The sequence below is a fragment of the Pseudophryne corroboree genome, chromosome 8, assembly GCF_028390025.1.
Source record: "Pseudophryne corroboree isolate aPseCor3 chromosome 8, aPseCor3.hap2, whole genome shotgun sequence".
In the NCBI taxonomy this organism is placed as follows: Eukaryota; Metazoa; Chordata; class Amphibia; order Anura; family Myobatrachidae; genus Pseudophryne; species Pseudophryne corroboree.
Window position 1 is genome coordinate 433,484,504 of NC_086451.1, and position 144,179 is coordinate 433,628,682.

The 144,179-nt window shown below is 45.6% G+C and overlaps 1 pseudogene; it reads right to left on the minus strand.

Moving 5' to 3' along the window:
- Positions 1 to 61,389: 61,389 nt before the first annotated feature.
- Positions 61,390 to 61,507, minus strand: LOC134950390 (5S ribosomal RNA; annotated as a pseudogene).
- Positions 61,508 to 144,179: the final 82,672 nt, after the last annotated feature.

A 144,179-nucleotide genomic window follows, 5' to 3' on the forward strand; every position in this document is an offset into this window, starting at 1 on the left:
ATTTACAAAATCAAATAAATGTTTAAAAAAATATAAGAAACATACAATATCCACACAAATAATATGTTAATAAAGCAATTTTACTATTCTATATAAATTAAGTTTCACCAATACAATAAGCAAACGTGCCATAGCAATAAACACATGCCAGTGCAGAAATTTCAAACACAGAAGCCAGTAGTCAGGGTCCCCCATCTACTGGCCAGCAAACAATATAAGAAACAGCTGGCAATACCCTGCCAGAGGATCCTGTTGGTCAAACTGAGGAAGATTCGGGGCACAATACCCAAACCCAACTAGCCACACAATGATATGAAGAGGAAGGTGGATCAAGTTTACAGGAGAATGCATCACAAGCTACTTACAAAAAGAGAACCCACCAAACCCCATTCAGCATGAGGGAGTTGGCCATTCTGGGCCCACAAGCCATCGAAAATACATTTTGGGAACATTATAAACATGGGTGCTGGGAAATGTGTCCGCATCATAGAGATGTGCGGCTGGCACTTTTCGTGTTTTGGTTCTAATTCCACTTTCGTGTTTTGGTTTTGCCAAAACCACCCTTTCATGTTTTGGTTTTGGCTCTGGATGATTTTTGCAAAAACATAAAAACAGCTAAAATCACAGAATTTGGGGGTAATTTTGCTCCTACGGTATTATTAACCTTAATAACAATCATTTCCAGTCTATTCTGAACACCTCACACCTCACAATATTGTTTTTAGGCCAAAAGGTTGCACCAAGGTCACTGGATGACTAAGCTAAGCGACACAAGTGGGCGGCACAACCACCTGGCCCATCTAGGAGTGGCACTGCAGTGTCAGACAGGAGGGCAGATTTTTTAAAAAGGCCCCTAACAGCACATGATGCATAGAAGAAAAAAAGGTGCACCGAGGTTGCTGTAGGCCTAAGCTAAGCAACACAACCACCTGGCCCATCTAGTAGCGTCACGCAGTGGCATGAATGTCGAGAGTAGGCCGCAATTGTTCAGTCCACTGACAGCATCTCCAGCATGCTCCAGTCACTTTTAAAAAGATCTGCAATTGGTGGACTTATACGGCAGTACCCCAGGACTAATACAGCAGTACCACTGGACTCATACGGCAGTGTCACACAGGATGGCACTTTTCAAAAACTAGGCCCCAAACAGCACCTCATGCAAAGATGTCAAAGAGGTGCAATGAGGTAGCTGTATGACTAAGCCAAGTGACACAAACAATTCCAACTGGAATTATACATCCAAATCACTGGAATTAATTGACAAGATCACTGTAATTAATAATTATAAATCACTGGAATTAATTGGCAAGATCACTGTAATAATTATAAATCACTGACATTAATTGGCAAAATCACTGTAATTATACGTCCAAATCACTGAAATTAAATGGCAAGATCACTGTGATTAATAATTATAAATCACTGACATTAATTGGCAAAATCACTGTAATTATACGTCCAAATCACTGAAATTAAATGGCAAGATCACTGTAATTAATAATTATAAATCACTGACATTAATTGGCAAGATCACTGTAATAATTATAAATCACTGACATTAATTGGCAAGATCACTGTAATTATACATCCAAATCACTGGAATTAAATGGCAAAATGTCGCTATCGCCTGCCTAGTAAAGTGGAATCTAGATGGGATTTGGTACCGGGGACACAATAACTTCATCAATTGTCTAAATCCCACTGCACTAATGGCGGATACCTTGTGGTTGTTGTTGTTGTTGTTATAATTATTATACTGCAGCAGTGGACATATAGCAGCAGTGTATATCGTCACTGGAATGACTGATGAGACAGGATACTACCACTGGTCTGATGCAGCACAACACAAAAACACTGTAAAGGACTTGTGGTTGTTGTTGTTGTTATAATTATTATACTGCAGCAGTGGACATATAGCAGCAGCGTATATCGTCACTGGAATGACTGATGAGACAGGACACTACCACTGGTCTGCATAACACAGCACCACTTTATACAGCTACACTGGATTTATGGCAGCAGAGAACACCAACACTGTGACTGGCTGGACTGATGCAGCACAATACACTGACTACACTGGACTGGACAGCACAACACAGCACAAGACTCGCCACCCCACTTTCCTGCCCCCACACAGACACTGAACACTGACGACATTTCCTCTCAATACACTCTCCAAGACTGGAATGAAAATGGCCGCGACGCGCGGCTCCTTATAAGGAATCCAAATCCCGCGAGAATCCGACAGCTGGATGATGTTTTGCCGCATTTTGGGGTTACGAGCCAGGCGGGAAAATCCGAGCCGTGCTCGGAACCGAACTCGGAAGGCAAAGTCCAGTAGGGTTCGGTTCTCTGAGGATCCGAACCCGCTCATCTCTACATCTGGAGAGAATTTACTTTTTCTTCTTTCGCCCTGCCTGAAGTGGCTGGTCACTGGTAGGTCTGCAAAGTGACCTTCGAGGGCCCTGGCCAGTGGGCTCTTCTTCCTGGGCAGGGGTAGGGGAGGGGCCAGGTGTTGGTGGCTCCCTGCCACTGTGGGAAAGAAGGGCAGCAATGTCCTGTAGACCTTGTCCAACTCTGTTTGCAAATTGTTGGACAGAGGAGGTGAGCTCGGATACACCTTGCATGATTTCGCTCATACCTTGCTGAACACAGATGGTATGCTCAGTGAGCCGAAGAGACATCTCGCGTACCTCTCACGGGTCATCACGTCATGGAATTGGCTGAGCCGATCTCCATGACTCCAGATTTCCGTAACAATCGCCGGGATAGAAGGTTGGGTGGGGGGGCCAGTGTGTGGCTGGCCTGGTGGAATAACTGGCCCCACACTGGAGGTCTCACTACTTCCCCCCCGCCTCAGCCTCCACAAGATGCCCCTCCTGTGACTCACCAAGCTGCCCCTCCTCTGCTGTGTTATGGGAAAAAACAAATAGATTAATGTGATACAAGAGGTGACAAAAATAACATGAAAAAATTAGTATCAACTTCTAAACTGACACATAAAACACTTTACTACTATACAGGGCTGGTGCAAGGTCTCTCGGCACCCTAGGCAAAGCTTCAGTCTAGCGCCCCCTAACCTGTAAACCCCACCACCTCTTGGGAGATGCAGATGGCCACTAGGTGGGCTGCGGTGAATAGAATCATTATACATTTACAGAGAAAAGGGACAACACTCAAGGACTTTTAAAGTGATAAAGTATATTGTAAACAAAGTCACAAAATTTTGTGACTTTGGGGTTTTTTCAGGTTTGTTAGCAACCCTAAAAAGCACACTAATGGGCAAAACTATGCTTCCCTGCAGGTGGGGCAGTTGTAACATGTGCAGAGACTCTAGATCAGGCATTCCCAACCACGGTCCTCAAGGCACACCAACAGTTCAGGTTTTAGTGATATCCAGGCTGCAGCACGGATGGTTAAATCCAAATAACTGAGCTACTAATTAAGTCACCTGTGCTGAAGCCTGGCTATCACTAAAACATGCACTGTTAGTGTGCCTTGAGGACCGTGGTTGGGAATGCCTGGTCTAGATACTACTATGTGGTATAGCCTGATAGTGGCAGCTGTACCCAGTGGCGGAACTGTGGGAGGCAGTGGAGTCGGCTGCCGCCGGGCTCCTGACCTTAATGGGGCACCTGTCCTCCATTGCCTCCCACTGCCCGACAATCCATCGCCGCTGCGCTGAATGTGGATGGAGGAGCGGTGTCAGTGTCGTGACACGGCTGCAGCAGCTGCCTTCTCGTATCCACAGAGACGACCTGGCAGCTGGCTGCAGCTAGGGGGAGCTCCAGCGCACAGCTGATCACAGGCACTTCCAGAAGAGCTGGCCGTCTATAGATCTCTCTTCCTCCATCCTGCTGCTAGCCGAAGGTAGGCACTGGCACCACCTGCCTCATGCTGCAGCACTGTGTATGTGTGGTGTGTGTGGTGTATGTGTGTGTATGGGGTTGATTACTGGGGGTATCTTTAATAAATATTGGCAACACTGACTGTTTATGTGTGTTGATGTTTTTAAGGGAGGTGAGTGTGTGTCTGTGTGTTTTAACGAAAGTTGTGTGTTTAAGTGAAAAAGAGGTGTGTGTGTGTGTGTGTGTGTGTGTGTGTGTGTGTGTGTGTGTAATTAAATGAGGCGTGGTGTGTGTGTGTGTGTGTGTGTGTGTGTGTGTGTAATTGTGTGTGTAATTAAATGAGGTGTGTAAGTGTGTGTGTGTGTGTGTGTGTGTGTGTGTGTGTGTGTGTGTGTGTGTAATTAAATGAGGCGTGGTGTGTGTGTAATTGTGTGTGTAGTTGAAAGAGGCATGTGTGTGTCTGTTTAATTGAAAGAGGCATGTGTGTGTAATTGTGGGTGTGTAACTGTGTGTTTGTGTGTAATTGAAATAGGCGTGTGTGTATGTAAGTGAAAGGCATGTGAGTGTGTGTGTGTAATTGAATGAGGCGTGTGTGTGTGTGTGTGTGTGTGTGTGTGTGTGTGTGTGTGTGTGTGTGTGTGTGTAATTGAAAGAAGCATGGGTGTGTCTGTTTAAGTGAAAGAGGCATGTGTGTGTAATTGTGTGTGTAATTGAAAAAGGCGTGTGTGTGTGTAATTGTGTGTGTGTAATTGAGAGATGCATATGTGTGTAAGTGAAAGAGGCATGTGAGTGTGGGTTTACGTGAGAGGCATGTGAGTGTGTGTAAGTAAAAGACATGCATGTGTGTGTAAGTGAAAGATGCGGGTGTGTGTGTGTAAGTGAAAGGCGTGTGTGTAAGTGAAAGATGCATGTGTGTGTGTGTGTGTAATTGAAATAGGCATGTGTGTGTCTGTTTAATTGAAAGAGGTTTGTGTAAGTGAAAGAGGTATGTGTATCTATACTACTATTGTTAAAGTACTATTGTGAGTACGCTGCTACTGTTCACCCCAAGTACCAGATATCTACATATGGTGTGTGTGTATATATATATATATATATATATATATAGGCGACACTTGTTCCATTCAGCGGCACTCAGAGACTTGTGAATGTCATAAAACGTGTTTTAATGAGTCATGGTGACAATCTGCATACCAACGTTTCGGGGCGTAACCACCCCTTTGTCAAGGTGAACAAACAAGAAGTGTATATATATATATATATATATATATATATATATATATATATAAATGTGCCGGCACTCTCTCCTCCTCCAGTTAATGCCCAGGTGCCTCCTAACAGGTCTGTGGGACCTTGTAGCTAAATTAATGAAGTGGCACTCACGGGACTTGATTGATAAAAATAAGACTCAGGACACGGCGGTCTCAGCTGAAAGATCTTTCAGCTGAGACCGCCGTGTCCTGAGTCTTATTTTTATCAATCAAGTCCCGTGAGTGCCACTTCTTCATTTTTATATATATATATATATATATATATATATATATATATTCCTATATGTATAGGGGGGGCACCAGCATTTTATCATGCCTCCGGGCGACTGGGGCGAACTTACGCCACTGGCTGTACCTGATTATATCTGCAGCAGCAGCCAGTTTAGTATAAAAGGAGGAGGCCGCATACAGATACTTCCTTCAGATTTTGCTAGATGAATTCAGCAGCGCCCTCCAGGAGCTGGCGCCCCTAGGCAGCCGCCTAAAGCTGCCTAATGGTAGAGCCGGCCCTGCTACTATATATGTAAGACAACTTACCGGGCAAGTCATGTGGGCCGAACATATCAGGCATGTCTGTGTTCATATCGGACACCCCACGCACCCAGGGCCGGATTAACAATGGGGCGGATGGAGCTGCAGCTCCAGGCCTCCCCATGAAAATAGGCCCACAGGAGATTGGCAGCATTGACAGAAAAAATGTTTTCCTATCACATGCTGCCAGCGGCCGTCCTCCCAGGTCCCTATGCGAACCCTGCTGAGCCGCCACCTCCCCTATCTGCCCAGGAGAATGCCTCCATTCTCTTGAAGCCGGGTCCCCAGCATTAAAAACAGCGGTGCAGTGAGGAGCTCCCCAGCCCGTCCTGCACCTCATGACATCACATAGGTTCCACCCTCAGGACGGAGCTAGGGGGGAGGAGCCATGGTAGATGGAAGGATGATCTAAAACTGCGTAAACAGGTAGGTAAGGCGGCTGGCACTGATTTTCCTGCTCAGCGATCAGCAGTTAGTCTGATTTACAGCTCGGCTTGGCAGCAGCATTTGGTGGTTTCAACTCTGAACTGTGAGCTTCGGTGTAGAGAGGACACTGACACTGGACTGAGGGGAAAGCGGGACGTCTGTCATACTTTGTAGTGTCCCGCAGCTGATTAAATAAAGTTTTTTTTAGTGTTATTAAAAAAATGCTATGCGATGTGTGCGCCGCTGGGGACTTGCAGAGGCTATGTTGCAGCACTGCCCACATAGCTCCTACCTCCTCCTGGTGGCCCCCCTAATACGATTAACATTGATCTTCAACAGGTGAAGGGAAAGTAATAGAAAGAAACAGCAGTTTTTTTGATTGCCTTAGTGGGGGTGGAAGGAGAAATACAATGTATAATGAGGGAAATGCTATTGGGAATAATTGGGTTAGTTAATTATGGTTAGACGCTCTCTGTGTTATATGGCGTCACAGATGCTCTCTGTATTATTTGGCGTCACAGATGCTCTCTAATATATTGCGTCACAGATGCTCTCTGTATTATATGGCGTCACAGACATTCTATGTATTATATGGCGTCACTGATGCTCTCTGTATTAAATTGCATTACTGATGCTCTCTGTATTATATGGCGTCACTGATGCTGTCTGGATTATATGGCATCACTGATGCACTCTGTATTATATGGCGACACTGCTACTCTCTACATGGGATGTAGTTGGTCGCTAGCTACATTTGTTCGCTGTGCAGCGATGAGGCAAAAAAATGGCACTTCTGCACATGCGTATGCGGCGCAATGCGCATGCGCGGTGTACTATTACAATGAACTATGTAGTTTTACACAGGGTCTAGCGATGCTTTTCAGTCGCACAGGCAGCCGCAGAGTGATTGACATGAAGTGGGTGTTTCTGGGTGACAACTGACCGTTTTCAGGGAGTGATCGGAAAAATGCAGGCGTGGCTGAGCGAACGCAGGGCGTGTTCGTGATGTCAAATCAGGGACTGAATGGTCTGAAGTGATCGCAAGCGCTGAGTAGGTTTGAAGCTACTCTGAAACTGCACAAAAAATTTTTGTAGCCGCTCTGCGATCCCTTCGTTCGCACTTCTGCTAAGCTAAGATACAATCCCAGTGGGCGGCGGCATAGTGTTTCCACGGCTGCTAAAAACTGCTAGTGAGCGATCAACTCAGAATGACCCCCACAGAGATCATCAGTGTGCGCCAACTACATGGGACAGATGCAATGCCCAGTCCACATGCTCTGTAGTCCAACTACACATGACTGTTGTACTGACTACTGCACTACTGCAATTTGCTTCAGGATACTGCTGCGATCTATTTCGGGTGAATGGCTCAACCCTGTAATAATCCATTTAAACACTTTGGGATACAAATTAAAAGTGCAGATTACTGTAGGTGCTTTTGTATGTCATTAAACATACCAGGACCCTATATTTATTGCTTAAGATGGCTGACATTTTTTTAGGTTAAAAGACAAATTCATTATCACTTTTATGACCAAATTTGTTCAATGCACTATGATGTCATATATTTGTTATTACTGTTTACATAATTGTAAAATTTTATAAACATACGTATCTTGAGTTCTACTCATATTACTGTATCAGCCATTTTTCATTTTTTGTCACATTAACAAGCGGCATTTCCTTTTGTTCATTTGTAGACTTTCACATTACACTGTTAATTTAAGCATAGTGGGGAAGGCAATTGAGGTGATTGTAGAAAGGTGCTAGCCACAGTCCATAACACAGACCACAGCCCCTTTTCAGACCACATCACTAGTCATACACCCTGCGTGGCAAACAATAGGCCCTTCAGAAATTTCAGCTCCAGGCCCATGTGGATCTTAATCTGGCACTGCACGCACCTCCTCATAGGTCACACAGGGCATCACTAGCTCCTCTATATCGGTAAACTCCACAGTGGCAGGGGGTGGTCCCCATCCCCCCCTGTTGCCCTCGAAGCATTCCACTCTGCAGACCGTTTCTGCTTCAGGCGGGACTTGAAGTCGGCCCAACTACATATGTGGTTTGTTTTGGGGGAAAGGTGAAGAAAAGAAAGAACAATAAATGTTTTGCTTGCCTTTTGCACACATGTCATGGTTTATATTACTATAGGCAACTTCACATTTTTCCTTGGATGGTTTAAAAATAGTGTATGCAATTGTGTGTCAGTATGTACTTACCGTCTTCAGACTTCCGCTGGGGTATGGACAATTGGGCCAACTTCATTTATGCGGTCAGTAATGTCTCTCCAGATGCGGCCTTGTTTTTACTCCCATAATGTATTTTCTGCATGGCATGTGGGACCAAAATTGCCAAATCCCTCTTCATAAATGGGGGCTGGCACCTCCTCTTTTTGCTCGATGCCTGTGATGCATCTTCCTGCAAGTTTTCACCACCATCCTCTTCACTTCGGCCCTGGCTCGGTTGGGTTTGAGTAGTGAAACCAGAATCTCCCTCAGTTAATTTTCTGCTTCCTCTGGCAGGGCCTCTTCTGTTTGAGGATCAGTAGACGGGGGTGCTGGAGTACTGGGTCCTGCACCTTCATCCTCTGCGCTGGCATGTGTTAGATGGAGGAGTTACTGCTGCAGCCTTCGTCTTCTGGCTACCATGTCGGGAATCTGCTGGTGCAGCTCTGCCACCTCAGCCTCTATTTCACTGACAGTAGCCATATTGGTGTTGGCATGTGTGTCTGAATGTGTGTAGAGTTTTTATACCTGCGTATGTATGTTTGTGTGGGAAATTGCACAGGTGATGCATACACAATGTTTAGGCGTACTTTGATTACTGGCTATTTAAACGGCCTCCATGCGGCCTGTGTTTGCAGGAGTTCAGTGTTGTCGTTGTTTGCTGTGGAGTGTACTGGAGAGAGTCGAGTATTACAGTTGCGAAGGCATGAGAGGTAAGAGTTGTGTAAGTTATTTCTGCAAACAAGATTATCCGCTCTGGATGGTGCGACTTATTGTAGTGCGTTCGCCCAGCAATTTTTATAATGTTTTATTATATTTCATTTATGTTGCTTTATGGTTTACATTTTTTCACAAAGATAGCAAGAAAATTAATGTTCTGAGAAGCTGTTGTGGTGGGGTTGTCATTCATTCTATTTTAAATTGTGTTCCTTTATTCTAATGTTCTCCACAGTATTTAGATCATTTCTGGTAAGTACGTTCATGTTGCTTGCTGTGGTTTGGGTGGAGGTGGTTAGGGATTTCTGTGTGATTTTACAGTATTCTCTGATTCTGTTTGCTCTTCTGTATTTTGCTTTACTTTTCCATCAGCCAAGTGAGGCGTATTTTTGGTTAAATAGACTTCTTTTTTCCTAATTCCTGGTAAGTATGTTCATGTTGCTTGCTGTGGTATGGGGTGTTTGCCATTTTACTTTTATGTCTTCTTCAAGTTACGCATGTATGTATCTTTGTGTGTTAACTTTAGGTTGTAGGTAAGTATAAGGTTGCAAAGTGTGTATTTTCAGCGTTTGGGGTGTGTGGTGTATTTGTGCCATATGTAGTGTTTTCTCTATCAGCCTAAGGGCGGGATGTATTAAGATACATTGCTGCCCCTTGCCGCATATCGCAGCGATGTTGATCGCATATGTTCTAACATATGCGATCAATATCACAGTGCGGTGACGGAGGCCCCCTGCGATACCTGTGAGGTGGTCTGCGGGGGGTCTCCGTCACCTCCCAGGGGTCTCCACACTGTCTGGATGCCGGGAAGCAGCAGCAGGCTGCCCCGGCGCCTCCTCTCCCCTCTGCAGCCGGAAGGACCTCTGGCTGAGTTGCTAGGGGGAGGAGGAGATTACCTTCCGGTACCAGGGCTGCCTGGAGGAAGGTATGACAGGGTGGAGGGGGGGAGGTTTCTGCAGCGGAGGCGGCGGGTTGGAGCGGTCGGCGATAAGAAGCCCATAGGCTTTTATAGGGTATCGCCATCAGAGATGGTGATAGCCTGGATGGCGAAAATGCGGCGGTAAGGTTTTAGTACATTTGAAAATGCGGTAAAACCCCCATTTTCGGGGGGTTTACCGCATTTTTCCTTTAGTATATCCCGCCCTAATTGTTGATTTTTCTTGCCTCCTGGTGTCCCACATATAGATATGGAGTACATGCCGTAAGTAAGTTTACTTTGTGTAGGAGCCAGATATGTGAATGTTTAAATGTAGTGATCACATTGGATGTTGTCTTGATGTTTTTGTTGTTCTTTTTAAAGATGCTGGTGGCCACATATCTAGCCTCCGAAGCCGCCCAACCCCAACCTGCCCCTCATCCTCGAAGGCAACGGAGGCGTGCAAGGCCTAGTATTTTTCGTACCTGTGTCACCCTTTTTGGTATGCCATATGATGAGGTTGTGCGGCGCTACAGGCTGCCCCCTCATATCATCCTAGAAACTCTCTCCATAATAGAGAGTGATCTAGAACAATCAATTCGGTATCCTACAGCAATACCAGCATTGACACAATTCCTTGCTGTGTTACATTTCTGTGCCACGGGGTCCTACCAGCACGTAGTTGGCATGCTGGTAGGAATGTCGCAGGGCAAGTTTTCCAAGGTCCTGCGGCGCGTCCTAGATGCATTTCTAAAGTGAGCAAAGAAGTTCATATCAATGCCATTGGATGCTGGGGCCCTGGCTGTGGTGAAGCGGCAATTCCAGGAAGGGGGTAGTCACTTCCCACACGTTATTGGGGTTGTGGATGGGACACATGTTCCACTTGTGGCTCCAAAACATAATGAGGAAATCTATAGGAACAGGAAACTGTTTCACTCTCTGAATGTGATGGTTGTTTGTGGCCCATCCCTCCGGATCCTGTCCCTGAATGCAAAGTACCCCGGGAGTGCCCATTATGCCCATGTCATTCGGCAATCAGGGATCTGGCAAAGATTAAGAATGATGGAAGACCAAGACATGTGGCTATTGGGTGAGTATTTTGTTAGTTTTTGTTTTTCTTATTTTGGTGATGGGAAATCTGTGCACTTATGATGGTATTGTGTTATTACAGGAGATTGTGGATATCCTTCCACCCCCTGGCTCATGACTCCTCACAGCACTCCTAGGCCAGGGCCACAGTCCAAATTTAATTCCGCACTTACTGCCACTAGGCAGCTGGTGGAGCGCACCATTGGGGTCCTGAAAGGACGCTTCCGTGTGCTCCACCGCACTGGTGGCGATCTCATGTTTTCGCCAAAAATGGTAAGTAAAATTGTGGTCCTGTGTGCCATCCTGCACAATATTGCTGTGAGGAGTCGCCTGGAGCTTCCTCGAACAGAGGAATTGCCCAGAGAGGATGAGGAGCTAGGGGTTGGGCGGACATTCTGCAGAGGCACGGAGGCCCAGCGTGGTCATGCCGTTAGGGCAAGAATAGTGTGCCAGCATTTCAGGTATGCTTTTGTCCTGAACACATTTTCAAATTCTTGATGCTACAATTATTTTGGTGAAATGATTTGTTTATAAATATATGTCACTGTATTTTAGAGGAGTTTAACTATTACCCCTTTTCCACTAGCTCAAAAAACACGGGTAAATGCACGGGGGCACGTAACTATCTACCCGTGTTTTTTGCTAGTGGAAAAGGGTCCCTCTGCAAAAACCCGGATCAAGTGACCCGGGAATCCTACCTGGGTAGCTACCTGGGTAGGACACTGGAATGATCCGGGAAAGGTTGTAGTGTAAACAGAAGCCGTGTCGATGCGACATGGCTCCTGTTTACACTGTATGGAAGGGCGGCGCTGAGAGATCATGTGATCTTCCAGCGCCGCCACTGCCGCGTCACCAGAGCATCACCAACTCGGCAATATGCCAGGATTGTGACTGCTGATGGGAAAGGGGGCTCTGATGCTGGTCGCAGCCGAGTAGCTCCCATGTCAGGCTCCCGCTGCGACCCGCATCAGTAGTGGAAAAGGGGTAGAATATGTTGTTATGGCAAACATTTTTCAACACATGGATGATTTACTGTATTAATATGTATGTGTTTTGAGTAGTATCCTAACTTACTGTCAACTTCCTACGTCTGTAAATGGTGATCAGAGGAGTATCTAGGGTAGGGTGAGTGGGGCACGTGCCCTGGGCGCCTTGGCAGGCCCAGGAGAGGGGGGCGCCGCCGGCGGCCAAGGCATCATGCCCCACTCGCCCCCGTCACGCCGAAAGCCGATATGTGAGGGGAGGAGAGCGCACCATCTCTCCCTCCCCTCACCGTCGCTGAAAGCCATATCAGCGCTGCCAGCAGCGCTGCTGTGTCAGGCCTCCGGCGGCGTTAGCCATTCAGAACTTGCGGACCGGCTCCTGATTGGTTGCCGGTCTGCGAGCTTTGATTGGCTAGCGAACCGGCGCCACACAGCCGCCGGAGACCTGTCCTGGAGCGGTGAGGGGTAGGAGAGGCGCTCTCCTCCCCTCACATAGAACACGCCGGTGACTCGGTAAGTGACTGGGGGGGGGAGCACAGTGGGGCATGTAACTGGCACAGTGGGGCATGTAACTGGCACAGTGGGGCATGTAACTGGCACAGTGGGGCATGTATCAGGCACAGTGTGGGGCATGTGTCTGGCCCAGTGAGGTATGTAACTGGCACAGTGGGGCATTGTATCTGGCACTGTGGGACAATGTAACTGGCACTGTGGGGCATGTATCTGGCACTGTGGGGCATGTATCTGGCACTGTGGGGCATTGTATCTGGCACTGTGGGGCATTGTATCTGGCACTGTGGGACAATGTAGCTGGCACTGTGGGGCATGTATCTGGCACTGTGGGGCATGTATCTGGCACTGTGGGGCAATGTAACTGGCACTGTGGGGCATTGTATCTGGCACTGTGGGGCATGTATCTGGCACTGTGGGGCATTGTATCTGGCACTGGGGGGGCAATTCAATTGGCACTGTGGGGCATGTATCCGGCACTGTGGGGTAATGTAACTGGCACTGTGGGGCATGTATCCGGCACTGTGGGGCATTGTATCTGGCACTGGGGGGCAATGTAACTGACACTGTGGGGCAATGTAACTGGCACTGTGGGGCATGTATCTGGCACTGTGCGGCATGTATCCGGCACTGTGGGGCATGTATCTGGCACTGTGGGGCATGTATCTGGCACTGTGGGGCATGTATCTGGCACTGTGGGGCATTGTTACTGGCACTGTGGGGCAATGTAACTGGCACTGTGGGGCATGTATCCGGCACTGTGGGGCATTGTATCTGGCACTGTGGGACAATGTAACTGGCACTGTGGGGCATGTATCTGGCACTGTGGGGCATTGTATCTGGCACTGTGGGGCATTGTATCTGGCACTGTGGGGCATTGTATCTGGCACTGGGGGGCAATGCAATTGGCACTGTGGGGCATGTATCCGTCACTGTGCGGCAATGTAACTGGCACTGTGGGGCATGTATCCGGCACTGTGGGGCATTGTATCTGGCACTGTGGGACAATGTAACTGGCACTGTGGGGCATGTATCTGGCACTGTGGGGCAATGTAACTGGCACTGTGGGGCATTGTATCTGGCACTGTGGGGCATGTATCTGGCACTGTGGGGCATTGTATCTGGCACTGGGGGGCAATGCAATTGGCACTGTGGGGCATGTATCCGGCACTGTGGGGCAATGTAACTGGCACTGTGGGGCATGTATCCGGCACTGTGGGGCATTGTATCTGGCACTGGGGGGCAATGTAACTGGCAATGTGGGCCATTTTCAGTGGCCACACCCCTTCTGGAGTGTGGCCACGCCCATTTTTCCGGCGCGCGCACATGCTTCTTTTGCTATGTGTTTTGTTTTTTGTTTTTTGGGGGGGCGCCATTTTACATTTTGCCCTGGGCTCCAAAAACCCTAGTTACGCCTCTGATGGTAATAGACCTATAGTATTGTTGCATGTTTACCACATCATTTTTAGAGTCTTGCTCTTTTACGTTTAGGCCGATGTTTTTACCATCAGATGTTAACAGAGAAATAGTAACTTTGTTGTGGTTGCTGTTCACATTTACCATGCACGTGTCTTATTTTTAGAGATGAGCGGGTTCGGTTCCTCGGGATCCGAACCCCCCCCCCCCCCCCCCCCGAACTTCACCCATTGTACACGGTTCCGAGGCAGACTCGAATCTTCCCGCCTTGCTCGGTTAACCCGAGCGCGCCCGAATGTCATCATTCCGCTGTCGGATTCTCGCGAGATTCGTATTCTATATAAGGAGCCGCGCGTCGCCGCCATTTCACTCGTGCATTGGAGATGATAGCGAGAGGACGTGCAGCGTTCTCTCAGTTTCTGTGCTCAGTGTGCTGCAAATATCTGTGCTCAGTGTGCTGAAAATATCTACGTTCTCTGCCTGAAAAATGCTCCATATCTGTGCTGCATTGTAGTATATAGTAGGAGGACAGTGCAGAATTTTGCTGACCACCAGTATATATATAGCAGTATGGTACAGTAGTCCATTGCTCTACCTCTGTGTCGTCAAGTATACTATCCATCCATACCTGTGCTGCATTCTAGTTGTGCGCAGTATATAGTAGGAGGACAGTGCAGAATTTTGCTGACCACCAGTATATATATATATATATATATATATATATATATAGCAGTACGGTACAGTAGTCCATTGCTCTACCTCTGTGTCGTCAAGTATACTATCCATATGTGTGCTGCATGTGCTGTTTGGGGACTATTTTTTAAATCTGCCATCCTGTCTGACACTGCAGTGCCACTCCTAGATGGGCCAGGTGTTTGTGTCAGCCACTTGTGTCGCTTTGCTTGGTCACACAGCTACCTCATTGCACCTCTTTTTTTTCTTTGCATCATGTGCTGTTTGGGGACTATTTTTTAAATCTGCCATCCTGTCTGACACTGCAGTGCCACTCCTAGATGGGCCAGGTGTTTGTCGGCCACTTGGGTCGCTTAGCTTAGTTACACAGCTACCTCATTGCACCTCTTTTTTTTTCTTTGCATCATGTGCTGTTTGGGGACTATTTTTTAAATCTGCCATCCTGTCTGACACTGCAGTGCCACTCCTAGATGTGCCAGGTGTTTGTGTCAGCCACTTGGGTCGCTTAGCTTAGTCATACAGCGACCTCGGTGCAAATTTTAGGACTAAAAATAATATTGTGAGGTGTTTAGAATAGACTGGAAATGAGTGGAAATTATGGTTATTAAGGTTAATAATACTATGGGATCAAAATGACCCCCAAATTCTATGATTTAGGCTGTTTTTGAGGGGTTTTTGTAAAAAAACACCCGAATCCAAAACACACCCGAATCCGACAAAAAAATTTCAGGGAGATTTTGCCAAAACGCGTCTGAATCCAAAACACGGCCGCGGAACCGAATCCAAATCCAAAACACAAAACCCGAAAAATTTCCGGTGCACATCTCTACTTATTTTATTTGTTTTTTCTATTTGGAATACAACCTACCCATACCTACACACTAATACTACTCTCTGGGATTGTTCAGCTGAATCAGGCATCCAAATGTGGTGAGTTTTGTCATTACATTTATAACAGTGAGTTTTTTGTAGAGATGTGCAGCGGGCATTTTTCATGTTTTGTGTTTTGGTTTTGGATTCCGGTCCGCGGTCATGTTTTGGATTCGGACGCGTTTTGGCAAAACCACCCGTTCGGGTTTTGGATTCGGATGTGTTTTGGATTCGGGTGGTTTTTAAAAAAACACAAAAACAGCTAAAATCATAGAATTTGGGGGAAATTTTGATCCTATAGTATTATTAACCTCAATAACAATAATTTCCACTCATTTCCAGTCTATTCTGAACACCTCACACCTCACAATATTATTTTTAGTCCTACCATGTGAATTATAAGGCAATATCACTGGAATTATTCGTTATAATCATGGAATTATTGGTCCAAATCACTGGAAGAAAATTACAAAATCACTAGAATTAAAAGCCAGTATCACAGGAATTATTCTTTCTAATTAATGGAATTATTGGTCCAAATCACTGGAAGAAAATGACAAAATCACTGGAATTAAATGGCAGTAATGTCGGGAATTATATCAAATAGCAGTACCACTGGACATATACGGAAGTGTCAGACAGGATGGCACTTTTAATAAAAATAGTCCCCAAACAGCACATGATGCAAAGAAAAGAGAAGAAGAGGTGCACTGTGGTCGCTGGATGGCTAAGCTAAGCGACACAAACACCTCAATATCACAGGAATTATTCGTTCTAATCAATGGTATTATTTATTGGTCCAAATCACTGGAAGAAAAAAGCCAGTATCAAGGGAATTATATCAAATGGCAGACACTGAGCAGCACAATGCAGTACAAGACACTGAGCACTGACCAGTGATACTGAGCACTGATGATACTACTGAGCAGTGATACTGAGCACTGATGATACTAGTGAGAACTGACACTGAGCAGCACAAGACACTGAGCACTGACCAGTGATTCTGAGCACTGATGATACTACTGAGCAGTGATACTGAGCACTGATGAGACTACTGAGCAGTGATACTGAGAACTGACACTGAGCAGCATGATGCAGCACAAGACACTGAGCACTGACCAGTGATACTGAGCACTGATGATACTACTGAGCAGTGATACTGAGCACTGATGATACTACTGAGCAGTGATACTGTGCACTGATACTACTGAGAACTGACACTGAGCAGCATAAGACACTGAGCACTGACCAGTGATACGGAGCACTGATGATACTACTGAGCAGTGATACTGAGCACTGATACTACTGAGAACTGACACTGAGCAGTATGATGCAGCACAAGACACTGAGCACTGACCAGTGATACTGAGCACTGATGATACTACTGAGCAGTGATACTGAGCACTGATGATACTACTGAGCAGTGATACTGAGAACTGACACTGAGCAGCACGATGCAGCACAAGACACTGAGCACTGAGCACTGATGATACTACTGAGCAGTGATACTGAGCACTGATGATACTACTGAGAACTGACACTGAGCAGCACGATGCAGCACAAGACACTGTACTAGTATTAGTGAGCAGCACAAAAGCACTCTGGAGTTGTCACCCCCCAGATACCACTGTGACTGGCATAATGATGACCGATGCACAGTCACAGGACACTACTACCACAGCACCCTACAGCAGCAAGATGCAGCACAAGACAATGGGGTCATTCCGAGTTGTTCGCTCATTGCCGATTTTCGCTATGCTGCGATTTGTTGCTAATTGTGCATGCGCTTAGTTATTTAACTAAAAATGTAGCAGTTTTGCTGTGGATCCTGCGGCGCTTTTTTGGCTAAAATGCCATTGGCACCATGCGAGCTGCAACTTTTAGTATGAGGGATCTGCGGCTCCTCACAGCCATCATGAATCGCCGCATAGGCCGCGCGGGCCCGTACATTCCTAATTCTAGGAAGCGTGCAGCCTACTCGGCGGTCCGCAGAGTCCTGCAGGTGAGGGTCCGCACAAACCGGACCATCGTGCAACTGGAACGCCGGTGGTCAGACCTCTGCTGGTGTCAGCCAGAATTGCTGGCGCAGCTGCGGCAGCAAATACGCCATGAGTAATCCGCTAAAACACCTTTTGTCTGAGTGTGTATTTTAGCATTTTTAAAAGACAAAATATGTACTAACAGCATTACACATAATATTTATACTCAGAGCCGTAACTACGTGTGTGCCAGGTGTGCCTGGCACACAGCGCAGTCACCCTGAGGGCACAACGGCCAGCGGCTTGTAATGTGTCAAATTGACTCATTACAAGCCGCCTGTGTTGTGTGCGCCGTGGCCGCAAGAGAAGAGAGGAGCAGCTCCGGAGACAGGTCAGGGGAGGAGGAGGAGGGAGGGTGACTGGAGCCACAGCAGCGCTATGTAATTGGTAGCGGCGCCGCTGCAGCTGTCCCTCTCCTTCCACATTGGCTGGCCGGCGCTGCTGTGAATGCTGGGATGCGCTTCCCTCATCCCAGCATTCACAGCTGCGGCGGGCAGCCAATGCAGAAGGAGAGGGACAGCTGCAGTTACATAGTGCTGCTGTGGCTCCAGTCCTTCCTCCTCCTTCTCCCCTGCCGGGATCTGCTGCATGAAGCCTGCACTGAGGAGCCTGAGCCAGCGGGGAGAGATGGTAAGTGTCTGTCTGTCTATCTATCTATTCTGTCTGCCGTAATGTGTAAAAAGGGGGACTGGCTGCCGTAATGTGTAAAAAGAGGACGCTGTCTGCCGTACAGTGTAAAAAGGGGACACTGTCTGCCGTAATGTGTAAAAAGGGCACGCTGTCTTCCATAAAGTGTAAAAAGTGCACGCCATCTGCCGTAATGTTTAAAAAGGGGGACGCTGTCTGCCATAATGTGTAAAAAGGGGACGCTGTCTGCCGTAATATGTAAAAGGGGGCTCTACCTGGTTTAGTGGCGCTACTGTGCGGTAATTTGAATAATGGAGACTACTGTGCACCGTAGTTTGAATTGGTATTATTTTGTGGCCACGCCCCTTCCCCATAAGGCTGTGCCCCTATATACTTTATGCGCGCCTGCGGCGCGCACTGCCCCTATCTTGCATGGGGGGGGCACGCCAATACCGTTTCTTGCACACAGCGCTAAAATGCCTAGTTACGGCACTGTTTATACTGTATGTTTGGAGACTGTGTGTGGTTAGGCCTTTCAGGACACACTGGGGAACAGAGTGGGAGGGACAACATGTGTAGGGGTTTGCCCAGTCTCCACAGAGGCTGGAGACAGACAGCACTTTGGTTTGAAAGAAGATTACAGTGCATGGAGTGTGTTCCTTCATAAATATATACAGGAAATCACAATGCATCCCATTAAAATGCAAATAATCCTGGGTAGTGTAACAAAATATATGTGTTATAGGCCCTACACACATGCCGATATTCTGAAAGATATGAACGATCTCGTTCATAAATGAACGAGAACTCGTTCATATCTTTCAGTGTGGAGACTCCAGCGATGAACGATGCGCGGCCCCGCGCTCGTTCATCGCTGATCTCCCGTCGGCTGTGCATGCAGGCCAATATGGACGATCTCGTCCATATTTGCCTGCACTTCAATGCAGCCGGGTAACGGGGGGAGTGAAGAAACTTCACTCCCCCCGTCACTGCCCCCCCGCCGCCGGGTTGCTCGTCGGCCGTATCGGCCGTCGGGCACCTCGGCGGCGCATCGCCGAGTGTGTAGGGCCCTTTAGATATAATGAAAGTGGTCAAGCTGGATCCGTAAACCTATAGGGCCAGGTGGTAGGGCCAGTGGTCTGCCACACAACTCCCGAGTACTCCTGTGGCACAGTACATTCGTGTGTGTGTGTGTGTGTGTGTGTGTGTGTGTGTGTGTGTGTAATCTGTAGTGAGTGTGGGGACAGGAGTGTGTGTGTGTGTGTGTGTGTGTGTGTGTGTGTGTGTGTGTGTGTGTGTGTGTGTGTGTGTGTGTGTTCCGTCTTACATTTGACCAAATTAGAAATGGCAAAGTGGGTTTTTTATACATTTAATAAAACACACTAAAAATAAAAAATAATATACAATATAACAAATAGAACCTGAGTAATATCCAATATGAACCATATTAAAATTACTTTTACAGGAGATCACAATTTTGAACAAAAATGAAACCATGTTACATTTAGTCTTTATCTCTTTTTAGGGCGAGCACAAAGGCAGCCGGGCTAGAAAGAAGATGGAGCCCCCCCCCTTCCCTCACCAGCAAACAACCTCATCCTCAGAATCCGTCTCACCGCCACAAGAACCAACCCCCATCAGTCAACATCCTCCTCTTCCCCCCTCCCCCTCTCAATCTTACCCCCCCCTGTCAACCCCCCTCTGCCACTCAATCTAACCTCCCCTCTCAACCCCCCTCCGCCTCTCTATCTTACCCCCTCTCAACCCCACTCTGCCTCTCTATCTTACCCCCTCTCAACCCCACTCTGCCTCTCTATCTTACCCCCTCTCAACCCCACTCTGCCTCTCAATCTAACCCATCCTCTCAACCCCGCTCATCCTCTCAATCTTACCCCCCCTCTCAACCCCCCTCTATCTCTCAATCTAACCCCCTCAACCCCCCTCCCCATCTTACCCCCTCAAACCCCTCCACCTCTCAGTCTAACCCCCCTCTCAACCCCCCTCACCCTCTCAATCTTATCCCCCCTCTTAACCCCCCTCACCCTCTCAATCTTATCCCCCCCTCTCAACCCCCCTCACCCTCTCAATCTGACCTCCCCTCACCCATCCAACCTCATTCCCCCTACCAACCTCCTTCCCCCATACAACCTCCCACCCCCTTTCAACCCCCATCCCCCATCACAATGGACGAAGGTGAGTGGGCAGCAGAGGCCCCTGAGGTGTTGGAGGGTGATGATCATCCATCGAGGGAGAGTAAGTATTTACAAACACAGAAATGTATTTGTAAGCTGTTTGTAATTTACATACAGGTACCTGTATTTTTAAACTGTGACCCTGCAAAGGCTGTTCTGAAACACATACCAACATTCCCTGTGTCAGCTTATGTATTAAGGCCTGCTATCACTGGGTCAGGACATGCTTGGATATGTAGTTCACCAGCAGATGTAGAGACGCAGTCTGCTAAGGCTGGCCCTACACCTGAAATGGTGAACCCTGGCCAGTACAGATGTGGCTTAAGTACACATCCCAGCATGGCCAGTACCAGTTTTGCCATGCCTAGTTTTAGATTACATTGCAGGCCATGCTGGTATGTATAGTTCATCAACAGCTAGAAGGCAAAATGTTTGACATCCCTGATGTAGCTAGTGACCGGTGAAAGTGTGCTTTGTGCCTCGCTTGTATTTTGCATTATGTGATAAAGTAATTTTGTGTTTTGTACATTCATTACAGATGCTGCAGTTGAACATCCCAATGTGGGAATACCACACATTTGTTCAATGATGGAGCAAGGTCCTCCTCAGCCAGGGTATCAAACTTGTAGAATTTTGCAAAAGTGTTTGAATCCGACCAAGTAGCAGCTCAGAAAAGTTGTAAAGCCGAGACATCTCGGGCAGCCGCCCAAGAAGAGCCCACCTTCCTCGTGGAATGGGCTTTTACTGATTTAGGATGCGGCAGTCCAGCCACAGAATGTGCAAGCTGAATCGTGCTACAGATCCAGCGAGCAATAGTCTGCTTTGAAGCAGGAGCACCCAGCTTGTTGGGCGCATACAGGATAAATAGCGAGTCAGTTTTTCTGACTCTAGCCGTCCTGGAAACACAAAGTTTCAGGGCCCGGACTACGTCCAGCAACTTGGAATCCTCCAAGTCCCTAGTAGCCGCAGGCACCACAATAGGTTGGTTCAAATGAAACGATGATACCACCTTAGGGAGAAATTGGGGACGAGTCCTCAATTCTGCCTTGTCCATATGGAAGATCAGATAGGGGCTTTTACATGACAAAGCCGCCAATTCTGACACACGCCTAGCCGAAGCTAAGGCCAAAAGCATGACCACTTTCCACGTGAGATATTTTAGCTCCACGGTCTTAAGTGGCTCAAACCAGAGGGATTTTAGGAATCCAACACACGTTAAGATCCCAAGGTGCCACTGGAGGCACAAAAGGGGCTGAATATGCAGCACCCCTGTAACAACGTCCGAACTTCAGGCAGTGAAGCCAGTTCTTTTTGAGAGAAAAAGGGATAGGGCCGAAATCTTGGCCTTTACGGATCCTAATTTTAGGCCCAAAGTCAGTCCTGACTGTAGGAAGTGCAGGAATCGACCCCCCTGGAATTCCTCTGTAGGGCCTTCCCGGCCACACACCAAGCAACCTATTTTCGCCATATACAGTGAAAAAGTCTTGCTGTCACGTCTTTCCTAGCCTTTATCAGCGTAGGAATAACTGCATCCGGAATGCCCTTTTCCGCTAGGATCCGGCGTTCAACCGCCATGCCGTCCAACGCAGCCGCGGAAAGTCTTGGATCAGACAGGGTCCCTGTTGCAACATGTCCTGACTGAGAGGCAGAGGCCATGGGTCCTCTGAGAGCATTTCTTGCAGTTCCGGGTACCGAGTCCTTCTTGGCCAATCCGGAGCAAAGAATATTGTTCACACTCCTCCGTTTATTACAATTCTCAGCCCTTGGGTCTGAGAGGAAGAGGAGGGAATATATAGACCGACTGGAACACCCACGGTGTTACTAGTGCGACCACAGCTATCGCCTGAGAGTCCCTTGACCCAGCGTAAAACCTTTTTTATCTTTTTATTGAGGTGGGACGCCATGTAGTCCACCTGAGGCAGTTTCCATCAATTTGCAAAACTGCGTGAAGACTTCCTGATGAAGTCACCACTTTCCCGGGTGGAGGTCGTGTCCACTCCCGGAATGAACACTGCTGACAGTGCGCTTACTTGATTCTCCGCCCAGCGAAGAATTCTGGTGGCTTCTACCCTCGCCACCCTGCTCCTTGTGCCGCCCTGGCGGTTTACATGAGCCCCTGCGGTCTGACTGGATCAGAACCGGTTGGTCGCGAAGCAGGAACTCCGCTTGACTTAGGGCGTTGTATATGGCCCTTAGTTCCAGGATACTGATGTGAAGGCAAGTCTGTTGGCTTGACCACAAACCTTGGAATTTTCTTCCCTGTGTAACTGCCCCCCACCCTCGGAGGCTTGCATCCGTGGTCACCAGGACCCAGTCCTGAATGCCGAATCTGCGGCCCTCGAGAAGGTGAGCACTCCGCAGCCACCACAGGAGAGACACCCTGGCCCTGGGGGATAGGGTGATTAACCGATGCATCTGAAGATGTGATCCAGACCACTTGTCCAGTAAGTTCCATTATCCTTGCATGGAACCAGCCGAAGGGGATGGCCTCGTATGATGCCATCATCCTTCCCAGGACTTGAGTGCAGTGATGCACTGACACCTGTTTTGGTTTTCAATAGATTACTGACCAGTGTCACGAGCTCCTGAGCTCTCTCTATCGGGAGATAAACCCTCTTCTGGTCTGTGTCTAGGATCATGCCTAGGCGAGGCAGATGAGCTGTAGGAACCAACTGCGACTTTGGAATATATAGAATCAAGTCGTGTTGCCGTTTCACTTCCAGAGAAGGTGATACGCTGTCCAGCAACTGCTCTCTTGATCTCGCTTTTATGAGGAGATCATCCAAGTATGTGATAATAGTGACACCTTGCTTCCGCAGGAGCACCATCATATCCGCCATTACCTTGGTGAAATTGGTAATGACAATCCCGTACCGCAATTCTGAGGTACGCCTGATGAGGTGGATAAATGGGGACACGAAGGTATGCATCCCTTATGTGCCGATTCATTTCAGGCTTGCAATGACGCTCTTAGCGATTCCATCTTGAACCTGAACCTTTTCAGGTATATGTTCAGGGATTTTAATTCAATATGGGTCTAACCGAACCGTCTGGTTTCGGGATTATAACATGGTCGAATAATAACACCCTCTTGTTGAAGGAGGGGACCCTTGACCACCACCTGTTGAAGATACAATTTACGAATTGCAGTTAACACTGGCTCCCTCTCTTGGGGGGGAGCCCGCCGGGTCCTCGGTGAGGGGGCATCTTCTCACAGTCCAGCCTGTATCCCTGCGATACAATTTCTATTGCCCAGGGATCTAACAGGGAGTGAACCCACTTGTGGCTAAACTTACGAAGGCGTGTCCCCACCGGGCCTAGCTCCGCCTGTGGAGCCCCAGCGACATGCGGTGGATTTTTGTAGAGGCCGGGGAGGACTTCTGTTCCTGGGGACTAGCTGTGTTGTACAGCTTCTTTCCTCTGCCCCCGGCTCTGACAAGAAAGGGCGCACCTCAGACTTTCTTGTTTCTTTATTCGAAAAGCTGCATTTAATAATGTCGTGCTTTCCTAGGCTGTGCAGGAATATAAGGCAAAATATCAGAATTACCAGCTATAGCTGTGGAGACCAGGCCCGGGAACCTTTCTCCACACAATCCTCAGCCTTCCATATGCCTCTTAAGTCGGCATCATCTGTCCAATGTATATTCTACAGGACACGTCAAGCAGAAATCGACATAGCTTTTGTCTCTAGGACCCAGTATACTCATGTCCCTTTGGGCATGCTTTATAATTATATATCTATCACTTAAGACAGCATCTTAAAATATTTATATGCATACTAGGGTCTCAATCTCTGCTGATAAGGTACCTGTCCACGCTGCCACAGCGCTATAAACCCATGCCGACACAATCGCCGGTCTGGGTAGTATACTAGAATGTGCACACTATCTGCAGGATCCCTGAGAATAGCTAGTGCAAACAGGACACCCAAGGGGAAGATTCTCAACACATCCTGGCCCTAGTGGGGAAAGGATACAGCCTGAGAATTCTCTTGTGGGAAGCTGCCGTCTCTTGTCTGGAGATTCCCGCTCTTTTTCCTCATGAGAGGAGGGAAATTTACCTCAGCATTCTTCCCCTTAACATGTGTACTCTCGTGTCAGGGACAGATGAGTCATCAGTGATATGCAAATCATATTTTATTCCAATAATCATATATTGAATATCTTTTAGCCCTCTTGGCTGTAACTTTGCATTATCGTAGTCGACAGTGGAGTTAAACTCCGTGTCGATACTTTTGTTACTTTGGATAGTGAGCATAGAGAGACTCTGAAGGACTCTGTGACATAGGGACAGACCAGGGTAGATTTCCTTTCTGTTCCCTAACCTTTTGTGCAATCATTTTACCTCAGCACTTACACATATCCAAACAGGTGTCGGCGTTGTTGACGGAGACACCCTCCCACACACTTATCCGCTCTATCACCTCCTTAGAGGAGCCTTTTACCTCAGACATGTCGACACACACGTACCGACACACCACACACACAGGGGATGCTCTATTTGAAGACAGTTCCCCCACCAGGCCCTTTGGAGAGACAGAGAGAGAGTATGCCAGCACACACCACAGCGCTATATAATACAGGGATGTACACTATACAGAGTGATTTTTCCCCTATAGCAGCTTATATACACAGTTTTTGCGCCTAAATTTATGTGCCCCCCCACTCTCTTTTTTACCCTTTGTGTACCGGAATACTGCAGGGGAGAGCCTGGGGAGCTTCCTTCCAGCTGAGCTGAGAAGAGAAAATGGCGCCGGTGTGCTGAGGAAGAAGGCCCGGCCCCCTCAGCGGCGGGCTTCTGTCCTTTTATGTACTTTAATGGCGGGGGTTAATGCACATATACAGTTTATCAGACTGTATTATGTGCTTTTCGCCAAGTAAGGTAATCTAATTGCTGCCCAGGGCGCCCCCCCCCCAGCGCCCTGCACCCATCAGTGACCGGAGTGTGTGGTGTGCTAAGGGAGCAATGGCGCACAGCTGCAGTGCTGTGCGCTACCTTTATGAAGACCGGAGTCTTCAGCCGCCGATTTTCAACTTCTCTTCGTTCTTCTGGCTCTGCAAGGGGGACGGGGGCGCGGCTACGGGACCGGACGACCGAGGACTGGGCCTGTGTTCGATCCCTCTGGAGCTAATGTTGTCCAGTAGCCTTAGAAGCCCAAGCTAGCTGCAAGCAGGTAGGTTCGCTTCTCTCCCCTCAGTCCCACGTAGCAGTGAGTCTGTTGCCAGCAGATCTCACTGAAAATAAAAAACCTAACAAATACTTTCTTTTCTAGGAAACTCAGGAGAGCCCCTAGGGTGCATCCAGCTCTGGCCGGGCACAGATACTAACTGAGGTCTGGAGGAGGGGCATAGAGGGAGGAGCCAGTGCACACCAGATATAGTACCTAATCTTTCTTTTAAGAGTGCCCAGTCTCCTGCGGAGCCCGTCTATACCCCATGGTCCTTACGAAGTACCCAGCATCTACTAGGACGTCAGAGAAATAAATAATAATCTCTCCTCTGAAATAAATCCTTTACATTAGATGCGCATTGCCCCCAGAAACATAAAAGGGTTCTGCACCTAATTGTGTTTCACCTATCTAGGACCCCTCTCCAACATAGCCCATTTCATACCTAACTAGTAGCCACTATCCAGTGCTGATTGCCATGTCTGACAGATTTTCTGGGTAACCTCAGCTGTACCAGCCCCTCCTATCCCATTATTCTTGTCTTCCATTCCTGGTTCTCTTCTGTACAGTCGCTGCGTCACGCAGCAGCAAATGTGATGATCAATCAGTCTCCGATTTTATAGTAATAGATGTAATAGAGATGAATGGCAAATTCCGGGTCAAACATGCTCAGTAGATGTCGGAACTCTCAGGGAATGACATCACTGACACCCGTGGGAGGAGTCAGACTACAGACCAACTGTCAATCACTGTAATGCAGCTGTTACTTAGCAACAGTGTTTGGTTACTCCCTTTGTTAGCAGCAATCTACAGAGACAGTGGTAAGATGGGGAACTTTCCAGACGTGACGTTTATTAACAGTCCAGTTACGTTATGTAACAGCCCAGCGATGTTTTGTAACAGCCCAGCAATATTGTATAACAGTACAGCGACGTTATGTAACAGTCCAGTGACATTATGTAACAGCCCAGCAACATTGTATAACAATCGTACACAAAAAAATATGAGATCCCTTCTGCGCTCATCAACGATTCACAATATACAATACTGTAATAATGGGGTCTATTCTCAGTCAATTAGTCCATGAAACAGCTTCGATTTTTGACCAGATTCTTTTCAACACAGGAAGAGTTTATAAGTGGGAGGACTGAATGCGTACCATACTCACATGGATTCGCACTATGTCCCTCGTATAAAGGTATCTTTTATTCCTCTGTTCTTTTTCTTCCCAAATTCTCCGGAGTGAAGAATTGAAAAAAGAAAGAAGACAGGAGAACACCTAATAGTGAAGTACGTCCGTTTAGGCAAGAAGTCACTGGATGAAGATGCGTGAAAGGATGTAGTAAATGTGGTTTAAAAATCAATAATCCAGAATTTTCATCCTCTCTACGGGTGACGGTGCAAATGTGAAGATATTCAGAGTAAACGCGTACCGTACTCACGTCAAATCACGGTTGTTGCTGCATATAAAGGTATCTTTGATCTTTCGTTCTCCCTTCTTCCTCTCCTTAGTCCAGTAGTGATCCTGAACCGATGATTCTTATTCTCGGCGACAAGGAGAGAAAAACACGAGGACGACTGATAGTGTAGTATGTTGGTAACACGTAATCATATACAAATTTTCCTATGGTGGAGAGTGCTCTCTAATTTTATTCTGATAACTTGGTGCGTACCATACTCACATCCATAAAGGGAGGAGAGAAGTGTATAAAGGTATCTTTGCATGCACTGTTGTCTATTGAGACCTGGGGATGTTACTGGAAATCATTCATACTCCGATAGGACAGAGGCTATGCGAAAGGAATATAGGCGTACCTCACTCACACTTTATAATGTTGAGGCCTTTGTGTAAAGGTATCTTTGGAGTGGTCCTGGATATACCGGATCCCCGATTCTCTCGTATTGAGCGATGTATGTGTGGGGAGAAAGACCCAGTGTCAATAATTCCAGATTGAAGTGATTGACACACAATATTTATTTAATACAAAAAAAATCAGACAAAGACTGGCAGTGAACTCATGGTTAAAACAGGTTAGGTCCTAGCCAAGATGAAAAAAGATGTTTAAGATGTCCGGACAATCCTCACCTTAGCTAGTACCGTCCAAGTTAGTCACCAATGGTCCTGGCCCTCACACCAACGCGTTTCGACAGAAATGTCTTTTTCAAGGTGTGTAGTGAGGGCACTTGTTGGACTATTTATACCCCCCAACAGGAAGTCATGTGGTGGGGGTGGGATTACATCCCAGAAAAATTAGACAAGCATAAAATCGGATATAGATATCACATGAATGTTCCACAAACATGGAGTGTACACTAGTGGATATAAGACTACAATAAAAAGTTCATATACCATTTTAAAAACGTTTTTAAAAACGTTTTTCGGACGAGATAGCGTTAACTTCCTGTCCTGTGGAACGCATAGCGGCCCGGAAGTGACGCCCGTGCGTTCCACCTCGGACCAACTGCCATTGACAAACCACTTTAAAATTAACTAAAATTGAAAGCGGGGCGAGTGAATGAACCACTCGGTCCCCTTATCCTAGCTGGATGGTAGAAATAACATATCTAAATAGTGTGGGCGCCCGCGGACACGGAGGTGACGTATACGTCCTCCGTGTCCGTAACCGGAAGTAGCGTCAGTGCGCTCTACAGGCCGCGGACATTCGCTGGTGCCTGTCTGTGGAACGCAAAGTAATGGCTGTGCGTTCCAACACGGACAGCGGCTGGCAACAGATACTGCTGTATAAAGTAATGGCTGTGTGTTCCAACACGGACAGCGGCTGGCAACAGATACTGCTGTATATACTGCTGTATAAAGTTTGTGCAGAATATGCTAAACAATATAAGAACATGAAATAATATAATAATAACATTAAGTATATCCTGAATCAATAAATTATTAGCAAAAATATAAAATGAAAAAATATGAAAAAATGCCTGATTGCACATAAAAGAACAAGATGGTATACTAAAATCAGTAAATCGTGAGCACAATTAAAAATTCTTAATAGATTGATCTTAGAGGAACAAAATGGTATATCCAAAATTATTGGTGAAGTTCACAAATCCTGATGAATCATAAATACCCCTGATATTAGAAATACCCCTGATGTTAAAAAAACAGGATAAAATGGTCGATGATGGAAAAGACCTTATATGATCAAGAAAGGTTGAAAAAAGGTTAAAAAATAGGTTAAAAAATATACGGACAGTGCCAGGAGGTAGGGTGGAAAGAAAAAGGATAGACCCAGGATGGGGTGGTACCAAGACAGGAATCATAGATAGGCTTGGACATTCTCTAGAGGAACCATCTAGTTTCAAATTCTAAATTGAGACCTTTAGGTTTCAATGTACCCAGATTGAATATACTCCTCATTTCCGTCCTGGCGAGTCTTTCTTCTATATCGCCTTTTCTCCAATTCCCCAATACCGCCTGAATACCACAGAACGAAGCCAGTTCAGAGATTTTGCAGTCGTGTGTTTCTTTAAAATGTGCAGAAATCCCATGTGTTGGTAGTCCTTTTTTGATATTCCTGAGATGTTCAGCCATTCTTTCTTTAAGCTTTCTAGTTGTTCTCCCAACATATTGTTTATTACATTTGCATTGTATGAGATAAACAACATTTTTACTGTCACACGTTATGAATTCACCAATGTCATATTTCTTTTGGTTACTTGTAGACGTGTAGCTAGTTATGACTGATGTGTTGTTCTTGCAGTTTCGACACATTTGGCATGAGCCACACCGATAAAAGCCTTTATTTTTAATGGTCATGGTTCTCTTGGGGACCTCTAGTGCACTTTTAACTAGACGTTTCCTTAAGTTATCGGCTTTTCGATAAATAAAACGCGGCTTATCAGATATATATTCTTTAAGCACAGGATCCTGTAGAAGTAATCCCCAATTCTTTCTTATAATGTGTTCAAACCCTTTATATTGACTGTTAAATTTTGTAATAAAGGTGACACCTTCCAGTCTTTTTCTTCCTTTCAACAAGTTTTCTGAAGGTTTCACCATATGCTCTCTATCCATTTGGCCATATTTTTCATAGGGTTCTTCTAATGTCTTGGTCTGGTAACCCTTCTTGTGAAATTGCTCTTTCATCATAGCGCCCTGCTCGTGGTAATCGCTTAACTTGGAACAGTTTTTCCGTATCCTATGGAACTGGCTGCCGGGTACTGAAGATAGCCAGTTAGGATGATGATTACTACTGGAAGGAATAAATGAATTACAATCAGTCGGCTTGGTGTATGTTTTAGTCTGTATGGTATTATCTTCGATGAATATGGATAAGTCCAGAAAATTGACATTCGTTCTACTCTTCTGGTAAGAGAGTATAATGTTCTTACCGTTTATGTTAAGGGAATCACAGAAAGCGTCTAGTGAGATGTCATCCCCTTTCCAAATGAAGAGGATGTCATCTATATATCGCTTCCATAGCACCAGGTTCGCCCCATATTCAAGGTTGCCATGCACGGAGGTTTCTTCCCAATGGGCCATGAATAAATTAGCGTAACTAGGGGCAAACCTGGTGCCCATGGCTGTCCCATGTAGCTGAAGATAGTAAGAATTATCGAACCAGAAGAAATTGTTGGTCAAAATAAATTCAATGCTTTCCAACACAAAAGATGCTGTGTCGTGTGGGACAGTTCCTTTTTCCAAGAAATAGGCGGTGGCTTCTAGGCCGTGTTGGTGACTAATGGATGTATACAGTGACGTGACATCAGCTGTCACGAGAATAAATTCAGATGACCAATTAATATTCTGGAGTTCCTGTAACACAGCCGTGGAATCCCTAAGGTATGAAGTGGTATTCTGTGCCAATGGTTGAAGAATATGATCTATGTATTGAGATAAATTGGAAGTGATAGATTCTGTACCAGCTACTATCGGACGGCCCGGTGGATGTAAGTTGTCTTTGTGGATCTTTGGGAGGGTATAAATGACAGGTATGGAAGGATGGGTGATGGTAATGAAATCCCGTTCTTTATCCGTAATTACTTTCTTGCGTTCATATTTACCTAGGAGGTCTGTCATTCTTTTGGATATTCCTTCCGACGGATTCCCTCTTAGTTTTTTGTATGTCTTTCCATCGTTAAGTTGTCTCTCTATCTCTCCCTTATAATCTTCAAGATTCTGAATCACCACAGCACCGCCTTTATCAGCTGGTTTAATTACAATAGTGGTGTTGTCCTGGAGGCATTTTAAAGCATCTCTTTCTGGTTTAGTCAAATTTAATTTGTTAGTGTTCCTGAAGGTAGCATTTTCGAGTTCTTCTTTAGCCATTCTCTCAAAACTCTCTATGAAGCATCCTTTCTTAAATGTAGGAAAGAAGATTGACTTGGGTTTAAAGGTAGAAGTTGTGGGATCCTCTGAAGTCGTGGTAGTTTTCTGGTCGTGAAAAAAATTCTTCAGGGTTAATTTCCTAATAAACCGTTGCAGGTCTATATAGGCCTCAAATTTATCAATTTTACTCGATGGCGCATATTTTAATCCTTTTTTAAGGACATTTTCCTCGTCCTTAGTAAGGACATGGTTGCTAAGATTATAAATTCTCGTATATGCAATCTCATCATTGGGATTCTCTGCCTCCCTACTGGTAGTAAAGCTACCAGGAGTAAGTGTCCTAGAATTCTTTTTCTTTTTTTGACGATGTAGTATTTGATGTCTCTTGGACGAAGCTAACCCTCGTTTTCCTCTTCTTATCGAAGTCTTCTGTTGAAGTGACCCCTGTCGGGGTAGCCACGTCCTAAAAAAAACCTCATCTGTGTCCTCGTGTCCTCTAAGTGCATGAAATCTGTCAGATGTTCTTATCGTGAATTTAGGGGTAGTCTGTCTTCTTGTGTGACCCGAATCTCTCCTATTTCTTCTTCCTTCTCTATCATCAAAGGTCCATCTTGAGGACCATCTTGAACTGGGTCTATCCCTGGTATGGGATTCGTCCCTTGGGTTGCTTCTTCTTGAATATCCCGATCGTTCACTATAGGATGCAATCCTTGGTTTTCTTTGCCATTGTTCTCTATATGAGTCCCTACGTATATTCTTTCTGTACCCATTGGTCTTCCAATTCTGCCTCCACTCTGGGATTTCCTGTTCTCCATTTATCGCAAACCCTACTCTGTTGTTGGTTTCCTTATTCCTAAAGAAGTTCTTTCCCTTTTTGGTTTGTTGGTGTTGTTAATATCTCTAGTATATTTCTTTTTCTTTTTTTCCATGAGTTCTTTTTCATTAATGGTGATCTTTTCAACAATTTCTTGTTCCATGTCTTTAAAATCTGACAGGTCGACAAAAGGTTCTACAGTGACTCGCAGTGTTTCGATCTCTGTTTCTAACTCTTTCAGTTCCTTGGTCCTTTCTCGGACTATAAGTCTCATCAGAGACATGGAACATGAATCAATAATCCGGATCCATTCTTCTTCAAATGCTGATGACTTATGGGTAAAGGTGGGTAATTTCTCAATTCTGAGCCCCCTAGGTATAATCTCCTCCGCCAAATACCTCTCCAGTGCTACTACCTCCCACCAAATTTTACCTTCCTTTAATAAGGCCCGTTCTAGTTTGGACATAATATTCTCCAAATCTTCATCAGCTAGATCTACAGAGTCATGTTGACCCTTGAATAGATTCTCAAATTTATCCTTCCTTACATTTCTATGGGAAAACATGATCCCCTAGTAAGGCAGCAGTGGTCCTACTACAAAGAGTGAGGCTTAATCTATGCAAAAAAGAAGAGTAGAGGACTGCTGCGCCTGAGAGAGCTGCGGTCGGGAAATCAATGGGTGGTCACTCAAACACCGTAAAACAATCGTACACCAAAAAATATGAGATCCCTTCTGCGCTCATCAACGATTCACAATATACAATACTGTAATAATGGGGTGTATTCTCAGTCAATTAGTCCATGAAACAGCTTCGATTTTTGACCAGATTCTTTTCAACACAGGAAGAGTTTATAAGTGGGAGGACTGAATGCATACCATACTCACATGGAGTCGCACTATGTCCCTCGTATAAAGGTATCTTTTATTCCTCTGTTCTTTTTCTTCCCAAATTCTCCGGAGTGAAGAGTTGAAAAAGGAAAGAAGACAGGAGAACACCTAATAGTGAAGTACGTCCGTTTAGGCAAGAAGTCACTGGATGAAGATGCGTGAAAGGATGTAGTAAATGTGGTTTAAAAATCAATAATCCAGAATTTTTATCCTCTCTACGGGTGACGGTGCAAATGTGAAGATATTCAGAGTAAACGCGTACCGTACTCACGTCAAATCACGGTTGTTGCTGCATATAAAGGTATCTTTGATCTTTCGTTCTCCCTTCTTCCTCTCCTTAGTCCAGTAGTGATCCTGAACCGATGATTCTTATTCTCGGCGACAAGGAGAGAAAAACACGAGGACGACTGATAGTGTAGTATGTTGGTAACACGTAATCATATACAAATTTTCCTATGGTGGAGAGTGCTCTCTAATTTTATTCTGATAACTTGGTGCGTACCATACTCACATCCATAAAGGGAGGAGAGAAGTGTATAAAGGTATCTTTGCATGCACTGTTGTCTATTGAGACCTGGGGATGTTACTGGAAATCATTCATACTCCGATAGGACAGAGGCTATGCGAAAGGAATATAGGCGTACCTCACTCACACTTTATAATGTTGAGGCCTTTGTGTAAAGGTATCTTTGGAGTGGTCCTGGATATACCGGATCCCCGATTCTCTCGTATTGAGCGATGTATGTGTGGGGAGAAAGACCAAGTGTCAATAATTCCAGATTGAAGTGATTGACACACAATATTTATTTAATACAAAAAAAATCAGACAAAGACTGGCAGTGAACTCATGGTTAAAACAGGTTAGGTCCTAGCCAAGATGAAAAAAGATGTTTAAGATGTCCGGACAATCCTCACCTTAGCTAGTACCGTCCAAGTTAGTCACCAATGGTCCTGGCCCTCACACCAACGCGTTTCGACAGAAATGTCTTTTTCAAGGTGTGTAGTGAGGGCGCTTGTTGGACTATTTATACCCCCCAACAGGAAGTCATGTGGTGGGGGTGGGATTACATCCCAGAAAAATTAGACAAGCATAAAATCGGATATAGATATCACATGAATGTTCCACAAACATGGAGTGTACACTAGTGGATATAAGACTACAATAAAAAGTTCATATACCATTTTAAAAACGTTTTTAAAAACGTTTTTCGGACGAGATAGCATTAACTTCCTGTCCTGTGGAACGCATAGCGGCCCGGAAGTGACGCCCGTGCGTTCCACCTCGGACCAACTGCCATTGACAAACCACTTTAAAATTAACTAAAATTGAAAGCAGGGCGAGTGAATGAACCACTCGGTCCCCTTATCCTAGCTGGATGGTAGAAATAACATATCTAAATAGTGTGGGCACCCGCGGACACGGAGGTGACGTATACGTCCTCCGTGTCCGTAACCGGAAGTAGCGTCAGTGCGCTCCACAGGCCGCGGACATTCGCTGGTGCCTGTCTGTGGAACGCAAAGTAATGGCTGTGCGTTCCAACACGGACAGCGGCTGGCAACAGATACTGCTGTATAAAGTAATGGCTGTGCGTTCCAACACGGACAGCGGCTGGCAACAGATACTGCTGTATATACTGCTGTATAAAGTTTGTGCAGAATATGCTAAACAATATAAGAACATGAAATAATATAATAATAACATTAAGTATATCCTGAATCAATAAATTATTAGCAAAAATATAAAATGAAAAAATATGAAAAAATGCCTGATTGCACATAAAAGAACAAGATGGTATACTAAAATCAGTAAATCGTGAGCACAATTAAAAATTCTTAATAGATTGATCTTAGAGGAACAAAATGGTATATCCAAAATTATTGGTGAAGTTCACAAATCCTGATGAATCATAAATACCCCTGATATTAGAAATACCCCTGATGTTAAAAAAACAGGATAAAATGGTCGATGATGGAAAAGACCTTATATGATCAAGAAAGGTTGAAAAAAGGTTAAAAAATAGGTTAAAAAATATACGGACAGTGCCAGGAGGTAGGGTGGAAAGAAAAAGGATAGACCCAGGATGGGGTGGTACCAAGACAGGAATCATAGATAGGCTTGGACATTCTCTAGAGGAACCATTTAGTTTCAAATTCTAAATTGAGACCTTTAGGTTTCAATGTACCCAGATTGAATATACTCCTCATTTCTGTCCTGGCGAGTCTTTCTTCTATATCGCCTTTTCTCCAATTCCCCAATACCGCCTGAATACCACAGAACGAAGCCAGTTCAGAGATTTTGCAGTCGTGTGTTTCTTTAAAATGTGCAGAAATCCCATGTGTTGGTAGTCCTTTTTTGATATTCCTGAGATGTTCAGCCATTCTTTCTTTAAGCTTTCTAGTTGTTCTCCCAACATATTGTTTATTACATTTGCATTGTATGAGATAAACAACATTTTTACTGTCACACGTTATGAATTCACCAATGTCATATTTCTTTTGGTTACTTGTAGACGTGTAGCTAGTTATGACTGATGTGTTGTTCTTGCAGTTTCGACACATTTGGCATGAGCCACACCGATAAAAGCCTTTATTTTTAATCTGGTCAAAAATCGAAGCTGTTTCATGGACTAATTGACTGAGAATACACCCCATTATTACAGTATTGTATATTGTGAATCGTTGATGAGCGCAGAAGGGATCTCATATTTTTTTGTGTACGATTGTTTTACGGTGTTTGAGTGACCACCCATTGATTTCCCGACCGCAGCTCTCTCAGGCGCAGCAGTCCTCTACTCTTCTTTTTAGCATTGTATAACAGTCCAGTGACGTTATGTAACAGTCCAGTGACATTATGTAACAGGTTATGTAACCGGTTCCAGCTGGTTCAAGCAAGTCAGATCACAAACGTGCCGACTGAGGTGATGGTGGTGGAGCAGGGTGTACTTTTTAGTGTGTTTTGGATCTTTTTGTTTTGTTTTTATTAGAAGGGTGTTAGTATGTTTTTGTTTTTTTTGTGTGTGGCTTTATGCAGGAAGGGTGTGGATTATATTTTTTGTATGTTTGTGTGGGCTGTATTTTTTTTTGTGTTGTTGTCTTCTTTTGTTTGTTATTTTTGCAGGGGGGTTGGGTTGTATAGTCTTTGTTTATTTTTTACTCATATTTTACGAGTAGGGGGCTTGCTTTTTGTGGGTTTTTTTACTGTATGTGTATGTTTTTTTTTTATTATGCAAATGTTTATGTATTTTTTTTAGCAGATATGTATTTTTTTAATCAGAGTAATTATAATAACTAGCTGAAGTACGTGGCATTGCTAGGGTTTAAGTCTTTAAGTTATTAAGTTATCAATGAGTTGGATGTAACTGTCAACATACTAAAAATAAGTAGCAGCTCTTCCAACACACCCATGAGGTGGCTGACCAGTGTCGTTTTTGTTTTTGGGGTGTCGCCAGTAGCCCTAATCCCCATCTTTCTTTTATGCTCAGTTTTTGTATATTTTTTGTGTTTTTTCTTTATTTTTGCTTAATTTTTGTATTGTTTTGTATTTGCAGATATGTATTTTTGGTGTGTTTTTTTCTTTATATTTTTTTTTGTTTGGTATTTGCAGAAGTGTATTTTTTGTGTTGTTCATTTTTGTGTTTTTTTATTTTTATTTTTATTTTTTTTGCAGATGTGCTTTTTTACTAATACATACGACAAAACAATCTACACCAAAAATCAGCCTTAGATTTGCCCGCCTTCTGGGTCGGGCTAGTGCCCACCGGCTGGGCAGGGCTAGTGCCTACCGGCTGGGCAGGGCTAGTCATCACTGTCTGGGCCGGGTTAGTGTCTGCCAGTTGGGCCAGGCTTGGGCCCACCTTCTGGGCCAGACTTGGGCCCAACTTTTGGGCCGGGCTTGGGGCCGACGGCTTGGCCCGACTGGGGGCCGACAGCTTGGCCCGGCTAGGGCCCATCAGCTTAGGGCTATCTGGCTTGTTTTGTGTTTTTTGGGGGACTTTTTTATGCAGGAGGGGGTTGGGTTATATTTTTTGTATGTTTTGGGGTTTTTGTAACACTTTTTTGAGGAGGACAGTGGGTTGCATTTTTTTGTTTTGTTTTTGTCTTTTTTATTTTTTTTGCAGGGTGGTAGGTTGTATATTCTTTATTGTTTACAAGTAGGGAGCTTGCATTTTTTGTGTTTTCTTTATTTACTGTTTGTATGGTTTTTTTTTTTATTTACAGATGTGTTTCTGTATGTTTTTTATGCAGATGTGTATTTTTGGTGCTTTTCTTTACTTTTGTTTTTTTTTATTTATTTATTTTTTTGCAGATGTGTTTTTCACTATTACATAATACAAAACCATAGTGAACAAATACTAGCCTGATAGGCCCTATGCACATGCCGATTTGTTTGAAAGATATGAACGATCTCGTTCATAAATGAACGAGAACTCGTTCATATCTTTCAGTGTGGAGGCTCCAGCGATGAACGATGTGCGGCCCCGCGCTCGTTCATCGCTGGTCCCCCGTCGGCTGTGCATGCAGGCCAATATGGACGATCTCGTCCATATTTGCCTGCATTTCAATGGAGCCGCGTGACGGGGGGAGTGAAGAAACTTCACTCCCCCCGTCACTGCCCCCCCCCCCCGCCGCCGGGTCGCTTGTCGGCCGTATCCGCCGTCGGGCAGCTCGGCGGCTGAACGGCCAGTGTGTAGGGCCCTTTAGAACGGCCCGCCAGCTGGGCAGTTTAGTTTTATTTTAATGTTAAAATACAACAAATAAACAAATAGACACATGTATTAAAACATAGATATACAAATTTAGAAGAAAGCAATCCCATGTGAGCTGACAATATGGTGAAATATTAGATTTATAACTGTAATTTAGTAAGAAAGATTCTCTATGCATATAATCCTGCAGTCACAGTAGCCTAATAAATAAATAATGGATATAAAATTCCTACATGGATGTACTTTATAGGCCAGAAAGAGTAAGGTCAGCTGCAGTAATTATTATTGGTAGAAAGCAATATAAGGTACAAAGCCTGTGCGCTCTTACATGAAAGACACTCTACACTGAGTCACACAGCGACAATCTCAGGCCAGATATGACTGAGCCAGCAACACTTGGAAACAGTGACGTGCGGTGAGGTCACTGGTTGGGGAGGCACTGGCTGCTAACAAGTCCCCCCCCCCCCCCCCCCCCCCCGAAAAAAAAAAAAAGTGTGGTCCCCCAACACATCAGTAAAACCAGCAGTAGGCAGAACCAGCCAGGGGGAGTAATGCCATAGCAGGGGAGACACTCAGTGTGGTGTCCCCCTGCCATAACATTAATCTGCCCGCCCAGCCAGTCAGCCCAGGGTTGGAATTCCTCGGAAAGTGGGAACCCCAAAAAATAAAAATGGGGTCCCCCCTCCCGAGCAATAACCAGCACTGGGCTGATAGCCCAGTGCTATGCCCCGCACCCCTGGTGGCGGTGGGTGCGGGGTTCATTGTGTGTTAATATTGTTCTTTACAGGTGGCCTACAGGTCCCAGCAAGCCTGCCCCAGCATGCTGGCACTTGGAGAACCACAAGTGCCAGCATGCCCGGACATAAAGGGCCTGCTGGCACCTGTAGTCCACCTGCTAAGAATAGTAATATTGTTCTTTACAGGTAGCCTACAGGTCCCAGCAAGCCTGCGCCAGCATGCTGGCACTTGGAGAACCACAAGTGCCAGCATGCCCGGACATAAAGGGCCCGCTGGCACCTGTAGTCCACCTGTAAAGAAAATATTAAAATAAAACACCACACAAAAATAAGCTTTATTAAACTGGGTCTTCACCTGGGGGCGGCGGCCTTTAAGCTCTTTTGCGTGGCCGCCGCCTTCCCAGGGCTTCCGGCGTCTTCACCTGGGGGGCGCCACCCCCCCCCAGGGCTTCCAGCGTCTTCACCTGGTGGGCGGCGGCTGCTAAGCTCTTTTGCATAGCCGCCGCCCAGCAAGGACTTCCGGCGTCTTCTTTCTGCAGGAGCTCTTCACTGCTCCTCCTCCGCCGTCGGACTGACTCTCCTCAGCCTTGCGCTGACTTATATAAGTCAGCCGGAGGGGGCGGGGCGATGACGCGGCGAGCCGTGATTGGCTCGCGGCGGCCATCTTGAATTTCAAAAATGACGCTGAGGCGCCATTTTTGAAACTGGAACCGCTCCGCTGCCAAACTCTGCAGATAAAGGTACATTTCCGCCGCCGCACCGCCGCCGCAACCCGCCACCCGCACCGCCGCCACCCGCACCACCGCCGCATCCCGCCGCTCGCACCATCGCCGCATCCAGCCGCCCGCACCTCCTCCGCCAGCGTCGCCGACACAGTGATTGACAGCGGATCCAGTGACGAATCCGCTGGCCAATCACTGTGGCCTCACTGACAGGGACGTGCTTTCATAGGTTGAATGCACGTCCCTGTAGGAAAGCGGCACCTCTAATGGTGCCGCTTTCCCATATATTTTCAATGGGCTTTTACAGCCCCTGGCTAGTCCCCGCCCGTGCCCGCCCCCCGCTCCCCATACTTTCCCCAGTGACAACAGGAGGCACCACGATCGGTGCCTCCCAAACACATACAGAGGGGAGCAATGTAAAGTATAATATTAAGAAGATACATATGACACAGAATATGTGTCATATGCATCTTCTTTGTATTAACTTAATCATTAATGACAGGGGAGGCACTGCCTCCCCTGCCGCCCCTGACTGCACGTCCCTGCTTGGAAAGGCTTTCTTACTGTTATAGCCTTGCCCCTAACACATGGCACGGAAAGTTTGGTAAAGTATCATTGTTATAGAGCACAGCAGGAGTAAAGACATGTTTAGGAAAACAGATTTAGCTGTCATATAAGTATAGGAAACACATTGTTACTAGCCAATCAACATCTCAAAGATAAGAGGGATAGTATAGCAGCATACACTTACTGTAGTGTGAGAGATGAACAGCTGCTGCATATTGTGTGTCGCTAGACAGGGAGCACGGTGCACAATCTAGGTTACACAGGCAGAAGACAGGTCCGATACTAGTGACCCGGGCCATACATCACTATACTTACTCTGTAACTTCATACCAATTCCTCTGCTACATAACACCTAATCCTCTGTAACTAGTAGCACTGACGATATGGCAGTAACTGCCTGGAGGTGAGAATAGACAGGGCCATGGGACAGCTGACATCACAATGGGCCTGATGACATCACAATGGGGTCAGGGGCCAGCTAACATCCCATGCCATGTGATATATGACCATATAATCCTATGTAACTAGAACACAATTTTGCAAACCAAGACACAAATTTGAGGGAACAAGCAGAAAATGGAGGAAAAAGTATGCAGTATGGGAATTGCACCATATGGCACAAATGGGATAGCTGTATGAGGACACATGGGACATGGGATATGGGTGGGCACAATGGGGCCAGGGCCAGCAGAGGTAGGAGGAGGGGTGGTGAGATAGATGTGAGTATAAGGGGCATATGTTAAGGCTGGGAGGTTGGATGTCAGGCTCATGGAGTGATGGAGATGATTCCAGAGGTTAGGAGGGGCCTTGGTAACATCCTATGATCACACATACACAATACACTAGTACAGTGGTTTCCAAACTTTTTTGAATCACGGCGCCCTAGAATATCAGAATTTTTTTCACGGCACCCCTAGGCCAAAAATTTCTTATTGAGAAATTTAGAAAGAAATATTACATTAAGTAGATTGCGTTTATATGTCATCCTTAGGGTCAGTTGTGTGGTGAGGGACAAGATTTGCTTCTGTTTGGCCACATATTTTATGACTGGCAGCCACCAGCACTGGTTTTGACCATGAATAATTTGAATTGGTCCTGGACCACCAACCCAGGGCACCCCTGCAAGTGTCCCGAGGCACCCCAGGGAGCCTCTGCACTAGTACACAGTTTGGGAACCTCTGCACTAGTACACAACATAACAACGTACACAAATAAATAATAATCTCTCCTCTGAAATAAATCCTTTACATTAGATGCACATTGCCCCCAGAAAAATAAAAGGGTTTTGCACCTAATTGTGTTTCACCTATCTAGGACCCCTCTCCAACATAGCCCATTTCATACCTAACTAGTAGCCACTATCCAGTGCTGATTGCCATGTCTGACAGATTTTCTGGGTCACCTCAGCCGTACCAGCCCCTCCTATCCCATTATTCTTGTCTTCCATTCCTGGTTCTCTTCTGTACAGTCGCTGCGTCACGCAGCTGCAAATGTGATGATCAATCAGTCTCTGATTTTATAGTAATAGATGTAATAGAGATGAATGGCAAATTCCGGGTCAAACATGCTCAGTAGATGTCGGAACTCTCAGGGAATGACATCACTGACACTCGTGGGAGGAATCAGACTACAGACCAACTGTCAATCACTGTAATGTAGCTGTTACTTAGCAACAGTGTTTGGTTACTCCCTTTGTTAGCAGCAATCTACAGAGACAGTGGTAAGATGGGGAACATTCCAGACGTGACGTTTATTAACAATCCAGTTACGTTATGTAACAGCCCAGCGATGTTTTGTAACAGCCCAGCAATATTGTATAACAGTACAGCGACGTTATGTAACAGTCCAGTGACATTATGTAACAGGTTATGTAACCGGTTCCAGCTGGTTCAAGCAAGTCAGATCACAAACGTGCCGACTGAGGTGATGGTGGTGGAGCAGGGTGTACTTTTTAGTGTGTTTTGGATCTTTTTGTTTTGTTTTTATTAGAAGGGTGTTAGTGTGTGTTTTTTTTGGGGGGGGGGGGGTTGTGTGGCTTTATGCAGGAAGGGTGTGGATTATATTTTTTGTATGTTTGTGTGGGCTGTATTTTTTTTTGTGTTGTTGTCTTCTTTTGTTTGTTATTTTTGCAGGGGGGTTGGGTTGTATAGTCTTTGTGTTTATTTTTTACTCATATTTTACGAGTAGGGGGCTTGCTTTTTGTGGGGTTTTTTTACTGTATGTGTATGTTTTTTTTATTATGCAAATGTTTATGTATTTTTTTTAGCAGTTATGTATTTTTTTAATCAGAGTAATTATAATAACTAGCTGAAGTACATGGTGTTGCTAGGGTTTAAGTCTTTAAGTTATTAAGTTATCAATGAGTTGGATGTAACTGTCAACATACTAAAAATAAGTAGCAGCTCTTCCAACACACCCATGAGGTGGCTGACCAGTGTCGTTTTTGTTTTTGGGGTGTCGCCAGTAGCCCTAATCCCCATCTTTCTTTTCTGTTCAGTTTTTGTATTTTTTTTTTGTGTTTTTTCTTTATTTTTGTTTATTTTTTTTATTGTTTTGTATTTGCAGATATGTATTTTTGGTGTGTTTTTTTTCTTTATATTATTTTTTTTTGTTTTGTATTTGCAGAAGTGTATTTTTTGTGTTGTTCATTTTTGTGTTTTTTTTTATTTTATTTTTTTTGCAGATGTGCTTTTTTACTAATACATACGACAAAACAATCTACACCAAAAATCAGCCTTAGATTTGCCCGCCTTCTGGGTCGGGCTAGTGCCCACCGGCTGGGCAGGGCTAGTGCCTACCGGCTGGGCAGGGCTAGTCATCACTGTCTGGGCCGGGTTAGTGTCTGCCGGTTGGGCCAGGCTTGGGCCCACCTTCTGGGCCAGACTTGGGCCCAACTTTTGGGCCGGGCTTGGGGCCGACGGCTTGGCCCGACTGGGGGCCGACGGCTTGGCCCGGCTAGGGCCCATCAGCTTAGGGCCCTCTGGCTTGGCCAATTGAGGGCCCGCCAGCTTATTCGGGTGAGGGCCTGCCAGCTTGACAGGACGCCTCGCTGCTGGCTTACGTGAGCACCGCACCACTGCTTGTTTTGGGCGCGGTGCTATATATCTGTATGGACACCAATATGGTATTTTTGCAACACCTGCTGTTGGCATCTTCTCACTTTGAGCATTGAACAGTTATGGCAGGAAACTGCCTGGGGGGTGATATTTATAGCCTCAGCCTTTCCAGCCGGTTCCAGCCAGTTTCAGCCGGTTCCAACCGGTTCCAGTCGGTTCCAACCGGTTCCAGCCGGTTCTAACCGGTTCCAACCGGTTCCAACCAATTCAAGCAAGTAAGATCACAACTATGCAGACTGAGGTGATGGTGGTGGAGGGTGTGTTTTGTGTTTTTTGGGGGACTTTTTTATGCAGGAGGGGTTGGGTTATATTTTTTTGTATGTTTTGGGGTTTTTGTAACACTTTTTTGAGGACAGTGGGTTGCATTTTTTTGTTTTGTTTTTGTCTTTTTTATTTTTTTTTGCAGGGTGGTGGGTTGTATATTCTTTATTTTTTACAAGTAGGGAGCTTGCATTTTTTGTGTTTTCTTTATTTACTGTTTGTATGGTTTTTTTTATTTTACAGATGTGTTTCTGTATGTTTTTTATGCAGATGTGTATTTTTGGTGCTTTTCTTTACTTTTGTTTTTTTTTTATTTATTTATTTTTTTGCAGATGTGTTTTTCACTATTACATAATACAAAACCATAGTGAACAAATACTAGCCTGATAGGCCCTATGCACATGCCGATTTGTTTGAAAGATATGAACGATCTCGTTCATAAATGAACGAGAACTTGTTCATATCTTTCAGTGTGGAGGCTCCAGCGATGAACGATGTGCGGCCCCGCGCTCGTTCATCGCTGGTCCCCCGTCGGCTGTGCATGCAGGCCAATATGGACGATCTTGTCCATATTTGCCTGCATTTCAATGGAGCTGCGTGACGGGGGGAGTGGAGAAACTTCACTCCTCCCGTCACTGCCCCCCCGCGCCGCCGGGTCGCTTGTCGGCCATATCCGCCGTCGGGCAGCTCGGCGGCTGAACGGCCAGTGTGTAGGGCCCTTTAGAACGGCCCGCCGGCTGGGCAGTTTAGTTTTATTTTAATGTTAAAATACAACAAATAAATAGACACATGTATTAAAACATAGATATACAAATTTAGAAGAAAGCAATCCCATGTGAGCTGACAATATGGTGAAATATTAGATTTATAACTGTAATTTAGTAAGAAAGATTCTCTATGCATATAATCCTGCAGTAACAGTAGCCTAATAAATAAATAATAGATATAAAATTCCTACATGGATGTACTTTATAGGCCAGAAAGAGTAAGGTCAGCTGCAGTAATTATTATTGGTAGAAAGCAATATAAGGTACAAAGCCTGTGCGCTCTTACATGAAAGACACTCTACACTGAGTCACACAGCAACAATCTCAGGCCAGATATGACTGAGCCAGCAACACTTGGAAAGGCTTTCTTACTGTTACAGCCTTGCCCCTAACACATGGCACGGAAAGTTTGGTAAAGTATCATTGTTATAGAGCACAGCAGGAGTAAAGACATGTTTAGGAAAACAGATTTAGCTGTCATATAAGTATAGGAAACACATTGTTACTAGCCAATCAACATCTCAAAGATAAGAGGGATAGTATAGCAGCATACACTTACTGTAGTGTGAGAGATGAACAGCTGCTGCATATTGTGTGTCGCTAGACAGGGAGCACGGTGCACAATCTAGGTTACACAGGCAGAAGACAGGTCCGATACTATTGACCCGGGCCATACATCACTATACTTACTCTGTAACTTCATACCAATTCCTCTGCTACATAACACCTAATCCTCTGTAACTAGTAGCACTGACGATATGGCAGTAACTGCCTGGAGGTGAGAATAGACAGGGCCATGGGACAGCTGACATCACAATGGGCCTGATGACATCACAATGGGGTCAGGGGCCAGCTAACATCCCATGCCATGTGATATATGACCATATAATCCTATGTAACTAGAACACAATTTTGCAAACCAAGACACAAATTTGAGGGAACAAGCAGAAAATGGAGGAAAAAGTATGCAGTATGGGAATTGCACCATATGGCACAAATGGGATAGCTGTATGAGGACACATGGGACATGGGATATGGGTGGGCACAATGGGGCCAGGGCCAGCAGAGGTAGGAGGAGGGGTGGTGAGATAGATGTGAGTATAAGGGGCATATGTTAAGGCTGGGAGGTTGGATGTCAGGCTCATGGAGTGATGGAGATGATTCCAGAGGTTAGGAGGGGCCTTGGTAACATCCTATGATCACACATACACAATACACTAGTACAGTGGTTTCCAAACTTTTTAGAATCACGGCGCCCTAGAATATCAGAATTTTTTTCACGGCACCCCTAGGCCAAAAATTTCTTATTGAGAAATTTAGAAAGAAATATTACATTAAGTAGATTGCGTTTATATGTCATCCTTAGGGTCAGTTGTGTGGTGAGGGACAAGATTTGCTTCTGTTTGGCCACATATTTTATGACTGGCAGCCACCAGCACTGGTTTTGACCATGAATAATTTGAATTGGTCCTGGACCACCAACCCAGGGCACCTCTGCAAGTGTCCCGAGGCACCCCAGGGAGCCACGGCACACAGTTTGGGAACCTCTGCACTAGTACACAATATAACTATCAAACACGAAATAAATAATAATCTCTCCTCTGAAATAAATCCTTTACATTAGATGCGCATTGCCCCCAGAAAAATAAAAGGGTTTTGCACCTAATTGTGTTTCACCTATCTAGGACCCCTCTCCAACATAGCCCATTTCATACCTAACTAGTAGCCACTATCCAGTGCTGATTGCCATGTCTGACAGATTTTCTGGGTCACCTCAGCCGTACCAGCCCCTCCTATCCCATTATTCTTGTCTTCCATTCCTGGTTCTCTTCTGTACAGTCGCTGCGTCACGCAGCTGCAAATGTGATGATCAATCAGTCTCTGATTTTATAGTAATAGATGTAATAGAGATGAATGGCAAATTCCGGGTCAAACATGCTCAGTAGATGTCGGAACTCTCAGGGAATGACATCACTGACACTCGTGGGAGGAATCAGACTACAGACCAACTGTCAATCACTGTAATGTAGCTGTTACTTAGCAACAGTGTTTGGTTACTCCCTTTGTTAGCAGCAATCTACAGAGACAGTGGTAAGATGGGGAACATTCCAGACGTGACGTTTATTAACAATCCAGTTACGTTATGTAACAGCCCAGCGATGTTTTGTAACAGCCCAGCAATATTGTATAACAGTACAGCGACGTTATGTAACAGTCCAGTGACATTATGTAACAGGTTATGTAACCGGTTCCAGCTGGTTCAAGCAAGTCAGATCACAAACGTGCCGACTGAGGTGATGGTGGTGGAGCAGGGTGTACTTTTTAGTGTGTTTTGGATCTTTTTGTTTTGTTTTTATTAGAAGGGTGTTAGTGTGTTTTTGTGTGTGGGGGGGGGGGTTGTGTGGCTTTATGCAGGAAGGGTGTGGATTATATTTTTTGTATGTTTGTGTGGGCTGTATTTTTTTTTTTGTGTTGTCTTCTTTTGTTTGTTATTTTTGCAGGGGGGTTGGGTTGTATAGTCTTTGTGTTTATTTTTTACTCATATTTTACGAGTAGGGGGCTTGCTTTTTGTGGGTTTTTTTTACTGTATGTGTATGTTTTTTTTATTATGCAAATGTTTATGTATTTTTTTTAGCAGTTATGTATTTTTTTAATCAGAGTAATTATAATAACTAGCTGAAGTACATGGTGTTGCTAGGGTTTAAGTCTTTTTAAGTTATTAAGTTATCAATGAGTTGGATGTAACTGTCAACATACTAAAAATAAGTAGCAGCTCTTCCAACACACCCATGAGGTGGCTGACCAGTGTCGTTTTTGTTTTTGGGGTGTCGCCAGTAGCCCTAATCCCCATCTTTCTTTTCTGTTCAGTCTTTGTATTTTTTTTTGTGTTTTTTCTTTATTTTTGTTTATTTTTTTTATTTTTTTGTATTTGCAGATATGTATTTTTGGTGTGTTTTTTTTCTTTATATTATTTTTTTTTGTTTTGTATTTGCAGAAGTGTATTTTTTGTGTTGTTCATTTTTGTGTTTTTTTTTTGTTTTGTTTTTTTGCAGATGTGCTTTTTTACTAATACATACGACAAAACAATCTACACCAAAAATCAGCCTTAGATTTGCCCGCCTTCTGGGTCGGGCTAGTGCCCACCGGCTGGGCAGGGCTAGTGCCTACCGGCTGGGCAGGGCTAGTCATCACTGTCTGGGCCGGGTTAGTGTCTGCCGGTTGGGCCAGGCTTGGGCCCACCTTCTGGGCCAGACTTGGGCCCAACTTTTGGGCCGGGCTTGGGGCCGACGGCTTGGCCCGACTGGGGGCCGACGGCTTGGCCCGGCTAGGGCCCATCAGCTTAGGGCCCTCTGGCTTGGCCAATTGAGGGCCCGCCAGCTTATTCGGGTGAGGGCCTGCCAGCTTGACAGGACGCCTCGCTGCTGGCTTACGTGGGCACCGCACCACTGCTTGTTTTGGGCGCGGTGCTATATATCTGTATGGACACCAATATGGTATTTTTGCAACACCTGCTGTTGGCATCTTCTCACTTTGAGCACTGAACAGTTATGGCAGGAAACTGCCTGGGGGGTGATATTTATAGCCTCAGCCTTTCCAGCCAGTTCCAGCCAGTTTCAGCCGGTTCCAACCGGTTCCAGTCGGTTCCAGTCGGTTCCAACCGGTTCCAGCCGGTTCTAACCGGTTCCAACCGGTTCCAACCAATTCAAGCAAGTAAGATCACAACTATGCAGACTGAGGTGATGGTGGTGGAGGGTGTGTTTTGTGTTTTTTGGGGGACTTTTTTATGCAGGAGGGGTTGTGTTATATTTTTTTGTATGTTTTGGGGTTTTTGTAACACTTTTTTGAGGACAGTGGGTTGCATTTTTTTGTTTTGTTTTTGTCTTTTTTATTTTTTTTGCAGGGTGGTGGGTTGTATATTCTTTATTTTTTTACAAGTAGGGAGCTTGCATTTTTTGTGTTTTCTTTATTTACTGTTTGTATGGTTTTTTTTAATTTACAGATGTGTTTCTGTATGTTTTTTATGCAGATGTGTATTTTTGGTGCTTTTCTTTACTTTTTTTTTATTATTTATTTATTTTTTTGCAGATGTGTTTTTCACTATTACATAATACAAAACCATAGTGAACAAATACTAGCCTGATAGGCCCTATGCACATGCCGATTTGTTTGAAAGATATGAACGATCTCGTTCATAAATGAACGAGAACTTGTTCATATCTTTCAGTGTGGAGGCTCCAGCGATGAACGATGTGCGGCCCCGCGCTCGTTCATCGCTGGTCCCCCGCCGGCTGTGCATGCAGGCCAATATGGACGATCTTGTCCATATTTGCCTGCATTTCAATGGAGCTGCGTGACGGGGGGAGTGGAGAAACTTCACTCCCCCCGTCACTGCCCCCCCCCCCCCCCCCGCGCTGCCGGGTCGCTTGTCGGCCATATCCGCCGTCGGGCAGCTCGGCGGCTGAACGGCCAGTGTGTAGGGCCCTTTAGAACGGCCCGCCGGCTGGGCAGTTTATTTTTATTTTAATGTTAAAATACAACAAATACATAGACACATGTATTAAAACATAGATATACAAATTTAGAAGAAAGCAATCCCATGTGAGCTGACAATATGGTGAAATATTAGATTTATAACTGTAATTTAGTAAGAAAGATTCTCTATGCATATAATCCTGCAGTCACAGTAGCCTAATAAATAAATAATAGATATAAAATTCCTACATGGATGTACTTTATAGGCCAGAAAGAGTAAGGTCAGCTGCAGTAATTATTATTGGTAGAAAGCAATATAAGGTACAAAGCCTGTGCGCTCTTACATGAAAGACACTCTACACTGAGTCACACAGCAACAATCTCAGGCCAGATATGACTGAGCCAGCAACACTTGGAAAGGCTTTCTTACTGTTACAGCCTTGCCCCTAACACATGGCACGGAAAGTTTGGTAAAGTATCATTGTTATAGAGCACAGCAGGAGTAAAGACATGTTTAGGAAAACAGATTTAGCTGTCATATAAGTATAGGAAACACATTGTTACTAGCCAATCAACATCTCAAAGATAAGAGGGATAGTATAGCAGCATACACTTACTGTAGTGTGAGAGATGAACAGCTGCTGCATATTGTGTGTCGCTAGACAGGGAGCACGGTGCACAATCTAGGTTACACAGGCAGAAGACAGGTCCGATACTATTGACCCGGGCCATACATCACTATACTTACTCTGTAACTTCATACCAATTCCTCTGCTACATAACACCTAATCCTCTGTAACTAGTAGCACTGACGATATGGCAGTAACTGCCTGGAGGTGAGAATAGACAGGGCCATGGGACAGCTGACATCACAATGGGCCTGATGACATCACAATGGGGTCAGGGGCCAGCTAACATCCCATGCCATGTGATATATGACCATATAATCCTATGTAACTAGAACACAATTTTGCAAACCAAGACACAAATTTGAGGGAACAAGCAGAAAATGGAGGAAAAAGTATGCAGTATGGGAATTGCACCATATGGCACAAATGGGATAGCTGTATGAGGACACATGGGACATGGGATATGGGTGGGCACAATGGGGTCAGGACCAGCAGAGGTAGGAGGAGGGGTGGTGAGATAGATGTGAGTATAAGGGGCATATGTTAAGGCTGGGAGGTTGGATGTCAGGCTCATGGAGTGATGGAGATGATTCCAGAGGTTAGGAGGGGCCTTGGTAACATCCTATGATCACACATACACAATACACTAGTACAGTGGTTTCCAAACTTTTTTGAATCACGGCGCCCTAGAATATCAGAATTTTTTTCACGGCACCCCTAGGCCAAAAATTTCTTATTGAGAAATTTAGAAAGAAATATTACATTAAGTAGATTGCGTTTATATGTCATCCTTAGGGTCAGTTGTGTGGTGAGGGACAAGATTTGCTTCTGTTTGGCCACATATTTTATGACTGGCAGCCACCAGCACTGGTTTTGACCATGAATAATTTGAATTGGTCCTGGACCACCAACCCAGGGCACCCCTGCAAGTGTCCCGAGGCACCCCAGGGAGCCACGGCACACAGTTTGGGAACCTCTGCACTAGTACACAATATAACTATCAAACACGAAATAAATAATAATCTCTCCTCTGAAATAAATCCTTTACATTAGATGCGCATTGCCCCCAGAAAAATAAAAGGGTTTTGCACCTAATTGTGTTTCACCTATCTAGGACCCCTCTCCAACATAGCCCATTTCATACCTAACTAGTAGCCACTATCCAGTGCTGATTGCCGCCTCTGACAGATTTTCTGGGTCACCTCAGCCGTACCAGCCCCTCCTATCCCATTATTCTTGTCTTCCATTCCTGGTTCTCTTCTGTACAGTCGCTGCGTCACGCAGCTGCAAATGTGATGATCAATCAGTCTCTGATTTTATAGTAATAGATGTAATAGAGATGAATGGCAAATTCCGGGTCAAACATGCTCAGTAGATGTCGGAACTCTCAGGGAATGACATCACTGACACTCGTGGGAGGAATCAGACTACAGACCAACTGTCAATCACTGTAATGTAGCTGTTACTTAGCAACAGTGTTTGGTTACTCCCTTTGTTAGCAGCAATCTACAGAGACAGTGGTAAGATGGGGAACATTCCAGACGTGACGTTTATTAACAATCCAGTTACGTTATGTAACAGCCCAGCGATGTTTTGTAACAGCCCAGCAATATTGTATAACAGTACAGCGACGTTATGTAACAGTCCAGTGACATTATGTAACAGGTTATGTAACCGGTTCCAGCTGGTTCAAGCAAGTCAGATCACAAACGTGCCGACTGAGGTGATGGTGGTGGAGCAGGGTGTACTTTTTAGTGTGTTTTGGATCTTTTTGTTTTGTTTTTATTAGAAGGGTGTTAGTGTGTTTTTGGGGGGGGGGGGGTTGTGTGGCTTTATGCAGGAAGGGTGTGGATTATATTTTTTGTATGTTTGTGTGGGCTGTATTTTTTTTTTTGTGTTGTCTTCTTTTGTTTGTTATTTTTGCAGGGGGGTTGGGTTGTATAGTCTTTGTGTTTATTTTTTACTCATATTTTACGAGTAGGGGGCTTGCTTTTTGTGGGTTTTTTTTACTGTATGTGTATGTTTTTTTTATTATGCAAATGTTTATGTATTTTTTTTAGCAGTTATGTATTTTTTTAATCAGAGTAATTATAATAACTAGCTGAAGTACATGGTGTTGCTAGGGTTTAAGTCTTTAAGTTATTAAGTTATCAATGAGTTGGATGTAACTGTCAACATACTAAAAATAAGTAGCAGCTCTTCCAACACACCCATGAGGTGGCTGACCAGTGTCGTTTTTGTTTTTGGGGTGTCGCCAGTAGCCCTAATCCCCATCTTTCTTTTCTGTTCAGTTTTTGTATTTTTTTTTTGTTTTTTTCTTTATTTTTGTTTGTTTTTTTTATTTTTTTGTATTTGCAGATATGTATTTTTGGTGTGTTTTTTTTCTTTATATTATTTTTTTTTTTTTTTTGTATTTGCAGAAGTGTATTTTTTGTGTTGTTCATTTTTGTGGTTTTTTTTTTTTTTTTTTTTTTGCAGATGTGCTTTTTTACTAATACATACGACAAAACAATCTACACCAAAAATCAGCCTTAGATTTGCCCGCCTTCTGGGTCGGGCTAGTGCCCACCGGCTGGGCAGGGCTAGTGCCTACCGGCTGGGCAGGGCTAGTCATCACTGTCTGGGCCGGGTTAGTGTCTGCCGGTTGGGCCAGGCTTGGGCCCACCTTCTGGGCCAGACTTGGGCCCAACTTTTGGGCCGGGCTTGGGGCCGACGGCTTGGCCCGACTGGGGGCCGACGGCTTGGCCCGGCTAGGGCCCATCAGCTTAGGGCCCTCTGGCTTGGCCAATTGAGGGCCCGCCAGCTTATTCGGGTGAGGGCCTGCCAGCTTGACAGGACGCCTCGCTGCTGGCTTACGTGAGCACCGCACCACTGCTTGTTTTGGGCGCGGTGCTATATATCTGTATGGACACCAATATGGTATTTTTGCAACACCTGCTGTTGGCATCTTCTCACTTTGAGCACTGAACAGTTATGGCAGGAAACTGCCTGGGGGGTAATATTTATAGCCTCAGCCTTTCCAGCCGGTTCCAGCCAGTTTCAGCCGGTTCCAACCGGTTCCAGTCGGTTCCAACCGGTTCCAGCCGGTTCTAACCGGTTCCAACCGGTTCCAACCAATTCAAGCAAGTAAGATCACAACTATGCAGACTGAGGTGATGGTGGTGGAGGGTGTGTTTTGTGTTTTTTGGGGGACTTTTTTATGCAGGAGGGGTTGGGTTATATTTTTTTGTATGTTTTGGGGTTTTTGTAACACTTTTTTGAGGACAGTGGGTTGCATTTTTTTGTTTTGTTTTTGTCTTTTTTATTTTTTTTGCAGGGTGGTGGGTTGTATATTCTTTATTTTTTACAAGTAGGGAGCTTGCATTTTTTGTGTTTTCTTTATTTACTGTTTGTATGGGTTTTTTTTAATTTACAGATGTGTTTCTGTATGTTTTTTATGCAGATGTGTATTTTTGGTGCTTTTCTTTACTTTTGTTGTTTTTTTTTTTTTTTTTGCAGATGTGTTTTTCACTATTACATAATACAAAACCATAGTGAACAAATACTAGCCTGATAGGCCCTATGCACATGCCGATTTGTTTGAAAGATATGAACGATCTCGTTCATAAATGAACGAGAACTTGTTCATATCTTTCAGTGTGGAGGCTCCAGCGATGAACGATGTGCGGCCCCGCGCTAGAGATGAGCGCCTGAAATTTTTCGGGTTTTGTGTTTTGGTTTTGGGTTCGGTTCCGCGGCCGTGTTTTGGGTTCGAACGCGTTTTGGCAAAACCTCACCGAATTATTTTTGTCGGATTCGGGTGTGTTTTGGATTCGGGTGTTTTTTTCAAAAAACCCTAAAAAACAGCTTAAATCATAGAATTTGGGGGTAATTTTGATCCCAAAGTATTATTAACCTCAAAAAACATAATTTACACTCATTTTCAGCCTATTCTGAACACATCACACCTCACAATATTATTTTTAGTCCTAAAATTTGCACCGAGGTCGCTGTGTGAGTAAGATTAGCGACCCTAGTGGCCGACACAAACACCGGGCCCATCTAGGAGTGGCACTGCAGTGTCACGCAGGATGTCCCTTCCAAAAAACCCTCCCCAAACAGCACATGACGCAAAGAAAAAAAGAGGCGCAATGAGGTAGCTGTGTGAGTAAGATTAGCGACCCTAGTGGCCGACACAAACACCGGGCCCATCTAGGAGTGGCACTGCAGTGTCACGCAGGATGGCCCTTCCAAAAAACCCTCCCCAAACAGCACATGACGCAAAGAAAAAAAGAGGCGCAATGAGGTAGCTGACTGTGTGAGTAAGATTAGCGACCCTAGTGGCCGACACAAACACCGGGCACATCTAGGAGTGGTACTGCAGTGTCACGCAGGATGTCCCTTCCAAAAAACCCTCCCCAAACAGCACATGACGCAAAGAAAAAAAGAGGCGCAATGAGGTAGCTGTGTGAGTAAGATTAGCGACCCTAGTGGCCGACACAAACACCGGGCCCATCTAGGAGTGGCACTGCAGTGTCACGCAGGATGTCCCTTCCAAAAAACCCTCCCCAATCAGCACATGATGCAAAGAAAAAGAAAAGAAAAAAGAGGTGCAAGATGGAATTATCCTTGGGCCCTCCCACCCACCCTTATGTTGTATAAACAAAACAGGACATGCACACTTTAACCAACCCATCATTTCAGTGACAGGGTCTGCCACACGACTGTGACTGATATGACGGGTTGGTTTGGACCCCCCCCAAAAAAGAAGCAATTAATCTCTCCTTGCACAAACTGGCTCTACAGAGGCAAGATGTCCACCTCATCTTCACCCTCCGATATATCACCGTGTACATCCCCCTCCTCACAGATTATCAATTCGTCCCCACTGGAATCCACCATCTCAGCTCCCTGTGTACTTTGTGGAGGCAATTGCTGCTGGTCAATGTCTCCGCGGAGGAATTGATTATAATTCATTTTAATGAACATCATCTTCTCCACATTTTCTGGATGTAACCTCGTACGCCGATTGCTGACAAGGTGAGCGGCGGCACTAAACACTCTTTCGGAGTACACACTTGTGGGAGGGCAACTTAGGTAGAATAAAGCCAGTTTGTGCAAGGGCCTCCAAATTGCCTCTTTTTCCTGCCAGTATAAGTACGGACTGTGTGACGTGCCTACTTGGATGCGGTCACTCATATAATCCTCCACCATTCTATCAATGTTGAGAGAATCATATGCAGTGACAGTAGACGACATGTCCGTAATCGTTGTCAGGTCCTTCAGTCCGGACCAGATGTCAGCATCAGCAGTCGCTCCAGACTGCCCTGCATCACCGCCAGCGGGTGGGCTCGGAATTCTGAGCCTTTTCCTCGCACCCCCAGTTGCGGGAGAATGTGAAGGAGGAGATGTTGACAGGTCGCGTTCCGCTTGACTTGACAATTTTGTCACCAGCAGGTCTTTCAACCCCAGCAGACCTGTGTCTGCCGGAAAGAGAGATCCAAGGTAGGCTTTAAATCTAGGATCGAGCACGGTGGCCAAAATGTAGTGCTCTGATTTCAACAGATTGACCACCCGTGAATCCTTGTTAAGCGAATTAAGGGCTGCATCCACAAGTCCCACATGCCTAGCGGAATCGCTCCGTGTTAGCTCCTTCTTCAATGCCTCCAGCTTCTTCTGCAAAAGCCTGATGAGGGGAATGACCTGACTCAGGCTGGCAGTGTCTGAACTGACTTCACGTGTGGCAAGTTCAAAGGGCATCAGAACCTTGCACAACGTTGAAATCATTCTCCACTGCACTTGAGACAGGTGCATTCCATCTCCTATATCGTGCTCAATTGTATAGGCTTGAATGGCCTTTTGCTGCTCCTCCAACCTCTGAAGCATATAGAGGGTTGAATTCCACCTCGTTACCACTTCTTGCTTCAGATGATGGCAGGGCAGGTTCAGTAGTTTTTGGTGGTGCTCCAGTCTTCTGTACGTGGTGCCTGTACGCCGAAAGTGTCCCGCAATTTTTCTGGCCACCGACAGCATCTCTTGCACGCCCCTGTCGTTTTTTAAAAAATTCTGCACCACCAAATTCAAGGTATGTGCAAAACATGGGACGTGCTGGAATTTGCCCATATTTAATGCACACACAATATTGCTGGCGTTGTCCGATGCCACAAATCCACAGGAGAGTCCAATTGGGGTAAGCCATTCCGCGATGATCTTCCTCAGTTGCCGTAAGAGGTTTTCAGCTGTGTGCGTATTCTGGAAAGCGGTGATACAAAGCGTAGCCTGCCTAGGAAAGAGTTGGCGTTTGCGAGATGCTGCTACTGGTGCCGCCGCTGCTGTTCTTGCGGCGGGAGTCCATACATCTACCCAGTGGGCTGTCACAGTCATATAGTCCTGACCCTGCCCTGCTCCACTTGTCCACATGTCCGTGGTTAAGTGGACATTGGGTACAACTGCATTTTTTAGGACACTGGTGAGTCTTTTTCTGAGGTCTGTGTACATTTTCGGTATCGCCTGCCTAGAGAAATGGAACCTAGATGGTATTTGGTACCGGGGACACAGTACCTCCAACAAGTCTCTAGTTGGCTCTGCAGTAATGATGGATACCGGAACCACGTTTCTCACCACCCAGGATGCCAAGGCCTCAGTTATCCGCTTTGCTGTAGGATGACTGCTGTGATATTTCATCTTCCTCGCAAAGGACTGTTGGACAGTCAATTGCTTGGTGGAAGTAGTAAAAGTGGTCTTACGACTTCCCCTCTGGGATGACCATCGACTCCCAGCAGCAACAACAGCAGCGCCAGCAGCAGTAGGCGTTACACGCAAGGATGCATCGGAGGAATCCCAGGCAGGAGAGGAATCGTCAGAATTGCCAGTGACATGGCCTGCAGGACTATTGGCATTCCTGGGGAAGGAGGAAATTGACACTGAGGGAGTTGGTGGGGTGGTTTGCGTGAGCTTGGTTACAAGAGGAAGGGATTTACTGGTCAGTGGACTGCTTCCGCTGTCACCCAAAGTTTTTGAACTTGTCACTGACTTATTATGAATGCGCTGCAGGTGACGTATAAGGGAGGATGTTCCGAGGTGGTTAACGTCCTTACCCCTACTTATTACAGCTTGACAAAGGGAACACACGGCTTGACACCTGTTGTCCGCATTTCTGGTGAAATACCTCCACACCGAAGAGCTGATTTTTTTGGTATTTTCACCTGGCATGTCAACGGCCATATTCCTCCCACGGACAACAGGTGTCTCCCCGGGTGCCTGACTTAAACAAACCACCTCACCATCAGAATCCTCCTGGTCAATTTCCTCCCCAGCGCCAGCAACACCCATATCCTCCTCATCCTGGTGTACTTCAACACTGACATCTTCAATCTGACTATCAGGAACTGGACTGCGGGTGCTCCTTCCAGCACTTGCAGGGGGCATGCAAATAGTGGAAGGCGCATGCTCTTCACGTCCAGTGTTGGGAAGGTCAGGCATCGCAAACGACACAATTGGACTCTCCTTGTGGATTTGGGATTTCAAAGAACGCACAGTTCTTTGCGGTGCTTTTGCCAGCTTGAGTCTTTTCAGTTTTCTAGCGAGAGGCTGAGTGCTTCCATCCTCATGTGAAGCTGAACCACTAGCCATGAACATAGGCCAGGGCCTCAGCCGTTCCTTGCCACTCCGTGTGGTAAATGGCATATTGGCAAGTTTACGCTTCTCCTCCGACAATTTTATTTTAGGTTTTGGAGTCCTTTTTTTTCTGATATTTGGTGTTTTGGATTTGACATGCTCTGTACTATGACATTGGGCATCGGCCTTGGCAGACGACGTTGCTGGCATTTCATCGTCTCGGCCATGACTAGTGGCAGCAGCTTCAGCACGAGGTGGAAGTGGATCTTGATCTTTCCCTAATTTTGGAACCTCAACTTTTTTGTTCTCCATATTTTATAGGCAGAACTAAAAGGCACCTCAGGTAAACAATGGAGATGGATGGATTGGATACTAGTATACAATTATGGACGGACTGCCACGGTTAGGTGGTATAAAAAAACCACGGTTAGGTGGTATATATTATAATAATAATACAATTATGGATGGACGGACTGCCTGCCGACTGCCGACACAGAGGTAGCCACAGCCGTGAACTACCGCACTGTACACTGGTTGATAAAGAGATAGTAGTATACTCGTAACAACTAGTATGACACTATGACGACGGTATAAAGAATGAAAAAAAAACCACGGTTAGGTGGTATATATTATAATAATAATACAATTATGGATGGACGGACTGCCTGCCGACTGCCGACACAGAGGTAGCCACAGCCGTGAACTACCGCACTGTACACTGGTTGATAAAGAGATAGTAGTATACTCGTAACAACTAGTATGACACTATGACGACGGTATAAAGAATGAAAAAAAAACCACGGTTAGGTGGTATATATTATAATAATAATACAATTATGGATGGACGGACTGCCTGCCGACTGCCGACACAGAGGTAGCCACAGCCGTGAACTACCGCACTGTACACTGGTTGATAAAGAGATAGTAGTATACTCGTAACAACTAGTATGACACTATGACGACGGTATAAAGAATGAAAAAAAAACCACGGTTAGGTGGTATATATTATAATAATAATACAATTATGGATGGACGGACTGCCTGCCGACTGCCGACACAGAGGTAGCCACAGCCGTGAACTACCGCACTGTACACTGGTTGATAAAGAGATAGTAGTATACTCGTAACAACTAGTATGACACTATGACGACGGTATAAAGAATGAAAAAAAAACCACGGTTAGGTGGTATATATTATAATAATAATACAATTATGGATGGACGGACTGCCTGCCGACTGCCGACACAGAGGTAGCCACAGCCGTGAACTACCGCACTGTACACTGGTTGATAAAGAGATAGTAGTATACTCGTAACAACTAGTATGACACTATGACGACGGTATAAAGAATGGAAAAAAAACCACGGTTAGGTGGTATATATTATAATAATAATACAATTATGGATGGACGGACTGCCTGCCGACTGCCGACACAGAGGTAGCCACAGCCGTGAACTACCGCACTGTACACTGGTTGATAAAGAGATAGTAGTATACTCGTAACAACTAGTATGACACTATGACGACGGTATAAAGAATGAAAAAAAAACCACGGTTAGGTGGTATATATTATAATAATAATACAATTATGGATGGACGGACTGCCTGCCGACTGCCGACACAGAGGTAGCCACAGCCGTGAACTACCGCACTGTACACTGGTTGATAAAGAGATAGTAGTATACTCGTAACAACTAGTATGACACTATGACGACGGTATAAAGAATGAAAAAAAAACCACGGTTAGGTGGTATATATTATAATAATAATACAATTATGGATGGACGGACTGCCTGCCGACTGCCGACACAGAGGTAGCCACAGCCGTGAACTACCGCACTGTACACTGGTTGATAAAGAGATAGTAGTATACTCGTAACAACTAGTATGACACTATGACGGTATAAAGAATGAAAAAAAAACCACGGTTAGGTGGTATATATTATAATAATAATACAATTATGGATGGACGGACTGCCTGCCGACTGCCGACACAGAGGTAGCCACAGCCGTGAACTACCGCACTGTACACTGGTTGATAAAGAGATAGTAGTATACTCGTAACAACTAGTATGACACTATGACGACGGTATAAAGAATGGAAAAAAAACCACGGTTAGGTGGTATATATTATAATAATAATACAATTATGGATGGACGGACTGCCTGCCGACTGCCGACACAGAGGTAGCCACAACCGTGAACTACCGCACTGTACACTGGTTGATAAAGAGATAGTAGTATACTCGTAACAACTAGTATGACACTATGACGGTATAAAGAAAGAAAAAAAAATACCACGGTTAGGTGGTATATATTGTAATACAATTATGGATGGACGGACTGCCTGCCGAGTTCCGACTGCCGACACAGAGGTAGCCACAGCCGTGAACTACCGCACTGTACTGTGTCTGCTGCTAATATAGACTGGTTGATAAAGAGATAGTATACAATACATACAACAATATACTACTATACTGGTGGTCAGGCACTGGTCACCACTAGTCACACTGGCAGTGGCACTCCTGCAGCAAAAGTGTGCACTGTTTAATTTTAAATTAATATAATATTATGTACTCCTGGGGGCTCCTGCTATAACAACCTGCAGTGCTCCCCAGTCTCCCCCACAATTATTATAAGCTTTGCCTTTTATACATTGATGTGCAGCACACTGGGCTGAGCTGAGTGCACACAGACTGAGTCACACTGTGTGACTGGCTGCTGCTGTGTATCGTTTTTTTTCAGGCAGAGAACGGATATAGCAGAGAACGGATATATATTAAAATAAATAAAAGTTAACTAACAACAACTGCACTGGTCACTGTGGTAAACTCTGTCTGACTCTGCACAATCTCTCTCTCTCTTCTAATCTAATTTCTAATGGAGAGGACGCCAGCCACGTCCTCTCCCTATCAATCTCAATGCACGTGTGAAAATGGCGGCGACGCGCGGCTCCTTATATAGAATCCGAGTCTCGCGAGAATCCGACAGCGTCATGATGACGTTCGGGCGCGCTCGGGTTAACCGAGCAAGGCGGGAGGATCCGAGTCTGCTCGGACCCGTGAAAAAAACATGAAGTTCGTGCGGGTTCGGTTTCAGAGAAACCGAACCCGCTCATCTCTACCCCGCGCTCGTTCATCGCTGGTCCCCCGTCGGCTGTGCATGCAGGCCAATATGGACGATCTCGTCCATATTTGCCTGCATTTCAATGGAGCTGCGTGACGGGGGGAGTGAAGAAACTTCACTCCCCCCGTCACTGCCCCCCCCCCCCCCCCCCCCCCGCTGCCGGGTCGCTTGTCGGCCATATCCGCCGTCGGGCAGCTCGGCGGCTGAACGGCCAGTGTGTAGGGCCCTTTAGAACGGCCCGCCGGCTGGGCAGTTTAGTTTTATTTTAATGTTAAAATACAACAAATAAATAGACACATGTATTAAAACATAGATATACAAATTTAGAAGAAAGCAATCCCATGTGAGCTGACAATATGGTGAAATATTAGATTTATAACTGTAATTTAGTAAGAAAGATTCTCTATGCATATAATCCTGCAGTCACAGTAGCCTAATAAATAAATAATAGATATAAAATTCCTACATGGATGTACTTTATAGGCCAGAAAGAGTAAGGTCAGCTGCAGTAATTATTATTGGTAGAAAGCAATATAAGGTACAAAGTAGAGATGAGCGCCTGAAATTTTTCGGGTTTTGTGTTTTGGTTTTGGGTTCGGTTCCGCGGCCGTGTTTTGGGTTCGAACGCGTTTTGGCAAAACCTCACCGAATTTTTTTTGTCGGATTCGGGTGTGTTTTGGATTCGGGTGTTTTTTTCAAAAAACACTAAAAAACAGCTTAAATCATAGAATTTGGGGGTCATTTTGATCCCAAAGTATTATTAACCTCAAAAACCATAATTTACACTCATTTTCAGTCTATTCTGAATACCTCACACCTCACAATATTATTTTTAGTCCTAAAATTTGCACCGAGGTCGCTGTGTGAGTAAGATAAGCGACCCTAGTGGCCGACACAAACACCGGGCCCATCTAGGAGTGGCACTGCAGTGTCACGCAGGATGTCCCTTCCAAAAAACCCTCCCCAAACAGCACATGACGCAAAGAAAAAAAGAGGCGCAATGAGGTAGCTGTGTGAGTAAGATTAGCGACCCTAGTGGCCGACACAAACACCGGGCCCATCTAGGAGTGGCACTGCAGTGTCACGCAGGATGGCCCTTCCAAAAAACCCTCCCCAAACAGCACATGACGCAAAGAAAAAAAGAGGCGCAATGAGGTAGCTGTGTGAGTAAGATTAGCGACCCTAGTGGCCGACACAAACACCGGGCCCATCTAGGAGTGGCACTGCAGTGTCACGCAGGATGTCCCTTCCAAAAAACCCTCCCCAAACAGCACATGACGCAAAGAAAAAAAGAGGCGCAATGAGGTAGCTGTGTGAGTAAGATTAGCGACCCTAGTGGCCGACACAAACACCGGGCCCATCTAGGAGTGGCACTGCAGTGTCACGCAGGATGTCCCTTCCAAAAAACCCTCCCCAAACAGCACATGACGCAAAGAAAAAAAGAGGCGCAATGAGGTAGCTGACTGTGTGAGTAAGATTAGCGACCCTAGTGGCCGACACAAACACCGGGCCCATTTAGGAGTGAGAAAAAGACAAAAAACCCTTTTTTGGGAGCACTCGTTTGAAATGTTAAAGATAATATGTATGATAATGAAGATTAAAACGTAACTTTTAATTAATTAATCATTGAATAAAGAAACTATTGGACATAAAGTTGGGACTCGTGTCTATAAAAAATAATCTTATTTGACCTTTTGAACATATGAGGTATAAGATAAAGGTGAAGATATCTTGAGGATGGAGGAGGATACCAAATGGTTTCTTGAAGTCCCGGGGTATCCAAAAAAACACTGTACAAACCTATGTAAGGGATATCTAGGATAAGTCTATTCGCATAAGTGCAAATTGGATGGAGTTTGTGAGAGTATGGATACGGATAAATGGAATGCCAGAGTGATTGGGAGTATTGAGATTTCCCTTAATGGGAGGAAAAGGAAGGAAGAAAAAGAAGGGGGGAAGGTGCTGAAACAGGGATGGAAAATAAAAGGGAAGGGGAAGAAAGGGGGAGGGGAGAGAGAAAGAAAAAAGAAAGAGAGAGAAAAAAGGAGAGGGGAAGGAAAAAAGGAAAAAAGAGACCACCTGGGATTCTGTGCTTTGGTGGGTCAGTACCCTAGGAGTCTGTGAATTTTTTAAATAAGAAAGTGTGTGGAATAAATTCGCTCCTTTCCTTAAAAATGGCCCACTGCACCTGGTATTTTCAGGAGGTTCCCCTTCCTAATACTGACCAGGCCATATCTGCTTAGCTTCCGAGATCGGACAAGATCGGGCGTATTCAGAGTAGTATGGCCGTGGGCCGTTAAGTAGAGGAAAACCACATTGTACTTATTGTAATTAGTATAGATAAAGACTGAAATTAGTCTGAGGTATTGACAGGAAGAAATGTATGAAAATATACGGTGGTCAAGAGGAAGGGATAAAGAGGATAGGTAAGTAATCCCTGAGAGAAAATCTCAAAAAAATATAGAGAAAAGTGCATTTATAAATAAAACATTTTTGTAGCAAGTTCTGCACATATGGTATAAGAGGAGCTCACAATCACAAGAAAAAACCAACACAAAAGAAATAAAGAAAGCTCTGGAATGCGTGCAATGTTATAAGTAGCAAAATCTGCGCACAGGGTATATTGGGAGCTCAAGGCTGGCTCATAAATAATTGCTGTGCATACAATGATAATAGAATCACCAAAATATGTGCACTGTTAACTGTTCCAAAAATAAGAAACAATTAGAGAGGCAGAATTAGAGCTCAGGGATGGCTCATATACACAATCAATTAAACCGTGTGGCTGTCAAGAGAAAATGTGTGCTTGTTAACTTGATTTGAAAATACTAAGGCAGAAGATGCTCAAAAGCTGGCTTTTTAGGAGAAAAATCTGAGTAGTAACTCGTAATAGATTAACAAAATATTAGAATATACTCCGTAGCACTTTCTAAAAGACTGATAGAACAATACATATTGTTATGCAAATTAATTTGTAGCTGTCAAGAAAACATAAACAAAACATGCAATGAGAAAATACATTTGCATTGGAAGCATAAAGCTCATGATATCCTTGAATGTCTGTTAAGGTTGAAGCGGGGAGGTAGTGCCACTAATTAGTGCTATTATGCAGTTTTGGTTATGCACTACCACAATGGAGGAAACGGACTGTGGTGAGGAGGAAAACAAGTCATCTAATTATGCTCCTAAAATATTACCACGACCGCACTGCTGTATGTGCGTCCGGTGTTGTCCTGGTGTCCCCCAGTCATACTCCCGCTGACAGTGAAAAGACGCGGCCGCGCCACTTCCGGGTTGGGCGTTGCCGCGGTGACGTCACTGAAGACGCCTCTCGACGTACGTTTCACCTTTGCTGGGCTTGGTCACGAGAGCGGCACTGGCACTGGCACTGCAGTGTCACGCAGGATGTCCCTTCCAAAAAACCCTCCCCAATCAGCACATGATGCAAAGAAAAAGGTTAGGTGGTATACAATTATGGACGAACTGCCTGCCGAGTGCAGACACAGAGGTAGCCACAGCCGTGAACTACCGTACTGTACTGTGTCTGCTGCTAATATAGACTGGTTGATAAAGAGATGTCGTAGTAGTATGTATGTATAAAGAAGAAAAAAAAACCACGGTTAGGTGGTATACAATTATGGACGGACTGCCTGCCGAGTGCAGACACAGAGGTAGCCACAGCCGTGAACTACCGTACTGTGTCTGCTGCGACTGGATGATAAATGATATAAAAAATATATATATATCACTACTGCAGCCGGACAGGTATATATTATATATTATATAATGACGGACCTGCTGGACACTGTCTGTCAGCAGAATGAGTTTTATTTTTATAGAATAAAAAAAAAAACAACACACAAGTGAAGTCACACGACGAGTGTTTAACTTTTTCAGGCAATCACAATATAAGTATACTACTAACTATACTGGTGGTCAGTGTGGTCAGGTCACTGGTCAGTCACACTGGCAGTGGCACTCCTGCAGCAAAAGTGTGCACTGTTTAATTTTAATATAATATTATGTACTCCTGGCTCCTGCTATAACCTATAACTGGCACTGCAGTGCTCCCCAGTCTCCCCCACAATTATAAGCTGTGTGAGCTGAGCAGTCAGACAGATATATAATATATATAGATGATGCAGCACACTGGGCTGAGCCTGAGCAGTGCACACAGATATGGTATGTGACTGAGTCACTGTATGTATCGCTTTTTTCAGGCAGAGAACGGATATATTAAATAAACTGCACTGTCTGGTGGTCACTCACTATATAATATTATGTACTCCTGGCTCCTGCTATAACCTATAACTGGCACTGCAGTGCTCCCCAGTCTCCCCCACAATTATAAGCTGTGTGAGCTGAGCAGTCAGACAGATATATAATATATATAGATGATGCAGCACACTGGGCTGAGCCTGAGCAGTGCACACAGATATGGTATGTGACTGAGTCACTGTGTGTATCACTTTTTTCAGGCAGAGAACGGATATATTAAATAAACTGCACTGTCTGGTGGTCACTCACTATATAATATTATGTACTCCTGGCTCCTGCTATAACCTATAACTGGCACTGCAGTGCTCCCCAGTCTCCCCCACAATTATAAGCTGTGTGAGCTGAGCAGTCAGACAGATATATAATATATATAGATGATGCAGCACACTGGGCTGAGCCTGAGCAGTGCACACAGATATGGTATGTGACTGAGTCACTGTGTGTATCGCTTTTTTCAGGCAGAGAACGGATATATTAAATAAACTGCACTGTCTGGTGGTCACTCACTAGTAAACTCTCTGCACTCTCTACACTTCTACAGTACTCCTCCTAGTCCTAAGCTCCAGTAAATCTCTCTCTCTTATAATCTAAATGGAGAGGACGCCAGCCACGTCCTCTCACTATCAATCTCAATGCACGTGTGAAAATGGCGGCGACGCGCGGCTCCTTATATAGAATCCGAGTCTCGCGAGAATCCGACAGCGTCATGATGACGTTCGGGCGCGCTCGGGTTAACCGAGCAAGGCGGGAGGATCCGAGTCTGCTCGGACCCGTGAAAAAAACCATGAAGTTCGGGCGGGTTCGGATTCAGAGAAACCGAACCCGCTCATCTCTAGTACAAAGCCTGTGCGCTCTTACATGAAAGACACTCTACACTGAGTCACACAGCGACAATCTCAGGCCAGATATGACTGAGCCAGCAACACTTGGAAAGGCTTTCTTACTGTTACAGCCTTGCCCCTAACACATGGCACGGAAAGTTTGGTAAAGTATCATTGTTATAGAGCACAGCAGGAGTAAAGACATGTTTAGGAAAACAGATTTAGCTGTCATATAAGTATAGGAAACACATTGTTACTAGCCAATCAACATCTCAAAGATAAGAGGGATAGTATAGCAGCATACACTTACTGTAGTGTGAGAGATGAACAGCTGCTGCATATTGTGTGTCGCTAGACAGGGAGCACGGTGCACAATCTAGGTTACACAGGCAGAAGACAGGTCCGATACTATTGACCCGGGCCATACATCACTATACTTACTCTGTAACTTCATACCAATTCCTCTGCTACATAACACCTAATCCTCTGTAACTAGTAGCACTGACGATATGGCAGTAACTGCCTGGAGGTGAGAATAGACAGGGCCATGGGACAGCTGACATCACAATGGGCCTGATGACATCACAATGGGGTCAGGGGCCAGCTAACATCCCATGCCATGTGATATATGACCATATAATCCTATGTAACTAGAACACAATTTTGCAAACCAAGACACAAATTTGAGGGAACAAGCAGAAAATGGAGGAAAAAGTATGCAGTATGGGAATTGCACCATATGGCACATATGGGATAGCTGTATGAGGACACATGGGACATGGGATATGGGTGGGCACAATGGGGCCAGGGCCAGCAGAGGTAGGAGGAGGGGTGGTGAGATAGATGTGAGTATAAGGGGCATATGTTAAGGCTGGGAGGTTGGATGTCAGGCTCATGGAGTGATGGAGATGATTCCAGAGGTTAGGAGGGGCCTTGGTAACATCCTATGATCACACATACACAATACACTAGTACAGTGGTTTCCAAACTTTTTTGAATCACGGCGCCCTAGAATATCATAATTTTTTTCACGGCACCCCTAGGCCAAAAATTTCTTATTGAGAAATTTAGAAAGAAATATTACATTAAGTAGATTGCGTTTATATGTCATCCTTAGGGTCAGTTGTGTGGTGAGGGACAAGATTTGCTTCTGTTTGGCCACATATTTTATGACTGGCAGCCACCAGCACTGGTTTTGACCATGAATAATTTGAATTGGTCCTGGACCACCAACCCAGAGCACCCCTGCAAGTGTCCCGAGGCACCCCAGGGAGCCACGGCACACAGTTTGGGAACCTCTGCACTAGTACACAATATAACTATCAAACACGAAATAAATAATAATCTCTCCTCTGAAATAAATCCTTTACATTAGATGCGCATTGCCCCCAGAAAAATAAAAGGGTTTTGCACCTAATTGTGTTTCACCTATCTAGGACCCCTCTCCAACATAGCCCATTTCATACCTAACTAGTAGCCACTATCCAGTGCTGATTGCCATGTCTGACAGATTTTCTGGGTCACCTCAGCCGTACCAGCCCCTCCTATCCCATTATTCTTGTCTTCCATTCCTGGTTCTCTTCTGTATAGTCGCTGCGTCACGTAGCTGCAAATGTGATGATCAATCAGTCTCTGATTTTATAGTAATAGATGTAATAGAGATGAATGGCAAATTCCAGGTCAAACATGCTCAGTAGATGTCGGAACTCTCAGGGAATGACATCACTGACACTCGTGGGAGGAATCAGACTACAGACCAACTGTCAATCACTGTAATGTAGCTGTTACTTAGCAACAGTGTTTGGCTACTTCCTTTGTTAGCAGCAATCTACAGAGACAGTGGTAAGAAGGGGAACATTCCAGACATGACGTTTATTAACAATCCAGTTACGTTATGTAACAGCCCAGCGATGTTTTGTAACAGCCCAGCAATATTGTATAACAGTACAGCGACGTTATGTAACAGTCCAGTGACATTATGTAACAGGTTATGTAACCGGTTCCAGCTGGTTCAAGCAAGTCAGATCACAAACGTGCCGACTGAGGTGATGGTGGTGGAGCAGGGTGTACTTTTTAGCGTGTTTTGGATCTTTTTGTTTTGTTTTTATTAGAAGGGTGTTAGTGTGTTTTTGTGTGTGTGGGGGGGGGGGTTGTGTGGCTTTATGCAGGAAGGGTGTGGATTATATTTTTTGTATGTTTGTGTGGGCTGTATTTTTTTTTGTGTTGTTGTCTTCTTTTGTTTGTTATTTTTGCATGGGGGTTGGGTTGTATAGTCTTTGTGTTTATTTTTTACTCATATTTTACGAGTAGGGGGCTTGCTTTTTGTGGGTTTTTTTTACTGTATGTGTATGTTTTTTTTTATTATGCAAATGTTTATGTATTTTTTTTAGCAGTTATGTATTTTTTTAATCAGAGTAATTATAATAACTAGCTGAAGTACATGGTGTTGCTAGGGTTTAAGTCTTTAAGTTATTAAGTTATCAATGAGTTGGAGGTAACTGTCAACATACTAAAAATAAGTAGCAGCTCTTCCAACACACCCATGAGGTGGCTGACCAGTGTCGTTTTTGTTTTTGGGGTGTCGCCAGTAGCCCTAATCCCCATCTTTCTTTTCTGTTCAGTTTTTGTATTTTTTTTTTTGTGTTTTTTCTTTATTTTTGTTTATTTTTTTTATTGTTTTGTATTTGCAGATATGTATTTTTGGTGTGTTTTTTTTTTCTTTATATTATTTTTTTTTGTTTTGTATTTGCAGAAGTGTATTTTTTGTGTTGTTCATTTTTGTGTTTTTTTGTTTTTTTTTTTGCAGATGTGCTTTTTTACTAATACATACGACAAAACAATCTACACCAAAAATCAGCCTTAGATTTGCCCGCCTTCTGGGTCGGGCTAGTGCCCACCGGCTGGGCAGGGCTAGTGCCTACCGGCTGGGCAGGGCTAGTCATCACTGTCTGGGCCGGGTTAGTGTCTGCCGGTTGGGCCAGGCTTGGGCCCACCTTCTGGGCCAGACTTGGACCCAACTTTTGGGCCGGGCTTGGGGCCGACGGCTTGGCCCGACTGGGGGCCGACGGCTTGGCCCGGCTAGGGCCCATCAGCTTAGGGCCCTCTGGCTTGGCCAATTGAGGGCCCGCCAGCTTATTCGGGTGAGGGCCTGCCAGCTTGACAGGACGCCTCGCTGCTGGCTTACGTGAGCACCGCACCACTGCTTGTTTTGGGCGCGGTGCTATATATCTGTATGGACACCAATATGGTATTTTTGCAACACCTGCTGTTGGCATCTTCTCACTTTGAGCACTGAACAGTTATGGCAGGAAACTGCCTGGGGGGTGATATTTATAGCCTCAGCCTTTCCAGCCGGTTCCAGCCAGTTTCAGCCGGTTCCAACCTGTTCCAGTCAGTTCCAACCGGTTCCAGCCGGTTCTAACCGGTTCCAACCGGTTCCAACCAATTCAAGCAAGTAAGATCACAACTATGCAGACTGAGGTGATGGTGGTGGAGGGTGTGTTTTGTGTTTTTTGGGGGACTTTTTTATGCAGGAGGGGTTGGGTTATATTTTTTTGTATGTTTTGGGGTTTTTGTAACACTTTTTTGAGGAAATTGGGTTGCATTTTTTTGTTTTGTTTTTGTCTTTTTTATTTTTTTTGCAGGGTGGTGGGTTGTATATTCTTTATTTTTTACAAGTAGGGAGCTTGCATTTTTTGTGTTTTCTTTATTTACTGTTTGTATGGGTTTTTTTTTTATTTACAGATGTGTTTCTGTATGTTTTTTATGCAGATGTGTATTTTTGGTGCTTTTCTTTACTTTTGTTTTTTTTTTTTTTTTTTTGCAGATGTGTTTTTCACTATTACATAATACAAAACCATAGTGAACAAATACTAGCCTGATAGGCCCTATGCACATGCCGATTTGTCTGAAAGATATGAACGATCTCGTTCATAAATGAATGAGAACTTGTTCATATCTTTCAGTGTGGAGGCTCCAGCGATGAACGATGTGCGGCCCCGCGCTCGTTCATCGCTGGTCCCCCGTCGGCTGTGCATGCAGGCCAATATGGACGATCTCGTCCATATTTGCCTGCATTTCAATGGAGCTGCGTGACGGGGGGAGTGAAGAAACTTCACTCCCCCCGTCACTGCCCCCCCCCCCCCCCGCTGCCGGGTCGCTTGTCGGCCATATCCGCCGTCGGGCAGCTCGGCGGCTGAACGGCCAGTGTGTAGGGCCCTTTAGAACGGCCCGCCGGCTGGGCAGTTTAGTTTTATTTTAATGTTAAAATACAACAAATAAATAGACACATGTAATAAAACATAGATATACAAATTTAGAAGAAAGCAATCCCATGTGAGCTGACAATATGGTGAAATATTAGATTTATAACTGTAATTTAGTAAGAAAGATTCTCTATGCATATAATCCTGCAGTCACAGTAGCCTAATAAATAAATAATAGATATAAAATTCCTACATGGATGTACTTTATAGGCCAGAAAGAGTAAGGTCAGCTGCAGTAATTATTATTGGTAGAAAGCAATATAAGGTACAAAGCCTGTGCGCTCTTACATGAAAGACACTCTACACTGAGTCACACAGCAACAATCTCAGGCCAGATATGACTGAGCCAGCAACACTTGGAAAGGCTTTCTTACTGTTACAGCCTTGCCCCTAACACATGGCACGGAAAGTTTGGTAAAGTATCATTGTTATAGAGCACAGCAGGAGTAAAGACATGTTTAGGAAAACAGATTTAGCTGTCATATAAGTATAGGAAACACATTGTTACTAGCCAATCAACATCTCAAAGATAAGAGGGATAGTATAGCAGCATACACTTACTGTAGTGTGAGAGATGAACAGCTGCTGCATATTGTGTGTCGCTAGACAGGGAGCACGGTGCACAATCTAGGTTACACAGGCAGAAGACAGGTCCGATACTATTGACCCGGGCCATACATCACTATACTTACTCTGTAACTTCATACCAATTCCTCTGCTACATAACACCTAATCCTCTGTAACTAGTAGCACTGACGATATGGCAGTAACTGCCTGGAGGTGAGAATAGACAGGGCCATGGGACAGCTGACATCACAATGGGCCTGATGACATCACAATGGGGTCAGGGGCCAGCTAACATCCCATGCCATGTGATATATGACCATATAATCCTATGTAACTAGAACACAATTTTGCAAACCAAGACACAAATTTGAGGGAACAAGCAGAAAATGGAGGAAAAAGTATGCAGTATGGGAATTGCACCATATGGCACAAATGGGATAGCTGTATGAGGACACATGGGACATGGGATATGGGTGGGCACAATGGGGCCAGGGCCAGCAGAGGTAGGAGGAGGGGTGGTGAGATAGATGTGAGTATTAGGGGCATATGTTAAGGCTGGGAGGTTGGATGTCAGGCTCATGGAGTGATGGAGATGATTCCAGAGGTTAGGAGGGGCCTTGGTAACATCCTATGATCACACATACACAATACACTAGTACAGTGGTTTCCAAACTTTTTTGAATCACGGCGCCCTAGAATATCATAATTTTTTTCACGGCACCCCTAGGCCAAAAATTTCTTATTGAGAAATTTAGAAAGAAATATTACATTAAGTAGATTGCGTTTATATGTCATCCTTAGGGTCAGTTGTGTGGTGAGGGACAAGATTTGCTTCTGTTTGGCCACATATTTTATGACTGGCAGCCACCAGCACTGGTTTTGACCATGAATAATTTGAATTGGTCCTGGACCACCAACCCAGGGCACCCCTGCAAGTGTCCCGAGGCACCCCAGGGAGCCACGGCACACAGTTTGGGAACCTCTGCACTAGTACACAATATAACTATCAAACACGAAATAAATAATAATCTCTCCTCTGAAATAAATCCTTTACATTAGATGCGCATTGCCCCCAGAAAAATAAAAGGGTTTTGCACCTAATTGTGTTTCACCTATCTAGGACCCCTCTCCAACATAGCCCATTTCATACCTAACTAGTAGCCACTATCCAGTGCTGATTGCCATGTCTGACAGATTTTCTGGGTCACCTCAGCCGTACCAGCCCCTCCTATCCCATTATTCTTGTCTTCCATTCCTGGTTCTCTTCTGTACAGTCGCTGCGTCACGCAGCTGCAAATGTGATGATCAATCAGTCTCTGATTTTATAGTAATAGATGTAATAGAGATGAATGGCAAATTCCGGGTCAAACATGCTCAGTAGATGTCGGAACTCTCAGGGAATGACATCACTGACACTCGTGGGAGGAATCAGACTACAGACCAACTGTCAATCACTGTAATGTAGCTGTTACTTAGCAACAGTGTTTGGTTACTCCCTTTGTTAGCAGCAATCTACAGAGACAGTGGTAAGATGGGGAACATTCCAGACGTGACGTTTATTAACAATCCAGTTACGTTATGTAACAGCCCAGCGATGTTTTGTAACAGCCCAGCAATATTGTATAACAGTACAGCGACGTTATGTAACAGTCCAGTGACATTATGTAACAGGTTATGTAACCGGTTCCAGCTGGTTCAAGCAAGTCAGATCACAAACGTGCCGACTGAGGTGATGGTGGTGGAGCAGGGTGTACTTTTTAGTGTGTTTTGGATCTTTTTGTTTTGTTTTTATTAGAAGGGTGTTAGTGTGTGTTTTTTTTTTTGGGGGGGGGGTTGTGTGGCTTTATGCAGGAAGGGTGTGGATTATATTTTTTGTATGTTTGTGTGGGCTGTATTTTTTTTTTTGTGTTGTTGTCTTCTTTTGTTTGTTATTTTGGCAGGGGGGTTGGGTTGTATAGTCTTTGTGTTTATTTTTTACTCATATTTTACGAGTAGGGGGCTTGCTTTTTGTGGGTTTTTTTTACTGTATGTGTATGTTTTTTTATTATGCAAATGTTTATGTATTTTTTTTAGCAGTTATGTATTTTTTTAATCAGAGTAATTATAATAACTAGCTGAAGTACATGGTGTTGCTAGGGTTTAAGTCTTTAAGTTATTAAGTTATCAATGAGTTGGATGTAACTGTCAACATACTAAAAATAAGTAGCAGCTCTTCCAACACACCCATGAGGTGGCTGACCAGTGTCGTTTTTGATTTTGGGGTGTCGCCAGTAGCCCTAATCCCCATCTTTCTTTTCTGTTCAGTTTTTGTATTATTTTTTTTGTGTTTTTTCTTTATTTTTGTTTATTTTTTTTTATTGTTTTGTATTTGCAGATATGTATTTTTGGTGTGTTTTTTTCTTTATATTATTTTTTTTTTTTTGTATTTGCAGAAGTGTATTTTTTGTGTTGTTCATTTTTGTGTTTTTTTTTTTGTTTTTGTTTTTTTTTTTGCAGATGTGCTTTTTTACTAATACATACGACAAAACAATCTACACCAAAAATCAGCCTTAGATTTGCCCGCCTTCTGGGTCGGGCTAGTGCCCACCGGCTGGGCAGGGCTAGTGCCTACCGGCTGGGCAGGGCTAGTCATCACTGTCTGGGCCGGGTCAGTGTCTGCCGGTTGGGCCAGGCTTGGGCCCACCTTCTGGGCCAGACTTGGACCCAACTTTTGGGCCGGGCTTGGGGCCGACGGCTTGGCCCGACTGGGGGCCGACGGCTTGGCCCAGCTAGGGCCCATCAGCTTAGGGCCCTCTGGCTTGGCCAATTGAGGGCCCGCCAGCTTATTCGGGTGAGGGCCTGCCAGCTTGACAGGACGCCTCGCTGCTGGCTTACGTGAGCACCGCACCACTGCTTGTTTTGGGCGCGGTGCTATATATCTGTATGGACACCAATATGGTATTTTTGCAACACCTGCTGTTGGCATCTTCTCACTTTGAGCACTGAACAGTTATGGCAGGAAACTGCCTGGGGGGTGATATTTATAGCCTCAGCCTTTCCAGCCGGTTCCAGCCAGTTTCAGCCGGTTCCAACCGGTTCCAGTCAGTTCCAACCGGTTCCAGCCGGTTCTAACCGGTTCCAACCGGTTCCAACCAATTCAAGCAAGTAAGATCACAACTATGCAGACTGAGGTGATGGTGGTGGAGGGTGTGTTTTGTGTTTTTTGGGGGACTTTTTTATGCAGGAGGGGTTGGGTTATATTTTTTTGTATGTTTTGGGGTTTTTGTAACATTTTTTTGAGGAAATTGGGTTGCATTTTTTTGTTTTGTTTTTGTCTTTTTTATTTTTTTTGCAGGGTGGTGGGTTGTATATTCTTTATTTTTTACAAGTAGGGAGCTTGCATTTTTTGTGTTTTCTTTATTTACTGTTTGTATGTTTTTTTTTTAATTTACAGATGTGTTTCTGTATGTTTTTTATGCAGATGTGTATTTTTGGTGCTTTTCTTTACTTTTGTTTTTTTTTTTTTTTTTTTTTTTTTTTTTGCAGATGTGTTTTTCACTATTACATAATACAAAACCATAGTGAACAAATACTAGCCTGATAGGCCCTATGCACATGCCGATTTGTTTGAAAGATATGAACGATCTCGTTCATAAATGAACGAGAACTTGTTCATATCTTTCAGTGTGGAGGCTCCAGCGATGAACGATGTGCGGCCCCGCGCTCGTTCATCGCTGGTCCCCCGTCGGCTGTGCATGCAGGCCAATATGGACGATCTCGTCCATATTTGCCTGCATTTCAATGGAGCTGCGTGACGGGGGGAGTGAAGAAACTTCACTCCCCCCGTCACTGCCCCCCCCCCCCCCCCCCCGCTGCCGGGTCGCTTGTCGGCCATATCCGCCGTCGGGCAGCTCGGCGGCTGAACGGCCAGTGTGTAGGGCCCTTTAGAACGGCCCGCCGGCTGGGCAGTTTAGTTTTATTTTAATGTTAAAATACAACAAATAAATAGACACATGTAATAAAACATAGATATACAAATTTAGAAGAAAGCAATCCCATGTGAGCTGACAATATGGTGAAATATTAGATTTATAACTGTAATTTAGTAAGAAAGATTCTCTATGCATATAATCCTGCAGTCACAGTAGCCTAATAAATAAATAATAGATATAAAATTCCTACATGGATGTACTTTATAGGCCAGAAAGAGTAAGGTCAGCTGCAGTAATTATTATTGGTAGAAAGCAATATAAGGTACAAAGCCTGTGCGCTCTTACATGAAAGACACTCTACACTGAGTCACACAGCAACAATCTCAGGCCAGATATGACTGAGCCAGCAACACTTGGAAAGGCTTTCTTACTGTTACAGCCTTGCCCCTAACACATGGCACGGAAAGTTTGGTAAAGTATCATTGTTATAGAGCACAGCAGGAGTAAAGACATGTTTAGGAAAACAGATTTAGCTGTCATATAAGTATAGGAAACACATTGTTACTAGCCAATCAACATCTCAAAGATAAGAGGGATAGTATAGCAGCATACACTTACTGTAGTGTGAGAGATGAACAGCTGCTGCATATTGTGTGTCGCTAGACAGGGAGCACGGTGCACAATCTAGGTTACACAGGCAGAAGACAGGTCCGATACTATTGACCCGGGCCATACATCACTATACTTACTCTGTAACTTCATACCAATTCCTCTGCTACATAACACCTAATCCTCTGTAACTAGTAGCACTGACGATATGGCAGTAACTGCCTGGAGGTGAGAATAGACAGGGCCATGGGACAGCTGACATCACAATGGGCCTGATGACATCACAATGGGGTCAGGGGCCAGCTAACATCCCATGCCATGTGATATATGACCATATAATCCTATGTAACTAGAACACAATTTTGCAAACCAAGACACAAATTTGAGGGAACAAGCAGAAAATGGAGGAAAAAGTATGCAGTATGGGAATTGCACCATATGGCACAAATGGGATAGCTGTATGAGGACACATGGGACATGGGATATGGGTGGGCACAATGGGGCCAGGGCCAGCAGAGGTAGGAGGAGGGGTGGTGAGATAGATGTGAGTATTAGGGGCATATGTTAAGGCTGGGAGGTTGGATGTCAGGCTCATGGAGTGATGGAGATGATTCCAGAGGTTAGGAGGGGCCTTGGTAACATCCTATGATCACACATACACAATACACTAGTACAGTGGTTTCCAAACTTTTTTGAATCACGGCGCCCTAGAATATCATAATTTTTTTCACGGCACCCCTAGGCCAAAAATTTCTTATTGAGAAATTTAGAAAGAAATATTACATTAAGTAGATTGCGTTTATATGTCATCCTTAGGGTCAGTTGTGTGGTGAGGGACAAGATTTGCTTCTGTTTGGCCACATATTTTATGACTGGCAGCCACCAGCACTGGTTTTGACCATGAATAATTTGAATTGGTCCTGGACCACCAACCCAGGGCACCCCTGCAAGTGTCCCGAGGCACCCCAGGGAGCCACGGCACACAGTTTGGGAACCTCTGCACTAGTACACAATATAACTATCAAACACGAAATAAATAATAATCTCTCCTCTGAAATAAATCCTTTACATTAGATGCGCATTGCCCCCAGAAAAATAAAAGGGTTTTGCACCTAATTGTGTTTCACCTATCTAGGACCCCTCTCCAACATAGCCCATTTCATACCTAACTAGTAGCCACTATCCAGTGCTGATTGCCATGTCTGACAGATTTTCTGGGTCACCTCAGCCGTACCAGCCCCTCCTATCCCATTATTCTTGTCTTCCATTCCTGGTTCTCTTCTGTACAGTCGCTGCGTCACGCAGCTGCAAATGTGATGATCAATCAGTCTCTGATTTTATAGTAATAGATGTAATAGAGATGAATGGCAAATTCCGGGTCAAACATGCTCAGTAGATGTCGGAACTCTCAGGGAATGACATCACTGACACTCGTGGGAGGAATCAGACTACAGACCAACTGTCAATCACTGTAATGTAGCTGTTACTTAGCAACAGTGTTTGGTTACTCCCTTTGTTAGCAGCAATCTACAGAGACAGTGGTAAGATGGGGAACATTCCAGACGTGACGTTTATTAACAATCCAGTTACGTTATGTAACAGCCCAGCGATGTTTTGTAACAGCCCAGCAATATTGTATAACAGTACAGCGACGTTATGTAACAGTCCAGTGACATTATGTAACAGGTTATGTAACCGGTTCCAGCTGGTTCAAGCAAGTCAGATCACAAACGTGCCGACTGAGGTGATGGTGGTGGAGCAGGGTGTACTTTTTAGTGTGTTTTGGATCTTTTTGTTTTGTTTTTATTAGAAGGGTGTTAGTGTGTGTTTTTTTTTTTGGGGGGGGGGTTGTGTGGCTTTATGCAGGAAGGGTGTGGATTATATTTTTTGTATGTTTGTGTGGGCTGTATTTTTTTTTTTGTGTTGTTGTCTTCTTTTGTTTGTTATTTTGGCAGGGGGGTTGGGTTGTATAGTCTTTGTGTTTATTTTTTACTCATATTTTACGAGTAGGGGGCTTGCTTTTTGTGGGTTTTTTTTACTGTATGTGTATGTTTTTTTATTATGCAAATGTTTATGTATTTTTTTTAGCAGTTATGTATTTTTTTAATCAGAGTAATTATAATAACTAGCTGAAGTACATGGTGTTGCTAGGGTTTAAGTCTTTAAGTTATTAAGTTATCAATGAGTTGGATGTAACTGTCAACATACTAAAAATAAGTAGCAGCTCTTCCAACACACCCATGAGGTGGCTGACCAGTGTCGTTTTTGATTTTGGGGTGTCGCCAGTAGCCCTAATCCCCATCTTTCTTTTCTGTTCAGTTTTTGTATTATTTTTTTTGTGTTTTTTCTTTATTTTTGTTTATTTTTTTTTATTGTTTTGTATTTGCAGATATGTATTTTTGGTGTGTTTTTTTCTTTATATTATTTTTTTTTTTTTGTATTTGCAGAAGTGTATTTTTTGTGTTGTTCATTTTTGTGTTTTTTTTTTTGTTTTTGTTTTTTTTTTTGCAGATGTGCTTTTTTACTAATACATACGACAAAACAATCTACACCAAAAATCAGCCTTAGATTTGCCCGCCTTCTGGGTCGGGCTAGTGCCCACCGGCTGGGCAGGGCTAGTGCCTACCGGCTGGGCAGGGCTAGTCATCACTGTCTGGGCCGGGTCAGTGTCTGCCGGTTGGGCCAGGCTTGGGCCCACCTTCTGGGCCAGACTTGGACCCAACTTTTGGGCCGGGCTTGGGGCCGACGGCTTGGCCCGACTGGGGGCCGACGGCTTGGCCCAGCTAGGGCCCATCAGCTTAGGGCCCTCTGGCTTGGCCAATTGAGGGCCCGCCAGCTTATTCGGGTGAGGGCCTGCCAGCTTGACAGGACGCCTCGCTGCTGGCTTACGTGAGCACCGCACCACTGCTTGTTTTGGGCGCGGTGCTATATATCTGTATGGACACCAATATGGTATTTTTGCAACACCTGCTGTTGGCATCTTCTCACTTTGAGCACTGAACAGTTATGGCAGGAAACTGCCTGGGGGGTGATATTTATAGCCTCAGCCTTTCCAGCCGGTTCCAGCCAGTTTCAGCCGGTTCCAACCGGTTCCAGTCAGTTCCAACCGGTTCCAGCCGGTTCTAACCGGTTCCAACCGGTTCCAACCAATTCAAGCAAGTAAGATCACAACTATGCAGACTGAGGTGATGGTGGTGGAGGGTGTGTTTTGTGTTTTTTGGGGGACTTTTTTATGCAGGAGGGGTTGGGTTATATTTTTTTGTATGTTTTGGGGTTTTTGTAACATTTTTTTGAGGAAATTGGGTTGCATTTTTTTGTTTTGTTTTTGTCTTTTTTATTTTTTTTGCAGGGTGGTGGGTTGTATATTCTTTATTTTTTACAAGTAGGGAGCTTGCATTTTTTGTGTTTTCTTTATTTACTGTTTGTATGTTTTTTTTTTAATTTACAGATGTGTTTCTGTATGTTTTTTATGCAGATGTGTATTTTTGGTGCTTTTCTTTACTTTTGTTTTTTTTTTTTTTTTTTTTTTTTTTTGCAGATGTGTTTTTCACTATTACATAATACAAAACCATAGTGAACAAATACTAGCCTGATAGGCCCTATGCACATGCCGATTTGTTTGAAAGATATGAACGATCTCGTTCATAAATGAACGAGAACTTGTTCATATCTTTCAGTGTGGAGGCTCCAGCGATGAACGATGTGCGGCCCCGCGCTCGTTCATCGCTGGTCCCCCGTCGGCTGTGCATGCAGGCCAATATGGACGATCTCGTCCATATTTGCCTGCATTTCAATGGAGCTGCGTGACGGGGGGAGTGAAGAAACTTCACTCCCCCCGTCACTGCCCCCCCCCCCCCCCCCGCTGCCGGGTCGCTTGTCGGCCATATCCGCCGTCGGGCAGCTCGGCGGCTGAACGGCCAGTGTGTAGGGCCCTTTAGAACGGCCCGCCGGCTGGGCAGTTTAGTTTTATTTTAATGTTAAAATACAACAAATAAATAGACACATGTAATAAAACATAGATATACAAATTTAGAAGAAAGCAATCCCATGTGAGCTGACAATATGGTGAAATATTAGATTTATAACTGTAATTTAGTAAGAAAGATTCTCTATGCATATAATCCTGCAGTCACAGTAGCCTAATAAATAAATAATAGATATAAAATTCCTACATGGATGTACTTTATAGGCCAGAAAGAGTAAGGTCAGCTGCAGTAATTATTATTGGTAGAAAGCAATATAAGGTACAAAGCCTGTGCGCTCTTACATGAAAGACACTCTACACTGAGTCACACAGCAACAATCTCAGGCCAGATATGACTGAGCCAGCAACACTTGGAAAGGCTTTCTTACTGTTACAGCCTTGCCCCTAACACATGGCACGGAAAGTTTGGTAAAGTATCATTGTTATAGAGCACAGCAGGAGTAAAGACATGTTTAGGAAAACAGATTTAGCTGTCATATAAGTATAGGAAACACATTGTTACTAGCCAATCAACATCTCAAAGATAAGAGGGATAGTATAGCAGCATACACTTACTGTAGTGTGAGAGATGAACAGCTGCTGCATATTGTGTGTCGCTAGACAGGGAGCACGGTGCACAATCTAGGTTACACAGGCAGAAGACAGGTCCGATACTATTGACCCGGGCCATACATCACTATACTTACTCTGTAACTTCATACCAATTCCTCTGCTACATAACACCTAATCCTCTGTAACTAGTAGCACTGACGATATGGCAGTAACTGCCTGGAGGTGAGAATAGACAGGGCCATGGGACAGCTGACATCACAATGGGCCTGATGACATCACAATGGGGTCAGGGGCCAGCTAACATCCCATGCCATGTGATATATGACCATATAATCCTATGTAACTAGAACACAATTTTGCAAACCAAGACACAAATTTGAGGGAACAAGCAGAAAATGGAGGAAAAAGTATGCAGTATGGGAATTGCACCATATGGCACAAATGGGATAGCTGTATGAGGACACATGGGACATGGGATATGGGTGGGCACAATGGGGCCAGGGCCAGCAGAGGTAGGAGGAGGGGTGGTGAGATAGATGTGAGTATTAGGGGCATATGTTAAGGCTGGGAGGTTGGATGTCAGGCTCATGGAGTGATGGAGATGATTCCAGAGGTTAGGAGGGGCCTTGGTAACATCCTATGATCACACATACACAATACACTAGTACAGTGGTTTCCAAACTTTTTTGAATCACGGCGCCCTAGAATATCAGAATTTTTTTCACGGCACCCCTAGGCCAAAAATTTCTTATTGAGAAATTTAGAAAGAAATATTACATTAAGTAGATTGCGTTTATATGTCATCCTTAGGGTCAGTTGTGTGGTGAGGGACAAGATTTGCTTCTGTTTGGCCACATATTTTATGACTGGCAGCCACCAGCACTGGTTTTGACCATGAATAATTTGAATTGGTCCTGGACCACCAACCCAGTGCACCCCTGCAAGTGTCCCGAGGCACCCCAGGGAGCCACGGCACACAGTTTGGGAACCTCTGCACTAGTACACAATATAACTATCAAACACGAAATAAATAATAATCTCTCCTCTGAAATAAATCCTTTACATTAGATGCGCATTTCCCCCAGAAAAATAAAAGCGTTTTGCACCTAATTGTGTTTCACCTATCTAGGACCCCTCTCCAACATAGCCCATTTCATACCTAACTAGTAGCCACTATCCAGTGCTGATTGCCGCCTCTGACAGATTTTCTGGGTCACCTCAGCCGTACCAGCCCCTCCTATCCCATTATTCTTGTCTTCCATTCCTGGTTCTCTTCTGTACAGTCGCTGCGTCACGCAGCTGCAAATGTGATGATCAATCAGTCTCTGATTTTATAGTAATAGATGTAATAGAGATGAATGGCAAATTCCGGGTCAAACATGCTCAGTAGATGTCGGAACTCTCAGGGAATGACATCACTGACACTCGTGGGAGGAATCAGACTACAGACCAACTGTCAATCACTGTAATGTAGCTGTTACTTAGCAACAGTGTTTGGTTACTCCCTTTGTTAGCAGCAATCTACAGAGACAGTGGTAAGATGGGGAACATTCCAGACGTGACGTTTATTAACAATCCAGTTACGTTATGTAACAGCCCAGCGATGTTTTGTAACAGCCCAGCAATATTGTATAACAGTACAGCGACGTTATGTAACAGTCCAGTGACATTATGTAACAGGTTATGTAACCGGTTCCAGCTGGTTCAAGCAAGTCAGATCACAAACGTGCCGACTGAGGTGATGGTGGTGGAGCAGGGTGTACTTTTTAGTGTGTTTTGGATCTTTTTGTTTTGTTTTTATTAGAAGGGTGTTAGTGTGTGTGTGTTTTTTTTTGGGGGGGGGGTTGTGTGGCTTTATGCAGGAAGGGTGTGGATTATATTTTTTGTATGTTTGTGTGGGCTGTATTTTTTTTTTTGTGTTGTTGTCTTCTTTTGTTTGTTATTTTGGCAGGGGGGTTGGGTTGTATAGTCTTTGTGTTTATTTTTTACTCATATTTTACGAGTAGGGGGCTTGCTTTTTGTGGGTTTTTTTTACTGTATGTGTATGTTTTTTTATTATGCAAATGTTTATGTATTTTTTTTAGCAGTTATGTATTTTTTTAATCAGAGTAATTATAATAACTAGCTGAAGTACATGGTGTTGCTAGGGTTTAAGTCTTTAAGTTATTAAGTTATTAATGAGTTGGATGTAACTGTCAACATACTAAAAATAAGTAGCAGCTCTTCCAACACACCCATGAGGTGGCTGACCAGTGTCGTTTTTGTTTTTGGGGTGTCGCCAGTAGCCCTAATCCCCATCTTTCTTTTCTGTTCAGTTTTTGTATTATTTTTTTTGTGTTTTTTCTTTATTTTTGTTTATTTTTTTTTATTGTTTTGTATTTGCAGATATGTATTTTTGGTGTGTTTTTTTCTTTATATTATTTTTTTTTGTTTTGTATTTGCAGAAGTGTATTTTTTGTGTTGTTCATTTTTGTGTTTTTTTTTGTTTTTTTTTTGTTTTTTTGCAGATGTGCTTTTTTACTAATACATACGACAAAACAATCTACACCAAAAATCAGCCTTAGATTTGCCCGCCTTCTGGGTCGGGCTAGTGCCCACCGGCTGGGCAGGGCTAGTGCCTACCGGCTGGGCAGGGCTAGTCATCACTGTCTGGGCCGGGTTAGTGTCTGCCGGTTGGGCCAGGCTTGGGCCCACCTTCTGGGCCAGACTTGGGCCCAACTTTTGGGCCGGGCTTGGGGCCGACGGCTTGGCCCGACTGGGGGCCGACGGCTTGGCCCGGCTAGGGCCCATCAGCTTAGGGCCCTCTGGCTTGGCCAATTGAGGGCCCGCCAGCTTATTCGGGTGAGGGCCTGCCAGCTTGACAGGACGCCTCGCTGCTGGCTTACGTGAGCACCGCACCACTGCTTGTTTTGGGCGCGGTGCTATATATCTGTATGGACACCAATACGGTATTTTTGCAACACCTGCTGTTGGCATCTTCTCACTTTGAGCACTGAACAGTTATGGCAGGAAACTGCCTGGGGGGTGATATTTATAGCCTCAGCCTTTCCAGCCGGTTCCAGCCAGTTTCAGCCGGTTCCAACCGGTTCCAGTCGGTTCCAACCGGTTCCAGCCGGTTCTAACCGGTTCCAACCGGTTCCAACCAATTCAAGCAAGTAAGATCACAACTATGCAGACTGAGGTGATGGTGGTGGAGGGTGTGTTTTGTGTTTTTTGGGGGACTTTTTTATGCAGGAGGGGTTGGGTTATATTTTTTTGTATGTTTTGGGGTTTTTGTAACACTTTTTTGAGGACAGTGGGTTGCATTTTTTTGTTTTGTTTTTGTCTTTTTTGTTTTTTTTGCAGGGTGGTGGGTTGTATATTCTTTATTTTTTACAAGTAGGGAGCTTGCATTTTTTGTGTTTTCTTTATTTACTGTTTGTATGGTTTTTTTTTTTTAATTTACAGATGTGTTTCTGTATGTTTTTTTATGCAGATGTGTATTTTTGGTGCTTTTCTTTACTTTTGTTTTTTATTTATTTATTTATTTTTTTGCAGATGTGTTTTTCACTATTACATAATACAAAACCATAGTGAACAAATACTAGCCTGATAGGCCCTATGCACATGCCGATTTGTTTGAAAGATATGAACGATCTCGTTCATAAATGAACGAGAACTTGTTCATATCTTTCAGTGTGGAGGCTCCAGCGATGAACGATGTGCGGCCCCGCGCTCGTTCATCGCTGGTCCCCCGTCGGCTGTGCATGCAGGCCAATATGGACGATCTCGTCCATATTTGCTGGCATTTCAATGGAGCTGCGTGACGGGGGGAGTGAAGAAACTTCACTCCCCCCGTCACTGCCCCCCCCCCCCCCGCTGCCGGGTCGCTTGTCGGCCATATCCGCCGTCGGGCAGCTCGGCGGCTGAACGGCCAGTGTGTAGGGCCCTTTAGAACGGCCCGCCGGCTGGGCAGTTTAGTTTTATTTTAATGTTAAAATACAACAAATAAATAGACACATGTATTAAAACATAGATATACAAATTTAGAAGAAAGCAATCCCATGTGAGCTGACAATATGGTGAAATATTAGATTTATAACTGTAATTTAGTAAGAAAGATTCTCTATGCATATAATCCTGCAGTCACAGTAGCCTAATAAATAAATAATAGATATAAAATTCCTACATGGATGTACTTTATAGGCCAGAAAGAGTAAGGTCAGCTGCAGTAATTATTATTGGTAGAAAGCAATATAAGGTACAAAGCCTGTGCGCTCTTACATGAAAGACACTCTACACTGAGTCACACAGCAACAATCTCAGGCCAGATATGACTGAGCCAGCAACACTTGGAAAGGCTTTCTTACTGTTACAGCCTTGCCCCTAACACATGGCACGGAAAGTTTGGTAAAGTATCATTGTTATAGAGCACAGCAGGAGTAAAGACATGTTTAGGAAAACAGATTTAGCTGTCATATAAGTATAGGAAACACATTGTTACTAGCCAATCAACATCTCAAAGATAAGAGGGATAGTATAGCAGCATACACTTATGCTGGCCATACATCAGGAAGATATCGTTCCAACCAGCCAACTAGTTGGCTGGTTGGAACGATAATCTGGCAGTGTGTGGGAGCAAACGATTATCAGCCGTTTGCTCCCACACGCTGAAAAACGGCCAGAAACGGTCTGTCCAACTAGTTGGGAAAATCAAACCTGTTTGATTTTCCCAACTAATCGTTCAGGTGTAGGGGAAACTTTCCCCCCAACTGAACGATAAGCAGGCGGACACTGACCAGCAGTGTCCGCCTACTTCTTCCCGATCACTGCCTACTAGGCAGCACAAGCCGGGAGGTTCAGGGGCAGCTGCGGCAGGTCATCACTGCTGCCGGGCTGCCCCTGTCACAGCGGGACCCCGTGGAGCGGCGGCAGAGCGGGTGGAGATGCAGGGGCAGCTGCGGCAGTTCATCACTGCTGCCGGGCTGCCCCTGTCACAGCGGGTCCCCGTGGAGCGGCGGCGGCGGCGGAGCGGGAGGAGGACCATATTATCCACGATCGCGGCACCCCCCGCATATCACCAGCGATCGCGGGACCTCTGCTCCCCTCCTGCAGTCACTGCCCCCCAAGATCGCGGCACCCCTTCCCCCTCACCACCACCAGGGCCAGCTCCAGCCCGCACCGGCTCCCGCACCGGTAATTCACACCCCCCCCCCCCCGCGCCTCCCTCCGCCCGCACCGGCTCCCGCACCGCTAATTCACCCCCCCCCCCCCCACGCGGCCCCCCTCCGCAAGCCTTCTGTCACTTCAGACGCGCACGGAGACAATCAGGTGAGTGCTTCCTGATTGGCTGAAGAGACACTTCTGTGACAGCTGTGACCGGGGTGTCTCTGCATTCGTGGAAAGGGTTCCCATGTGTAAACATGGGACCCCTTTCAGTCCGTTTGGTCCGGGTGTTCGGTTTGTTGTTTTGCCAAGTACGTGGATTATAATCTGGACCCTGGATCAGGTGAGTATAATTATGTTTTATTTTCAGGTACCCGTGGATTCTAGTTGGAGAAGAGGACCGACTGCTTCGTGTCAACATAGGTAAGTATGTGTGTGTCGACATGTGTTAAATAAAGTTTTACTGTCACGGTGTGTGTCTCCTGTTTTTATCTGGGTATTTTTTTTCCATTAGAACTACAGGTACCAACGGGCCCGTTTTTCTCCCGCATGCTGGTACTTGTGGTTCTCCAAGTACCAGCTTGCGGGGGAGGCTTGCTGGGACTTGTAGTACTACTGAAAAAAACAATATTCTTTTAATTTTCTCAAGGCTATCAGCCCCCCATCCGCAGCCTTTGGATGGGGGGGACAGCCTCGGGCTTCACCCCTGGCCCTTGGGTGGCTGGGGAGGGGGACCCCTTGATTGAAGGGGTCCCCACTCCCCCAGGGTACCCCGGCCAGGGGTGACTAGTTGGATATTTAATGCCACGGCCGCAGGGCACTGTATAAAAGTGACCCCCGGCTGTGGCATTATCTGTCCAGCTAGTGGAGCCCGATGCTGGTGTAAAAAATACGGGGGACCCCTACTCTTTTTGTCCCCCGTATTTTTTGCACCAGCACCAGGCGCAGAGCCCGGGTGCTGGTTTTAAAAATACGGGGGATCCCCTGTCCGTTTTTCCCCCGGATTTTTAGAACCAGGACCGGCTCGAAGAGCCCGAGGCTGGTTATGCTTTGGAGGGGGGACCCCACGCAATTTTTTTTCAGGTTTTTCCCATTCCATTTAAAAAAAATTATAATAATAATAATAATAATAATAATAATCTTTTAAAAAATATATAAATAATACTTGTGCCTCCAAAAAAGACAAACCAAGTACCTAATCCCTTCTAATATAAATAGATATGCTATTACCCACCCAAAAAAACACCAAAAAAAACATGTTTTTAAAAAATGTTATTAGATTCCGCCAGCAAAGTGTGGCGGATTGAAAATACCGAAACGTTAAGCTGTCAGAACAGGGTCACGTATGTTCTTGATTTTTGAAAAGTCCTAGAGTGCCGCCTATCGTTTGTGATATGTTTGCTTTTTGAAGCTCAGGAGGGCACCAGGCAAGCTGTACATTTTACTAGAGATGAGCGGGTTCGGTTTCTCTGAATCCGAACCCGCCTGAACTTCATGTTTTTTTTCACGAGTCCGAGCGACTCGGATCTTCCCGCCTTGCTCGGTTAACCCGAGCGCGCCCGAACGTCATCATGACGCTGTCGGATTCTCGCGAGGCTCGGATTCTATCGCGAGACTCGGATTCTATATAAGGAGCCGCGCGTCGCCGCCATTTTCACACGTGCATTGAGATTGATAGGGAGAGGACGTGGCTGGCGTCCTCTCCGTTTAGACACTTGATTTACTAATTTTGGGGAGCATTAGGAGTACTCAGTAGTGTACAGTGCAGAGTTTTGCTGATAGTGACCAGTGACCACCACTTTTATTTATAATCCGTTCTCTGCCTGAAAAAAGCGATACACAGCACACAGTGACTCAGTCACATACATACCATATCTGTGTGCACTGCTCAGGCTCAGGCCAGTGTGCTGCATCATCTATATATATTATATATCTGTCTGACTGCTCAGCTCACACAGCTTATAATTGTGGGGGAGACTGGGGAGCACTACTGCAGTGCCAGTTATAGGTTATAGCAGGAGCCAGGAGTACATAATATTATATTAAAATTAAACAGTGCACACTTTTGCTGCAGGAGTGCCACTGCCAGTGTGACTAGTGACCAGTGACCTGACCACCAGTATATAATATTAGTAGTATACTATCTCTTTATCAACCAGTCTATATTAGCAGCAGACACAGTACAGTGCGGTAGTTCACGGCTGTGGCTACCTCTGTGTCGGCACTCGGCAGCCCGTCCATAATTGTATATACCAGTGACCTAACGGTGGTTTTTTTTTCTTTCTTTATACATACATACTAGTTACGAGTATACTATCTCTTTATCAACCAGTCTATATATTAGCAGCAGACACAGTACAGTGCGGTAGTTCACGGCTGTGGCTACCTCTGTGTCAGCACTCGGCAGCCCGTCCATAATTGTATATACCAGTGACCTAACCGTGGTTTTTTTTTCTTTCTTTATACATACATACTAGTTACGAGTATACTATCTCTTTATCAACCAGTCTATATATTAGCAGCAGACACAGTACAGTGCGGTAGTTCACGGCTGTGGCTACCTCTGTGTCGGCACTCGGCAGCCCGTCCATAATTGTATATACCAGTGACCTAACCGTGGTTTTTTTTTCTTTCTTTATACATACATACTAGTTACGAGTATACTATCTCTTTATCAACCAGTCTATATATTAGCAGCAGACACAGTACAGTGCGGTAGTTCACGGCTGTGGCTACCTCTGTGTCGGCACTCGGCAGCCCGTCCATAATTGTATATACCAGTGACCTAACCGTGGTTTTTTTTTCTTTCTTTATACATACATACTAGTTACGAGTATACTATCTCTTTATCAACCAGTCTATATATTAGCAGCAGACACAGTACAGTGCGGTAGTTCACGGCTGTGGCTACCTCTGTGTCGGCACTCGGCAGCCCGTCCATAATTGTATATACCACCTAACCGTGGTTTTTTTTTCATCTTTATACATACATACTAGTTACGAGTATACTATCTCTTTATCAACCAGTCTATATATTAGCAGCAGACACAGTACAGTGCGGTAGTTCACGGCTGTGGCTACCTCTGTGTCGGCACTCGGCAGCCCGTCCATAATTGTATATACCAGTGACCTAACCGTGGTTTTTTTTTCTTTCTTTATACATACATACTAGTTACGAGTATACTATCTCTTTATCAACCAGTCTATATATTAGCAGCAGACACAGTACAGTGCGGTAGTTCACGGCTGTGGCTACCTCTGTGTCGGCACTCGGCAGCCCGTCCATAATTGTATATACCAGTGACCTAACCGTGGTTTTTTTTTCTTTCTTTATACATACATACTAGTTACGAGTATACTATCTCTTTATCAACCAGTCTATATATTAGCAGCAGACACAGTACAGTGCGGTAGTTCACGGCTGTGGCTACCTCTGTGTCGGCACTCGGCAGCCCGTCCATAATTGTATATACCAGTGACCTAACCGTGGTTTTTTTTTCTTTCTTTATACATACATACTAGTTACGAGTATACTATCTCTTTATCAACCAGTCTATATATTAGCAGCAGACACAGTACAGTGCGGTAGTTCACGGCTGTGGCTACCTCTGTGTCGGCACTCGGCAGCCCGTCCATAATTGTATACTAGTATCCAATCCATCCATCTCCATTGTTTACCTGAGGTGCCTTTTAGTTGTGCCTATTAAAATATGGAGAACAAAAATGTTGAGGTTCCAAAATTAGGGAAAGATCAAGATCCACTTCCACCTCGTGCTGAAGCTGCTGCCACTAGTCATGGCCGAGACGATGAAATGCCAGCAACGTCGTCTGCCAAGGCCGATGCCCAATGGCATAGTACAGAGCATGTCAAAACCAAAACACCAAATATCAGTAAAAAAAGGACTCCAAAACCTAAAATAAAATTGTCGGAGGAGAAGCGTAAACTTGCCAATATGCCATTTACCACACGGAGTGGCAAGGAACGGCTGAGGCCCTGGCCTATGTTCATGGCTAGTGGTTCAGCTTCACATGAGGATGGAAGCACTCAGCCTCTCGCTAGAAAACTGAAAAGACTCAAGCTGGCAAAAGCACCGCAAAGAACTGTGCGTTCTTTGAAATCCCAAATCCACAAGGAGAGTCCAATTGTGTCGGTTGCGATGCCTGACCTTCCCAACACTGGACGTGAAGAGCATGCGCCTTCCACCATTTGCACGCCCCCTGCAAGTGCTGGAAGGAGCACCCGCAGTCCAGTTCCTGATAGTCAGATTGAAGATGTCAGTGTTGAAGTACACCAGGATGAGGAGGATATGGGTGTTGCTGGCGCTGGGGAGGAAATTGACCAGGAGGATTCTGATGGTGAGGTGGTTTGTTTAAGTCAGGCACCCGGGGAGACACCTGTTGTCCGTGGGAGGAATATGGCCGTTGACATGCCAGGTGAAAATACCAAAAAAATCAGCTCTTCGGTGTGGAGGTATTTCACCAGAAATGCGGACAACAGGTGTCAAGCCGTGTGTTCCCTTTGTCAAGCTGTAATAAGTAGGGGTAAGGACGTTAACCACCTCGGAACATCCTCCCTTATACGTCACCTGCAGCGCATTCATAATAAGTCAGTGACAAGTTCAAAAACTTTGGGTGACAGCGGAAGCAGTCCACTGACCAGTAAATCCCTTCCTCTTGTAACCAAGCTCACGCAAACCACCCCACCAACTCCCTCAGTGTCAATTTCCTCCTTCCCCAGGAATGCCAATAGTCCTGCAGGCCATGTCACTGGCAAGTCTGACGAGTCCTCTCCTGCCTGGGATTCCTCCGATGCATCCTTGCGTGTAACGCCTACTGCTGCTGGCGCTGCTGTTGTTGCCGCTGGGAGTCGATGGTCATCCCAGAGGGGAAGTCGTAAGCCCACTTGTACTACTTCCAGTAAGCAATTGACTGTTCAACAGTCCTTTGCGAGGAAGATGAAATATCACAGCAGTCATCCTACTGCAAAGCGGATAACTGAGGCCTTGGCATCCTGGGTGGTGAGAAACGTGGTTCCGGTATCCATCATTACTGCAGAGCCAACTAGAGACTTGTTGGAGGTACTGTGTCCCTGGTACCAAATACCATCTAGGTTCCATTTCTCTAGGCAGGCGATACCGAAAATGTACACAGACCTCAGAAAAAGAGTCACCAGTGTCCTAAAAAATGCAGCTGTACCCAATGTCCACTTAACCACGGACATGTGGACAAGTGGAGCAGGGCAGGGTCAGGACTATATGACTGTGACAGCCCACTGGGTAGATGTATGGACTCCCGCCGCAAGAACAGCAGCGGCGGCACCAGTAGCAGCATCTCGCAAACGCCAACTCTTTCCTAGGCAGGCTACGCTTTGTATCACCGCTTTCCAGAATACGCACACAGCTGAAAACCTCTTACGGCAACTGAGGAAGATCATCGCGGAATGGCTTACCCCAATTGGACTCTCCTGTGGATTTGTGGCATCGGACAACGCCAGCAATATTGTGTGTGCATTAAATCTGGGCCAATTCCAGCACGTCCCATGTTTTGCACATACCTTGAATTTGGTGGTGCAGAATTTTTTAAAAAACGACAGGGGCGTGCAAGAGATGCTGTCGGTGGCCAGAAGAATTGCGGGACACTTTCGGCGTACAGGCACCACGTACAGAAAACTGGAGCACCACCAAAAACTACTGAACCTGCCCTGCCATCATCTGAAGCAAGAAGTGGTAACGAGGTGGAATTCAACCCTCTATATGCTTCAGAGGTTGGAGGAGCAGCAAAAGGCCATTCAAGCCTATACAATTGAGCACGATATAGTAGGTGGAATGCACCTGTCTCAAGTGCAGTGGAGAATGATTTCAACGTTGTGCAAGGTTCTGATGCCCTTTGAACTTGCCACACGTGAAGTCAGTTCAGACACTGCCAGCCTGAGTCAGGTCATTCCCCTCATCAGGCTTTTGCAGAAGAAGCTGGAGGCATTGAAGGAGGAGCTAACACGGAGCGATTCCGCTAGGCATGTGGGACTTGTGGATGCAGCCCTTAATTCGCTTAACAAGGATTCACGGGTGGTCAATCTGTTGAAATCAGAGCACTACATTTTGGCCACCGTGCTCGATCCTAGATTTAAAGCCTACCTTGGATCTCTCTTTCCGGCAGACACAGGTCTGCTGGGGTTGAAAGACCTGCTGGTGACAAAATTGTCAAGTCAAGCGGAACGCGACCTGTCAACATCTCCTCCTTCACATTCTCCCGCAACTGGGGGTGCGAGGAAAAGGCTCAGAATTCCGAGCCCACCCGCTGGCGGTGATGCAGGGCAGTCTGGAGCGACTGCTGATGCTGACATCTGGTCCGGACTGAAGGACCTGACAACGATTACGGACATGTCGTCTACTGTCACTGCATATGATTCTCTCAACATTGATAGAATGGTGGAGGATTATATGAGTGACCGCATCCAAGTAGGCACGTCACACAGTCCGTACTTATACTGGCAGGAAAAAGAGGCAATTTGGAGGCCCTTGCACAAACTGGCTTTATTCTACCTAAGTTGCCCTCCCACAAGTGTGTACTCCGAAAGAGTGTTTAGTGCCGCCGCTCACCTTGTCAGCAATCGGCGTACGAGGTTACATCCAGAAAATGTGGAGAAGATGATGTTCATTAAAATGAATTATAATCAATTCCTCCGCGGAGACATTGACCAGCAGCAATTGCCTCCACAAAGTACACAGGGAGCTGAGATGGTGGATTCCAGTGGGGACGAATTGATAATCTGTGAGGAGGGGGATGTACACGGTGATATATCGGAGGGTGAAGATGAGGTGGACATCTTGCCTCTGTAGAGCCAGTTTGTGCAAGGAGAGATTAATTGCTTCTTTTTTGGGGGGGTCCAAACCAACCCGTCATATCAGTCACAGTCGTGTGGCAGACCCTGTCACTGAAATGATGGGTTGGTTAAAGTGTGCATGTCCTGTTTTGTTTATACAACATAAGGGTGGGTGGGAGGGCCCAAGGATAATTCCATCTTGCACCTCTTTTTTCTTTTCTTTTTCTTTGCATCATGTGCTGATTGGGGAGGGTTTTTTGGAAGGGACATCCTGCGTGACACTGCAGTGCCACTCCTAGATGGGCCCGGTGTTTGTGTCGGCCACTAGGGTCGCTAATCTTACTCACACAGCTACCTCATTGCGCCTCTTTTTTCTTTGCGTCATGTGCTGTTTGGGGAGGGTTTTTTGGAAGGGACATCCTGCGTGACACTGCAGTGCCACTCCTAGATGTGCCCGGTGTTTGTGTCGGCCACTAGGGTCGCTAATCTTACTCACACAGCTACCTCATTGCGCCTCTTTTTTTCTTTGCGTCATGTGCTGTTTGGGGAGGGTTTTTTTGGAAGGGACATCCTGCGTGACACTGCAGTGCCACTCCTAGATGGGCCCGGTGTTTGTGTCGGCCACTAGGGTCGCTAATCTTACTCACACAGTCAGCTACCTCATTGCGCCTCTTTTTTTCTTTGCGTCATGTGCTGTTTGGGGAGGGTTTTTTGGAAGGGCCATCCTGCGTGACACTGCAGTGCCACTCCTAGATGGGCCCGGTGTTTGTGTCGGCCACTAGGGTCGCTAATCTTACTCACACAGCTACCTCATTGCGCCTCTTTTTTTCTTTGCGTCATGTGCTGTTTGGGGAGGGTTTTTTGGAAGGGCCATCCTGCGTGACACTGCAGTGCCACTCCTAGATGGGCCCGGTGTTTGTGTCGGCCACTAGGGTCGCTAATCTTACTCACACAGCTACCTCATTGCGCCTCTTTTTTTCTTTGCGTCATGTGCTGTTTGGGGAGGGTTTTTTGGAAGGGACATCCTGCGTGACACTGCAGTGCCACTCCTAGATGGGCCCGGTGTTTGTGTCGGCCACTAGGGTCGCTTATCTTACTCACACAGCGACCTCGGTGCAAATTTTAGGACTAAAAATAATATTGTGAGGTGTGAGGTATTCAGAATAGACTGAAAATGAGTGTAAATTATGGTTTTTGAGGTTAATAATACTTTGGGATCAAAATGACCCCCAAATTCTATGATTTAAGCTGTTTTTTAGTGTTTTTTGAAAAAAACACCCGAATCCAAAACACACCCGAATCCGACAAAAATAATTCGGTGAGGTTTTGCCAAAACGCGTTCGAACCCAAAACACGGCCGCGGAACCGAACCCAAAACCAAAACACAAAACCCGAAAAATTTCAGGCGCTCATCTCTACATTTTACTACATTGGGAGTGGCGAATATCTACATCTGGTATATATATTATATATATATATATATATATATATATATATATATACATATATATATATATATAATTTGCCTTGGCAGCCCAACCATGCTGGTATCCATAGTTCAGTATAAAAACAAGTAAATCTAATAAATGTATGGTGGTGAAAGAAAAGCTCAGTTTCACTGAAAAAAAGACAATTCTGCATGTTTTGAAATGAAAAAAACAAAACAAAACTGAAGAACTGTAGGAAGGCACTGTCCGCCTACTTCGGTGACATCACAAGTTGGACAGAAGTTGGAAGGTTGGTTGGTCTGATGAAAAGTTGGTTAGATGTGTGGAGCACTAGTAAAAAGTTGGTGAGATGTATGGGGCACTGTTTTAGTTGAACAGACAAGTTGGATGTTTGGAAGTTTGGAGTGTTGGAGAAAAGTTGGTCTGATGTATGGCTAGCTTTACTGTAGTGTGAGAGATGAACAGCTGCTGCATATTGTGTGTCGCTAGACAGGGAGCACGGTGCACAATCTAGGTTACACAGGCAGAAGACAGGTCCGATACTATTGACCCAGGCCATACATCACTATACTTACTCTGTAACTTCATACTAATTCCTCTGCTACATAACACCTAATCCTCTGTAACTAGTAGCACTGACGATATGGCAGTAACTGCCTGGAGGTGAGAATAGACAGGGCCATGGGACAGCTGACATCACAATGGGCCTGATGACATCACAATGGGGTCAGGGGCCAGCTAACATCCCATGCCATGTGATATATGACCATATAATCCTATGTAACTAGAACACAATTTTGCAAACCAAGACACAAATTTGAGGGAACAAGCAGAAAATGGAGGAAAAAGTATGCAGTATGGGAATTGCACCATATGGCACAAATGGGATAGCTGTATGAGGACACATGGGACATGGGATATGGGTGGGCACAATGGGGCCAGGGCCAGCAGAGGTAGGAGGAGGGGTGGTGAGATAGATGTGAGTATTAGGGGCATATGTTAAGGCTGGGAGGTTGGATGTCAGGCTCATGGAGTGATGGAGATGATTCCAGAGGTTAGGAGAGGCCTTGGTAACATCCTATGATCACACATACACAATACACTAGTACAGTGGTTTCCAAACTTTTTTGAATCACGGCGCCCTAGAATATCAGAATTTTTTTCACGGCACCCCTAGGCCAAAAATTTCTTATTGAGAAATTTAGAAAGAAATATTACATTAAGTAGATTGCGTTTATATGTCATCCTTAGGGTCAGTTGTGTGGTGAGGGACAAGATTTGCTTCTGTTTGGCCACATATTTTATGACTGGCAGCCACCAGCACTGGTTTTGACCATGAATAATTTGAATTGGTCCTGGACCACCAACCCAGGGCACCTCTGCAAGTGTCCCGAGGCACCCCAGGGAGCCACGGCACACAGTTTGGGAACCTCTGCACTAGTACACAATATAACTATTAAACACGAAATAAATAATAATCTCTCCTCTGAAATAAATCCTTTACATTAGATGCGCATTGCCCCCAGAAAAATAAAAGGGTTTTGCACCTAATTGTGTTTCACCTATCTAGGACCCCTCTCCAACATAGCCCATTTCATACCTAACTAGTAGCCACTATCCAGTGCTGATTGCCATGTCTGACAGATTTTCTGGGTCACCTCAGCCGTACCAGCCCCTCCTATCCCATTATTCTTGTCTTCCATTCCTGGTTCTCTTCTGTACAGTCGCTGCGTCACGCAGCTGCAAATGTGATGATCAATCAGTCTCTGATTTTATAGTAATAGATGTAATAGAGATGAATGGCAAATTCCGGGTCAAACATGCTCAGTAGATGTCGGAACTCTCAGGGAATGACATCACTGACACTCGTGGGAGGAATCAGACTACAGACCAACTGTCAATCACTGTAATGTAGCTGTTACTTAGCAACAGTGTTTGGTTACTCCCTTTGTTAGCAGCAATCTACAGAGACAGTGGTAAGATGGGGAACATTCCAGACGTGACGTTTATTAACAATCCAGTTACGTTATGTAACAGCCCAGCGATGTTTTGTAACAGCCCAGCAATATTGTATAACAGTACAGCGACGTTATGTAACAGTCCAGTGACATTATGTAACAGGTTATGTAAGCGGTTCCAGCTGGTTCAAGCAAGTCAGATCACAAACGTGCCGACTGAGGTGATGGTGGTGGAGCAGGGTGTACTTTTTAGTGTGTTTTGGATCTTTTTGTTTTGTTTTTATTAGAAGGGTGTTAGTGTGTTTTTGTGGGGGGGGGGGGTTGTGTGGCTTTATGCAGGAAGGGTGTGGATTATATTTTTTGTATGTTTGTGTGGGCTGTATTTTTTTTTTTGTGTTGTTGTCTTCTTTTGTTTGTTATTTTTGCATGGGGGTTGGGTTGTATAGTCTTTGTGTTTATTTTTTACTCATATTTTACGAGTAGGGGGCTTGCTTTTTGTGGGTTTTTTTTACTGTATGTGTATGTTTTTTTTATTATGCAAATGTTTATGTATTTTTTTTAGCAGTTATGTATTTTTTTAATCAGAGTAATTATAATAACTAGCTGAAGTACATGGTGTTGCTAGGGTTTAAGTCTTTAAGTTATTAAGTTATCAATGAGTTGGATGTAACTGTCAACATACTAAAAATAAGTAGCAGCTCTTCCAACACACCCATGAGGTGGCTGACCAGTGTCGTTTTTGTTTTTGGGGTGTCGCCAGTAGCCCTAATCCCCATCTTTCTTTTCTGTTCAGTTTTTGTATTTTTTTTTTGTGTTTTTTCTTTATTTTTGTTTATTTTTTTTATTGTTTTGTATTTGCAGATATGTATTTTTGGTGTGTTTTTTTTCTTTATATTTTTTTTTTTTTTTGTATTTGCAGAAGTGTATTTTTTGTGTTGTTCATTTTTGTGTTTTTTTTTTTTTGTTTTTTTTGCAGATGTGCTTTTTTACTAATACATACGACAAAACAATCTACACCAAAAATCAGCCTTAGATTTGCCCGCCTTCTGGGTCGGGCTAGTGCCCACCGGCTGGGCAGGGCTAGTGCCTACCGGCTGGGCAGGGCTAGTCATCACTGTCTGGGCCGGGTCAGTGTCTGCCGGTTGGGCCAGGCTTGGGCCCACCTTCTGGGCCAGACTTGGACCCAACTTTTGGGCCGGGCTTGGGGCCGACGGCTTGGCCCGACTGGGGGCCGACGGCTTGGCCCGGCTAGGGCCCATCAGCTTAGGGCCCTCTGGCTTGGCCAATTGAGGGCCCGCCAGCTTATTCGGGTGAGGGCCTGCCAGCTTGACAGGACGCCTCGCTGCTGGCTTACGTGAGCACCGCACCACTGCTTGTTTTGGGCGCGGTGCTATATATCTGTATGGACACCAATATGGTATTTTTGCAACACCTGCTGTTGGCATCTTCTCACTTTGAGCACTGAACAGTTATGGCAGGAAACTGCCTGGGGGGTGATATTTATAGCCTCAGCCTTTCCAGCCGGTTCCAGCCAGTTTCAGCCGGTTCCAACCGGTTCCAGTCAGTTCCAACCGGTTCCAGCCGGTTCTAACCGGTTCCAACCGGTTCCAACCAATTCAAGCAAGTAAGATCACAACTATGCAGACTGAGGTGATGGTGGTGGAGGGTGTGTTTTGTGTTTTTTGGGGGACTTTTTTATGCAGGAGGGGTTGGGTTATATTTTTTTGTATGTTTTGGGGTTTTTGTAACACTTTTTTGAGGAAATTGGGTTGCATTTTTTTGTTTTGTTTTTGTCTTTTTTATTTTTTTTGCAGGGTGGTGGGTTGTATATTCTTTATTTTTTACAAGTAGGGAGCTTGCATTTTTTGTGTTTTCTTTATTTACTGTTTGTATGGGTTTTTTTTAATTTACAGATGTGTTTCTGTATGTTTTTTATGCAGATGTGTATTTTTGGTGCGAGTAGGGGGCTTGCTTTTTGTGGGGTTTTTTTACTGTATGTGTATGTTTTTTTTATTATGCAAATGTTTATGTATTTTTTTTAGCAGTTATGTATTTTTTTAATCAGAGTAATTATAATAACTAGCTGAAGTACATGGTGTTGCTAGGGTTTAAGTCTGTAAGTTATTAAGTTATCAATGAGTTGGATGTAACTGTCAACATACTAAAAAATAAGTAGCAGCTCTTCCAACACACCCATGAGGTGGCTGACCAGTGTCGTTTTTATTTTTGGGGTGTCGCCAGTAGCCCTAATCCCCATCTTTCTTTTCTGTTCAGTTTTTGTTTGTTTTTTTGTGTTTTTTCTTTATTTTTGTTTATTTTTTTTATTGTTTTGTATTTGCAGATATGTATTTTTGGTGTGTTTTTTTTCTTTATATTATTTTTTTTTTTTGTATTTGCAGAAGTGTATTTTTTGTGTTGTTCATTTTTGTGTTTTTTTTTTGTTTTTTTTGCAGATGTGCTTTTTTACTAATACATACGACAAAACAATCTACACCAAAAATCAGCCTTAGATTTGCCCGCCTTCTGGGTCGGGCTAGTGCCCACCGGCTGGGCAGGGCTAGTGCCTACCGGCTGGGCAGGGCTAGTCATCACTGTCTGGGCCGGGTTAGTGTCTGCCGGTTGGGCCAGGCTTGGGCCCACCTTCTGGGCCAGACTTGGGCCCAACTTTTGGGCCGGGCTTGGGGCCGACGGCTTGGCCCGACTGGGGGCCGACGGCTTGGCCCGGCTAGGGCCCATCAGCTTAGGGCCCTCTGGCTTGGCCAATTGAGGGCCCGCCAGCTTATTCGGGTGAGGGCCTGCCAGCTTGACAGGACGCCTCGCTGCTGGCATACGTGAGCACCGCACCACTGCTTGTTTTGGGCGCGGTGCTATATATCTGTATGGACACCAATATGGTATTTTTGCAACACCTGCTGTTGGCATCTTCTCACTTTGAGCACTGAACAGTTATGGCAGGAAACTGCCTGGGGGGTGATATTTATAGCCTCAGCCTTTCCAGCCGGTTCCAGCCAGTTTCAGCCGGTTCCAACCGGTTCCAGTCGGTTCCAACCGGTTCCAACCGGTTCCAGTCGGTTCCAACCGGTTCCAGCCGGTTCTAACCGGTTCCAACCGGTTCCAACCAATTCAAGCAAGTAAGATCACAACTATGCAGACTGAGGTGATGGTGGTGGAGGGTGTGTTTTGTGTTTTTTGGGGGACTTTTTTATGCAGGAGGGGTTGGGTTATATTTTTTTGTATGTTTTGGGGTTTTTGTAACACTTTTTTGAGGACAGTGGGTTGCATTTTTTTGTTTTGTTTTTGTCTTTTTTATTTTTTTTGCAGGGTGGTGGGTTGTATATTCTTTATTTTTTACAAGTAGGGAGCTTGCATTTTTTTGTGTTTTCTTTATTTACTGTTTGTATGTTTTTTTTTTAATTTACAGATGTGTTTTTGTATGTTTTTTATGCAGATGTGTATTTTTGGTGCTTTTCTTTACTTTTGTTTTTTTTTATTTATTTATTTTTTTGCAGATGAGTTTTTCACTATTACATAACACAAAACCATAGTGAACAAATACTAGCCTGATAGGCCCTATGCACATGCCGATTTGTTTGAAAGATATGAACGATCTCGTTCATAAATGAACGAGAACTTGTTCATATCTTTCAGTGTGGAGGCTCCAGCGATGAACGATGTGCGGCCCCGCGCTCGTTCATCGCTGGTCCCCCGTCGGCTGTGCATGCAGGCCAATATGGACGATCTTGTCCATATTTGCCTGCATTTCAATGGAGCTGCGTGACGGGGGGAGTGAAGAAACTTCACTCCCCCCGTCACTGCCCCCCTCCCCGCTGCCGGGTCGCTTGTCGGCCATATCCGCCGTCGGGCAGCTCGGCGGCTGAACGGCCAGTGTGTAGGGCCCTTTAGAACGGCCCGCCGGCTGGGCAGTTTAGTTTTATTTTAATGTTAAAATACAACAAATAAATAGACACATGTATTAAAACATAGATATACAAATTTAGAAGAAAGCAATCCCATGTGAGCTGACAATATGGTGAAATATTAGATTTATAACTGTAATTTAGTAAGAAAGATTCTCTATGCATATAATCCTGCAGTCACAGTAGCCTAATAAATAAATAATAGATATAAAATTCCTACATGGATGTACTTTATAGTAGAGATGAGCGCCGGAAATTTTTCGGGTTTTGTGTTTTGGTTTTGGGTTCGGTTCCGCGGCCGTGTTTTGGGTTCGACCGCGTTTTGGCAAAACCTCACCGAATTTTTTTTGTCGGATTCGGGTGTGTTTTGGATTCGGGTGTTTTTTTCAAAAAACCCTAAAAAACAGCTTAAATCATAGAATTTGGGGGTAATTTTGATCCCAAAGTATTATTAACCTCAAAAAACATAATTTACACTCATTTTCAGCCTATTCTGAACACATCACACCTCACAATATTATTTTTAGTCCTAAAATTTGCACCGAGGTCGCTGTGTGAGTAAGATAAGCGACCCTAGTGGCCGACACAAACACCGGGCCCATCTAGGAGTGGCACTGCAGTGTCACGCAGGATGTCCCTTCCAAAAAACCCTCCCCAAACAGCACATGACGCAAAGAAAAAAAGAGGCGCAATGAGGTAGCTGTGTGAGTAAGATTAGCGACCCTAGTGGCCGACACAAACACCGGGCCCATCTAGGAGTGGCACTGCAGTGTCACGCAGGATGTCCCTTCCAAAAAACCCTCCCCAAACAGCACATGACGCAAAGAAAAAAAGAGGCGCAATGAGGTAGCTGACTGTGTGAGAAAGATAAGCGACCCTAGTGGCCGACACAAACACCGGGCCCATCTAGGAGTGGCACTGCAGTGTCACGCAGGATGTCCCTTCCAAAAAACCCTCCCCAAACAGCACATGACGCAAAGAAAAAAAGAGGCGCAATGAGGTAGCTGACTGTGTGAGAAAGATAAGCGACCCTAGTGGCCGACACAAACACCGGGCCCATCTAGGAGTGGCACTGCAGTGTCACGCAGGATGTCCCTTCCAAAAAACCCTCCCCAAACAGCACATGACGCAAAGAAAAAAAGAGGCGCAATGAGGTAGCTGACTGTGTGAGAAAGATAAGCGACCCTAGTGGCCGACACAAACACCGGGCCCATCTAGGAGTGGCACTGCAGTGTCACGCAGGATGTCCCTTCCAAAAAACCCTCCCCAAACAGCACATGACGCAAAGAAAAAAAGAGGCGCAATGAGGTAGCTGTGTGAGAAAGATAAGCGACCCTAGTGGCCGACACAAACACCGGGCCCATCTAGGAGTGGCACTGCAGTGTCACGCAGGATGTCCCTTCCAAAAAACCCTCCCCAAACAGCACATGACGCAAAGAAAAAAAGAGGCGCAATGAGGTAGCTGTGTGAGTAAGATTAGCGACCCTAGTGGCCGACACAAACACCGGGCCCATCTAGGAGTGGCACTGCAGTGTCACGCAGGATGGCCCTTCCAAAAAACCCTCCCCAAACAGCACATGACGCAAAGAAAAAAAGAGGCGCAATGAGGTAGCTGACTGTGTGAGTAAGATTAGCGACCCTAGTGGCCGACACAAACACCGGGCACATCTAGGAGTGGCACTGCAGTGTCACGCAGGATGTCCCTTCCAAAAAACCCTCCCCAAACAGCACATGACGCAAAGAAAAAAAGAGGCGCAATGAGGTAGCTGTGTGAGTAAGATTAGCGACCCTAGTGGCCGACACAAACACCGGGCCCATCTAGGAGTGGCACTGCAGTGTCACGCAGGATGTCCCTTCCAAAAAACCCTCCCCAATCAGCACATGATGCAAAGAAAAAGAAAAGAAAAAAGAGGTGCAAGATGGAATTATCCTTGGGCCCTCCCGCCCACCCTTATGTTGTATAAACAAAACAGGACATGCACACTTTAACCAACCCATCATTTCAGTGACAGGGTCTGCCACACGACTGTGACTGATATGACGGGTTGGTTTGGACCCCCCCCAAAAAAGAAGCAATTAATCTCTCCTTGCACAAACTGGCTCTACAGAGGCAAGATGTCCACCTCATCTTCACCCTCCGATATATCACCGTGTACATCCCCCTCCTCACAGATTATCAATTCGTCCCCACTGGAATCCACCATCTCAGCTCCCTGTGTACTTTGTGGAGGCAATTGCTGCTGGTCAATGTCTCCGCGGAGGAATTGATTATAATTCATTTTAATGAACATCATCTTCTCCACATTTTCTGGATGTAACCTCGTACGCCGATTGCTGACAAGGTGAGCGGCGGCACTAAACACTCTTTCGGAGTACACACTTGTGGGAGGGCAACTTAGGTAGAATAAAGCCAGTTTGTGCAAGGGCCTCCAAATTGCCTCTTTTTCCTGCCAGTATAAGTACGGACTGTGTGACGTGCCTACTTGGATGCGGTCACTCATATAATCCTCCACCATTCTATCAATGTTGAGAGAATCATATGCAGTGACAGTAGACGACATGTCCGTAATCGTTGTCAGGTCCTTCAGTCCGGACCAGATGTCAGCATCAGCAGTCGCTCCAGACTGCCCTGCATCACCGCCAGCGGGTGGGCTCGGAATTCTGAGCCTTTTCCTCGCACCCCCAGTTGCGGGAGAATGTGAAGGAGGAGATGTTGACAGGTCGCGTTCCGCTTGACTTGACAATTTTGTCACCAGCAGGTCTTTCAACCCCAGCAGACCTGTGTCTGCCGGAAAGAGAGATCCAAGGTAGGCTTTAAATCTAGGATCGAGCACGGTGGCCAAAATGTAGTGCTCTGATTTCAACAGATTGACCACCCGTGAATCCTTGTTAAGCGAATTAAGGGCTGCATCCACAAGTCCCACATGCCTAGCGGAATCGCTCCGTGTTAGCTCCTTCTTCAATGCCTCCAGCTTCTTCTGCAAAAGCCTGATGAGGGGAATGACCTGACTCAGGCTGGCAGTGTCTGAACTGACTTCACGTGTGGCAAGTTCAAAGGGCATCAGAACCTTGCACAACGTTGAAATCATTCTCCACTGCACTTGAGACAGGTGCATTCCATCTCCTATATCGTGCTCAATTGTATAGGCTTGAATGGCCTTTTGCTGCTCCTCCAACCTCTGAAGCATATAGAGGGTTGAATTCCACCTCGTTACCACTTCTTGCTTCAGATGATGGCAGGGCAGGTTCAGTAGTTTTTGGTGGTGCTCCAGTCTTCTGTACGTGGTGCCTGTACGCCGAAAGTGTCCCGCAATTTTTCTGGCCACCGACAGCATCTCTTGCACGCCCCTGTCGTTTTTTATAAAATTCTGCACCACCAAATTCAAGGTATGTGCAAAACATGGGACGTGCTGGAATTTGCCCATATTTAATGCACACACAATATTGCTGGCGTTGTCCGATGCCACAAATCCACAGGAGAGTCCAATTGGGGTAAGCCATTCCGCGATGATCTTCCTCAGTTGCCGTAAGAGGTTTTCAGCTGTGTGCGTATTCTGGAAAGCGGTGATACAAAGCGTAGCCTGCCTAGGAAAGAGTTGGCGTTTGCGAGATGCTGCTACTGGTGCCGCCGCTGCTGTTCTTGCGGCGGGAGTCCATACATCTACCCAGTGGGCTGTCACAGTCATATAGTCCTGACCCTGCCCTGCTCCACTTGTCCACATGTCCGTGGTTAAGTGGACATTGGGTACAACTGCATTTTTTAGGACACTGGTGAGTCTTTTTCTGACGTCCGTGTACATTCTCGGTATCGCCTGCCTAGAGAAGTGGAACCTAGATGGTATTTGGTAACGGGGGCACACTGCCTCAATAAATTGTCTAGTTCCCTGTGAACTAACGGCGGATACCGGACGCACGTCTAACACCAACATAGTTGTCAAGGACTCAGTTATCCGCTTTGCAGTAGGATGACTGCTGTGATATTTCATCTTCCTCGCAAAGGACTGTTGAACAGTCAATTGCTTACTGGAAGTAGTACAAGTGGGCTTACGACTTCCCCTCTGGGATGACCATCGACTCCCAGCGGCAACAACAGCAGCGCCAGCAGCAGTAGGCGTTACACGCAAGGATGCATCGGAGGAATCCCAGGCAGGAGAGGACTCGTCAGACTTGCCAGTGACATGGCCTGCAGGACTATTGGCATTCCTGGGGAAGGAGGAAATTGACACTGAGGGAGTTGGTGGGGTGGTTTGCGTGAGCTTGGTTACAAGAGGAAGGGATTTACTGGTCAGTGGACTGCTTCCGCTGTCACCCAAAGTTTTTGAACTTGTCACTGACTTATTATGAATGCGCTGCAGGTGACGTATAAGGGAGGATGTTCCGAGGTGGTTAACGTCCTTACCCCTACTTATTACAGCTTGACAAAGGGAACACACGGCTTGACACCTGTTGTCCGCATTTCTGGTGAAATACCTCCACACCGAAGAGCTGATTTTTTTGGTATTTTCACCTGGCATGTCAACGGCCATATTCCTCCCACGGACAACAGGTGTCTCCCCGGGTGCCTGACTTAAACAAACCACCTCACCATCAGAATCCTCCTGGTCAATTTCCTCCCCAGCGCCAGCAACACCCATATCCTCCTCATCCTGGTGTACTTCAACACTGACATCTTCAATCTGACTATCAGGAACTGGACTGCGGGTGCTCCTTCCAGCACTTGCAGGGGGCATGCAAATAGTGGAAGGCGCATGCTCTTCACGTCCAGTGTTGGGAAGGTCAGGCATCGCAAACGACACAATTGGACTCTCCTTGTGGATTTGGGATTTCAAAGAACGCACAGTTCTTTGCGGTGCTTTTGCCAGCTTGAGTCTTTTCAGTTTTCTAGCGAGAGGCTGAGTGCTTCCATCCTCATGTGAAGCTGAACCACTAGCCATGAACATAGGCCAGGGCCTCAGCCGTTCCTTGCCACTCCGTGTGGTAAATGGCATATTGGCAAGTTTACGCTTCTCCTCCGACAATTTTATTTTAGGTTTTGGAGTCCTTTTTTTTCTGATATTTGGTGTTTTGGATTTGACATGCTCTGTACTATGACATTGGGCATCGGCCTTGGCAGACGACGTTGCTGGCATTTCATCGTCTCGGCCATGACTAGTGGCAGCAGCTTCAGCACGAGGTGGAAGTGGATCTTGATCTTTCCCTAATTTTGGAACCTCAACTTTTTTGTTCTCCATATTTTATAGGCAGAACTAAAAGGCACCTCAGGTAAACAATGGAGATGGATGGATTGGATACTAGTATACAATTATGGACGGACTGCCACGGTTAGGTGGTATAAAAAAACCACGGTTAGGTGGTATATATTATAATAATAATACAATTATGGATGGACGGACTGCCTGCCGACTGCCTACACAGAGGTAGCCACCGCCGTGAACTACCGCACTGTACACTGGTTGATAAAGAGATAGTAGTATACTCGTAACAACTAGTATGACACTATGACGACGGTATAAAGAAAGAAAAAAAAATACCACAGTTAGGTGGTATATATTATAATAATAATACAATTATGGATGGACGGACTGCCTGCCGACTGCCGACACAGAGGTAGCCACAGCCGTGAACTACCGCACTGTACACTGGTTGATAAAGAGATAGTAGTATACTCGTAACAACTAGTATGACACTATGACGACGGTATAAAGAAAGAAAAAAAAATACCACAGTTAGGTGGTATATATTATAATAATAATACAATTATGGATGGACGGACTGCCTGCCGACTGCCGACACAGAGGTAGCCACAGCCGTGAACTACCGCACTGTACACTGGTTGATAAAGAGATAGTAGTATACTCGTAACAACTAGTATGACACTATGACGACGGTATAAAGAATGAAAAAAAAACCACGGTTAGGTGGTATATATTATAATAATAATACAATTATGGATGGACGGACTGCCTGCCGACTGCCGACACAGAGGTAGCCACAGCCGTGAACTACCGCACTGTACACTGGTTGATAAAGAGATAGTAGTATACTCGTAACAACTAGTATGACACTATGACGACGGTATAAAGAATGAAAAAAAAAACACGGTTAGGTGGTATATATTATAATAATAATACAATTATGGATGGACGGACTGCCTGCCGACTGCCGACACAGAGGTAGCCACAGCCGTGAACTACCGCACTGTACACTGGTTGATAAAGAGATAGTAGTATACTCGTAACAACTAGTATGACACTATGACGACGGTATAAAGAATGGAAAAAAAACCACGGTTAGGTGGTATATATTATAATAATAATACAATTATGGATGGACGGACTGCCTGCCGACTGCCGACACAGAGGTAGCCACAGCCGTGAACTACCGCACTGTACACTGGTTGATAAAGAGATAGTAGTATACTCGTAACAACTAGTATGACACTATGACGACGGTATAAAGAAAGAAAAAAAAATACCACGGTTAGGTGGTATATATTGTAATACAATTATGGATGGACGGACTGCCTGCCGAGTTCCGACTGCCGACACAGAGGTAGCCACAGCCGTGAACTACCGCACTGTACTGTGTCTGCTGCTAATATAGACTGGTTGATAAAGAGATAGTATACAATACATACAACAATATACTACTATACTGGTGGTCAGGCACTGGTCACCACTAGTCACACTGGCAGTGGCACTCCTGCAGCAAAAGTGTGCACTGTTTAATTTTAAATTAATATAATATTATGTACTCCTGGGGGCTCCTGCTATAACAACCTGCAGTGCTCCCCAGTCTCCCCCACAATTATTATAAGCTTTGCCTTTTATACATTGATGTGCAGCACACTGGGCTGAGCTGAGTGCACACAGACTGAGTCACACTGTGTGACTGGCTGCTGCTGTGTATCGTTTTTTTTCAGGCAGAGAACGGATATAGCAGAGAACGGATATATTATATTAAAATAAATAAAAGTTAACTAACAACAACTGCACTGGTCACTGTGGTAAACTCTGTCTGACTCTGCACAATCTCTCTCTCTCTTCTAATCTAATTTCTAATGGAGAGGACGCCAGCCACGTCCTCTCCCTATCAATCTCAATGCACGTGTGAAAATGGCGGCGACGCGCGGCTCCTTATATAGAATCCGAGTCTCGCGAGAATCCGACAGCGTCATGATGACGTTCGGGCGCGCTCGGGTTAACCGAGCAAGGCGGGAGGATCCGAGTCTGCTCGGACCCGTGAAAAAAACATGAAGTTCGTGCGGGTTCGGTTTCAGAGAAACCGAACCCGCTCATCTCTAGTCACGTCTGGAATGTTCCCCATCTTACCACTGTCTCTGTAGATTGCTGCTAACAAAGGGAGTAACCAAACACTGTTGCTAAGTAACAGCTACATTACAGTGATTGACAGTTGGTCTGTAGTCTGATTCCTCCCACGAGTGTCAGTGATGTCATTCCCTGAGAGTTCCGACATCTACTGAGCATGTTTGACCCGGAATTTGCCATTCATCTCTATTACATCTATTACTATAAAATCAGAGACTGATTGATCATCACATTTGCAGCTGCGTGACGCAGCGACTGTACAGAAGAGAACCAGGAATGGAAGACAAGAATAATGGGATAGGAGGGGCTGGTACGGCTGAGGTGACCCAGAAAATCTGTCAGAGGCGGCAATCAGCACTGGATAGTGGCTACTAGTTAGGTATGAAATGGGCTATGTTGGAGAGGGGTCCTAGATAGGTGAAACACAATTAGGTGCAAAACGCTTTTATTTTTCTGGGGGCAATGCGCATCTAATGTAAAGGATTTATTTCAGAGGAGAGATTATTATTTATTTCGTGTTTGATAGTTATATTGTGTACTAGTGCAGAGGTTCCCAAACTGTGTGCCGTGGCTCCCTGGGGTGCCTCGGGACACTTGCAGGGGTGCCCTGGGTTGGTGGTCCAGGACCAATTCAAATTATTCATGGTCAAAACCAGTGCTGGTGGCTGCCAGTCATAAAATATGTGGCCAAACAGAAGCAAATCTTGTCCCTCACCACACAACTGACCCTAAGGATGACATATAAACGCAATCTACTTAATGTAATATTTCTTTCTAAATTTCTCAATAAGAAATTTTTGGCCTAGGGGTGCCGTGAAAAAAATTCTGATATTCTAGGGCGCCGTGATTCAAAAAAGTTTGGAAACCACTGTACTAGTGTATTGTGTATGTGTGATCATAGGATGTTACCAAGGCCCCTCCTAACCTCTGGAATCATCTCCATCACTCCATGAGCCTGACATCCAACCTCCCAGCCTTAACATATGCCCCTTATACTCACATCTATCTCACCACCCCTCCTCCTACCTCTGCTGGCCCTGGCCCCATTGTGCCCACCCATATCCCATGTCCCATGTGTCCTCATACAGCTATCCCATTTGTGCCATATGGTGCAATTCCCATACTGCATACTTTTTCCTCCATTTTCTGCTTGTTCCCTCAAATTTGTGTCTTGGTTTGCAAAATTGTGTTCTAGTTACATAGGATTATATGGTCATATATCACATGGCATGGGATGTTAGCTGGCCCCTGACCCCATTGTGATGTCATCAGGCCCATTGTGATGTCAGCTGTCCCATGGCCCTGTCTATTCTCACCTCCAGGCAGTTACTGCCATATCGTCAGTGCTACTAGTTACAGAGGATTAGGTGTTATGTAGCAGAGGAATTGGTATGAAGTTACAGAGTAAGTATAGTGATGTATGGCCCGGGTCAATAGTATCGGACCTGTCTTCTGCCTGTGTAACCTAGATTGTGCACCGTGCTCCCTGTCTAGCGACACACAATATGCAGCAGCTGTTCATCTCTCACACTACAGTAAGTGTATGCTGCTATACTATCCCTCTTATCTTTGAGATGTTGATTGGCTAGTAACAATGTGTTTCCTATACTTATATGACAGCTAAATCTGTTTTCCTAAACATGTCTTTACTCCTGCTGTGCTCTATAACAATGATACTTTACCAAACTTTCCGTGCCATGTGTTAGGGGCAAGGCTGTAACAGTAAGAAAGCCTTTCCAAGTGTTGCTGGCTCAGTCATATCTGGCCTGAGATTGTCGCTGTGTGACTCAGTGTAGAGTGTCTTTCATGTAAGAGCGCACAGGCTTTGTACCTTATATTGCTTTCTACCAATAATAATTACTGCAGCTGACCTTACTCTTTCTGGCCTATAAAGTACATCCATGTAGGAATTTTATATCTATTATTTATTTATTAGGCTACTGTGACTGCAGGATTATATGCATAGAGAATCTTTCTTACTAAATTACAGTTATAAATCTAATGCTGCATTCAGACTGCAAATGCCGGATCCTACCCGGTAAGACAAACGTGTTCTTACCGGGTGGGATCCGGCATTTGCACTCCGCTGCTGGCTTTCCGACCCGGCAATATACCGGGTCGGTTGCCATAACAACGGAGCGCGCAGCAGCAGCAGGGGCGGGGGTGGAGGCGGCGTCGGGAGATGAGCTCATCTCCAGCGCCGCCTCTCCCTATCTTGTGAATGGGAACCGTGTCGCATCGACACGGCTCCCATTCACACCGCGCCTGACCCGGTAATCAAACCGGGTAAAACCCTTCTTTTTTACCGGGTTGATTTACCGGGTCAGGCGACCCGCTAAATCGGCCAGTGTGCTTTCACATCGCACACTGACCCGGTTCGACACGGCAATATGCCGTGTCGGTACCGGGTTATTTGTGCGATGTGAAAGGGGTATAATATTTCACCATATTGTCAGCTCACATGGGATTGCTTTCTTCTAAATTTGTATATCTATGTTTTAATACATGTGTCTATTTATTTGTTGTATTTTAACATTAAAATAAAACTAAACTGCCCAGCCGGCGGGCCGTTCTAAAGGGCCCTACACACTGGCCGTTCAGCCGCCGAGCTGCCCGATGGCGGATATGGCCGACAAGCGACCCGGCAGCGGGGGGGGGGGGGGGGCAGTGACGGGGGGAGTGAAGTTTCTTCACTCCCCCCGTCACGCAGCTCCATTGAAATGCAGGCAAATATGGACGAGATCGTCCATATTGGCCTGCATGCACAGCCGACGGGGGACCAGCGATGAACGAGCGCGGGGCCGCACATCGTTCATCGCTGGAGCCTCCACACCGAAAGATATGAACAAGTTCTCGTTCATTTATGAACGAGATCGTTCATATCTTTCAAACAAATCGGCATGTGCATAGGGCCTATCAGGCTAGTATTTGTTCACTATGGTTTTGTATTATGTAATAGTGAAAAACACATCTGCAAAAAAAAAAAAGTAAAGAAAAGCACCAAAAATACACATCTGCATAAAAAACATACAGAAACACATCTGTAAATTAAAAAAAAAACATACAAACAGTAAATAAAGAAAACACAAAAAATGCAAGCTCCCTACTTGTAAAAAATAAAGAATATACAACCCACCACCCTGCAAAAAAAATAAAAAAGACAAAAACAAAACAAAAAAATGCAACCCACTGTCCTCAAAAAAGTGTTACAAAAACCCCAAAACATACAAAAAAATATAACCCAACCCCTCCTGCATAAAAAAGTCCCCCAAAAAACACAAAACACACCCTCCACCACCATCACCTCAGTCTGCATAGTTGTGATCTTACTTGCTTGAATTGGTTGGAACCGGTTGGAACCGGTTAGAACCGTCTGGAACCGGTTGGAACCGACTGGAACCGGTTGGAACCGGCTGAAACTGGCTGGAACCGGCTGGAAAGGCTGAGGCTATAAATATCACCCCCCAGGCAGTTTCCTGCCATAACTGTTCAGTGCTCAAAGTGAGAAGATGCCAACAGCAGGTGTTGCAAAAATACCATATTGGTGTCCATACAGATATATAGCACCGCGCCCAAAACAAGCAGTGGTGCGGTGCTCACGTAAGCCAGCAGCGAGGCGTCCTGTCAAGCTGGCAGGCCCTCACCCGAATAAGCTGGCGGGCCCTCAATTGGCCAAGCCAAAGGGCCCTAAGCTGATGGGCCCTAGCCGGGCCAAGCCGTCGGCCCCCAGTCGGGCCAAGCCGTCGGCCCCAAGCCCGGCCCAAAAGTTGGGCCCAAGTCTGGCCCAGAAGGTGGGCCCAAGCCTGGCCCAACCGGCAGACACTAACCCGGCCCAGACAGTGATGACTAGCCCTGCCCAGCCGGTAGGCACTAGCCCTGCCCAGCCGGTGGGCACTAGCCCGACCCAGAAGGCGGGCAAATCTAAGGCTGATTTTTGGTGTAGATTGTTTTGTCGTATGTATTAGTAAAAAAGCACATCTGCAAAAAAATAAAAAAATAAAAAAAACACAAAAATGAACAACACAAAAAATACACTTCTGCAAATACAAAACAAAAAAAAATAATATAAAGAAAAAAAACACACCAAAAATACATATCTGCAAATACAAAACAATAAAAAAAATAAACAAAAATAAAGAAAAAACACAAAAAAAAATACAAAAACTGAACAGAAAAGAAATATGGGGATTAGGGCTACTGGCGACACCCCAAAAACAAAAACGACACTGGTCAGCCACCTCATGGGTGTGTTGGAAGAGCTGCTACTTATTTTTAGTATGTTGACAGTTACATCCAACTCATTGATAACTTAATAACTTAAAGACTTAAACCCTAGCAACACCATGTACTTCAGCTAGTTATTATAATTACTCTGATTAAAAAAATACATAACTGCTAAAAAAAATACATAAACATTTGCATAATAAAAAAAACATACACATACAGTAAAAAAACCCCACAAAAAGCAAGCCCCCTACTCGTAAAATATGAGTAAAAAATAAACACAAAGACTATACAACCCAACCCCCCTGCAAAAATAACAAACAAAAGAAGACAACAACACAAAAAAAAAATACAGCCCACACAAACATACAAAAAATATTATCCACACCATTCCTGCATAAAGCCACACAACCCCCCCCCCCCACAAAAACACACTAACACCCTTCTAATAAAAACAAAACAAAAAGATCCAAAACACACTAAAAAGTACACCCTGCTCCACCACCATCACCTCAGTCGGCACGTTTGTGATCTGACTTGCTTGAACCAGCTGGAACCGGTTACATAACCTGTTACATAACGTCGCTGTACTGTTATACAATATTGCTGGGCTGTTACAAAACATCGCTGGGCTGTTACATAACGTAACTGGATTGTTAATAAACGTCACGTCTGGAAAGTTCCCCATCTTACCACTGTCTCTGTAGATTGCTGCTAACAAAGGGAGTAACCAAACACTGTTGCTAAGTAACAGCTACATTACAGTGATTGACAGTTGGTCTGTAGTCTGACTCCTCCCACAAGTGTCAGTGATGTCATTCCCTGAGAGTTCCGACATCTACTGAGCATGTTTGACCCGGAATTTGCCATTCATCTCTATTACATCTATTACTATAAAATCAGAGACTGATTGATCATCACATTTGCAGCTGCGTGACGCAGCGACTGTACAGAAGAGAACCAGGAATGGAAGACAAGAATAATGGGATAGGAGGGGCTGGTACGGCTGAGGTGACCCAGAAAATCTGTCAGACATGGCAATCAGCACTGGATAGTGGCTACTAGTTAGGTATGAAATGGGCTATGTTGGAGAGGGGTCCTAGATAGGTGAAACACAATTAGGTGCAAAACCCTTTTATTTTTCTGGGGGCAATGCGCATCTAATGTAAAGGATTTATTTCAGAGGAGAGATTATTATTTATTTCGTGTTTGATAGTTATATTGTGTACTAGTGCAGAGGTTCCCAAACTGTGTGCCGTGGCTCCCTGGGGTGCCTCGGGACACTTGCAGGGGTGCCCTGGGTTGGTGGTCCAGGACCAATTCAAATTATTCATGGTCAAAACCAGTGCTGGTGGCTGCCAGTCATAAAATATGTGGCCAAACAGAAGCAAATCTTGTCCCTCACCACACAACTGACCCTAAGGATGACATATAAACGCAATCTACTTAATGTAATATTTCTTTCTAAATTTCTCAATAAGAAATTTTTGGCCTAGGGGTGCCGTGAAAAAAATTCTGATATTCTAGGGCGCCGTGATTCAGAAAAGTTTGGAAACCACTGTACTAGTGTATTGTGTATGTGTGATCATAGGATGTTACCAAGGCCCCTCCTAACCTCTGGAATCATCTCCATCACTCCATGAGCCTAACATCCAACCTCCCAGCCTTAACATATGCCCCTTATACTCACATCTATCTCACCACCCCTCCTCCTACCTCTGCTGGCCCTGGCCCCATTGTGCCCACCCATATCCCATGTCCCATGTGTCCTCATACAGCTATCCCATTTGTGCCATATGGCGCAATTCCCATACTGCATACTTTTTCCTCCATTTTCTGCTTGTTCCCTCAAATTTGTGTCTTGGTTTGCAAAATTGTGTTCTAGTTACATAGGATTATATGGTCATATATCACATGGCATGGGATGTTAGCTGGCCCCTGACCCCATTGTGATGTCATCAGGCCCATTGTGATGTCAGCTGTCCCATGGCCCTGTCTATTCTCACCTCCAGGCAGTTACTGCCATATCGTCAGTGCTACTAGTTACAGAGGATTAGGTGTTATGTACAGAGTAAGTATAGTGATGTATGGCCCGGGTCAATAGTATCGGACCTGTCTTCTGCCTGTGTAACCTAGATTGTGCACCGTGCTCCCTGTCTAGCGACACACAATATGCAGCAGCTGTTCATCTCTCACACTACAGTAAGTGTATGCTGCTATACTATCCCTCTTATCTTTGAGATGTTGATTGGCTAGTAACAATGTGTTTCCTATACTTATATGACAGCTAAATCTGTTTTCCTAAACATGTCTTTACTCCTGCTGTGCTCTATAACAATGATACTTTACCAAACTTTCCGTGCCATGTGTTAGGGGCAAGGCTGTAACAGTAAGAAAGCCTTTCCAAGTGTTGCTGGCTCAGTCATATCTGGCCTGAGATTGTTGCTGTGTGACTCAGTGTAGAGTGTCTTTCATGTAAGAGCGCACAGGCTTTGTACCTTATATTGCTTTCTACCAATAATAATTACTGCAGCTGACCTTACTCTTTCTGGCCTATAAAGTACATCCATGTAGGAATTTTATATCTATTATTTATTTATTAGGCTACTGTGACTGCAGGATTATATGCATAGAGAATCTTTCTTACTAAATTACAGTTATAAATCTAATATTTCACCATATTGTCAGCTCACATGGGATTGCTTTCTTCTAAATTTGTATATCTATGTTTTAATACATGTGTCTATTTATTTGTTGTATTTTAACATTAAAATAAAACTAAACTGCCCAGCCGGCGGGCCGTTCTAAAGGGCCCTACACTCTGGCCGTTCAGCCGCCAAGCTGCCCGACGGCGGATATGGCCGACAAGCGACCCGGCAGCGGGGGGGGGGGGGGGCAGTGACGGGTGGAGTTAAGTTTCTTCACTCCCCCCGTCACGCAGCTCCATTGAAATGCAGGCAAATATGGACGAGATCGTCCATATTGGCCTGCATGCACAGCCGACGGGGGACCAGCGATGAACGAGCGCGGGGCCGCACATCGTTCATCGCTGGAGCCTCCACACTGAAAGATATGAACAAGTTCTCGTTCATTTATGAACGAGGTCGTTCATATCTTTCAAACAAATCGGCATGTGCATAGGGCCTATCAGTCTAGTATTTGTTCACTATGGTTTTGTATTATGTAATAGTGAAAAATAGAGATGAGCGGGTTCGGTTTCTCTGAATCCGAACCCGCCAGAACTTCATGTTTTTTTTCACGAGTCCGAGCGACTCAGATCTTCCCGCCTTGCTCGGTTAACCCGAGCGCGCCCGAACGTCATCATGACGCTGTCGGATTCTCGCGAGGCTCGGATTCTATCGCGAGACTCGGATTCTATATAAGGAGCCGCGCGTCGCCGCCATTTTCACACGTGCATTGAGATTGATAGGGAGAGGACGTGGCTGGCGTCCTCTCCGTTTAGACACTTGATTTACTAATTTTGGGGAGCATTAGGAGTACTCAGTAGTGTACAGTGCAGAGTTTTGCTGATAGTGACCAGTGACCACCACTTTTATTTATAATCCGTTCTCTGCCTGAAAAAAGCGATACACAGCACACAGTGACTCAGTCACATACATACCATATCTGTGTGCACTGCTCAGGCTCAGGCCAGTGTGCTGCATTATCTATATATATTATATATCTGTCTGACTGCTCAGCTCACACAGCTTATAATTGTGGGGGAGACTGGGGACACTACTGCAGTGCCAGTTATAGGTTATAGCAGGAGCCAGGAGTACATAATATTATATTAAAATTAAACAGTGCACACTTTTGCTGCAGGAGTGCCACTGCCAGTGTGACTAGTGACCAGTGACCTGACCACCAGTATATAATATTAGTAGTATACTATCTCTTTATCAACCAGTCTATATTAGCAGCAGACACAGTACAGTGCGGTAGTTCACGGCTGTGGCTACCTCTGTGTCGGCACTCGGCAGCCCGTCCATAATTGTATATACCAGTGACCTAACCGTGGTTTTTTTTTCTTTCTTTATACATACATACTAGTTACGAGTATACTATCTCTTTATCAACCAGTCTATATATTAGCAGCAGACACAGTACAGTGCGGTAGTTCACGGCTGTGGCTACCTCTGTGTCGGCACTCGGCAGCCCGTCCATAATTGTATATACCACCTAACCGTGGTTTTTTTTTCTTTCTTTATACATACATACTAGTTACGAGTATACTATCTCTTTATCAACCAGTCTATATATTAGCAGCAGACACAGTACAGTGCGGTAGTTCACGCCTGTGGCTACCTCTGTGTCGGCACTCCGCAGCCCGTCCATAATTGTATATACCAGTGACCTAACCGTGGTTTTTTTTTCTTTCTTTATACATACATACTAGTTACGAGTATACTATCTCTTTATCAACCAGTCTATATATTAGCAGCAGACACAGTACAGTGCGGTAGTTCACGGCTGTGGCTACCACTGTGTCGGCACTCGGCAGCCCGTCCATAATTGTATATACCAGTGACCTAACCGTGGTTTTTTTTTCTTTCTTTATACATACATACTAGTTACGAGTATACTATCTCTTTATCAACCAGTCTATATATTAGCAGCAGACACAGTACAGTGCGGTAGTTCACGGCTGTGGCTACCTCTGTGTCGGCACTCGGCAGCCCGTCCATAATTGTATATACCAGTGACCTAACCGTGGTTTTTTTTTCTTTCTTTATACATACATACTAGTTACGAGTATACTATCTCTTTATCAACCAGTCTATATATTAGCAGCAGACACAGTACAGTGCGGTAGTTCACGGCTGTGGCTACCTCTGTGTCGGCACTCGGCAGCCCGTCCATAATTGTATATACCAGTGACCTAACCGTGGTTTTTTTTTCTTTCTTTATACATACATACTAGTTACGAGTATACTATCTCTTTATCAACCAGTCTATATATTAGCAGCAGACACAGTACAGTGCGGTAGTTCACGGCTGTGGCTACCTCTGTGTCGGCACTCGGCAGCCCGTCCATAATTGTATATACCAGTGACCTAACCGTGGTTTTTTTTTCTTTCTTTATACATACATACTAGTTACGAGTATACTATCTCTTTATCAACCAGTCTATATATTAGCAGCAGACACAGTACAGTGCGGTAGTTCACGGCTGTGGCTACCTCTGTGTCGGCACTCGGCAGCCCGTCCATAATTGTATATACCAGTGACCTAACCGTGGTTTTTTTTTCTTTCTTTATACATACATACTAGTTACGAGTATACTATCTCTTTATCAACCAGTCTATATATTAGCAGCAGACACAGTACAGTGCGGTAGTTCACGGCTGTGGCTACCTCTGTGTCGGCACTCGGCAGCCCGTCCATAATTGTATATACCAGTGACCTAACCGTGGTTTTTTTTTCTTTCTTTATACATACATACTAGTTACGAGTATACTATCTCTTTATCAACCAGTCTATATATTAGCAGCAGACACAGTACAGTGCGGTAGTTCACGGCTGTGGCTACCTCTGTGTCGGCACTCGGCAGCCCGTCCATAATTGTATACTAGTATCCAATCCATCCATCTCCATTGTTTACCTGAGGTGCCTTTTAGTTGTGCCTATTAAAATATGGAGAACAAAAATGTTGAGGTTCCAAAATTAGGGAAAGATCAAGATCCACTTCCACCTCGTGCTGAAGCTGCTGCCACTAGTCATGGCCGAGACGATGAAATGCCAGCAACGTCGTCTGCCAAGGCCGATGCCCAATGGCATAGTACAGAGCATGTCAAAACCAAAACACCAAATATCAGTAAAAAAAGGACTCCAAAACCTAAAATAAAATTGTCGGAGGAGAAGCGTAAACTTGCCAATATGCCATTTACCACACGGAGTGGCAAGGAACGGCTGAGGCCCTGGCCTATGTTCATGGCTAGTGGTTCAGCTTCACATGAGGATGGAAGCACTCAGCCTCTCGCTAGAAAACTGAAAAGACTCAAGCTGGCAAAAGCACCGCAAAGAACTGTGCGTTCTTTGAAATCCCAAATCCACAAGGAGAGTCCAATTGTGTCGGTTGCGATGCCTGACCTTCCCAACACTGGACGTGAAGAGCATGCGCCTTCCACCATTTGCACGCCCCCTGCAAGTGCTGGAAGGAGCACCCGCAGTCCAGTTCCTGATAGTCAGATTGAAGATGTCAGTGTTGAAGTACACCAGGATGAGGAGGATATGGGTGTTGCTGGCGCTGGGGAGGAAATTGACCAGGAGGATTCTGATGGTGAGGTGGTTTGTTTAAGTCAGGCACCCGGGGAGACACCTGTTGTCCGTGGGAGGAATATGGCCGTTGACATGCCAGGTGAAAATACCAAAAAAATCAGCTCTTCGGTGTGGAGGTATTTCACCAGAAATGCGGACAACAGGTGTCAAGCCGTGTGTTCCCTTTGTCAAGCTGTAATAAGTAGGGGTAAGGACGTTAACCACCTCGGAACATCCTCCCTTATACGTCACCTGCAGCGCATTCATAATAAGTCAGTGACAAGTTCAAAAACTTTGGGTGACAGCGGAAGCAGTCCACTGACCAGTAAATCCCTTCCTCTTGTAACCAAGCTCACGCAAACCACCCCACCAACTCCCTCAGTGTCAATTTCCTCCTTCCCCAGGAATGCCAATAGTCCTGCAGGCCATGTCACTGGCAAGTCTGACGAGTCCTCTCCTGCCTGGGATTCCTCCGATGCATCCTTGCGTGTAACGCCTACTGCTGCTGGCGCTGCTGTTGTTGCCGCTGGGAGTCGATGGTCATCCCAGAGGGGAAGTCGTAAGCCCACTTGTACTACTTCCAGTAAGCAATTGACTGTTCAACAGTCCTTTGCGAGGAAGATGAAATATCACAGCAGTCATCCTACTGCAAAGCGGATAACTGAGTCCTTGACAACTATGTTGGTGTTAGACGTGCGTCCGGTATCCGCCGTTAGTTCACAGGGAACTAGACAATTTATTGAGGCAGTGTGCCCCCGTTACCAAATACCATCTAGGTTCCACTTCTCTAGGCAGGCGATACCGAGAATGTACACGGACGTCAGAAAAAGACTCACCAGTCTCCTAAAAAATGCAGTTGTACCCAATGTCCACTTAACCACGGACATGTGGACAAGTGGAGCAGGGCAGGGTCAGGACTATATGACTGTGACAGCCCACTGGGTAGATGTATGGACTCCCGCCGCAAGAACAGCAGCGGCGGCACCAGTAGCAGCATCTCGCAAACGCCAACTCTTTCCTAGGCAGGCTACGCTTTGTATCACCGCTTTCCAGAATACGCACACAGCTGAAAACCTCTTACGGCAACTGAGGAAGATCATCGCGGAATGGCTTACCCCAATTGGACTCTCCTGTGGATTTGTGGCATCGGACAACGCCAGCAATATTGTGTGTGCATTAAATATGGGCAAATTCCAGCACGTCCCATGTTTTGCACATACCTTGAATTTGGTGGTGCAGAATTTTTTTAAAAACGACAGGGGCGTGCAAGAGATGCTGTCGGTGGCCAGAAAAATTGCGGGACACTTTCGGCGTACAGGCACCACGTACAGAAGACTGGAGCACCACCAAAAACTACTGAACCTGCCCTGCCATCATCTGAAGCAAGAAGTGGTAACGAGGTGGAATTCAACCCTCTATATGCTTCAGAGGTTGGAGGAGCAGCAAAAGGCCATTCAAGCCTATACAATTGAGCACGATATAGGAGATGGAATGCACCTGTCTCAAGTGCAGTGGAGAATGATTTCAACGTTGTGCAAGGTTCTGATGCCCTTTGAACTTGCCACACGTGAAGTCAGTTCAGACACTGCCAGCCTGAGTCAGGTCATTCCCCTCATCAGGCTTTTGCAGAAGAAGCTGGAGGCATTGAAGAAGGAGCTAAAAGGGAGCGATTCCGCTAGGCATGTGGGACTTGTGGATGCAGCCCTTAATTCGCTTAACAAGGATTCACGGGTGGTCAATCTGTTGAAATCAGAGCACTACATTTTGGCCACCGTGCTCGATCCTAGATTTAAAGCCTACCTTGGATCTCTCTTTCCGGCAGACACAGGTCTGCTGGGGTTGAAAGACCTGCTGGTGACAAAATTGTCAAGTCAAGCGGAACGCGACCTGTCAACATCTCCTCCTTCACATTCTCCCGCAACTGGGGGTGCGAGGAAAAGGCTCAGAATTCCGAGCCCACCCGCTGGCGGTGATGCAGGGCAGTCTGGAGCGACTGCTGATGCTGACATCTGGTCCGGACTGAAGGACCTGACAACGATTACGGACATGTCGTCTACTGTCACTGCATATGATTCTCTCAACATTGATAGAATGGTGGAGGATTATATGAGTGACGGCATCCAAGTAGGCACGTCACACAGTCCGTACTTATACTGGCAGGAAAAAGAGGCAATTTGGAGGCCCTTGCACAAACTGGCTTTATTCTACCTAAGTTGCCCTCCCACAAGTGTGTACTCCGAAAGAGTGTTTAGTGCCGCCGCTCACCTTGTCAGCAATCGGCGTACGAGGTTACATCCAGAAAATGTGGAGAAGATGATGTTCATTAAAATGAATTATAATCAATTCCTCCGCGGAGACATTGACCAGCAGCAATTGCCTCCACAAAGTACACAGGGAGCTGAGATGGTGGATTCCAGTGGGGACGAATTGATAATCTGTGAGGAGGGGGATGTACACGGTGATATATCGGAGGGTGAAGATGAGGTGGACATCTTGCCTCTGTAGAGCCAGTTTGTGCAAGGAGAGATTAATTGCTTCTTTTTTGGGGGGGGTCCAAACCAACCCGTCATATCAGTCACAGTCGTGTGGCAGACCCTGTCACTGAAATGATGGGTTGGTTAAAGTGTGCATGTCCTGTTTTGTTTATACAACATAAGGGTGGGTGGGAGGGCCCAAGGATAATTCCATCTTGCACCTCTTTTTTCTTTTCTTTTTCTTTGCATCATGTGCTGATTGGGGAGGGTTTTTTGGAAGGGACATCCTGCGTGACACTGCAGTGCCACTCCTAGATGGGCCCGGTGTTTGTGTCGGCCACTAGGGTCGCTAATCTTACTCACACAGCTACCTCATTGCGCCTCTTTTTTTCTTTGCGTCATGTGCTGTTTGGGGAGGGTTTTTTGGAAGGGACATCCTGCGTGACACTGCAGTGCCACTCCTAGATGTGCCCGGTGTTTGTGTTGGCCACTAGGGTCGCTAATCTTACTCACACAGCTACCTCATTGCGCCTCTTTTTTTCTTTGCGTCATGTGCTGTTTGGGGAGGGTTTTTTGGAAGGGACATCCTGCGTGACACTGCAGTGCCACTCCTAGATGGGCCCGGTGTTTGTGTCGGCCACTAGGGTCGCTAATCTTACTCACACAGTCAGCTACCTCATTGCGCCTCTTTTTTTCTTTGCGTCATGTGCTGTTTGGGGAGGGTTTTTTGGAAGGGCCATCCTGCGTGACACTGCAGTGCCACTCCTAGATGGGCCCGGTGTTTGTGTCGGCCACTAGGGTCGCTAATCTTACTCACACAGCTACCTCATTGCGCCTCTTTTTTTCTTTGCGTCATGTGCTGTTTGGGGAGGGTTTTTTGGAAGGGCCATCCTGCGTGACACTGCAGTGCCACTCCTAGATGGGCCCGGTGTTTGTGTCGGCCACTAGGGTCGCTAATCTTACTCACACAGCTACCTCATTGCGCCTCTTTTTTTCTTTGCGTCATGTGCTGTTTGGGGAGGGTTTTTTGGAAGGGACATCCTGCGTGACACTGCAGTGCCACTCCTAGATGGGCCCGGTGTTTGTGTCGGCCACTAGGGTCGCTTATCTTACTCACACAGCGACCTCGGTGCAAATTTTAGGACTAAAAATAATATTGTGACGTGTGAGGTATTCAGAATAGACTGAAAATGAGTGTAAATTATGGTTTTTGAGGTTAATAATACTTTGGGATCAAAATGACCCCCAAATTCTATGATTTAAGCTGTTTTTTAGTGTTTTTGGAAAAAAACACCCGAATCCAAAACACACCCGAATCCGACAAAAATAATTCGGTGAGGTTTTGCCAAAACGCGTTCGAACCCAAAACACGGCCGCGGAACCGAACCCAAAACCAAAACACAAAACCCGAAAAATTTCAGGCGCTCATCTCTAGACGTGACGTTTATTAACAATCCAGTTACGTTATGTAACAGCCCAGCGATGTTTTGTAACAGCCCAGCAATATTGTATAACAGTACAGCGACGTTATGTAACAGTCCAGTGACATTATGTAACAGGTTATGTAACCGGTTCCAGCTGGTTCAAGCAAGTCAGATCACAAACGTGCCGACTGAGGTGATGGTGGTGGAGCAGGGTGTACTTTTTAGTGTGTTTTGGATCTTTTTGTTTTGTTTTTATTAGAAGGGTGTTAGTGTGTTTTTGTGGGGGGGGGGGGGGGTTGTGTGGTTTTATGCAGGAAGGGTGTGGATTATATTTTTTGTATGTTTGTGTGGGCTGTATTTTTTTTTTGTGTTGTTGTCTTCTTTTGTTTGTTATTTTTGCAGGGGGGTTGGGTTGTATAGTCTTTGTGTTTATTTTTTACTCATATTTTACGAGTAGGGGGCTTGCTTTTTGTGGGTTTTTTTTACTGTATGTGTATGTTTTTTTTATTATGCAAATGTTTATGTATTTTTTTTAGCAGTTATGTATTTTTTTAATCAGAGTAATTATAATAACTAGCTGAAGTACATGGTGTTGCTAGGGTTTAAGTCTTTAAGTTATTAAGTTATCAATGAGTTGGATGTAACTGTCAACATACTAAAAATAAGTAGCAGCTCTTCCAACACACCCATGAGGTGGCTGACCAGTGTCGTTTTTGTTTTTGGGGTGTCGCCAGTAGCCCTAATCCCCATCTTTCTTTTCTGTTCAGTTTTTGTATATTTTTTTTGTGTTTTTTCTTTATTTTTGTTTATTTTTTTTATTATTTTGTATTTGCAGATATGTATTTTTGGTGTGTTTTCTTTCTTTATATTATTTTTTTTGTTTTGTATTTGCAGAAGTGTATTTTTTGTGTTGTTCATTTTTGTGTTTTTTTTTTTTTTTTTTTTTTTTTGCAGATGTGCTTTTTTACTAATACATACGACAAAACAATCTACACCAAAAATCAGCCTTAGATTTGCCCGCCTTCTGGGTCGGGCTAGTGCCCACCGGCTGGGCAGGGCTAGTGCCTACCGGCTGGGCAGGGCTAGTCATCACTGTCTGGGCCGGGTTAGTGTCTGCCGGTTGGGCCAGGCTTGGGCCCACCTTCTGGGCCAGACTTGGGCCCAACTTTTGGGCCGGGCTTGGGGCCGACGGCTTGGCCCGACTGGGGGCCGACGGCTTGGCCCGGCTAGGGCCCATCAGCTTAGGGCCCTTTGGCTTGGCCAATTGAGGGCCCGCCAGCTTATTCGGGTGAGGGCCTGCCAGCTTGACAGGACGCCTCGCTGCTGGCTTACGTGAGCACCGCACCACTGCTTGTTTTGGGCGCGGTGCTATATATCTGTATGGACACCAATATGGTATTTTTGCAACACCTGCTGTTGGCATCTTCTCACTTTGAGCACTGAACAGTTATGGCAGGAAACTGCCTGGGGGGTGATATTTATAGCCTCAGCCTTTCCAGCCGGTTCCAGCCAGTTTCAGCCGGTTCCAACCGGTTCCAGTCGGTTCCAACCGGTTCCAGCCGGTTCTAACCGGTTCCAACCGGTTCCAACCAATTCAAGCAAGTAAGATCACAACTATGCAGACTGAGGTGATGGTGGTGGAGGGTGTGTTTTGTGTTTTTTGGGGGACTTTTTTATGCAGGAGGGGTTGGGTTATATTTTTTTGTATGTTTTGGGGTTTTTGTAACACTTTTTTGAGGACAGTGGGTTGCATTTTTTTGTTTTGTTTTTGTCTTTTTTATTTTTTTTGCAGGGTGGTGGGTTGTATATTCTTTATTTTTTACAAGTAGGGAGCTTGCATTTTTTGTGTTTTCTTTATTTACTGTTTGTATGTTTTTATTTTAATTTACAGATGTGTTTCTGTATGTTTTTTATGCAGATGTGTATTTTTGGTGCTTTTCTTAACTTTTTTTTTTTTTTTTTTGCAGATGTGTTTTTCACTATTACATAATACAAAACCATAGTGAACAAATACTAGCCTGATAGGCCCTATGCACATGCCGATTTGTTTGAAAGATATGAACGATCTCGTTCATAAATGAACGAGAACTTGTTCATATCTTTCGGTGTGGAGGCTCCAGCGATGAACGATGTGCGGCCCCGCGCTCGTTCATCGCTGGTCCCCCGTCGGCTGTGCATGCAGGCCAATATGGACGATCTCGTCCATATTTGCCTGCATTTCAATGGAGCTGCGTGACGGGGGGAGTGAAGAAACTTCACTCCCCCCGTCACTGCCCCCCCCCCCCCCCCCCGCTGCCGGGTCGCTTGTCGGCCATATCCGCCGTCGGGCAGCTCGGCGGCTGAACGGCCAGTGTGTAGGGCCCTTTAGAACGGCCCGCCGGCTGGGCAGTTTAGTTTTATTTTAATGTTAAAATACAACAAATAAATAGACACATGTATTAAAACATAGATATACAAGTTTAGAAGAAAGCAATCCCATGTGAGCTGACAATATGGTGAAATATTAGATTTATAACTGTAATTTAGTAAGAAAGATTCTCTATGCATATAATCCTGCAGTCACAGTAGCCTAATAAATAAATAATAGATATAAAATTCCTACATGGATGTACTTTATAGGCCAGAAAGAGTAAGGTCAGCTGCAGTAATTATTATTGGTAGAAAGCAATATAAGGTACAAAGCCTGTGCGCTCTTACATGAAAGACACTCTACACTGAGTCACACAGCGACAATCTCAGGCCAGATATGACTGAGCCAGCAACACTTGGAAAGGCTTTCTTACTGTTACAGCCTTGCCCCTAACACATGGCACGGAAAGTTTGGTAAAGTATCATTGTTATAGAGCACAGCAGGAGTAAAGACATGTTTAGGAAAACAGATTTAGCTGTCATATAAGTATAGGAAACACATTGTTACTAGCCAATCAACATCTCAAAGATAAGAGGGATAGTATAGCAGCATACACTTACTGTAGTGTGAGAGATGAACAGCTGCTGCATATTGTGTGTCGCTAGACAGGGAGCACGGTGCACAATCTAGGTTACACAGGCAGAAGACAGGTCCGATACTATTGACCCGGGCCATACATCACTATACTTACTCTGTAACTTCATACCAATTCCTCTGCTACATAACACCTAATCCTCTGTAACTAGTAGCACTGACGATATGGCAGTAACTGCCTGGAGGTGAGAATACACAGGGCCATGGGACAGCTGACATCACAATGGGCCTGATGACATCACAATGGGGTCAGGGGCCAGCTAACATCCCATGCCATGTGATATATGACCATATAATCCTATGTAACTAGAACACAATTTTGCAAACCAAGACACAAATTTGAGGGAACAAGCAAAAAATGGAGGAAAAAGTATGCAGTATGGGAATTGCACCATATGGCACAAATGGGATAGCTGTATGAGGACACATGGGACATGGGATATGGGTGGGCACAATGGGGCCAGGGCCAGCAGAGGTAGGAGGAGGAGTGGTGAGATAGATGTGAGTATAAGGGGCATATGTTAAGGCTGGGAGGTTGGATGTCAGGCTCATGGAGTGATGGAGATGATTCCAGAGGTTAGGAGGGGCCTTGGTAACATCCTATGATCACACATACACAATACACTAGTACAGTGGTTTCCAAACTTTTTTGAATCACGGCGCCCTAGAATATCAGAATTTTTTTCACGGCACCCCTAGGCCAAAAATTTCTTATTGAGAAATTTAGAAAGAAATATTACATTAAGTAGATTGCGTTTATATGTCATCCTTAGGGTCAGTTGTGTGGTGAGGGACAAGATTTGCTTCTGTTTGGCCACATATTTTATGACTGGCAGCCACCAGCACTGGTTTTGACCATGAATAATTTGAATTGGTCCTGGACCACCAACCCAGGGCACCCCTGCAAGTGTCCCGAGGCACCCCAGGGAGCCACGGCACACAGTTTGGGAACCTCTGCACTAGTACACAATATAACTATCAAACACAAAATAAATAATAATCTCTCCTCTGAAATAAATCCTTTACATTAGATGCGCATTGCCCCCAGAAAAATAAAAGGGTTTTGCACCTAATTGTGTTTCACCTATCTAGGACCCCTCTCCAACATAGCCCATTTCATACCTAACTAGTAGCCACTATCCAGTGCTGATTGCCATGTCTGACAGATTTTCTGGGTCACCTCAGCCGTACCGGCCCCTCCTATCCCATCATTCTTGTCTTCCATTCCTGGTTCTCTTCTGTACAGTCGCTGCGTCACGCAGCTGCAAATGTGATGATCAATCAGTCTCTGATTTTATAGTAATAGATGTAATAGAGATGAATGGCAAATTCCGGGTCAAACATGCTCAGTAGATGTCGGAACTCTCAGGGAATGACATCACTGACACTCGTGGGAGGAATCAGACTACAGACCAACTGTCAATCACTGTAATGTAGCTGTTACTTAGCAACAGTGTTTGGTTACTCCCTTTGTTAGCAGCAATCTACAGAGACAGTGGTAAGATGGGGAACATTCCACACGTGACGTTTATTAACAATCCAGTGACGTTATGTAACAGCCCAGCGATGTTTTGTAACAGCCCAGCAATATTGTATAACAGTACAGCGACGTTATGTAACAGTCCAGTGACATTATGTAACAGGTTATGTAACCGGTTCCAGCTGGTTCAAGCAAGTCAGATCACAAACGTGCCGACTGAGGTGATGGTGGTGGAGCAGGGTGTACTTTTCAGTGTGTTTTGGATCTTTTTGTTTTGTTTTTATTTGAAGGGTGTTAGTGTGTTTTTGTGGGGGGGGGGGGGGTTGTGTGGCTTTATGCAGGAAGGGTGTGGATTATATTTTTTGTATGTTTGTGTGGGCTGTATTTTTTTTTGTGTTGTTGTCTTCTTTTGTTTGTTATTTTTGCAGGGGGGTTGGGTTGTATAGTCTTTGTGTTTATTTTTTACTCATATTTTACGAGTAGGGGGCTTGCTTTTTGTGGTTTTTTTTTTACTGTATGTGTATGTTTTTTTTATTATGCAAATGTTTATGTATTTTTTTTAGCAGTTATGTATTTTTTTAATCAGAGTAATTATAATAACTAGCTGAAGTACATGGTGTTGCTAGGGTTTAAGTCTTTAAGTTATTAAGTTATCAATGAGTTGGATGTAACTGTCAACATACTAAAAATAAGTAGCAGCTCTTCCAACACACCCATGAGGTGGCTGACCAGTGTCGTTTTTGTTTTTGGGGTGTCGCCAGTAGCCCTAATCCCCATCTTTCTTTTCTGTTCAGTTTTTGTATTTTTTTTTGTGTTTTTTCTTTATTTTTGTTTATTTTTTTTATTGTTTTGTATTTGCAGATATGTATTTTTGGTGTGTTTTTTTCTTTATATTATTTTTTTTTGTTTTGTATTTGCAGAAGTGTATTTTTTGTGTTGTTCATTTTTGTGTTTTTTTTGTTTTGTTTTTTTTGCAGATGTGCTTTTTTACTAATACATACGACAAAACAATCTACACCAAAAATCAGCCTTAGATTTGCCCGCCTTCTGGGTCGGGCTAGTGCCCACCGGCTGGACAGGGCTAGTGCCTACCGGCTGGGCAGGGCTAGTCATCACTGTCTGGCCCGGGTTAGTGTCTGCCGGTTGGGCCAGGCTTGGGCCCACCTTCTGGGCCAGACTTGGGCCCAACTTTTGGGCCGGGCTTGGGGCCGACGGCTTGGCCCGACTGGGGGCCGACGGCTTGGCCCGGCTAGGGCCTATCAGCTTAGGGCCCTCTGGCTTGGCCAATTGAGGGCCCGCCAGCTTATTCGGGTGAGGGCCTGCCAGCTTGACAGGACGCCTCGCTGCTGGCTTACGTGAGCACCGCACCACTGCTTGTTTTGGGCGCGGTGCTATATATCTGTATGGACACCAATATGGTATTTTTGCAACACCTGCTGTTGGCATCTTCTCACTTTGAGCACTGAACAGTTATGGCAGGAAACTGCCTGGGGGGTGATATTTATAGCCTCAGCCTTTCCAGCCGGTTCCAGCCAGTTTCAGCCGGTTCCAACCGGTTCCAGTCGGTTCCAACCAGTTCCAGCCGGTTCTAACCGGTTCCAACCGGTTCCAACCAATTCAAGCAAGTAAGATCACAACTATGCAGACTGAGGTGATGGTGGTGGAGGGTGTGTTTTGTGTTTTTTGGGGGACTTTTTTATGCAGGAGGGGTTGGGTTATATTTTTTTGTATGTTTTGGGGTTTTTGTAACACTTTTTTGAGGACAGTGGGTTGCATTTTTTTGTTTTGTTTTTGTCTTTTTTATTTTTTTTGCAGGGTGGTGGGTTGTATATTCTTTATTTTTTACAAGTAGGGAGCTTGCATTTTTTGTGTTTTCTTTATTTACTGTTTGTATGTTTTTTTTTTTAATTTACAGATGTGTTTCTGTATGTTTTTTATGCAGATGTGTATTTTTGGTGCTTTTCTTTACATTTGTTTTTTGTTTGTTTTTTTCAGATGTGTTTTTCACTATTACATAATACAAAACCATAGTGAACAAATACTAGCCTGATAGGCCCTATGCACATGCCGATTTGTTTGAAAGATATGAACGATCTCGTTCATAAATGAACGAGAACTTGTTCATATCTTTCAGTGTGGAGGCTCCAGCGATGAACGATGTGCGGCCCCGCGCTCGTTCATCGCTGGTCCCCCGTCGGCTGTGCATGCAGGCCAATATGGACGATCTCGTCCATATTTGCCTGCATTTCAATGGAGCTGCGTGACGGGGGGAGTGAAGAAACTTCACTCCCCCCGTCACTGCCCCCCCCCCCCCCCCGCTGCCGGGTCGCTTGTCGGCCATATCCGCCGTCGGGCAGCTCGGCGGCTGAACGGCCAGTGTGTAGGGCCCTTTAGAACGGCCCGCCGGCTGGGCAGTTTAGTTTTATTTTAATGTTAAAATACAACAAATAAATAGACACATGTATTAAAACATAGATATACAAATTTAGAAGAAAGCAATCCCATGTGAGCTGACAATATGGTGAAATATTAGATTTATAACTGTAATTTAGTAAGAAAGATTCTCTATGCATATAATCCTGCAGTCACAGTAGCCTAATAAATAAATAATGGATGTAAAATTCCTACATGGATATACGTTATAGGCCATAAAGAGTAAGGTCAGCAGCAGTAATTATTATTGGTAGAAAGCAATATAAGGTACAAAGCCTGTGCGCTCTTACATGAAAGACACTCTACACTGAGTCACACAGCAACAATCTCAGGCCAGATATGACTGAGCCAGCAACACTTGGAAAGGCTTTCTTACTGTTACAGCCTTGCCCCTTACACATGGCACGGAAAGTTTGGTAAAGTATCATTGTTATAGAGCACAGCAGGAGTAAAGACATGTTTAGGAAAACAGATTTAGCTGTCATATAAGTATAGGAAACACATTGTTACTAGCCAATCAACATCTCAAAGATAAGAGGGATAGTATAGCAGCATACACTTACTGTAGTGTGAGAGATGAACAGCTGCTGCATATTGTGTGTCGCTAGACAGGGAGCACGGTGCACAATCTAGGTTACACAGGCAGAAGACAGGTCCGATACTATTGACCCGGGCCATACATCACTATACTTACTCTGTAACTTCATACCAATTCCTCTGCTACATAACACCTAATCCTCTGTAACTAGTAGCACTGACGATATGGCAGTAACTGCCTGGAGGTGAGAATAGACAGGGCCATGGGACAGCTGACATCACAATGGGCCTGATGACATCACAATGGGGTCAGGGGCCAGCTAACATCCCATGCCATGTAATATATGACCATATAATCCTATGTAACTAGAACACAATTTTGCAAACCAAGACACAAATTTGAGGGAACAAGCAGAAAATGGAGGAAAAAGTATGCAGTATGGGAATTGCACCATATGGCACAAATGGGATAGCTGTATGAGGACACATGGGACATGGGATATGGGTGGGCACAATGGGGCCAGGGCCAGCAGAGGTAGGAGGAGGGGTGGTGAGATAGATGTGAGTATAAGGGGCATATGTTAAGGCTGGGAGGTTGGATGTCAGGCTCATGGAGTGATGGAGATGATTCCAGAGGTTAGGAGGGGCCTTGGTAACATCCTATGATCACACATACACAATACACTAGTACAGTGGTTTCCAAACTTTTTTGAATCACGGCGCCCTAGAATATCAGATTTTTTTTCACGGCACCCCTAGGCCAAAAATTTCTTATTGAGAAATTTAGAAAGAAATATTACATAAAGTAGATTGCGTTTATATGTCATCCTTAGGGTCAGTTGTGTGGTGAGGGACAAGATTTGCTTCTGTTTGGCCACATATTTTATGACTGGCAGCCACCAGCACTGGTTTTGACCATGAATAATTTGAATTGGTCCTGGACCACCAACCCAGGGCACCCCTGCAAGTGTCCCGAGGCACCCCAGGGAGCCACGGCACACAGTTTGGGAACCTCTGCACTAGTACACAATATAACTATCAAACACGAAATAAATAATAATCTCTCCTCTGAAATAAATCCTTTACATTAGATGCGCATTGCCCCCAGAAAAATAAAAGGGTTTTGCACCTAATTGTGTTTCACCTATCTAGGACCCCTCTCCAACATAGCCCATTTCATACCTAACTAGTAGCCACTATCCAGTGCTGATTGCCATGTCTGACAGATTTTCTGGGTCACCTCAGCCGTACCAGCCCCTCCTATCCCATTATTCTTGTCTTCCATTCCTGGTTCTCTTCTGTACAGTCGCTGCGTCACGCAGCTGCAAATGTGATGATCAATCAGTCTCTGATTTTATAGTAATAGATGTAATAGAGATGAATGGCAAATTCCGGGTCAAACATGCTCAGTAGATGTCGGAACTCTCAGGGAATGACATCACTGACACTCGTGGGAGGAATCAGACTACAGACCAACTGTCAATCACTGTAATGTAGCTGTTACTTAGCAACAGTGTTTGGTTACTCCCTTTGTTAGCAGCAATCTACAGAGACAGTGGTAAGATGGGGAACATTCCAGACGTGACGTTTATTAACAATCCAGTTACGTTATGTAACAGCCCAGCGATGTTTTGTAACAGCCCAGCAATATTGTATAACAGTACAGCGACGTTATGTAACAGTCCAGTGACATTATGTAACAGGTTATGTAACCGGTTCCAGCTGGTTCAAGCAAGTCAGATCACAAACGTGCCGACTGAGGTGATGGTGGTGGAGCAGGGTGTACTTTTCAGTGTGTTTTGGATCTTTTTGTTTTGTTTTTATTAGAAGGGTGTTAGTGTGTTTTTGTGGGGGGGGGGGTTGTGTGGCTTTATGCAGGAAGGGTGTGTATTATATTTTTTGTATGTTTGTGTGGGCTGTATTTTTTTTTTGTGTTGTTGTCTTCTTTTGTTTGTTATTTTTGCAGGGGGGTTGGGTTGTATAGTCTTTGTGTTTATTTTTTACTCATATTTTACGAGTAGGGGGCTTGCTTTTTGTGGGGTTTTTTTACTGTATGTGTATGTTTTTTTTATTATGCAAATGTTTATGTATTTTTTTTAGCAGTTATGTATTTTTTTAATCAGAGTAATTATAATAACTAGCTGAAGTACATGGTGTTGCTAGGGTTTAAGTCTTTAAGTTATTAAGTTATCAATGAGTTGGATGTAACTGTCAACATACTAAAAATAAGTAGCAGCTCTTCCAACACACCCATGAGGTGGCTGACCAGTGTCGTTTTTGTTTTTGGGGTGTCGCCAGTAGCCCTAATCCCCATCTTTCTTTTCTGTTCAGTTTTTGTATTTTTTTTTTGTGTTTTTTCTTTATTTTTGTTTATTTTTTTATTGTTTTGTATTTGCAGATATGTATTTTTGGTGTGTTTTTTTTTCTTTATATTATTTTTTTTTGTTTTGTATTTGCAGAAGTGTATTTTTTGTGTTGTTCATTTTTGTGTTTTTTTTTTTGTTTTTTTGTTTTTTTGCAGATGTGCTTTTTTACTAATACATACGACAAAACAATCTACACCAAAAATCAGCCTTAGATTTGCCCGCCTTCTGGGTCGGGCTAGTGCCCACCGGCTGGGCAGGGCTAGTGCCTACCGGCTGGGCAGGGCTAGTCATCACTGTCTGGCCCAGGTTAGTGTCTGCCGGTTGGGCCAGGCTTGGGCCCACCTTCTGGGCCAGACTTGGGCCCAACTTTTGGGCCGGGCTTGGGGCCGACGGCTTGGCCTGACTGGGGGCCGACGGCTTGGCCCGGCTAGGGCCCATCAGCTTAGGGCCCTCTGGCTTGGCCAATTGAGGGCCCGCCAGCTTATTCGGGTGAGGGCCTGCCAGCTTGACAGGACGCCTCGCTGCTGGCTTACGTGAGCACCGCACCACTGCTTGTTTTGGGCGCGGTGCTATATATCTGTATGGACACCAATATGGTATTTTTGCAACACCTGCTGTTGGCATCTTCTCACTTTGAGCACTGAACAGTTATGGCAGGAAACTGCCTGGGGGGTGATATTTATAGCCTCAGCCTTTCCAGCCGGTTCCAGACAGTTTCAGCCGGTTCCAACCGGTTCCAGTCGGTTCCAACCGGTTCCAGCCGGTTCTAACCGGTTCCAACCGGTTCCAACCAATTCAAGCAAGTAAGATCACAACTATGCAGACTGAGGTGATGGTGGTGGAGGGTGTGTTTTGTGTTTTTTGGGGGACTTTTTTATGCAGGAGGGGTTGGGTTATATTTTTTTGTATGTTTTGGGGTTTTTGTAACACTTTTTTGAGGACAGTGGGTTGCATTTTTTTGTTTTGTTTTTGTCTTTTTTATTTTTTTTGCAGGGTGGTGGGTTGTATATTCTTTATTTTTTACAAGTAGGGAGCTTGCATTTTTTGTGTTTTCTTTATTTACTGTTTGTATGGTTTTTTTTAATTTACAGATGTGTTTCTGTATGTTTTTTATGCAGATGTGTATTTTTGGTGCTTTTCTTTACTTTTGTTTTTTTTATTTATTTATTTTTTTGCAGATGTGTTTTTCACTATTACATAATACAAAACCATAGTGAACAAATACTAGCCTGATAGGCCCTATGCACATGCCGATTTGTTTGAAAGATATGAACGATCTCGTTCATAAATGAACGAGAACTTGTTCATATCTTTCAGTGTGGAGGCTCCAGCGATGAACGATGTGCGGCCCCGCGCTCGTTCATCGCTGGTCCCCCGTCGGCTGTGCATGCAGGCCAATATGGACGATCTCGTCCATATTTGCCTGCATTTCAATGAAGCTGCGTGACGGGGGGAGTGAAGAAACTTCACTCCCCCCGTCACTGCCCCCCCCCCCCCCCCCCCCCCCCGCTGCCGGGTCGCTTGTCGGCCATATCCGCCGTCGGGCAGCTCGGCGGCTGAACGGCCAGTGTGTAGGGCCCTTTAGAACGGCCCGCCGGCTGGGCAGTTTAGTTTTATTTTAATGTTAAAATACAACAAATAAATAGACACATGTATTAAAACATAGATATACAAATTTAGAAGAAAGCAATCCCATGTGAGCTGACAATATGGTGAAATATTAGATTTATAACTGTAATTTAGTAAGAAAGATTCTCTATGCATATAATCCTGCAGTCACAGTAGCCTAATAAATAAATAATAGATATAAAATTCCTACATGGATGTACTTTATAGGCCAGAAAGAGTAAGGTCAGCTGCAGTAATTATTATTGGTAGAAAGCAATATAAGGTACAAAGCCTGTGCGCTCTTACATGAAAGACACTCTACACTGAGTCACACAGCAACAATCTCAGGCCAGATATGACTGAGCCAGCAACACTTGGAAAGGCTTTATTACTGTTACAGCCTTGCCCCTAACACATGGCACGGAAAGTTTGGTAAAGTATCATTGTTATAGAGCACAGCAGGAGTAAAGACATGTTTAGGAAAACAGATTTAGCTGTCATATAAGTATAGGAAACACATTGTTACTAGCCAATCAACATCTCAAAGATAAGAGGGATAGTATAGCAGCATACACTTATGCTGGCCATACATCAGGAAGATATCGTTCCAACCAGCCAACTAGTTGGCTGGTTGGAACGATAATCTGGCAGTGTGTGGGAGCAAACGATTATCCGCCGTTTGCTCCCACACGCTGAAAAACAGCCAGAAATGGTCTGTCCAACTAGTTGGGAAAATCAAACCTGTTTGATTTTCCCAACTAATCGTTCAGGTGTAGGGGAAACTTTCCCCCCAACTTAACGATAAGCAGGCGGACACTGACCAGCAGTGTCCGCCTACTTCTTCCCGATCACTGCCTACTGGGCAGCACAAGCCGGGAGGTTCAGGGGCAGCGGCGGCAGGTCATCACTGCTGCCGGGCTGCCCCTGTCACAGCGGGACCCCGTGGAGCGGTGGCAGAGCGGGTGGAGATGCAGGGGCAGCTGCGGCAGTTCATCACTGCTGCCGGGCTGCCCCTGTCACAGCGGGTCCCCGTGGAGCGGCGGCGGAGCGGGAGGAGGTGCAGGGGCAGCTGCGGCAGTTCATCACTGCTGCCGGGCTGCCCCTGTCACAGCGGGTCCCCGTGGAGCGGCGGCGGCGGCGGAGCGGGAGGAGGACCAGGGGCAGCCTGCGGCAGTTCATCACTGCTGCCAGGCTGCCCCGGTCACAGCTGACCCTGTGGAGCGGCGGCGGCGGCGGAGCGGGAGGAGGTGCAGGGGCAGCTACGGTAGCACATCACTGCTGCCGGGCTGCCGCTGTCACAGGACACCCAGCAGTGGCACCCCTCCCGCGATACCCCACGATCGCGGCACCCCCCGCACCCCACCCATGATTGCTGCACCCACGCACGCCACCCCCGATCACTGGCACCCCACCTGCGGTTGCGGCACCCCCGCACCCCACCCGCGATCGCGGCACCCCCGCACCCCACCCGTGATCACGGCACCCCCCGCAGCTTACCCGCAATCGCGGCACCCCCCGCAACTTACCCGCAATCATGGCACCCCCCGCAGTTTACCCACAATCGCGGCACCCCTCCGCAGCTTACCCGCAATCGCGGCACCCCCCGCAACTTACCCGCGATCGCGGCACCCCACCCACGATCGCGGCACCCCCCCGCAGCTTACCCGCAATCGCGGCACCCTTCGCAACTTACCCGCAAACATGGCACCCCCCGCAGTTTACCCACAATTGCGGCACCCCCGCAACTTACCCGCAATCGCGGCACCCCCCACACCCCACCCGCGATCGCGGCACCCCCCGCATATCACCCACGATCGCGGCACCCCCGCATATCATCCACGATCGCGGCACCCCCCGCACCCCACCCGCGATCGCGGCACCCTCCGCACCCTACCCGTGATCACGGCACCCCCCGCAGTTTACCCGCAATCGCGGCACCCCCCGCAACTTACCCGCAATCATGGCACCCCCCGCAGTTTACCCACAATCGCGGCACCCCTCCGCAGCTTACCCGCAATCGCGGCACCCCCCGCAACTTACCCGCAATCGCGGCACCCCCCGCACCCCACCCGCGATCGCGGCACCCCCCCGCATATCACCCACGATCGCGGCACCCCCGCATATCACCCGCGATCTCGGCACCCCCCGCATATCACCCGCGATCTCGGCACCCCCCGCATATCATCCACGATCGCGGCACCCCCCGCATATCACCAGCGATCGCGGGACCTCTGCTCCCCTCCTGCAGTCACTGCCCCCCAAGATCGCGGCACCCCTTTCCCCTCACCACCACCAGGGCCAGCTCCAGCCCGCACCGGCTCCCGCACCGGTAATTCACCCCCCCCCCCCGCCTCCCTCCGCCCGCACCGGCTCCCGCACCGCTAATTCACCCCCCCGCGGCCCCCCTCCGCAAGCCTTCTGTCACTTCAGACGCGCACGGAGACAATCAGGTGAGTGCTTCCTGATTGGCTGAAGAGACACTTCTGTGACAGCTGTGACCGGGGTGTCTCTGCATTCGTGGAAAGGGTTCCCATGTGTAAACATGGGACCCCTTTCAGTCCGTTTGGTCCGGGTGTTCGGTTTGTTGTTTTGCCAAGTACGTGGATTATAATCTGGACCCTGGATCAGGTGAGTATAATTATGTTTTATTTTCAGGTACCCGTGGATTCTACTTGGAGAAGAGGACCGACTGCTTCGTGTCAACATAGGTAAGTATGTGTGTGTCGACATGTGTTAAATAAAGTTTTACTGTCACGGTGTGTGTCTCCTGTTTTTATTTGGGTATTTTTTTTCCATTAGAACTACAGGTACCAACGGGCCCGTTTTTCTCCCGCATGTTGGTACTTGTGGTTCTCCAAGTACCAGCTTGCGGGGGAGGCTTGCTGGGACTCACACCATAGTGAACAAATACTAGCCTGATAGGCCCTACACACATGCCGATTTGTTTGAAAGATATGAACGATCTCGTTCATAAATGAATGAGAACTTGTTCATATCTTTCAGTGTGGAGGCTCCAGCGATGAACGATGTGCGGCCCCGCGCTCGTTCATCGCTGGTCCCCCGTCGGCTGTGTATGCAGGCCAATATGGACGATCTCGTCCATATTTGCCTGCATTTCAATGCAGCTCGGCGGCTGAACGGCCAGTGTGTAGGGCCCTTTAGAACGGCCCGCCGGCTGGGCAGTTTAGTTTTATTTTAATGTTAAAATACAACAAATAAACAAATAGACACATGTCTTAAAACATAGATATACAAATTTAGAAGAAAGCAATCCCATGTGAGCTGACAATATGGTGAAATATTAGATTTATAACTGTAATTTAGTAAGAAAGTTTCTCTATGCATATAATCCTGCAGTCACAGTAGCCTAATAAATAAATAATAGATATAAAATTCCTACATGGATGTACTTTATAGGCCAGAAAGAGTAAGGTCAGCTGCAGTAATTATTATTGGTAGAAAGCAATATAAGGTACAAAGCCTGTGCGCTCTTACATGAAAGACACTCTACACTGAGTCACACAGCGACAATCTCAGGCCAGATATGACTGAGCCAGCAACACTTGGAAAGGCTTTCTTACTGTTACAGCCTTGCCCCTAACACATGGCACGGAAAGTTTGGTAAAGTATCATTGTTATAGAGCACAGCAGGAGTAAAGACATGTTTAGGAAAACAGATGGAAACACATTGTTACTAGCCAATCAACATCTCACAGATAAGAGGGATTGTATAGCAGCATACACTTACTGTAGTGTGAAAGATGAACAGCTGCTGCATATTGTGTGTCGCTAGACAGGGAGCACGGTGCACAATCTAGGTTACACAGGCAGAAGACAGGTCCGATACCAGTGACCCGGGCCATACATCACTATACTTACTCTGTAACTTCATACCAATTCCTCTGCTACATAACACCTAATCCTATGTAACTAGTAGCACTGACGATATGGCAGTAACTGCCTGGAGGTGAGATTAGACAGGGCCATGGGACAGCTGACATCACAATGGGCCTGATGACATCACAATGGGGTCAGGGGCCAGCTAACATCCCATGCCATGTGATATATGACCATATAATCCTATGTAACTAGAAAACAATTTTGCAAACCAAGACACAAATTTGAGGGAACAAGCAGAAAATGGAGGAAAAAGTATGCAGTATGGGAATTGCACCATATGGCACAAATGGGATAGCTGTATGAGGACACATGGGACATGGGATATGGGTGGGCACAATGGGGCCAGGGCCAGCAGAGGTAGGAGGAGGGGTGGTGAGATAGATGTGAGTATAAGGGGCATATGTTAAGGCTGGGAGGTTGGATGTCAGGCTCATGGAGTGATGGAGATGATTCCAGAGGTTAGGAGGGGCCTTGGTAACATCCTATGATCACACATACACAATACACTAGTACACAACATAACTATCAAACACGAAATAAATAATAATCTCTCCTCTGAAATAAATCCTTTACATTAGATGCGCATTGCCCCCAGAAACATAAAAGGGTTCTGCACCTAATTGTGTTTCACCTATCTAGGACCCCTCTCCAACATAGCCCATTTCATACCTAACTAGTAGCCACTATCCAGTGCTGATTGCCGCCTCTGACAGATTTTCTGGGTCACCTCAGCCGTACCGGCCCCTCCTATCCCATTATTCTTGTCTTCCATTCCTGGTTCTCTTCTGTATAGTCGCTGCGTCACGCAGCTGCAAATGTGATGATCAATCAGTCTCTGATTTTATAGTAATAGATGTAATAGAGATGAATGGTAAGTTCCGGGTTAAACATGCTCAGTAGATGTCGGAACTCTCAGGGAATGACATCACTGACACTCGTGGGAGGAGTCAGACTACAGACCAACTGTCAATCACTGTAGTGCAGCTGTTACTTAGCAACAGTGTTTGGTTACTCCCTTCGTTAGCAGCAATCTACAGAGACAGTGGTAAGATGGGGAGCATTCCAGACTTGACGTTAATTAACAGTCCAGTTACGTTATGTAACAGCCCAGCGACATTAGGTATAGAGTTACCACCTTATCCCTTTAATTCTGGACACATATTAATTACACCGGTTCTGTGGCTGGCTGACTTCAAGACTCCATTTCACCTGGTTTTAGGTGTTCAAACTTTTCTTTAGGCCTTTGAACACTTAATTGGACAATCACATTACAAATCCTTTTCCTAATTGGTTTCTTTATTGAGACAAGAATGGGATGAAATGTTTAGAAGTAAAAACCCAAAACTGTGCGCATATTTGCAAGCTAACGAAACATGTGTAAGCCTGCGAAGGTATTGCACATCTACGATAGTGTACGCGTTGCTAGCGACGCGTTTGCCAGCCATGCGATTGGAATGCTACCATGTGATGATAAATAATACACACCTACTTTGTGCATTGTTGCATGGTCATTTGCAGTAGTGCGTAGTGGGCGTTTGTTTGCATTCGTGCTATGTGTCTCTGCTGTGTGTACGCCGCTTGCGTACGTAAAAAATAGTGAACAACTCGGAATGAGGGCCTATGTTCACTCCCTGTCTGCGGAGCAAAATCATCATCTCCGCCATCACTTTGGCGAACACCCTCGGTGCCCTAGAGAGACCAAATGGTAGGGCCTGAGACTGGTAGTGGCAGTCCTGCAGTGCAAACCATAGATAAGCCTGATGAGATGGCCAGATCTGAATGTGAAGGTACGCATCCTTGACATCCAAAGACGCTAGGAATTCCCCCTCCTCCAGACCTGAGATCACCGCTCTCAATGACTCCATCTTGAATTTGAACACACGTAAGTACGGGTTTAATGACTTGAGGTTCAGAATCGGTCTTACCGAACCGTCCGGTTTCGGTACTACAAACAAGCTGGAATAGTAACCCTTGTTGTGTAGATGAGGTGGAACTGAAATAATGACCTGGGTCTGTAACAGTTTTTGAATGGCATCATGTAAATTTACTCTCGCCTCCTGTGAAACTGGTAAGCCTGGTTTCAAGAATCTGTGAGGTGGGAGATCCTAGAACTCCAGTCTGCAGCCCTGGGATATAAGATCTATGACCCAGGGATCCTGGCACGATCCTGTCCAGATTTAACTGAAGAATTTTAGCCGGGCTCCCACCCTCCTATCTTCCAGGCATCGCGGTCCACTGTCATGCGGAAATTTTTGAGGAAGCAGAGCCTGAGCCCTGTTCCTGTGAACCAGCAGTCGCTGGTTTGCGTGGTTTACCTCTAGCGGCGGTAGAAGTAGCTCTGGCCTTGCCCCTAAACTTGGCAGTCCGAAAGGACTGTAGAGGGGGTCCTGAGTAGGCCTTCCTTGCTGGAGGAGCTGAAGAAGGTAGGTATGTGGACTTACCCGCAGTAGCTCGGGAGATCCATTTGTCGAGTTCATCTCCAAATAAGTCCTCTCCTGTGAAAGGTAGGCCTTCCACTTCTTTCCTGGAGTCCGCGTCAACAGTCCACTGACATAGCCATAATCCTCTGCGGGACGACACTGCCATCGTTGTAGTGCGTGCATTAAGCAAACCTATTTCTTTTATGGCTTCCACCATAAAGTTCGCAGAGTCTTGTATATATTGCAGGAGAAAAATAATTTCTTCTTGAGGTGAGGTGTCTAACCACTCATTTAAATTACCTGACCATTTAGCAATGGCTCTGGTAATGCACCCACATGCTATAATGGGTCTCTGGGCCACCCCGGCAGCAGTATACAAAGATCTGAGTGTAGTCTCAATCTTGCGATCAGCCGCAACTTTTAGGAAGGTTGCACCAGGCACAGGTAGTACAATTTTACGTGAGAGCCTGGAGACTGACGCATCTACTACCGGTGGATTTTCCCATTTCTCCTGAAAATAACAAACTTTAAAAAATAAATGTAGAAAACTCTTCAGGAGCTTCCATAAGCGTGACCGCCTCCTCCGGGCACATTTTCTAAACTGAGTCTGGTGGGAGGGGCATAGAGGGAGGAGCCAGCACACGTTATCAAATTAGTGCCAAAGGCTCCTAATGGACCCGTCTATACCCCATGCTACTAAATGGATTCCCAGTATCCCCTAGGACGTGAGATAAATATATATATTTATTTAATAACATTTTATTATATAGTGCAGCAAATTCCATTGCTCTGAGGGGGCCCATGAGATATCACTGTACCGGGCCCCAAGATGTCTGTTGCCGACCCTGCTTGTTGCAGCAGTAAGGTATTTCATAGGTGAAGCCGTGGATGCCAATACACTGGCTTATTTCTTGATCCCGTCACAGCCCCAGTCCCTCCTAGCCAGTGGTAGAGACTCGTGAGGTCTCCAGTGAGTGTCGGGTAATAGCTGACTTCAGGGCCGGATTAACAATGGGGCGGATGGAGCTGCAGCTCTAGGCCCCCCATTGAAAATAGGCCCAGAGACCGCAGCAGTGAAACCCCATATCCACCGGCATTACAATGAGTCACAGTGACTCATTGTATGTCGCTGCCAGCACCTCACCTGACGCCAGAGACAGTGCCCTAGTCCTCTCGAGCGCCTCTTCCCCCTATAGTAGCTGTGCTGCCATCTGTGCTCAGTGACGTGAGTCTGCCCAGCCAGGGTGGAGGAGGAGCCGCTCTCCTCTCTACTCACAGCCTCCCCCCAGACTTAGTGCCGCTGAAGGGGACGGCCTGGCCGGATGGGGAGGAGGGGCCTCTCTCAGCTCCCCTTCTTTACCACTAGGGCTCAAGGATCCAGCATCGCCTTGGCATCACAACAAATATCGGCTTGGCCTTGGCCACAGGATGCCAGCTGCCCCCCAGGCCAGCACTAAAGAAGCACTTTAGGGCCAAGACACACAGCAGCCGAGCAGCGTGGTCAGAAGGGGCGGGGCTTCGTTTGGGGGCGGGGCCATCCAGATCACAGTATAAAGCAATATACATGTTGTATGTATATTACCTTATGCTAATACCAATACAGCTGCTGCATTAGGGCTGTACAGAGACTGTGGCTGATACACTGTGAGTGTGTGAATGGTGATTATACCGTTCTATAGCCTCTCACTGTTATCAGGGCCGAAACTAGGGGGGGGCTAGGGGGGCAGGCGACCTGGGCGCCGGATTGGAGGGGGCGCCGAGATCCCCTAACACCCGCCGCGGCACTTTTATAACGTTGAAACCCCCTTCTCCCGAGTGCCCAGCTCGGGGGCGGGGTTTCGCGGAATGACGCGATTGCGTCGTGACGTCACGGCGCAAACGCGTCATTCCACGAAACCCCGCCGGAGGAGGGAGAAGGGGGAGCCGCGCAGACCGGACGAGGAGGGAGAGGCGGCTGAAGAGCGGCGAGAACCGCTTCAAATGTAAGTCAGCCCCTCTCCCTTCCTCTCTCTCTCTCTCCCTCCACCACCGTCCTGCCGCAATGTGTAAAATGGGGACCTGTGCCTGCCGCAATGTGTAAAATGGGGACCTGTGCCTGCCTCAATGTGTAAAATGGGGACACTTTTTCCTGCCACAATGTGTAAAATGGGGACCTGTACCTGCCGCTATGTGTAAAATGGGGACCTGTGCCTGCCACAATGTGTAAAATGGGGACACTTTTTCCTGCTACAATGTGTAAAATGGGGACACTTGCCAGCGTACTGTGTAAAATGGGGACCTGTGCCTGCCGCAATGTGTAAAATGGGGACACTTGCCAGCGTACTGTGTAAAATGGGGACCTGTGCCTGCCGCAATGTGTAAAATGGGGACACTTTTTCCTGCCGCAATGTGTAAAATGGTGACACTTTTTCCTGCCGCAATGTGTAAAATGGGGACACTTTCCTGCCGCAATGTGTAAAATGGGGACACTTGCCAGCGTACTGTGTAAAATGGGGACACGTGCCTGCCGCAATGTGTAAAATGGGGACACTTTTTCCTGCCGCAATGTGTAAAATGGGGACACCTGTCTGCCGCAATGTGTAAAATGGGGAATGGGGACACTTGCCTGTCGTACTGTGTAAAATGGGGACACTTTTTCCTGGATATGAAATTCATGTTAGAAAAGGCAATTTTTCAGGTAAAAAAGTTCTGAAAGAGATATATATATATATATATATATAATATTTTTATTCATGTATTTATTTATTTTAATTTTTTTTATTAATATTTTTATTTATTTATTGTAAAAGAATTTTTTTTTTTTGCCGGGGGGGGGGGGGGGGGGGGGGTGTCAAATGACTACCTTGCCCCGGGTGACAAAAATCCTAGTTTCGGCCCTGCTGTTGTCACTGTGCTGCTGCACCTGCAGTACTCCAGGATTAGATGGACAGCTAATACTGTAGCTGGCTACTCCCCTGGGACCAGCCACCAATGCTCCGAGCTGCTTTTCAGGCTGGTCCCTCCCCTATTCTGTCTCCCATCCTCCAGTCTCCTCCCTATTCTGGGCCAGCCCAGTGTCTCCTGAGTCCTGACTTCTTTTCCCTCCACTGTTTCTATAAGGTGCAGAAACCAGGCAAGTGGATTGTGGGGGGAGGTAAAGGTTACAAGAACAAAAGAATCTGTTTAGTATGTATGTACAGAAATATAAAATCCCTTCCTCTCCCACTCCATCCCATTCCACACTGTGTTGTTCAACCCCCTGGGATTGGTTGTGACCCCAACAGTCGAAACACTGACGCCAGAATACCGACACTCCTTAGAACGCTGGGGCCGGCATCCTAACTGGGATCACAATACCGGCACTGGCATCCCGACAGCCGGGATCCCGAATGACTGACTGCCACACAGCCAGAAAGGTAAGCCAGTGGGGAGCATTTGGAGGAAAGGGGGGGGGGGGGGGGTAGATTTGTAGACTCTGTAGATTTGCCCCCAGTAGATGTGCCCGGAGTAGTTGTGCCCCCTGTAGATTTGCCCCCTGTAGCGCCGCAAACACAAAAGAGAAAAAAAATACTCACCTGCCCCGCTCCTGCTTCCCGACTGCTCCTAGGCCGCGTCTCCGCCCGGCCGTGCGTGTGACGCGTGACGTCACATTCAAGTCACGGACCGGAGGGGAGGAAGAGATGTGATGCAGCTCAGGCTTCCAGCTGTCAGTAACTGACAGCTGCGGCTGCCGAGCTGCTTGCGGCCAGGCGGATGTTCCGGCGGAGTCGAGCTGCGGCGCCCTGTACTGTCTTGGGCGCCTGGAGCTCGAGCTCCACCGGAACCGCCCTCCCTACGCCCCAGGATATAGGAAGTGCTGGTGAGCATGTGCAGTGCGATGGAATGCACGCACGGACCCCTGAATACCAGGTGTATGATTTGATTAGATTGAGATGGCTTAAGTGGTGTTCTGCGCGCAAGTCGCTGTTTTACTGACTTCTGATGCATGGCTGATTACCACTGTGTTGCATGTCGGGGGACCAAGGTTGACGAACTAATCTAAGTATAAGGATGAGATTACATTGATTTGCAAATTGGTTTTATGGTTGCCATGATAATTATTGGATCTCAGAAGCTTGCAGTTTCTGTTACTGGGTGGTGATGAAGACAAGTTGATTTGTGTGTAAATCAACTTTTGGAGAGTGCCCTCACCATTGAATCTGCTCTGCGGCTGCACTTGGACTGTGCTGGCGTTTTTGAGTGAGCATTTTGAAGGCTGTAAATGCAGGAGGAGTGCATCTATTTTGAAAAACACACACACACACACACACACACACACACACACACACATGAAGCAGTTAGAATTAGTGCCCGAAGCGTGGCGAGCCCATGAGGGGATGCGTTGCGCTAACCGCCGGGATCCCGCAGACTGGGGGGAGCACACGGATGCGAGAGGAGGGAGGCACACTAATGCATAGACTTCTGAGGACACACTCCTTTTCAGTGGCCATGCCCACTTTTTTGGTGCGCACTACAGTACTCCCGTTACATTTCCCATAACCCTACTTCAAAATTCCCATTTCGACAAGCACTGTTAAGTGGTTGAAGGTAGGCACTAGCTATAACCTCCATGCCACACACCGTTTAGACCACCCCCACCGCTGCACTTGTCACACCTCCTACCAAGGCACACAATAGGCCTTTCATAAATTTCAGCTCCAGGCCCATGTGGAGCTTAATCTGGCACTGGCTGACTTTAGCACCAGGTTGGTATCGTCCCGCTGTACCGAGTGGTTGTCCGATGAGATGTCCAGAATAAGTTTACGGTTGGCTGGGAGGCCTGAGTACTTGAGTGGTCCGAATTAGCAGTAGCGGAATAGCAGACAGGTGAATAAACTTTAAGCAGGTACACGGCTGGGCGGAGCTTGCATACACAGTCAATGAGGTACTAGCAGTAGCAGAACAGCAGACAGATGAATAAGCTTTAAGCAGGTACACGGCTGGGCGGAGCTTGTATAAACAGTCAATGATGTACCAGCCTTAATAGAGTAGCAAACAAGTGCATGAGCTTTAATAGAAACACTGCTGGGCGGAGCTTGCATAAACAGTCAGTGATGTACCAGCATTAGTAAAACAGCAGACAAGTGTATGAGCTTATCAGAAACACTGCTGGGTGGAGCTTGCATAAACAGTCAGTGATGTACCAGCATTAGTAAAACATACACTATGAACAGCATAATAATAGAGGGGAGACCTTTTCCCCTCAACAATGGGGCACCACAGCTAGCCATAGGGGAGCCCAGCCCCTATATTACACTAATCCTGCGGGGCACAGTGGTGAGGGGATCCTACCCCTTAATTAACAAGTCATGAGGGCACAGTGTTGAGGTGAGCCTACCCCCTTTATTAACAAAATGTTCCCCAAATTGCAGAGTATTGGTAGTGGAAGGGCTCAGGGGCAGAGTCTGGCAGCGGAAGGGTTACCAGGATAGCTCACCCATGTTGCAGCGCTTCTGCCCAAGGATCGGCTCCCACTTCTGTCTTCAGCACCACCCGGGATGCTGAGCACCGCACCGGGGATGCACCCTTTCACAGAAGGACTGTACTCTCGCCTCCGATCCACTGCTTTTCAGGTTCCTAGAGAGGGCTTGTTTCCAGGGAAACGGGTTGACCACGGCGCTGCCCGCGACTCTTCTTTCTGGTCACCGCTACTTCGCCGCTTCTTCCTCCCAATTAGCCAGCCTTCGATCAGGTCCTGATCTTCTTTCCACCGTCTCCAGGGTATTCTTCACCGGTGCACTGTGGTCTTCTCCGCACCGGCCGGCACTGTTGCATACAGCTTCTTCTACTTCGCGAAGTCCTCCCCAGGCGGCTCAGCTACCAGACGGTCAGGCGGTATGGCACACGGCTGAGCAGATAATCCCCAGGCCCTCGGGAATTTTGGCTCTCCAGTCCGGGAAGGCGTCCTTAGCGGTCCAGGAGGGTGATACGTTTCTTCTCCCGGCTTCCACGGCTCTTTTCAGGTCAGTCGTTCCTCTTCACTCCACATAACAGACCCGCCTCTTCTCCCGCGCTGTGAGGCCGCTTATATTGAACTTTTTCATACTTTACGATCCACGTGGACTACGATTGGGAACGGTAGCCTGTGCCAAGAGCAGCAGTAGCGGAGCAAGGCACCTTGCCTGACACATGGCGAGTGAAGCAAGCCATGCGAGGGGACACAGTGCACTAATTGGGGTTCCCTGTCACTTTACAAAGAAAACGACACCAACATTTTTTTACAGCTCATGTTGACCTTTTTCCATGTCGACCCAATGACCGTGTCGACCTATTTCAGGTGTCGACCTAGTCACTGTTGACCAATAGTGGTTGACCTAATGACTGTCGACCCAATGATCCACATCCCTCTCTCCATACCCCCTGACCCTGTCACACTGCCCCAGCCCCTCTCTCCCTGTCACACTGCCCCAGCTCTCCTCCCCCCTTGTCACAAGGGCTGCTGGAAGCTGTAGTTTATTTGAGTTTCTTCACTACTTTGTACTACACTGTAGCATTCTGTTAATAACATACCTCCCAACTTTTTATGGCTCCATGGAGGGACAATATTGCAAGCCTTCGGCGCGTGCCCGAATTTAGGAGGCATAGCCTCACAGCAAGAGGGCATAACCCTTGACTGCGGCACTTACCGCGTGGCCAAGCCCCCCTTTTCGTTACTGTGGGGGCATGCCCAGCTCTCTGTGAGCTACTGGCATGCCTCCTGTCCCTTTCTCCCAGTGAACTGCGTCTGAGAGAGGGTTTCCCAACATCCCCCCCCATCAACACCACCGCGGGACACTGCGACCTGCAGGTGGGACAGCGGGACTACTATGTAGGGTAATGTGAGTAAGGGGGACTATGTGGTTTAATTGGAAATGGAGCTACTATTCTGTGGTGATGCCCCTTCCCCACAAGACAATGCCACCTTTTCAGGGGGATTTAGCATACAATGCGGGGGAAATTGTTTGAGGAAGGGGGACCCCAAATCGGTGTCTTGCTTAGGGCCCCATGAGGTCTAAATCAGCCTCTGCCCTTAAGTACCATATTAGGGCTTCCATTTATTGTATTCTTTTTTCCCTATGTCTCTGCAGGTTCCAGCTACAATTGACTTTGGTGGATATAACAGGCACAGGCTGTAAGTGTGCAAATACTGTATTCAGTTTTTCAAAAATTGTGTAATATCATGTAATTATTACCAGCGGGGTGAGGTGCACATTGCTAGAACTGTTTATGG